The following is a 144,179-nucleotide window of genomic DNA, read 5'->3' as shown; positions in this document are numbered from 1 at the left end:
AGCCCCACTATATGTGCTACTTCTCTGTACAGTTCTGTACAAAATCAAACTGTACGTTTATAACGACGGTGTCTCTCCTTCACCCCCGACAGAAGCAGGAGGAGATGCTACTTTAAACTGCCAGTTGCTTCAAATGATTCATGATGGACCTGCGTGGCCTTGCAGTTTTCCAAGGAGCTGCATTCAGGTTCGTGAATTTTGGAAATGTAAACATGTCCATCAGCAGCTTGTGGTAGTATTTTACCTCACTTTCCATTTCATGTACATGCCTAGTTGCACTTGGTGCTGTCATTGCCTGAACATCACCTTCTGTCGCGATAGTAGTTTGAACAGAAAATGCCATTTTTTTGCGAGCAGCTTGTCTCGCACGATAATGACCTGAATTACAAAGAGGCAAGTAGGAAAGGCCGCGTTGGGCTGCTTGTTCGCACCAAAGAATTTTCAGAGTTTCTTTGTGGTCTAGTGTTTAGATTCGGTCATCACCATGGCAACGATTCGATTGTTGTATGTCTCAACACTCGCATTTGAACACTCTACCATAAGTGCACTGTACTCAAATTGCTGATTTTTTTCACTGTGAGGTCGAAGAGACATAAATGTGTGGACAATAGCTCCGAATACATCAACTGGGTTGCACCTTTGCTTCTCCCCCCGTCTCAGTCTTTCCATCTTTACCCTTCTCTGCTGGTGTTGCAGGTTCGATCATCCTTGGCCGTTCAAGAAAACCTGAGAAGTCCATCAGGGGAAAATTCAGAGAGTCAAGAGACAGGGACAGGGAGAGATTAAAGTATAGAAACAAATCGGATAAATATCAAGCTTTGCGAACGAGCAGAATTTAAGATGGAGCTTGGTCGAGATTCTTTCACGTGCCGTGCAACTCTGCAAGAGACCATTGGCTCCGAATTAAAAGCATTTGCCACGCTGGATCATCTCTCTGAGGGAGGGAACACGGTCCGTCAACTCCAGTCCTTATTTGTTTGATCATTGAACAAATCTATAAGGAATAGCGCTACGAGCAGGATTCGAACCTGCGCAGGAAAACCCCATTAGATTTCGAGTCTAACGCCTTAACCACTCGGCCATCGCAGCTGTGCAAAAACCGAACAGCTACTGCTACCAAAAGGGTGCAACCAGTGCAGAATTCGGTGCAACCCACAGCCGATCGGCTATCCTGCGATCCATCCAATCACTTTTTCTATTCCGATGTACAGCAATGTGAAGTTGTACACTAACTATTTCATATCAACAATATTAGCCTCTCTTTACCACATTCGTTTTGAATGTGCGACTTGTCATGCCAAGTGAGACTTTTCAGAATTAATTTCTCGAAAGTTACATTGTTGTCTGTCTCGGCATCCGCAGATTATCCACTCCACCACACGTAAAAACAGTGACGACACTTCAAAAATACCTCATTGGCTGTTTTGCGCTTTGGGAGGTCTTGAGGTCGTGAAAAGCGCTTTATAAAGACAAGACTTTCTATCTTTTTATACTGGAATAAAATTACTGATGTTTTCACTATGAGGACGAAGAGACATTAATGTGTAGATATTATCTGCGAGTTCATCATCTGGGTTGGATTTTTAGTTTTCCTCCTGTCTCAGTCTTTCTATCTTTACCCTTCTCTGCTGGTGTCGCAGGTTCGATCAGCTTTGGCCGTTCAAGGCTGCCTGAGAAGTCCATCAGGGGGAAACACAGAGAGACAGAGACAGAGAGAGATAGAGAGATAAAAGTATCGAAAAAACCTAACGTCAAGTTAGCAGCATTTACGATGGAGATTGGGAGATATAGAATCATAGAATCGTCACTGCACAGAAGGAGGCCATTCGGCCCATCGAGCCTGTGCCAGCTCTCTTTAAGTGCAATTCAGATCGTCCCATTACCCGTTCTTTCCACGTATACCTGCAAATATTTTCCCTTCAAATACTTATCCAATTCCTCTTAGAAACAAGGATTAAATCTGCTTCCACCACCCTTTCAGGCGATGCATTCCAGATTATATCCACTCGCGAGTTTAAGAAGTTTTTCCTTTTCTCGCCTTTGGTTCTTTTGTCAACCACCGTAAATCTGCGTCCTCTGGTTCTCGACCCTTCCGCCAACGGGAGCAGTTTTTTTTTATTTACTTTATCTAAACCCGTCATGATTTGAACACTTCTATCAAATCTCCACTCAACTTTCTCTGCTCGAAGGGAACAACTCCAGCTTCTCCAGTCTACCCACGTAACTGAAGACCTCATCCCTGGAACCATTCCAGTAAATATTTCTGCACCCTGTCTGACGCCTTCACATCCTTTATAAAGTGCGGTGCCCAGTTTTGGACAGTTGTGGAATATTGTGAAGTTCCCTTCACGTATCTTGATATTTTGCAAGTGACCACTGGGCTCCCAGTTAAAATGATCTGCCGCGGTGGAGTATCTCTCTGAGGGAAGGAATTGCAGCCCGTTATCTCCAGTTCATATTTATTTGAGCATTGAACAAAACTTTACACAATAGCGCCGATAGCACGATTCCAACTTCTGCCGGAATACCCCATTGGGTTTCAGATCTAACGTCTGAACCACGCGACTACCGCAGCTGCGAGCGCCTTTGATGCACGGCTGTAAATCAGAATGAACAGGGTACTCACAGGAGATTTGTGAGACTATATGTTCTTTCAGACAGGTTTCCAACTGGACACATGCAGCCGCGACCGTCCGGACGTTGCTGTTTCACTGGTAGAATTCTCACCTGCCACCCTAGGAGACGGGGATTGATTCCCGGCCGATGAAGGAGCATTTTCTTTCTGCACCCCTGAAAAGAGATAGATTCACATTCAGCTTCAATCTACACACCACGTTGAGACATTTTCCTTTCCCTATGTGGTGTTGCGTCGACAAATCCTCTGCATTCGAGCCACGAAACGTCAAACATGCTCTAGAATTAAGTCAATCCTGTATTCTGCAACGCTGAAAAGATGTGAAAAAGAAATGAATGAATTTCCACTGAAAATAGTGACACAGGAGGGCTCGTCCAGGAATTTGAACCCCGGACCTCTCACATATCAATTAGTGAAACGCCCAAAGTGAAAACCATAATCCGAGACCAACGAGCCGTCAGTAACACAGCCGTGCAACCAGTCGAAAGTTTCCCTGCTCCCCACAACCGATCGCCTATCCTATTAGACCGCTCTGTCCATCCAATCATCGAATCATAGAATGGTTAAAGCACAGAAGGAAGTCAATTCGGCCCATCCAGACCGTGCCATCTCTTTGTAAGAGGAATCCAGTTAGCCTCATTCCCCCGCTCTTTCCACGTGGCCCTGCAAATTTTTCCCTTCAAGTAGTTATCCAATTCCTTTTTGAAAGCCACGATTGAATCTGCTTCCACCGTTTCAGGCAGCACGTTCCAGATCATAACAAGTCTCTGCGTAAAAAAGTTTTACTCATTTCGCCTTTGGTTTCTTTTGCCAATCACCTTAAATCTGTGTCGTCTGGTTCTCGACCTTTCTGCCAATAGGAACAGCTTCTCTTTATTTACTTTTTCAAAACCCTTCATGATTTTGATCACTTCTATCAAATCTCCTCTCAACCGACTCTGCTCTAAGAACAATCCCAACTTCTCCAGTCTGTCCACCTAACTGAAGTCCCTCATCCCTGGAACCATTCCAGTAAATCTTTTCTGCATGCTCCCTGAGGCCTTCACATCCTTCCTAAAATGCGGTGCCCAGAATTGGACACAATACTCTGGTTGTAGCCGAACCAGTGTTTTATAAAGGTTCAACATAACTTTCTTGATTTTTTACTCCATGCCTCTATTGATAAAGCCCAGAACCACTTTCTCAGCCTGTCCTGCCACCTTCAAAGATGTGTGCACATATGCCCCCAGGACTCTCTATTCCAGCATTTCATTTAGAATTGTATCATTTAGTTTATATTGCCTCTCCCCATTCTTCCTGCCAAAATATATCACTTCGCATTTCTCTGCATTAAATGTGATCTGCCATGTGTCCGCCCATTCCACCAGCCCGTCTGTGTACTCTTGAAGACTATTATTATCCTCTTCACTGTTTACTACAATTACTAGTTTTGTGTTATCCGCGAATTTTGAAATTGTTCCTGTCCGGACAAGTCCAATTTATTAATATATATCAAAAAGCAGTGGTCCTAGTCCCGACTCCTGTGAAACAACACTGACTACCTTCCACCAGTCCGAAAAAAAATACCTTCACCACGACTGTTTGTTTCCTGTCATTTATCCAATTTAGTATCCATGCTTTTATTCCATGGGCTTCGATTTTGCTGAGAAGCATATTATGTGGCACTTTACTTCATCGAAAAACTCAATGAAGTTAGTTCAACACGATTTGCCTTTAACAAATTCGTGATGGCTTTCCTTTATTAATCTACACTTGTCGAACTGGCTGTTATTGTTATCCCGTATTTATCGTTTCCAAAAGCTTCCCTGCCACCGAGTTTTAACTGACTGTCCTGTAGTTGCTGGGTTTATCCTTGCACACGTTTTTAAAAAGGGAGTAACATTTGAGATTTTCCAGTCGTCTGGCACCACCCCCATATCTCAGGACGATTGGAGATTATGGCCAGCAACTCTGAAATTTTCACCCTGACTTCCCTCAGAAACCAAGGATGCATCCGATCCGGACCGTGTGATTACCCACTTTCAGTACAGCCAGCCTTTCTCGTACCTTTTCTTTATCAATTTTTATCCCATCCAGTATCTCCACGACCTCCGCTTTTACTGACTCTGGCAGCTTCTTCTTCCTTGGTGAAGACAGATGCAAAGTACTCATTTAATACTTCAGCCTTGCCCTCTGCCTCCGTGCATCATCTGCTTTTCTGGCCCCGAATCTGAATTTCGATTCCGATGTGGTGCAATGTCAAGTTGGACACTAACTATTTCAAGTCAACAATATTAGTCACTCTTCATCAAATTCATTTATGGTGCATTTTCTTACAGTGAAAACACGCATTGAAATCCAGGATATTGTATCGTCCCTTGGGGGTCATCGGACCATCAAATTTTGGGTTAAGAGCCGAACGCGCGAAATGATTGTGCCAGAGAAAAACATCACATCGCATGATTAACAACATTAATTTTTCACCGAGCTAAAGCTTGTGGTTGCAGTAACCAATGAACGTTATTAAATTAATTGATGAAACTAATGAAATTCTGTGAAAGATGAATAATTGTTGTAACCGATAACGTTGTGCTGCAGAATCACGGAAATACTAACATGGATAATGAAACTTTCAATAAGTTTTTGTGTTTTGTATGTGATGCACTTTCACCGTTTTCCACTTTCCAGACTGCATTTAAGGGTCTGGTTTCAAATATTGATAGTTTATGACACTTGGAATTTGGTACAGCCGTTGTTAAAGTTAACAGGAAGGAACAATAATTGTCCCTTCTCGAAGCACAAGTTGACGACTGGAGGTTTATCCGAAGCAAGTTCCTCAAAACTATGTTTTTATGCGGGGACTGAAATAGAGCTTTTTCACGTAAAAGGCGAACATGATAAGCATTACACTACGGAAAACTCAGCACACAATTTTCGCAGTCCCTCAGTGTCCTGCCCACTGTTTTCACAGCGGGGCAGTGTGTCAGGGGTGGGCTTTCAATGTTCAGAACATAATTTTTACCAGAATTAAATTTGTCGCATTAAAGTGCTCCTTATCTTTTAATTTCGATTTACACCCTTGCCAGTTTTATGCAGAAACAAGTAACAATGTTTAAGGGATGTGATGTGTTCAATGTTCGTGCAACCACCGTATTCCGCAGTGTGAGAAGTAAAAGACAGACCACCCAATGAGTGCCCCAAACCGATTGCCGTAAAAAAAACAAATGGCCGGTTAGCTCAGTTGGTTAGAGCGTGGTGCTAATAACGCCAAGATCGCGGGTTCGGTCCCCGTACGGGCCATCAGTAATTTATGACATTATTTGAGTGACTTTGAAAATCCAGACTTTGCAAAGAAGGAAGTTCATGCAAAATTCAGACGGAATCGTTTTTGCAATAGTATTCATTACAATGTTTGATATATCTTTGCCCCTGGGGCGGAGAAAAAAAAATCTTTCCGCTCATTTTTCATTTATCCTTCATTTCTCACTCACCTTTCCGTGTCTCCATCTCTTTCTGTCTGTCTCTTTTCCTATCTCTCCATTTGTTTCCATTTCCGGGACTATTCTCCCAGGTATGCTTCCTGACAAACATTACAACCTGTGTCACTCAGTGTCCGGGTATGTTTACTGACACACATTGCAATATCTGTCACTCAGTATCCGGGTATGTTTACTGACACACATTACAATCCGTGTCACGCAGTATCCGGGTGTGTTCACTGAAAAACATTACAATCTGTGTCACTCAGTATCAGGGTATGTTTACTGACATACATTACAAACTGTGTCACTCAGTATCCGGGTATGTTTACTGACACACATTACAACCTGAGTCACTGAGTATCTAACAATGTGAAGCAACGAGTTTTATTCCCGCTGTGATATCTCTCTGTCGGTTTGCTGATAAACTTTTAACTCGGGGCTTGTTCCCTTTAACGGTCACAAGCAGTTAGAAACAGACAGGGCGGAGATGAGGAAAAGGCATCAGTTTAGGAATCAAATGCTTCAAATCAAATGTTCGCCGGCGCTGAGAGAGGCAAAAAACAGAGAAAAATGCAGAAAGAAATAAAGCTAAATAAAGATGCTATCAATATTTCTCATCCTTGATGCTTCTCTGCTCCTTCCCCAAGCCTCCAGCGCCGGTTAATATTTCAGCGTAAATTAATGCGAGATTCGACCCAAAGAATGAGATCCAAACAACCAAATTTTGCTGAAATTCGGAATTGAACTCGGGACTTTCAAATTTTTGCATTCTCAACTGAGCTGTATCGGCTCCATCCCAAGTTCGACTGTCTGGCACAGGCCGGGGACTGTGCCTGAGCGTTTCCTGCTCTGTGGGGCTCAGTATCACTCCGGGTGAGATCAGGAAACGCACCCCAGACCGGAAACTGTGGTTTTCCTGTTTTGTGTGGAGCAGGTGAACGGCCTCTGCCCAGTGTGACTGCGTCGATGAGTTTCCAGCTCTGATGGGTAATTGAATCCCTTCCCACAGTCCCCACATTTCCACGGTTTCTCCATGGTGTGGGTGTCCTTGTGTCTCTCCAGGTTGGACGATCAGTTGAAGCCTCGTCCACACACAGGACACGTGTACGGTTTCTCCCCGCTGTGAATGGTGCAGTGTTTTTTCAGGCTGTGTCACCGGTGAAAGCTCTTTCCACAGTCAGTGCACTGGAACACTCTCACTCGGGTGTGTGTGTCTCGGTGCTTTTCCAGTCACACTGATGTTTGAAATCTTCTTCCACAGACAGAAAAGACAAACATTTCTCCTTCCACATTCATAGGTCGATGATATTCAAGTCCTGATGAATCGAGTGACTCTGTCAGATCTTGACGTGATCTTTGGTTTGAATTTCCCGTCTGCAAATCCTCCCCTTCTAATACCCTGTAAAAGTTCACAAAAGTCATCACTCTAAATACAGGATCGAAATTTGGAACAGACAATTCTAGTTTCTATGGAACTTTCCATCCTCTCTTTTCCGCCAAAGCCGTAAATCCCCCGTCCCACACACTCTCCCTCCTCCCTGTGCTGAAATCCAAACCCATCCCACCATCTCCAATATTTCTTCCCTCCACTCCCAGTTTTCTCCCTCCCTCTCCTCTGATTGGGTTCAGTTCTACACCCGCTGTGGGCAGAGTGAGGATAAAATAAATGAGGCACTGGGACCCTGAAGCCCCGCCCACTCTTTGTTCCCGATCACTGGGACCCTGAAGCCCCGCCCACTCTTTGTTCCCGGTCACTGGGACCCAGAAGCCCCGCCCACTCTTTGTTCCCGGTCACTGGGACCCAAAAGCCCCGCCCACTCTTTGTGACCGGGGACTGGGACCCTGAAGCCCCGCCCACTCGTTGTTCCAGTGCCAAGATGGCGGCGCATGCGCCAAGATTCTACCATGACTTCCGCTCGCAAGATGGCGGCCCGTCACACTGATTTTCGGACGGCTGCTGTTCGGGCCTGTCACCGAGGTGCAAACACTGGGCCTGTGGACTCGGATTTGTGGCCTCAAGACGCCATCAGGTGCTTGTGACGCTTCTCCGCCTAACCATACGTCCAATTACTCCCCCGTCTTCTCCCGGCCTCCGACACGCCTGTTCCTCCTCAGTCCTTCGCCGCCACTCGCACTGCGCATGCTCAGAGCACAGCCCGGTCCTGGCACCGCGCACTGGACTCCTGTATTCATTGATAGGGCACATTCTGAGGCGCGGGGGACTGTGGGGAAATGCCCCGCCATTGAAGGCCGGAATTGGTGATCAGAAAATTTATTATTGTCATCCCATCGAGGTTGGTGCCAGGGAAGCAACAAACATAATAAATAAATAAATTATACAGAAACCCGTGTGCTCAGACCTTCCCCATGGTGCGAAGTAAACTGGCCGCTACTTTTCCGTTAGTAAGTCGCAACTCTGCTGCAGGAGTTCCTCAGGGCAGTGCCCTCGGCCCAACCATCTTCAGCTGCTTCATCAATGACCTTCCCTCCATCATAAGGTCAGAAATGGGGATGTTCGCTGATGACTGCACAGTGTTCAGTTCCATTCGCAACCCCTCAGATAATGAAGCAGTCCGAGCCTGCATGCAGCAAGACCTGGACAACATCCAGGCTTGGGCTGATAAGTGGCAAGTAACATTCGCGCCAGATAAGTGCCAGGCAATGACCATCTCCAACAAGAGAGAGTCTAACCACCTCCCCTTGACATTCAACGGCATTACCATCGCCGAATCCCCCACCATCAACATCCTGGGGGTCACCATTGACCAGAAACGTAACTGGACCAGCCATATAAATATTGTGGCTACGAGCGCAGGTCAGAGGCTGGGTATTCTGCAGCGAGTGACTCACCTCCTGACTCCCCAAAGCCTTTCCACCATCTACATGGCACAAGTCAGGAGTGTGATGGAATAATCTCCACTTGCCTGGATGAGTGCAGCTCCAACAACACTCAAGAAGCTCGACACCATCCAAGATAAAGCAGCCTGCTTGATTGGCACCCCATCCACCACCCTAAACATTCACTCCCTTCACCACCGGCGCACTGTGGCTGCAGTGTGCACCATCCACAGGATGCACTGCAGCAACTCGCCAAGGCTTCTTCGACAGCACCTCCCAAACCCGCGACCTCTACCACCTAGAAGGACAAGGGCAGCAGGCGCATTGGAACAACACCACCTGCACGTTCCCCTCCAAGTCACACACCATCCCGACTTGGAAATATATCGCCGTTCCTTCATCGTCGCTGGGTCAAAATCCTGGAACTCCCTTCCTAACAGCACTGTGGGAGAACCGTCACCACACGGACTGCAGCGGTTGAAGAAGGCGGCTCACCACCACCTTCTCGAGGGCAATTCGGGATGGGCAATAAATGCCGGCCTTCCCAGCGACGCCCACATCCCGTGAACGAATAAAAAAAAAATTCAGGCCCGACCCGCCCAGTCTGGTTTAATTGCTAAATGTTCTCTCACTCGAATTCAGACCTGTTATTCTCAGGGAAACTGACGATGTCTCATTTTTTCTGTGCCCTACCCGAGAGCCAGTTAGTGGCTTTAATAAGCTGTCAACAACTTTTGCAAAAGTGGAAGGAGGTGAAAAATTCCACGAGCGATGCCTCAATACACAAGGGACCACGCACACTGTGACACCAAATCTAGGGCAACTTCCACGGGACACCAAATCCGGGAACAACTTACACTGAGACAGCAAATCCAGGGACCACTTACACTGGGACACCAAATCCAGGAAACACGAACACTGAGACACCAAATCCAAGGACACGGACACAGGGATACGAAATCTCGAGACCACTTACACAGAGATACCAAATCCAGGGACCACTTGCACTGGGACACCAAATCCAGGAAACACTAACACTGAGACACCAAATCCAAGGACACGGGGATACGAAATCTCGAGACCACTTACACAGAGACACCAAATCCAGGGACCACTTGCACTGAGACGCCAAGTCCAGGGATCATTTACATTTGGACACCAAATACAGGGATCAGTTACACAGAGACACCAAATCCAGCGACCACTAAAATGGTGACATCCTTTTTGCACCTTCTCCAGTATCTCTATATCATTCATATAATATGGAGACCAGAACTGTTCACAGTACTCCAAGTGTAGTCTAATCAAGGTTCTATACAAGTTTAACATAGCTTTCCAATTCTATCCCTCTAGAATTGAACCCTAGTGCTTGGTTTGCTTTTTAATGGCCATTTTAACCTGCATCACTAATTTTAGTGATTTGTGAATCTGTGTCCCCAGATCTCTCTACTCCTCTACCCCATATAGACTCTTATTATCCAAGCATTATGAGGCCTCCTTGTTCTTGCTACCAAGATGCTCCACTTCATCCTCATCTTTATTAAAATTAATTTGCCAATTACACCCCCATTCTGCAAGTTTATTAATGTCTTCTTGTATATTTTTGTAGTCTTGATCAGTATCAGCTTTACCCCGACCCAAACTGGTGTCATCCGTAAATTTTGAAATTGTCCATCCGATTCCCGAGTCCAAATCGTTTATATAAATTGTGAACAGTCGTCCCAGCACCGATCATTGTGGAACACCACTTTCCACCTTTTACCAGTCTGAGTAGCGACCCTTAACCCCTACTGTCTGCTTTAGTGCAGTGATCAAGAGAAATCTCTTTACACAGGGAGTTGTGAAATTGTGGAAATCACTTCCAAAGTTCTTTAATGACAAGTTCTCCTCATATTTTTATCCAAGACATCACACAGCCCAGTCATTTATTCCAAATGTTGATGCAATGGTTCAAGCTAAGAGGTGCCAGGTATCGGGAGCAGCAGTAGCAATAAATAAAATCTAAACGTAAGTAAGTACCAATATAGTTAATCTTCATCTATTTCCAGTTTAATAACTTTTGCGGAATGTGGCCCAGGCCAAGTGCCATGATATCAGATCAGGCTCACCATCGAAAATGAGTTTGGAACCCCTGAGATGGACAATGTGAACCGGATTACCCTCATCCACTAACCCAGCAACTTCTTCAAAAAACTCAAGCAAGTTTGTAAGACACGACCTTGTTTTTCGGAAGCCGCGTTGAGTATCTCTAATGGCTCCTTCTCTTTCCCCGTGGTCAAAACAGCATCGCTTAGGATCCATTCAAGCATCTTCCATCTGATCGATGTCACACTGATGGGCCCGTCATCCCCAGTCTCTGATTTGTCCCCTTTAATGAAAATGGGAACTACGTGAGCTACCTTCCAATCTCAGGGGACAATCCCTGACTCTATTGAGCTGTTGAAGATACAGGCAAGGGGCTCACAGACCACCCGTCCCATCTCTTAAAACACCCGTGCGTGAATATCATCTGGACCTGGAGCACAATCTATTTTGAGATTTCGTATTTTATCCAAGATGACATCACTTTCTATTTTAATATTTATGATGTCATTGTCGACAGCGCATCCCACAGCTGGAATCTCAGCATCAATCACAGGAGAGTCGGCTGATGAGAAATAATGATTTAACAGCTCTGCCGTCGTCCGGGAATCTGTCCTGAACTGCCTTTCAGTGGACCTAAACTATCTTCAATGGTCTTCTGACTCCCGACGCAGCTGAAAAGGCGTTTGCTTTTATTCCCACAATTGTGCACCATCTTATTTTCCAATGATCTCGTAGCTTCTCCAATGGCTGCTTTTGTCCCCCTCGATTGTGGGTGATATTTGACACTATCCTCCTGTAAACTGAATTCATCCTGATCTGACCTGAGTTAAATGTAAGACAGTTCGGGGAGTCTGGAATCATTCACCCTGAGACCTAAACTAACAGGTAAAACCCCAGACGGTTCCTTCGTAAGGTTTCCTCTGGTTCCTCGGCATATATTTGTCAGGATGCCGAAACCCAGCTTTCTTACAGTCCACTCCTGGAGGTCCCTTCCTCTCAGCAGTGTCAGTGGTGGAGTTCACAAATGAACTGAAACCCTTCGGAATGCGAAAACAATTTTGCGTTTCCAAAATAAAAGGACTGACATTTATTGTGGAAACAGTCTGGTGTCGCTCACTGCAGAAATATCCATGTCAGAGTGAAGCGGCTCTCCTGAAATCTTTCGACCTTGTCTGTCAAGAAGAATTCTGATTTCCGTGAAGGCAATCTCAGGTTAAATGGTGGAAGATTGGCCGTGCTCAGCTGGCCATCGAAACCGTGCATTTTTTGCAGACAAAACATATATTTGAAAACAGGAAATACGAGACCATGAAACTTAAGGTAAAAATGTCCCTCCCGTCCCTGGGTGGACTCGAACCACCAACCTTTCAGTTAACAACCGAACGCGCTAACCGATTGAGCCACAGAGACACGACACGTTTGTTTTTGAGCCATTGATTCAACGAGCTAAAAATTCAGGTTGCTGCGATCAATATAACATCTCTCCACCATCAGTTTACTTTTCCAAAATAAAGGGTGTGAAGCTTGCATGAGTGAAAATCTGTGCTCTATTATTTCTGAACATTATACTCACCTTGCCATTAAACAGCTGTATGTTGGAAGTCTTAGTCGCATCGTGGCAGAGAGGATTGATTTTTCGAGCTGTGATTCTCCATTCTCTGCTCCAGTAATATTCAGGTGTGGTGAAAATGAGAGGAGATGAAACGAGCAGGTCCAACGAGCAGGTCTGTGGCACGACACGGTGTCTACAAAGTTGTCTCTTGTACTTACAGTGCAGCGGACGGCAGTTTTCACCATTAAACCAGTAACTATGATGTTAAGAAAAAAATGTGGACGACAAACATTCGATTTCAGCGCGGTGACACTGGGTCACAGTAAATTTCAGATAATGCGATTGCCGAGTGGCGAGAGGGTGGATCTGGAACTCCTGTGCGGCTGCACTGCGCATTGTCCAGATCTGCTTGGAGCGATATTCATTCAATTCATCACTGATTCAATGTCTCTTTTTCTTGTAATTGGTGAGATTTCAAAAGTTGAAAACGACCCGTGCTGACCCCAACCTCGCCACTTACACGCTGACAGATACAATGCGGTCACAGTCTGGTTCATTGAGATGAAAACCTAGAGCGATTTCACAGTCGAAAGCAAAGCGAACTAAACTCATTTAAAGAAAGTGCAGGTCACAGAGGTGCCTTTAAAGTCCCGATTGTTCGAAGCAGAACTGGAAAATGCGCAATGCAGCAGCACAGGAATTCCAAATGAACTCTCCGTGGTGGTAAATGAGTGACAGGAGCAGAAGGAGATGCCACGTGAAAGATTTGGACCCAGATCTGCTGCATGAGACTTTAAATGTTGTTCACCTTGAACTGTCGCTCACAGTGTCAGAACTGTCACTGTTATCATTAGCCTTCTTGCACTCCTCAATTGCCCCAGGTTATCACAGCATCGCTTTCTTCAAATTGAATCCCAGTGTGAAAACTTACACGATTTCAAATCAAAGCAAAGGTGTGCGAGATTGGAAGGAGAGTGCGAGTTGAGATCATGGGTCGGCGGGCAGTGATATCATCACCTGAGCATTAAGATATCCCACATACCAAAGAAGAAGGGAGATGAGATCTTTGTGTCTATTTTCCCGGCATGTGCAAAATCCATCCCTTCTCAATGGCCAGCATTGTTCTTTCCCTCTCGCTCCCTGCTGTCCAGGTCAGGATGGGATTCATGAATTCCCCTGTGTTTTCATCAAGCAGCTAATTCACCTGGCAGCTGGAGGAGTAGAGGAAGCGGGAGGGGGAAAATAGTCAGAAACAGGAGATGCCACGTGAAACGGGCGGAATCTTTTGCGTTTCAGTTGCTTCAAATGATCCACTGCAGCCCTGCCTCGCCTCGTAGCTTTCCCAGGAGCTGCATGGATTCGGCCGGTGCGTGCGTGCATTTTGGAAATGGAAACAGAGACATCCGCTGCTTGTGGTAATATTTCACCTCAATTTTCCATTTCACGCGCAGGCCTACCCGCACTCGGTACTGTCATGGCCTGAACACGTCTTTCGTGTTCTCAAAGAAAATGCCACTTTGTGCGAGCAGGTGTTTGGACTGGACTGCACTGAGCTGAGTCACTGAGGATATTCAATGAATGAAATCAGTACTTCAAACAGAAAACATTCTTCACTCACTCATCCTGATACATTAGCGTCTCGATTCTTGAATTATTGTTTCATTCATTGCAAAATAGGAACAAGAATAGGCCATTCAGCCCCTCGAGCCTCCAGGTTAATTCATCCTTCTTGAGTTGGGGTGCCCAGAACTGAATGCAGTCCTCCAGATGGCGTCTCACCAGAGCTCTGTGCAGCTGAAACATAACTTCCACCTCTTTGTATTCGACCCCTCTATAGATAAACGGGGAGAGTGAGAGCTCAAGAGAGAAAGCGAGAGAGAGCAAAAGGAAGAGAAAGAGGGAGAGAGAGCACTATGCATTGACAAACTTTCTCAGGAGTTCATTTGAAACCCCACTGAGCTTTCGAACTACTTGCTCTACCGCATCAAAAGTTCATAAGCAGCATATGGGTAATGTGAAATCATATAATTCATAACCGGTTTAGTCGCGCAATGGGTAGCACATCGGACTTTTCGCTCAGAAATTGTGTGTTCGCATCGCACCACCGTTAAATTTTAGTTCGTTGATTTCGGAGCTGGGAAGTGATATTTTGCAGCAAAACCGGAACAGGATCACTAATATCTGTCAAGGAAGGGAAACAGCCCCCATCCACTTTCTCTTATACTAGTGGCTCCAGTCCCACCCGAATTTATAATGCTTAATCCACTCTGAGCTGGATTGGCGAAACACTCTCAAGAAGGAGGCTCATCATCTGCTTACCGCGGAAGACAATCTGCTGGACTTCCAGCTCTGTCAGACTGCATGTTCCTTCAGACAGGTTTCTAACTGGACAAATTCATCTTGCTGCCGTGCGAGCATTGGTGCTTGAGGGGTAGAATTCTTGCTTGCAGTAATTCTATTCCTGTAAAAGTAGCACGTGAAGATCGCAAGATGGAAAGTATCGTGGCTGAGCGGTCGAACGCGCTGGTTTAAAGCTCAATCTAAATCCCATAATTTGGAGATGGATCAAAATCATAGTTTGTGGCTCCAATTCCGAAGCCTCCCTCTGTAAACTAAGAAGACTAACCATCTCATCTGCGATTGCGACAGAGTAGGCTGGAGGAACCACATGGCTGAACAAATAACTAGATGCATTACGAAACACACCAATTGTAAATGGAAACTTAGAAAATTGGAGCAGGAGTCGGACATTCGGCCGTTCGAGCCTGCTCCGCCATTCAATACGATCATGGCTGATCCTGGACCTCAATACCATATTCCCGCTCTCTCCCCATACCACTTGATGCCTTTTGTGTCTAGAAATCTATCCAGCTCCTTCTTACATATATTCATTGATTGGCCTCCACAGTCTTCAGTGGTAGAGAATTCCATAGGTTCACCACCCTCTGAGTGAAGAAATTTCTCCTCATCTCAGTCCGAAATGTTCTCATCTGCTATTGCAACAGCATACGCCGGAGGAACCACACGGCGATGCAAATAACTAGATGCATTTTGGCACACACCAATTGTACCTTCAACTCCGGTCGAAATTTTCACAAGGAAAAGGATTGGTTGGTTTCGGTGGGCCTCGACTAACAACCTCGCCATTTCCCGGCCCTGGACTGTCTTATCAGGACCGCGCACTGACTGGTTGCGCCGCTAGAGCCCGGTCACTTTGATCACCTGTCCCACTCTGCTGGAAAGAATCTTAAGGTTAGAGGCCCTTACCTGTGGAAACGTGTCCAGTCATTGTGATGAAAATAATATCTGCACACTCACTTTCAGCTTCTTTCACATCCTCTGCTCCATCGCACGACAATCGGGTTTTCTGCGAACAAGCCAAAATGAACATTGGCAGAAATTCTAACAGCGGTGGGATTCAAACCCACGCCTCCGTAGAAATTTGATGGAACACCTGAGACCGCGAGGGCACGCTACCATAATGTCACAGTAATGTTTAAAGAGCTGTTTAATGCTCAAATAAATGAATTGAAGCTAATTGACCGCATTTACCCCGTGCTGGGGTTGTTCTCCTTGGCGCAGGGAACATTTCGAGGAGATTCGATAGAAGTGTTCAAAATAATGTAGCGTTTTGATAAAGTAAATAAATAGAAACTGTTCCCATTGGCGGAACGGTCGAAAAGCAGAGGACACAGATTTAAGGTGATTGGCAAAAGACCCAAAGGCGACATGGGGAAACACTTTTTTACCAACGAGTAGTTGTAAACTGGAACGCGCAGCCTGAAAGGATGGTGGAAGCAGATCCAATCGTGGCTTTCAAAAAGGAATTTGATAAGTACTTGAAGGGAAAAAATGCTGGGCTACCGGAAAGGAGCGGGGGAATGGGACTAACTGGATTGCTCTTACAATGAGCCTGCACGGGCTCGATTGGCTGAATAACTTCATTCTGTACTGTAACCAACCTCAAGGGCAATGAGGGATGGGCAATAAATGCTGGCCTCGCCAGCGACGCCCACATCCCATGAACGAACTCAAAAAATACTGACTGTATAATTCTATTTATACAGTTTATTTTCATTGCATGCATTTCTCTATCTCTCCCTGTCTCTGTCTCTTGTGTTATCCCCTGATAGACTTCTCAGGCTTCCTTGAACGGCGATGGCTGATCTAACCTGCAACACCAGCAGAGGAAGTTAAAGAAAGATTGGGACAGGAGGAAAAGTAAAGGGGCAACCCAGCTGCTGCAGCCAATGTCGACCCATTAATGCCTCTTCTCTCTCACAGTGAAACAGAGGCACCAATTTGATTAAAGTATACTTATAGTAGATTGTATATTAACACCATTCCGAGACCGACGGCAATCACATCATGGAATCATACAATCATAGAAAGTTACCCCACAGAAGGAGGCTATTCGGCCCTTCGTGTCTGAGCCGTCCGAAAAAGAGGTATCGAGCCTCAACCCACGTTCCAGAGTTTGGTCTGTAGTCTTTTGGACTAACCCCTCTGCCTCCATGAGTCGATCTCCTTCATGCTCCCGAATCAGAGTTGGGTTCGTACGACCCGTTTAATGTTTACATGCCTGTGGAAGACGGCAGCTATCTTCTGAGGGTTTCCTATAACAACGTCTGCGGCAGAGTTTCTGTAGTTTGGGGGTTATCACATTCGCCGACGACGTGAATGGTCCCCTGTATGAAACCGGGCAGAATCATTTTTGGGCCGCCCCCTCCGCCTCCATGAGTCGATATCCTTTCTGATCCCGAATCAGAGTCGGGTTCTCACGACCCGTTGAATGTTTACATGCCTGTGGAAGACTTTTGAATTCCCTCTTATTTTGCCTGCCAGTCTATTCTGATACCCTCTCTTTGCCCCTCTTATTTCCCCTTTCAGTTCCACTCTGAACTTTCTATATTCTGCCTGGTGAATGAATAAAAAAAAGTTAGGATTTCCGTCAGTCTGAAACAGAAAGTTATTAGTTGATTAATGGCGACTTGAACAACTATTCGACTTTTTTCAGAGTTTAATGAGTATTGTGAAATTAAAACAGTGAACTATTTTGTCGAAGTTAATTCCCGAAACGAGAATGGGACCCGTCTCCCACATTGAGAGCTTTTGCAGACTGCAGCGATCTTCTGAGGGTTTGCGAAAACAACGGGCGCAGCAGAGTTACTGTAGTGTACTGGTTATCATGTTCGCTTATAAACGTGAAAAGTCCCCGGTTCGAAATTAATACAGTAAACTATTTTGTAGAATTTAATTCCCTGAACGGGACAGGGACCCGTCTCCCACACTGAGAGCATTTGCAGTCGGCAGCTATCTTCTGAGGGTTTCCTATAGCGAAAGGTGTAGCAGAGTTTCTGTAGTGTAGTGGTTATCACGTTCGCCTCACACGCGAAAGGTCCCCGGTTCGAAACCGGGCAGAAGCATTTTGAAAAAGTTACCCACGAAAAATCAAGAAGGATGAAAAAAAGCAAGAATTCAGTCTGTGGTTAAATGTGAATAAAATACCATTGTAAACAATTTTACAACACCAAGTTATAGTCCAGCAATTTTATTTTAAATTCACAAGCTTTCGGAGGCTTCCTCCTTCGTCAGGTGAACGATGTGAAAATGCCACAATAAAATACCACAAAATGCCACAATAAAATATCAATAAAATACCACACCTCACAGAACCGATATATTTTCCATTCTCTGTATAGTTCAATACACATTCAAATACTATACATATACAGACAGTGTCTCGCCCTCATTCACGTTTCATGCCCCGACTGTGCAGGAAGCCCCTCTCAAAGATGCACATTGCGATTGTTTTCAGTTGATTTGTGAGAGGTCATTAAAGGATCCTGCAGCGCTGCCTCGGTTTATAAATACAGTTATAAACAGCATTGCAGCCGCGGCAACAAACAGATCAGTTTTTCGATGTTCGATGTTCCCCAGCTCCCGCATTGAGTGAGGCCACGAGAGCAACAACATTCAGGCCGCCTGTCCGATCACAAGTGGCTGGCGGGAAGCTGCAATTGCCGCTTCAGGCAGCGCATTATTGCCCATCCGTGGGAAACAAGGTAACACCGAAGCTTTGACAACACATCGCAGGCATTGTCTGTCCCACAGTTGTTGTTCCGCTGCGAAGACAGAACTTGCCAGCTGTTTCAAAATTTACAACCAGAACACTGGATCCTCAGATCACGACCCGTTTTAAAAGTTTGTTGCTCTACCTACTGAGCTACGCAGGCTCGCAATTTGTTAAGTTCCTATCGTACATATTCATTGTAGGACTCTGAATTATCCATCGTCGACGTCGAAATTGGGTGAGGGTCCCTGTTATAAAATATCAGCAACGTGTTGAGGAGAATCCTTGTTTCTGTTGAACTTGATGTAAGAAACATGGACAGTGAACTCGTGAGTTTACAATTCTCGTGTTTGTGCCAAATAAGAACATAAGAACATAAGAAATAGGAGCAGGAGTAGGCCAATCGGCGCCTCGAGCCTGCTCCGCCATTCAATAAGATCATGGCTGATCTGATCCTCACCTCAAATCTAAATTCATGTCCAATTTCCTGCCCGCTCCCCGCAACCCTGAATTCCCTTTAATTCTAGGAAACTATCTATTTCTGTTTTAAATTTATTTCATGATGTAGCTATTATTTAACAATGTCTTGTCATTCGGTAGCAGCAATTAAAATAACACTTTACATAGTGGCTCAAAAGCTAAACTTGTCCCACACGGGAGCTGGAAAAGGCCTCTCGACCTTTCAGCGTATTAAGATCCGTAAGCTGAATAATTTCACCCGTTACACAGTGACACCAGGGAGAATATTTCCCATCCAGATTTTTCCCCACACGAAACTTCCAACTGATGAATATCCGCTAAACGAAAAGAAGAATTGTATGTTTAGTTCTTTAGATTGAAAGATCTCGTACCGGCCCCTTTGCCATATCAGCTGCCGCTAATCGCTCCCTCTCCCCTATAAACAAGTAAATTCACACCTACTATTGCAAGACGGGAGGCCAGAAGAACCCAAGTGCTCACATGGGAACACTAAGAAGTAGATGCGTTATGGAACATACCAGTTGTACCTTGAACTCAAAATGTTCGATTGTTCCAGATGAGGCTCAAACTCACAACCTGGGCATTTCTGGAGTTCATAAAAGTACCGCACGATGAGCGCTTGCGCCACAAGAACAGCGCACAATCGGTTCTATCAGTGCTCCCGTCAAACAGCTTCATTTTCCGTCTCTGAATTATCGCTTTGTGATCTTTTTCCGATTTCTCCAAGAAGCCTCCAATCAAGATGCGCTTCGATAAATATCCGCAGTGAACTTTAAAAGCCCTGGAATCTGAAACAAATCCCCAGAAGATAAGAACTTTTATTGATCTTATTATTAACTGAAGGACAACTTTTGATGTTGCTTTAAGGAGGATTTGGATAAAGTGTGAAATGAAACTGAGAAACTCTCTCTGTGCTGTCGTTGATTGAAGAGATGGGTGTTATTTCATTTGAAAACCGAGGCTCGGAACTTTCTGATGGAGAATTGTGACAGAAGATTGTGGTTAGTGGCAGTTGCCGGGGAGATCAAGAGCAGAGGGAGAAAAGTCAAAGTCACAGCTGTGACAGTTCAAGTGCTCTGCTTATCTGTAATATTTAAAAATGTAATGTTCAGTACAGGGCAAACCGATTTGGTATCGGTTATCAAAAATACTAAACGATACAGGTTCAAAGGGGGATTTGTGAAGAGGGAACGGATTTAAACGCCAGACCGAAATCATTCCACATGAATCTGAAGCGTCTTGAAAAAAACGGCAGCGCGAACTGTTATGATCGTGATGTGGAGATGCCGGTGATGGACTGGGGTTGACAATTGTAAACAATTTTACAACACCAAGTTATAGTCCAGCAATTTTATTTTAAATTCACAAGCTTTCGGAGATTTTCTCCTTCCTCAGGCAAATGTTTCAAGATCTCCTTGAAGCCTACGCATTTATACATATTGAACAATAATACATGGTGTTTACAGACTGCCCCTGCAACTGCCCATTGCCAAGGCAATCACCGTGTTCAGACAGAGAGGTGTTACCTGCAGAACCTCCGAATACACATTCAACAAAAAAACAAACAGGGAAAAAAAACAGAGAAAAAAAAACACCGAGAGAGGCAGAAACATCCGGAAGGCAGAGAGAGCCAGCAAATGACCCATTATATTAAAAACAGATAACATTTGTTCGCTGGTGGGGTAACGTGTAGCGTGACATGAACCCAAGATCCCGGTTGAGGCCGTCCTCATGGGTGCGGAACTTGGCTATCAATTTCTGCTCGACGATTTTGCGTTGTCGTGTGTCTCGAAGGCCGCCTTGGAGTACGCTTACCCGAAGGTCGGTGGATGAATGTCCATGACTGCTGAAGTGTTCCCCGACTGGGAGGGAACCCTCCTGTTTGGCGATTGTTGCGCGGTGTCCGTTCATCCGTTGTCGCAGCGTCTGCATGGTCTCGCCAATGTACCATGCTCTGGGGCATCCTTTCCTGCAACGTATGAGGTAGACAACGTTGGCTGAGTCACAGGAGTATGAACCATGCACCTGGTGGGTGGTGTCATCTCGTGTGATGGTGGTATATGTGTCGATGATCTGGCATGTCTTGCAGAGGTTACCGTGGCAGGGTTGTGTGGCGTCGTGGACGCTGTTCTCTTGAAAGCTAGGTAGTTTGCTGCGAACGATGGTCTGTTTGAGGTTGGGTGGCTGTTTAAAGGCGAGTAGTGGAGGTGTGGGGATGGCCATAGCGAGGTGTTTGTCCTCATTGATGACATGTTGAAGGCTGCGGAGAACATGGCGTAGTTTCTCCGCTCCGGGGAAGTACTGGACGACAAAGGGTACTCTGTTGGTTGCGTCCCGTGTTAGTCTCCTGAGGAGGTCTATGCGATTTTTTGCTGTGGCCCGTCGGAACTGTCGATCGATGAGTCGAGCGTCATATCCCGTTCTTACTAGGGCGTCTTTCAGCGTCTGTAGGTGTCCATCGCGTTCCTCCTCGTCTGAGCAGACCCTGTGTATTCGCAGGGCCTGTCCATAGGGGATGGCCTCTTTGACGTGGTTAGGGTGGAAGCTGGAAAAGTGGAACATCGTGAGGTTGTCCGTGGGCTTGCGGTAGAGTGAGGTGCTGAGGTGCCCGTCTTTGATGGAGATTCGTGTGTCCAAGAAAGAAACTGATTCTGAGGAGTAGTCCATGGTGAGCTTGATGGTGGAATGGAACTTGTTGATGTTATCGTGTAGTCTCTTTAGTGATTCCTTGCCGTGGGTCCATAGAAAGAAAATGTCGTCGATGTATCTGGTGTATAGTGTTGGTTGGAGGTCTTGTGCAGTGAAGAAGTCCTGCTCGAACTTGTGCACTCTTCACTGCACAAGACCTCCAACCAACACTATACACCAGATACATCGACGACATTTTCTTTCTATGGACCCACGGCAAGGAATCACTAAAGAGACTACACGATAACATCAACAAGTTCCATCCCACCATCAAGCTCACCATGGACTACTCCTCAGAATCAGTTTCTTTCTTGGACACACGAATCTCCATCAAAGACGGGCACCTCAGCACCTCACTCTACCGCAAGCCCACGGACAACCTCACGATGCTCCACTTTTCCAGCTTCCACCCTAACCACGTCAAAGAGGCCATCCCCTATGGACAGGCCCTGCGAATACACAGGGTCTGCTCAGACGAGGAGGAACGCGATGGACACCTACAGACGCTGAAAGACGCCCTAGTAAGAACGGGATATGACGCTCGACTCATCGATCGACAGTTCCGACGGGCCACAGCAAAAAATCGCATAGACCTCCTCAGGAGACTAACACGGGACGCAACCAACAGAGTACCCTTTGTCGTCCAGTACTTCCCCGGAGCGGAGAAACTACGCCATGTTCTCCGCAGCCTTCAACATGTCATCAATGAGGACAAACACCTCGCTATGGCCATCCCCACACCTCCACTACTCGCCTTTAAACAGCCACCCAACCTCAAACAGACCATCGTTCGCAGCAAACTACCTAGCTTTCAAGAGAACAGCGTCCACGACGCCACACAACCCTGCCACGGTAACCTCTGCAAGACATGCCAGATCATCGACACATATACCACCATCACACGAGATGACACCACCCACCAGGTGCATGGTTCATACTCCTGTGACTCAGCCAACGTTGTCTACCTCATACGTTGCAGGAAAGGATGCCCCAGAGCATGGTACATTGGCGAGACCATGCAGACGCTGCGACAACGGATGAACGGACACCGCGCAACAATCGCCAAACAGGAGGGTTCCCTCCCAGTCGGGGAACACTTCAGCAGTCATGGACATTCATCCACCGACCTTCGGGTAAGCGTACTCCAAGGCGGCCTTCGAGACACACGACAACGCAAAATCGTCGAGCAGAAATTGATAGCCAAGTTCCGCACCCATGAGGACGGCCTCAACCGGGATCTTGGGTTCATGTCACGCTACACGTTACCCCACCAGCGAACAAATGTTATCTGTTTTTAATATAATGGGTCATTTGCTGGCTCTCTCTGCCTTCCGGATGTTTCTGCCTCTCTCGGTGTTTTTTTTCTCTGTTTTTTTTCCCTGTTTGTTTTTTTGTTGAATGTGTATTCGGAGGTTCTGCAGGTAACACCTCTCTGTCTGAACACGGTGATTGCCTTGGCAATGGGCAGTTGCAGGGGCAGTCTGTAAACACCATGTATTATTGTTCAATATGTATAAATGCGTAGGCTTCAAGGAGATCTTGAAACATTTGCCTGAGGAAGGAGAAAATCTCCGAAAGCTTGTGAATTTAAAATAAAATTGCTGGACTATAACTTGGTGTTGTAAAATTGTTTACAATTGTTATGATCGTGTCATGAATTCAAAGACCCTCCAATTACCGACAGTATCTTTGAACGAGTTGTGCAGCAAAACCGTGAGTGAAGCCGTTTTGCATTTGTCAAACGTGTAGCTGACGATATTGGCGTCAATAAGGGTCGATTTTAATGATTTGAAATCTCACCATACCTCTTGACCCGAAAATTGACGATAAAATCGGGTTTTTCCTGTAGGTCGTGAATTGAAGGGAAAGCCGCATCAAATAGATCTGAGAAATGAAGAGCAGAAAATGTGGATGAAATTTGCATGAGTGAAAATCCCTGTTTTTCGGAAGACTCTCTGGAGAGGATTGATATTTCGAGCTGTTATTCACCAGCCTAAACTTTAGTAATTTCCTGTTTGCTGACAATGAGATGAGACGGAATGAACAGGTCTAACGAGCCGGTCTGTAACACAGGACAATGATTCAGTGCAGCTCGTTACCCAGTCACTGGGCTCCGTTACAGCCGCTCCTGTCAGTCACACACAAAGATAAATTGTAAATTGGAAACAGAAAGCGTTAATGTGTAACACTTAATATCAACCACCAGTTTTTCCCTCTTTCCGGCTTTTAAAACAATCTGTTTCACAGTTTGTCAAACCCAAAACAGCCTCTGGTATTTGCTGATCGAGAATTTCAGTGGAAATTGGGACCGTCACTTAGTATCGGAACAAATATACCCGCTGAGGTTTCGGGGTTGTTACTGGTTTATTTATATCAGTGAGTGGCAGGTTTTAAACTAGCTGAGGGTCTAAACCTGAGGTAAGAGCCTGGGATAGACAAGAGATTCTACAATTTCTCAAGTTAAATTGCACTGATTCCACCAACACTGTCCATCACACCCCTTAAACATTGTTACATTTTACTATATAAAACTGGTGAGGGTGGAAACGGGAAATAACTGAAAAAACCTTCATTTTATCAAACTTATTATTATTATGCAAACAATGGACAGCCTATCCCAAAAAAAGACTCAATGTAAAACCAGTCGCCAGTCCCAGAGCCGCTGTGCCCGTGATGTGATTTTCATCCGATTCTGACTGACTTAGTATCAGACCCGCTCCCGTCCACAGTAAACGGATGGGGCCGGATCCATAAGAGAAAAATGAGGACCGACCTCCGCATAACCTGTCTTCATAATTTAACCATTTTAGCCCCGGTATCATTCTGGTCATTCTGCACTGCACCAATCCAAGGCCAATATTTCCTTCCTGAGATCTGGTGCCCAGAGCTGAATGCAATACTTTAAATGGGGTCTCAGCAGATATTTCTATCTTTAACATACTTCCCACCTTTGTATACCAGCTTCCTTGAAATAAAGGCCAACATCCCATGAGACATTTAAATTAATTTTTCACCCATTCCACTGGCTTTCAGCGATTTCTGTACTTGGACCCCTAAATCTCTCTGCTCCTCCACAGTTCCTAGCTTCTCACCATTTAGAAAATACTCTGATCTGTCTTGCTTCAGTCCAACGTCGATGAACTCACACTTCTCCATATTGAAAGTTTGAACAGACTGGAACTCTTCTGTATGGAAAAGAGAAGGCTGAGGGGTGACCTGATATCGGACTTTAAGATTATGCAAGGGTTTGATAGGTTAGACGGAGATAAGGTGTTTGCATTTGTGGAGGTGGGGACTCCAAATCATTGGGGTCATGGATATCAGGTAGTCACCATTTAATTCAACATGGCATTGAAGAGGAACACATTTACCCAGAGGGTCGTTAGAATGTGCAATTCGCTCCCACAAGGAGTAGTTTAGGCGAATAGCATGGATTCGTTTACAGCGAAGCTAGAAAAACAAATGGAGGAGAAAGGAATATAAGGGTTTGCTCATAAGGTTAGATGAAGAGGGGTTGGCGGAGGCATGTTTGCAGCATGAACACCGGCATTGTCTAGTTGTGCCGAATTGCCTGTTTCCGTGATGTACATTCTATGTAATTCTATGTTACTCCATCTGCCACAGTTTTGCCAACTCACTTAATTTATCAATTTCCCTTGGTAACTTTATGCTTCCATCTACACGACTCACTGCGACACCTATCTTGGTGTCAGCGACACACGTGGATACACGGCTCTCTATTCCTTCCTCTACGTCATTTATATGCCGGGTCTCTGTCTCCCACCTTAGAACCAACTCCCTACCCATTTCATTAGGTTGCCTCAAATTCTACGCACTGTCATTGCCGTTAACAGTCTCTTATATGGTACCTTATCGAATACCTCTGGAAGTCAATATCATATAACAACCATGGACACTCCATTATCTACCACGTTAGTTACATCTTCATAAAGTTCAACTAGTTTTGTTAGACTTGACTTACCCTTTACAAATCCATGCTGGTTCTCTATGATCAATTCATGTTTATCCAAGTGCTCAATCTCTCTTTCCCTAATAACGGATACTGGCAACTTCCCCACAAAGGATGTCAGACTAATGGGTCTAGAATTTCCAACATCATCTCTGCCACCCATCCCAAATAATGGAGTGACATTGAAATTGTTTCCATCGAAGGAACAATTCCTGAATCAAGAGAGTTTGTACGATCATGACTAAAGCATGTACAATTTCCTCACCGAGTCCTCTCAGTCCCCTGGGATGGCAACCATCAGGTCCTGGAGATTTGTCGATCTTTAATCTAATTATTTTCTCCATTGCCATTATTTTACTTATACTGAATCCCCTTGATTTATTTACAGTTTTCCTCATATCTCTGATATCTTAGGCTCATTTATTTCTGTGAAGAACGAAGCAAAGTAAATATTTAGCAACTCTACATTTCATGATTTTCAATTACAGTATCACCTCCATCTGTCTTTAAGCGGCCCACATTACTCTTAGTCTCCCTTCTTTCACTTAATATACTGGTAAAAATCTTGACTGTTGTCCTCATTTTCCCTAACAGGTTTTTCTCCTTTTCCCTGTTTGGACCTCTTCCGGTTTTTTATTTTCAGCACCAAAATAAACAATACTTTGCTGTAAAGTTCGTCTCAATAGTTCTTCACTTTCAGAGCGAGAATTGTCTAAACCGGTAATTTATTTAATGTAACAATCATAAGTACACATACTCATCCGTTTATCAACGCATTGATGGATGCACAAAGATAAACACAACGAGATATGCAGGCAGCATTGGGATGCACAGGTGAACGGACAAGCGAAACAGACAAAGATGAAACGGTCTGAACCCCAAACAGACAGTGACGTATCGCTGATAGATATTAGTGAGAGGAGGTAGGGCAAAGTGATCATGAATGGGCGCTGTGGCTTAGTTGGTTAAAGCATCTGTCTTGTAAACAGGAGATCCTGGGTTCAATTCCCAGCAGTGCCTTGTGTAACTAATTATTTTTACCTGATTTGTGGAATCAAGCGACAAAATGGCACTTTTCAATTGGTATTTGTTCAGGTTTGAGGAGGAAACGGATATCAGATTGACTCTTCTAAAACGCCCTTTCATTGTGCAGTCAGACCTCTCATAGAATGTGTCTGTAACGGGTTAACTTAAAGACACGTTCTTGTTTGTGGGCTCGTTGGGGTCAGGGAACAATTCACGATTTGAGGTTCAAACCCGGAAGTAGTCCTAATTTGGACCTGGACTTGTGATCTTGACCTGCGGTGAGAATCTTTGCAAAGAGGAAAATGAAGTCCCCAAATCACTCCACCTGAATCTCCAGACCCCGATGAAATATATCCCAGGCTGTTAACAGAAGCAAGGGAGGAAATAACGGAGGCTCTGACCATAATTTTCCAATCCTCCCTGGTTACAGGTGATATGCCGAAGGATTGGAAGACTGCTAAAGTTGTATTGTTGTACAAAAAGGGAGAAAAAGATAGATCAAGTAATTACAGGCCAGTCAGCCTAACCTCGGTCATGCTGAAGGTATTCTATTAAATCTACTCTGCACTTCCTCCACGGCCAATACAGGGAGGAGGGAACTCCCTACTGACAAGCCTCAGCTCTATCAGGAGAGGGAGACTGACCCACGCCCTCTCTTGCTTCTGGGATGTGCCACTTTTGGAAAAAAAAGGTGAATTTCTCTACATCTTTAAACGCTCTGTCTCACTGCACATGGTTTAAAGTGTATTGTGGGACGCTGTGAGTGTCTCTGTACCTGTAAACTATCTGACTCACTGCACTGATGTTTAATGTGTACTGTAGGATAGTATGTAAGTATCTCTGTATCTTTAAACTCTCTGTCTCTCTGCACAGCAGTGACAGTGTATTGTAGGATGGTGTGTGTTTCTTTATGCCTTTATACTCTCTGTCTCTCTGCACAACATTGACAGTGTATTGTAGGATGGTGTGAATGGGATGAGGGTCTGTGGGACGAAGTGTAGCCGATTGGGAGCAGCGCCCGTTTGCGGGGTGAGTATTGCACGCTTGATTTTCTCGCTCCCTTCTATCTTTCTTTCTCTCTTTCTTTCTTTCACCTCCCTCTCTCCCATTCTTTCATTCACTCTCGTTTCATTCCTCTTCTTTCTTTCTTTGCCTTTCTGCCCCAGCACCTTTGTCTGTATCCTGTTTTTGTTCTCTCACGTGTCTCTGTTGGATGATCCAAAATTCAGACCCGCCGCTTCTTCCAGCTTTTCCTTCCTTCCACAATCATGGTCTATTTCATTGACATTTACTGCGGCCTTGCCCACTCTAACATTCACTTTCACATTCTTACACCTTTAAGTTTGCTCCACATCGACCGCTTTTTCTCGGGGGCACATGTCCCGTTCGCATCAATGTTAATTTGTGACTTGAAACCAATCGATGAATTTCGATCTGCTCCAGAGACAAGCTCTAAGAAAGGAGAGCTGGCATTCGGTAGGACAGCGCATACTTTTCCGTGAAATTTCCATGGGTATCTTGTGATACGGGGGATGTTAACTGAAGAACTGGGTTTTGTTTTCATGGTCGTTGGCGCTTTTCCCCGAGCAGTTGATGTGCGGGAGAGACGGGCGGCGCGACATAGCTGCGAATGACGGCTGGAAGGTGCATTATTGGCAATCTGGGCGGTGCAGCAAAGTCGGAAATGTTTCGCTTGATCTTAATAGGTCTGTGGAAATGTCCGATTGAAAAGGAATGAGGAGAAATGAAAAGAGCGGCAATGGTGAAAAGGTGTCGATTACAGGAGGTTGGCCGTGAGCGAAAGGTCCTTTGAAAGCTCGGCGCGGAGGAGATTTTGTTCGGAAACGGCAGACTTTAAGCGCCTGGGGAAAGTGAAGTGCGAGCTGCGTCCTTGGATCAAATTGGGTGTTTTCAGGAAAACAGCCATTGTGAAATCACAAAAATGAAAACAGAAAATGCTGAAAACGCTGAGCAGGTCAGGCAGCACCTGTGGTGAAAGAACCAGAGGGAACGTTTCAGCTCTATGACCTTTATCATCAGATCTGAATGGCTTATCACATGTGTGAGTCACTGCGCTGTCTCAGATGCTGGTTTCCATCTTTGAATTATGTGCGTTCGAATCTCACTGCTGCCAGAATTTGTGCACCCTTCCATTTTGGCCGCCTCACCAAAAACCCATCTTTGATAAGAAGTGCTTTTCCGCATTGCTGGTTTACACATTTTTGCACAATTCAGCAAAGTCTGGATTGCTACCCAACTGTTTCTTAGATGGAGGTGTTGGGACTGTCAGGGGTGATCTCGGCGAAGTATCAACCAATGTGCACAATGGCGCCCTGGTGAACCGAGTACCTCTTATAGTCAGTATAATATAAAAGATATGTACCATAATTATGAATTTCTTCTTTGCATCACACTACGATTTATTATCAGGGAATGTACATGAACAGGTCGATTTACGTCACGCTCCGGTCGCTTCGCATCGCCTCCCACAAATAGAATAGAATCAAAGAAAGGTCACAGCACGAAAAGAGGCCATTCGGCACATCGAGTCCGTGCCGGCTCACTGCAAGTGCAATCCAGACAGACCCACTCCCCCACCCTATCCCTGTAGCCCTGTATTTTCTTTCGTTTCAAATACTTATTCAGTTCCTTATTGAAGACCATGATTGAATCTGCCTCCACCACCCCCTCGGGCGGTGTATTCCAGATCCTGAACACTCGCTGTGCAGAAAAGTTTATCCTCATGTCACCTTTGGTTCTTTTGCCAAACACCTTAAATCGATGTTCTCTGCTCCTTGAACCTTCCGCCAATGGGAACAGTTTCTCTCTATCTCCTCTGTCCAGATCCTTCATGATTTTGAATACCTCTATCAAATCTCCTCGGAACCGTCTCTGTTCCAAGCAGAACAACCCCAGCTTCTCCAATCTATCCATGAAACTTATCCCCCTCATCCCTGGAATCTTTACAGTAAATCTCTTCTGTGGGGATTCGGTATTAACATCGCCGAATCCCCCACCATCAACATACCAGTGGTTACCATTAACCGGAAACTTAACTGGACCAGCCACATACATATTGTGGCTGCAAGTTCAGGTCAGAGGCTGGATATTCTGCGCCAAGTGACTCACCTTCTAACTCCCTAAAGCCGTTCAACCATCTACAAGGCTCAAGTTGAGTGAGTTGGAATACTCATGTGATGGCCATCGAACTGAAACGTTAACTCTGTCTCTTTGATGAAAGCCCTGCTGAGGATATACACAATTAGAGCTTTTAGTTCAGTATTTTCATTTTGAATAATGGGGCTTTCGGTTATTTGCACATGTGACGAGGTGGTCGAGAGGTTAAGGCGATGGACTACTAATCTATTGTGCTGTGGGTTCGTATCCCATCGTTATTGTGTTTACGTTTTTTTTCTCTCATTCAGTCCTCCCAGAAGGTCTGGTCAAAGTCCCAGCCTTCTCGAAACGGCAGACGGAGTGTTTTGCATTGTTTGCTGATATCAGCAACAGTTCCTTCCAGGACGGTGTTGAGATTGTAAGGTCGCGAAGTATCAGATTGTACATTGGTGTAATTGTAAAAAGAGTAAATCTTATGGTCAACGTAAGAGAAACTTATGTACCATAATTATGATTTATGTCCGGATCATTCCGTGTCTGTGTCTGTTTAAAAGCGGTGTGCTGTAAGTCCCGGATCATTCTGTGTGCGCTTTACGCGATTTTCTTGATACCTTTTTCCTTCTGAACTGAAATGACGATCCTTTCTCGAGAAGAAGGTTCACCGCCTGCTTCGGGCAACTGGTTGGAAAAATAACAAAAACTGATGAGACCAAGTTCATTCTGATGGGCTTCCAGTCCAATCTCCGCACTCTATCCCCCATTCAGTCCCACCCACGCCTGGACATTATAATCTGCGATATTCAGAAGGGAATGGAGAAGCCGAATATCACGGTTATAATTTTCTTGGTTGCTCAACACTGAATAGCTTCAATTGCAATGATTCAGTAGGTAATCATGGAATCATCGAAGACCTGTCCAAATTAGACCCACACCCCAGATTTTTCCCCATAACACTGCAAATTCGACCTCTTCAATTATGTCCAATTGCCTTTTGAATGATCCCATGGAATCGGCTTCCACCACCCTTTCAGGAAGTGCGTTCCTGATCTTAACAAACCCTCTGTGTGAAAATAATTCTCCTCAATTCCCCTCTAGTTCTTTTGCCAATTATTTTAAATCGATGACCTCTGGTTACCGACCCACTTGCCAGAGGAAACAGTTTCTCGTTACTTGCTCTTTCAAAACCCCTCATTATTTTGAATATCTCTATTAGGTCTCCCGTTAACCATCTCTGCTGTAAGGAGAATAATCCCAGCTTCTCCAATCTCTCCACATAACTGAAGTCCCTCATCACTGGTATCTTCCAGGTCAACCTGCTCTGAATCCTCTTCAATGCCTTTTCATCGTAAAGAGTGGTGCCCAGATCAGTACAAGATACTCCAGCTGAGGCCTAACCACTGATTTGTAAGGATTAGTATGATTTCCTTTTTTATATTCAATGACCCTATTTACAAAGCCAAGTATCCCATACGCTTTCTTAACCGCCTTATCAACTTGCCCTGTTTTATGAATATGAACCCCCAGGTCCCTCTGCTCTTGGAACCCCCCATAAATTGTTCCATTTAGATTATACTGCCTCTCCATGTTCTTCTTCCAAAAGTTCATCACTTCACACTGATCGGCGTTAAATCTGTCACGTGACTGCCCATTTCACCAGTCTGTCGATGTCCTCCTGAAGTCTGCTATTATCTTTTTCACTACTTACTACGTTGCTAAGTTTTGTATCATCCGCAAACTTCGAAATTGTACTCCCTATTCCCACATCCATGTCATTTATATACAAGAAAAGCAACAGTCCTAATACCGACCTCTGGGGGATTCCACTGCATATTTCTCCCCAGTCAGATAAATATCCGTTCACCACGAATCTCTGCCTCCTATCCCTCAATCAATTACTCGCCCACGTTACCACCGGCCCTTTAATCCCACGTGCTTCTAGTTTTCGAATAAGTCTTTTATGTGTTAATTTCTAAAATGGATCCTGAAAATAAATGTAACCATGTAATTTTATTGCAAACAATGAGAGTACAGATATTAAGACCGAGTGATAGATCGGGTTCATTCCCATTACCCGGAGGTGACGGGACCCTGGAAGGGGAAATCCCATCTGGGTTTATATTTTCCGAAAGTGGAGACGGAAAATACCAAAACCCATCCCCTCGAAATCCAACAATTGGACGAAGAACCGACAGCCTTTTCCCATCCCGCGATTCCAGACCTGGCCGTTGAAGGAAGCCTGATAAGTCCATTAGGGAGCAACACCGAAAGTGAAGAAACTCAATCCGAGATAGAGAGATACATGAAAAGAAAAATAGTATAAATCACCAATTCTGTGATTGAGCAGAATTTAAGCTGCAGCTTAAAGGAAATTCGTCGCATGTCGTGAAATCTTAGAGTTGTACATAGGGCTGGATTATAACTTTATTTCTGAGAGAAGTAAACACTGCCTGGTAACTACAGCTCTTATTTATTTAACCATTTTACAGTGGCGGTGTGAAGTGATTTCGAATCTCAGTGAATTTCAAGACCATGCTTGACCCACTCGTTTGGTCACCCACAGGTAGCACGCGGTTGGAGACTGCGCAGGCTTATCACAGGAACTCTGCCAGACTGCATGTTCCAGACTTGTATTCAACGCTTCACGTGCAACCTGCAGCCGTGTTTACATTGGTCGTTCAGTGTCGAACCCTCGCCAGCCGTTTGTTTCCAGGCCAATGCAGCTTCCTGTACCTTTTGTATCTGTACCCATGAGATCGCCTGAATTGGGGTAAATTCATGTGCCGGCTTCAATCTGAACAAGTGCTTGAAAGACTATCTTCATTTCTTCTACGTGTCTTTCGTGGACAAACCCTTTGCATTCTGTCCTCTGTTGTTCAAACATGCTCTGCTGGAGATAAGTCAAACCTGCCTTCTGCACTTGCTTCAAAGATGTGAGAAGCCAATTGGTGGTTTTTGACGAAAAATGGGGAAGCAAGGGGGCTCATCCGGGATTTGAACCAGTGAAACTCCCTGAGCGAGAATCAGACCCAAAGACCAACGAGCATCAGAGCCGTGCAGCCACTGTAAAATTTCGCTGCCACGTAGCCGATCCGCCATCCTTTCAGAACTCTCTGTCTATAAAATTCAGCTTTCTTGTACGATATACGATGTAGAACAATGTCAGGTTCTACACTAATTATATCATATCAACAATATCAAATTTGTTCTGAATGTACGACTTGTATCATCAAGTAACACTTTACAGAATTAATTACTCTGAAACGACATTGTCGTCTGTCTCGGCATCGTCATAGTTTACACTCCACCATAAGTACACTTTACTCAAATTGCTGCTTTCGTTCACTATGAGAGCGAAGAGCCATGAATGTGGATACATTAGCTCCGAATTTGTCAGCTGGGTTGCACCTTTCCTTTTCCTACTGTCCAAGTCTTTTTTTTCTTTCACATTCTCTGCTATTGTTGCCGGTTAGATCAGCTCACGCCGTTCAAGGAAGCCTGAGAAGTCCATTGGGGACAACACAGAGAGACAAGAGACAGAGACAGGGAGAGATAGAGAGATGCAGGCAAAGAAAATAAAGAGTATAAATGTCAGGTTTTGCAAACTAGCAGAATTTAAGTTGCAGATTGGGACAGATTCCTTCTCGGGTCTTGAAATCTTGCAAGAGATGATCTGACACTAATTAAAAGCACCGGCCACGCTGTAGAATCTCTCATTCTGGGAGAGAGATAAATGCGGTCAATTAACTCCAAATAATCTATTTCAGCACTGAAGTGATCTTTAAACAGTTGCTCTGCGAGCAGAATTCAAACCTGCGCAGGAAAACCTCAATTGAATTTTGAGTCCAACGCTTTAAACACTCGGCCACCGCAGCTGTAAACGGCATGTTCGTTCAGATCGGATTCCAAATGGACACTTGCCGCTTTGAAGAACGCGCGCATTGGTTGTGCAGGGGTCGAATACTCAATTCTTGTGCGGGAGACATTAGTTCGATTTCCGGCCAATGCAGAATCATTCTCACCAATGAGGAGCTGAGGAATATAAGTATACCATTTCGCCCCTCGAGCCTGTTCCGCAATTCAAACAGATCATGGCTGATATGTGACCGAACTCCATATAATCGCCTCAGCCCCATATCGCTTAATAACTTCAGTTCACAAAAATCTATCAATCTCAGGTTTAAAATTAACAATTCATTTCGCATCAACTGCCGTTTGCGGAAGAGAGTTCGAAACTTTTACCTCCCTTTGCTTGCAGAGGTGTTTCCCAACTTCACTCCTGAAAGTCCTGACCCTAATGTTTAGGCTATGTCCCTGACTCCTAGACATCCCAACCGGCGGAAATAGTTTTTCTCGATCTGCTCCATCAGTTCCCCTTAATTTTTTGAAAAGTTCGATCAAATCTGCCGTTAATCGACTAAATTCGAGGTAAACCCCAGTTTGTGTAATCGCTCCGCGTAATTTAACCTTTGGTGTCCAGGTAACATTCTAGTAAATCGACGCTGCACTCCCTCCACAGCCAATATATCCTTCCTTCGGTGCGTTGACCAGAACTGAATACAGTACTTCAGGTGTGGTCTAACCAGAGCTTTGTATAGCTGTATCATAATGCCTATCCCCTTGTATTCTAGTCCTCTAGATATAAAGACCAACATTCCATTAACATTTTTGATTATTTTTTGAACCTGTCCACGACATTTTAATGATTTATGTACATGGACACCTGAGTCTTTTTGGACCTCCACTGTTTCGAGCTTTTCACCATTTAGAAAGTACTCTGATTTATCCTTTCAGGTCCAAAATGGATGACCTCACACTTGACTAAATTGATATCGATTTGCCACAATTTTGTCCATTCATTTTTTATATTAATGCCTCTCTGTAATTTTATGCTTTCATCTGCACTGCTTGCAATGCTGCCCATCTTGGTGTCATCGGCAAACTTGGATATATGGCTTTCTATCCCGTCATCTAATATCCGCCTGAATTGAGAAAAATCCAAATTCAGCTTCAATCTCCTCATCATCTTGAGACATTTTATTTGCTTCACGTGTGTTGCGGCGCGAAAATTCGGCATTCAGTCCACTGGAGTTCAAACATGGTCTGGAGATAATACAGTTCTCCCAACAGCAACAGTGAAAAGATGTCAGAAGCCAACTGGTGACTTTTCACGAAAAGGAGCAACACAGAAGGGCTCGTCTGGGATTTGAACCCGGGACCTCTCGCATGTTATTCACTTGAAATTCCCGAAGCGAAAATCATACCCCTAGACCAACGAGCCGCTGTTAATTTAGCTCTGCAGACAGTGTAAAAGTTAGTTGCCTCCCACATCCGATCGGCCATCCTTTCAGACCTCTTCGATCCATCCAATCTCGTTTTCTATTCGGGTGTGCAGCAATATCAAGTTGTAGACTAACTATTTCCAGTCACCAATATTAGTCTCCCTTTACCAAATTGGTTTCGAGTGTACGACTTGAGTTATCAAGTCAGACGTTTCAGAATTAGTTGCTCTGAAACTACATTGCTTGGGAGGATACTGAGAGGTGTGTCGATTTGTGGCACGCTCTGTTCCCTTTGCATCACCTCCTACACATTGAGTTGAATCATAGAATGTTACAGCAAGGAAAGAGGCCATTCGGCCCATCGAGTCCGTGCTTGCTCTCTGCAAGAGCAATCCAGCTAGTCCCACTCACCCGCCTTTCCCCGAAGCCCTGCATTTTTTTTCCTTTCAAGTACTTATCCAGTTCCCCTTTGAAGGCCATGATTGAATTTGCCTCCATCATACCCTCGGGCAGTGCATTCCAGATCCGAACCTCTTGCTGTGTGAAAAAGTTTTTCCTCATGTCACCTTTGGTTATTTTGCCAATCACCTTCAACCTATGTCCTCTGCTTCTTGACCCTTCAGCCAATGGGAACAGTTTCTCTCCATCTTCTATGTCGAGATCCTTCATGATTTTGAATACCTCTATCAGATGTCTACAAAACCGTCTCTGTTCCAAGGAGAACAACCTCAGATTCTCCAGTCTATCCACGTAACTAAAGTCCCTCATCTCTGGAATTATGATGGTAATATTTTTCTGCACCCCCTCTAAGGCCTTCACATCTTTCCTGAAGTGCGGTGTCCAGAACCGGACACAATACTTCAGTTATGTTCGAAACAGTGTGTTATAAAGTTTCATCCTGACTTCTATACTTTTGTACTTTTGTACCCTGTACACCTATTTATAAAACCCAGGATCCCGTATGCTTTTTAACCGCTTTCTCAACCTGCCCTGCCACTTTGTACACAGAAGCCCCTCTTTGTTCCTGCACCGCTTTTACATTTGTGCCCTCGAGTTTATATTGCCTCTCCTCGTTCTTCCGACCGAAATGTATCACTTCGCAATTTTTTGCGTTAAATTTCATCTGCCACGTCTCCGCCCATGCCACCAGCCTGTCCATATCCTTTGACGTCTATCACTATCCTTATCACTGTTTACTACCCTTCCAAGTTGTGTTTCATCTGCAAATTTTGAAATTGTGCTCTGTGCACTCAAGTCCAAGTCATTAATACATATGAAGAAAAACAGTGGTCCCTGCACTGATCCCTGGGGAACACCACTGCACACATCTCGCCAGTTCGAAAAACAACCATTCACCAGTAATCTCTGTTTCCTGCTCTTAGTCAATTCTGCATTCATGTTGTTATTGGACCGAAATCTTGATGATAAGCCTACCATGTGACACTTTATCAAACACCATTTGAAAGTCCATATACACCACATCAACTGAATTGCCCTCATCTATCCTCTCTGTTACCTCATTAAAAAACTCTTACAGGTTAGTTAAACATGATTTGCCTTCAACAAATCCGTGCTGGCTTTCCCTAATCAATCGAGCCTCGTCCAAGTGACTGTTAATTCTGTCCCGGATTATCGTTTCTAAAAGTTTCCCCACCACTGAGGTTAAACTGACTGGCCTATAATTGCTGGGTTTATCCGGACACCCTTTTTTGAACAAGGGTGTAACCTCTGCAATTCTCCAGTCCTCTGGCACCACCCACATATCTAAGTTCATGTGCCTCTTCTCTATCAATTTTAAGACCATCCAGTGTCTCAACTATACCTTCCTTTGCTGAGGCTCTGGCAGCATCTTCTTCCTTGGTAAAGATAGATGCAAAGTACTCAATTATTACCTCGGCCATCCCCTCTGCCTCCATGAGCAGATTTCCTTTATCGTGCCGAATCGGCCTCACCCCTCACCTTACTACCCGTTTACTGTTTACATGTCTGTAGAAGACTTTTGGATTCCCGTTTATGCTGGCCGTCAGTCAATAGTCATATTTCTCTGTACCTCTCATTTCCTTTTTCACTTCCGCTCTGAACTCCCTAAATTCGGCCTGGTGAATGAGCGCATAAAAAAATTAACCATTTCTTTCAGCCGGAAACAGAAAGTTACTGGTTGATTAATGGCGATTTGAACAAGCATTCGTCTTTTTTTACAGAGTTTAATGAGTTTTGCGAAATTAATACAGTGAACTAATACGGTAAAGTATTTTTGAAAAAGTTGAATTCCTGATCGGGAACCGCCTCAGACAGCGCATTTCTGCCCATCCTTGGGAAACAAGATATTATCGAAGTTTTGACAACACATCGCAGGTCCCGCTGCAAAGACACAGCTTGGCAACTGTTCCGAAATTTGGAGCCTGGACAGGGAGTTAAATGCTGGACCTTCAGCTCACTACCCACTTTTAAAGTCTGATATTCTACCGACTGAGCTACCCAGGCTCGATCCCACATAAGCTCCCATCGTACATATTCATGGGAGATCTCTGAATTATCCCTGCAGCCGTCGAGCAAGGGTAAGGTCCGTTTGATAAAATTCTCAGTAACGTTTTGAGGAGAATCCTTGTTCCTGTTGAACATGATGTAAGAAACATGGACAGTGAACTCGTGAGTTTACAATTCTTCTTGTTTGTGCCAAATGTCCTGTCATTCGTTAGCAGCAATTAAAATAACACTTTACCCAGCGGCTCAAAAGTTGAACTTGTCCCACACGGGAGTTGGAAAAGGCCTCTCGACCTTTCAGCGTATTAACATCTGCAAGCTGAATAATTTCAACCGTTTCACAGTGACACCAGGCAGCAGATTTCCCTTCCAAATTTTGCCAACACGAAACTTCCAATCGATGAATATCGGCTTAACGAAAAGAAGAATTGTTTGTTTGGTTCTTTAGATTTAAAGATCTCGTACCGGCCCCTTTGCCATATGAGCTGCCGCTAAAAGTCCCCTCTCCCCCGATGAACAAGTAAACTGGCACCTGCTATTGCAAGACGGTCGGCCAGAGGAACCCAAGAGCTCCCATGGGAACACTAAGAAGTAGATGCGTTATGGAACATACCAGTTGCACCTTGAACTCCAGTCAAAATGTTCGGAGTAAAAGGTTTGATTGTTTTAGAAGACGCTCGAACTCACAACCTGGTCATTTCTGGAGCCCATACTGCTAGAAATAAGTAACGCACGCTCAATAATTGTGCAACACGAGAGCAGCGAACAACCGACAGCATCAGCGCTCCTGCCAAACAGCTTCATTTTCGGTCTCTCAATTATCACTTCGAGATCTTTCTCAAACAGAAGCCTCCAATCAACATGCGCTTCGTTAAATAATAATTATTAAATCAAGAGAGTTTTGATCGATCATGACTAAAGCATGTACAATTTCCTCACCTGTTCCTTTTAATCCCCTGGGGTGGTAACCATCAGGTCCTGGAGATTTGCCTATCTTTAGCCTAATTATTTTCTCCATTGCCATCATTTTACTTGTACTGAATCCCCTTGATTTATTAACAGTTTTCCTCGTGTCTCTGCTATGTTAGCCTCATCCATTTCTGTGACGATCGATGCAAAGTAAAAATTTAGCAACTCTGCCATTTCCTGATTTTCAATTACAATATCACCTCCATCTGTCTTCAAGCGGCCCACATTACTCTAAGCCTCCCTTCGTTCTCATAATATACTTGTAAAAACCTTGAGAGTTGTCCTCATTTTCCCTCACAAGTTTTTCTCCTTTTCCCTTTTTGATCCTCTTACGTTTTTTTTAGTTTCAGCACTACAATAAACAACACTTCGCTGTAAAGTTCGGCTCAATAGTTCACCAATGTCAGAGCGAGAATTGTCTGATCCCCGAATTTATTTAATGTAACAAATACAATCACACATAATCATCCGTGTATCAACGCACTGATGGAGACACAAAGATAAACGCAGCGAGAAATGCAGGCAGCATCGGAATGCACAGGGAAACGAACAAGCGAAACAGACAAAGATAAAACGGGCTGAACCCCCAACAGTGAAGTGTCGCTGATAGATATTAATGAGGAGGTGGGGGGATAGTATCAGGAATTGGCGCTGTGGCTTAATTGGTTAAAGCATTTATTTAGTAAACAGAAAATCCTGGGTTCAACTCTCAGCAGTGCCTTGTATAGCTTGTTATTTAACCAAATTTGTGGAATTGAGCGACAAAATAACAATGTCGTATTTGTGTTTGATCAGGAGGAAACAGATACCAGAATGACTGTTCAAAAACGCCCTTTCATTGTACAGACAGACCTCTCACATAATGTTTCTGTGACACGTTAATTTAAAGACACGTTCTTGTTTCTGGGCTCGTTGGGGTCAGGGTATAATTCACGATTTGAGGTTCAAACCCGGAAGTAGTCCGCATTTGTACCTGGACTTGTGATCTTGACCTGCGGTGCAAACTTTTGCAAAGAGGGAAAGGAAGTCCCCAAATCACTCCACCTGAGTCGCCAGGCCCGGATGAAATATATCCCAGGCTGTTAACAGAAGCAAGGAAGGAAATAGCGGAGGCTCTGACCATCATTTTCCAAACCTCCCTGGCAACAGATGTGATGCCGGAGGATTGGAGGACTGCTGAATTTGTACCGTTGTTTAAAAAGGGAGAAAGGGATAGATCGAATTATTGCAGGCCAGTCAGCCTAACCTCCATATTGAGCACAATTCTGGGGGAAAGTATTAATCTTCATTTAGAAAGGCACGGATTCATGAAGGTCAGTCAGCATGGATTTGTTAAGGGAAGGTCGTTTGAATTGAATTTTTGAGGAGGTATCAAGGAAGGTCGATGAGGGTAGTGAGTTTCTTTAGTCCACAGAGATTTTCGCGAGGCTTTTGACAAAGTCCTACATGGCAGATTGGTCAAAAGTGTAAAAGCCCATTGGATCCAAGGGAAATTGGCAAGTTGATCCAAAATTGACCGAGTGGCAGGAAGAAAAGGGTAATGGTCGACGGGTGTTTTTGTGATTGCAAGGCTGTCTCGAGTGGGGTTCCGCAGGGCTACGTGCGAGGTCGCTGCTTTTCGTAGTACAGATCATTAATTTGGATTTAAATGTACGGGGTATTATTAACAAGTTTGCAGAAGATACAAAAATTGGTAGTGGGTTGATGGTGAGGCGGGAAGCTGTAGACTGCAGGAATATATCAGTGGACTGGACAGGTGGATAGAATCGTGGCAAATGCAATTCAATCTGGAGAATGAGGTAATGCATTTAGGGAGGGCAAACAAGGGAAGGGAATACACAATAAATATTGAAACTAATTTGTCTTTTACACGCCCATTCTGCAAGTTTATTGATGTCTTGCTGTATTTATCGCATTTTTCCTTTGTATTAACTACAGCTGCCAATTATGTGCTGTCTGTCAATTTTGAAATTGTATTTCCGATTCCTGTGAACAAATCATTAATGTAAATTGTGAACAACAGCGGTCCCATCACCGATAAATTGTGAACGACAGTTGTCCCAGCACTGATAAATTGTGAACAAGTTGTCCCAGCACTGATAAATTGTGAACAACAATGGTCCCAGCAACGACAAATTGTGAACAACAGTGGTCCCAGCACCGATAAATTGCGAACAGTGGCCCCAGCACCGATAAATTGTGAACAAGTGGTCCCAGCACCGATAAATTGTGAACAACAGTGGTCCCAGCACCGATAAATTGTGAACAATTGGTCCCAGCACCGATAAATTGTGAACAACAGTGGTCCCAGGACTTTTGACCTTGAACTGCATTTGAAACTTTTGCATCAAAGGAAACGAAGTCCCCAAATCGCCCCACGTGGCTCTCAAACGCATTGGGAAGAGGTTCAATGCAAACAATCAGGAATTTAAAGGCAACTCAACGACCTGCACTTTCTTTCAATAAGTTTTGTTAGCCATTATATTTGACCGTGAAATCGCTCTCGGCTTTCATCTCACTGAAGCAGAGTGTGTCCGCTTTATATCTGCGAGCATGTCGGTGACGTGGTTCGCTTTGACACTGATCGCTTCCAATTTGTAAAATTTCACCAAGCGTCAGCCAAAAGAAACCGAGAATCGAATTGTCCCTGTAAGTGATGAATTGAAGGGATTGGTGCTCCAAGCAGATCTGGAAAATGCACAGTGCAATCGGTCAGGAGTTCGAAATCCACCCTCCAGCCACTCACCAATCATATTAACTGAGCTTCACTCTGGCCCAGTGTCACCGCACTGAAAGCGAGTATTTCTCCTGCATGTTTTTCTTCATAGTTGCTACTTTAAGAGTGAAGACCGGCTGTTTGGATTTTCACTCCTACAAGCTTCAATCATTCATTTTTCACTGACTGAAGAGAGTTGTTATATTGGTCGCTGCAAACTCAAAGTTTAGCCCAATTAATTATTGGTTTAGCAAGTGACCTCTTCGCCTGTCTAGTTGGTGCTGTCGGTTAGCACGGAAGTTTGATGGTTCGAGCTCTTACTTGATTTTTCCTCAGGATTCTTCGCCTCAAAGTTCCAGGGTTTCAATGTATGTTTTGGAAGCAAGAAAATTACAATTCTCCTTGGCAGACAAGCCCCCGAAAGGCCCGAAGGGAGGCCGCACTCGCTGCAGGAGAGCGGGTTCGCTGTGACATGGAGATTTCTGTAGTGAGCGAGACCAGGCTGTTTCTATGTTCAGAAAATAAATGTCACACCCTTTATGTTGGAAAAGCAAAACGGTGGGGATTTTTGTATCAGATGTTCCTCGTTGCGTTACTTTCATCTTGATCGTAGAACCGGTTCGGGCGTTCTTGTAATAAAAGGCGACAATTTCCTATTCATTTTAAATTTAACAACAGCTGCACTGAGCTTTTAATCATACCCTTAAGATACAGTCTATAAAATGATGAAATTTGATCACCTGCAAAGCATAAAAATCTGATTAAAGTTTTGACTGTCTCTCGGTAACCACGTCAACATCTCCTTCAGTATGAAATAGAAAGTTATCGTTTGATTAATGGTGAATAAAACAGTCATTCATCTACCAATAGGGTTTAATTAGTTTCATGTAATTAATTTAATAACTTTTGCTAAAGTTAATTCGCTGACTTGGAATCGAACTCATGCGTTGGTGGGAGCATTAAATTCCAACCATCAGTCCATCGGGGAGCGCCCAAGATTGCGCATGGAACACAGCAGAACTGGTAAGATTTACTTTTCTTTCACTCTTCCGTGATTCATTCAGCTCTGTGTTTATTTTGAGGCCTCTTATCTCTCCCTTCTTTTCAGCTTCTGACTGCGGATATTCTTGTGGTTAAATTGAATAATATAGAATATCTCACAGCCCCAGTATATGTGCTCCTTCTCTGTACAGTTCTGTACAAAATCAAACTGTACGTTTATAACGACGGTGTCTCTCCTTCACCCCCGACAGAAGCAGGAGGAGATGCCACTTTAAACTGCCAGTTGCTTCAAATGATTCATGATGGACCTGCGTGGCCTTGCAGTTTTCCCAGGAGCTGCATTCGGTGCGTGAATTTTGGAAATGGAAACATGTCCATCAGCAGCTTGTGGTCGTATTTTACCTCACTTTCCATTTCATGTACATGCCTACTTGCACTTGGTGCTGTCATTGCCTGAACATCACCTTCTGTCGCGATAGTGGTTTGAACAGAAAATGCCATTTTGTGCGAGCAGCTTGTCTGGCAGGAAAATTACCTGAATTACGAAGGGGCAAGTAGGAAAGGCCGCGTTGGTCTGCCTGTTCGCAGCAAAGAATTTTCAGCGTTTCCTTGTGGTCCAGTGTTCAGATTCGGTCATCACCATGGCAACGGATCGATTGGTGTCTGTCTCGACATCCGCATTTAAACACTCTACCATAAGTACACTGTACTCAAATTGCTGATGTTTTCACTGTAAGGGCGAAGAGACATAAATGTGTGTATATTAGCTAAAAATTCATCAGCTGGGTTGCACCTTTGCTTCTCCCCCCGTCTCAGTCTTTCCATCTTTACCCTTCTCTGCTGGTGTTGCAGGTTCGATCATCCTTGGCCGTTCAAGAAAGCCTGAGAAGTCCATCAGGGGAAATCTCAGAGAGTCAAGAGACAGAGACAGGGAGAGATTAAAGTATAGAAACAAATAGTATAAATATCAAGCTCTGCGAACGAGCAGAATTTAAGATGGAGCTTGCGAGAGATTCTTTCACGTGCCGTGCAACTTTGCAAGTGACCATTGGGCTCCGAATTGGAAGCGTTTGCCGCGCTGGAGCATCTCTCTGAGGGAGGGAACACGGTCCGTTAACTCCAGTTCATATTTATTTGAGCATTGAACAAATCTTTAAGAAATAGCGCTACGAGCAGGATTCGAACCTGCGTAGGAAAACCCCATTGGATTTCGAGTCCAACGCCTTAACCACTCGGCCATCGCAGCTGTGAAACGCCCTGACAGCTACTGCTACCAAAAGGGTGCAACCAGTGCAGAAATCGGTGCCACCCAGAGCCGATCGGCCATCTGACAATCCATCCGATCACTTTTTCTATTCCGATGTGCAGCAATGTGAAGTTGTACACTAACTATTTCATATCAACAATATTAGCCTCTGCTTACCACATTCGTTTTCAATGTGCGACTTGTAATGCCAAGTGAGACTTTGCAGAATTAATTGCTCTAAAGTTACATTGTTGTCTCCCTCGGCATCCGCAGATTATCCACTCTCCCACAAGTATAACAGTGACTACACTTCAAAAATACTTCATTGGTTGTAAAGCACTTTGGGACGTCTTGAGGTCGTGAAAAGCGCTTTATAAATACAAGACTTTCTTTCTTTTTATAGTGGAATAAAATTACTGATGTTTTCACTGTGAGGACGAAGAGACATTAATGTGCAGACATTAGCTGCGAATTCATCATCTGGGTTAGATTTTTACTTTTCCTACCGTCTCAGTCATTCTATCTTCACCCTTCTCTGCTGGTGTCGCAGGTTCGATCAGCTATGGCCGTTCAAGGCTGCCTGAGAAGTCCATCAGGGGGAAACACAGAGAGACAAAGACAGAGATCGAGAGATAAAAGTATAGAAAAAACCTAACATCAAGTTAGCAGAATTTAAGATGGAGATTGGGAATAATAGAAGCGTCACTGCACAGATGGAGGCCATTCGGCCCATCGAGCCTGTGTCGGCTCTCTTTCAGTGCAATCCAGATCGTCCCATTCCCCCGTTCTTTCCACGGACACCTGCAAATATTTTCCCTTCAAATACTTATCCAATTCCTTTTAGAAACCACGATTAATTTTGCTTCCACCACCCTTTCAGCCGATGCATTCCAGATTATATCTACTCGCTAGTTTAAAATTTTTTTCCTCATATCGCCTTTGGTTCTTTTGTCAACCACCGTAAATCTGCGTTTTCTGGTTCTCGACCCTTCCGCCAACGGGAGCAGTTTCTCTTTATTTACTTTATCGAAACCCGTCATGATTTTGAACACTTCTATCAAATCTCCACTCAACCTTCTCTGCTCGAAGGGAACAACTTCAGCTTCTCCAGTCTACCCGCGTAACTGAAGACCTCATCCCTGGAACCATTCCAGTTAATGTTTCTGCACCCTGTCTGAGGCCTTCAAATCCTTTATAAAGTGCGGTGCCCAGTTTTGGACAGTTGTGGAATATTGTGAAGTTCCCTTCACATATCTTGATATTTGGCAAGAGACCACTGGGCTCCCAGTTAAAATGATCTGCCGCGGTGGTGTATCTCTCTGAGGGAAGGAATTGCAGCCCGTTATCTCCAGATCATATTTATTTGAGCATTGAACAAAACTTTACACAATAGCGCCGATAGCACGATTCCAACTTCTGCCGGAATACCCCATTGGGTTTCAGATCGAACATCTTAACCACTCGACTACCGCAGCTGCGAACGCCTTTGATGCACGGCTGTAAATCAGAATGCACAGGGTAGTCACAGGAGATTTGTGAGACTATATGTTCTTTCAGACAGGTTTCCAACTGGACACATGCAGCCGCTACCGTCCGGACGTTGCTGTTTCACTGGTAAAATTCTCACCTGCCACCCGAGGAGACGGGGATTGATTCCCGGCCGATTCTAGAGCATTTTCATTCTGCACCGATGAGATCGCCTGAAAAAAGGATACATTCACATTCAGCTTCAATCTGCACACGACGTTGAGACATTTTCCTTTCCCTGTGTGGTGTTGCGTCCACAAACCCTCTGCGTTCTGGCCTCTGAACGTCAAACATGCTCTAGAATTAAGTCAATCCTATATTCTGCAACGCTGGAAAGATGTGGGAAAGAAATGAATGAATTTCCACTGAAAATAGTGACACAGGAGGGCTCGTCCTGGAATTTGAACCCCGGACCTCTCATATATCAATTAGTGAAACGCCCAAAGTGAAAACCATAATCCGAGACCAACGAGCCGTCAGTAACACAGCCGTGCAACCAGTCAAAGTTTCCCTGCTACCCACAACCGATCGCCTATCCTTTTAGACCGCTCTGTCCATCCAATCATCGAATCAGAGAATGGTTAAAGCACAGAAGGAAGTCAATTCGGCCTATCCAGACCGTGCCATCTCTTTGTAAGAGCAATCCAGTTAGTCTCATTCCCCCGCTGTTGCCCCGTGGCCCTGCAATTTTTCCCTTCAAATATTTATCCAATTCCTTTTTGAAAGCCACGATTGAATCTGCTTCCATCGTTTGAGACAGCACATCTGGATCATAACAACTCTGCGTAAAAAAAGTTTTACTCATTTCGCGTTTGGTTTCTTTGCCAATCACCTTAAATCTATGTCGTCTGGTTCCCGACCTTTCTGCCAATGGGAACAGCTTCTCTTTATTTACTTTTTCTAAACCCTTCATGATTTTGAACACTTCAATCAAATCTCCTTTCAACCGACTCTGCTATAAGAACAATCCCAACTTCTCCAGTCTGTCCACATAACTGAAGTCCCTCATCCCTGGAGCCATTCTAGTAAATATTTTCTGCACCCTCTCTAAGGCCTTCACATCCTTCCTAAAATGCGGTGCCCAGAATTGGACACAATGCTCTGGTTGTGGCCGAACCAGTGTTTATAAAGGTTCAACATAACTTTCTTGAGTTTGTATTCTATGCCTCTATTTATAAAGCCCATGACCACGTTCTCAGCCTGTCCTGCCACCTTCAAAGATGTGTGCACATATGCCCCCAGGACTCTCTATTCCCGCACCTCATTTGTATCATTTAGTTTATATTGCCTCTCCTCATTCTTCCTGCCAAAATATATCACTTCGCACTTCTCTGCATTAAATTTTATCTGCCATGTGTCCGCCCATTCCACCAGCCCGTCTGTGTACTCTTGAAGACTATTATTATCCTCTTCACTGTTTACTACAATTCCAAGTGTTGTGTTATCTGTGAATTTTGAAATTGTTCCTGTACGGACAAGGCCAAGTCATTAATATATATCAAAAAGCAGTGGTCCTCGTCCAGACCCATGGAAAGCAACACTGTCTACCTTCCTCCAGTCCGAAACAAAATCCGTTCACCACGACTGTCTGTTTCCTGTCATTTATACAATTTAGTATCCATGCTTTTATTCCACGGGCTTCAATTTTGCTGACAAGCCTATTATGTGGCACTTTACTTCATCGAAAAACTCAATCAAGTTCGTTAAACAAGATTTGCCTTTAACAAATTCGTGTTGGCTTTCCTTTATTAATCTACACTTGTCGAACTGGCTGTTATTTTTATCCCGTATTTATCGTTTCCTAAAGCTTCTCTCCCACCGAGGTTTAACTGACTGGCCTGTAGTTGCTGGGTTTATCCTTGCACACTTTTTTAAAAAGGGAGTAACATTTGAGATTTTCCAGTCGTCTGGCACACCCCGGACCGTGTGACTGACCCACTTTAAGTACAGCCAGCCTTTCTAGTACCTCTTCTTTATCAATTTTTATCCCATCCAGCATCTCCACGACCTCCGCTTTTACTGACTCTGGCAGCTTCTTCTTCTTTGGTGAAGACAGATGCAAAGTACTCATTTAATACTTCAGCCTTGCCCTCTGCCTCCGTGCATGCATCTGCTTTTCTGGCCCCGAATCTTAATTTGGATTCCGATGTGGTGCAATGTCAAGTTGCACACAAACTATTTCAAGTCAACAATATTAGTCACGTTTCATCAAATTCATTTATGGTGCATTTTCTTACAATGAAAACACGCATTGAAATCGGGGATATTGTATCGTCCCTTGGGGGTCATCGGACCACCAAATTTTGGGTTAAGAGCCGAACGCGCTAAATGATTGTACCAGAGAAAAACATCACATCGCATGATTAACAACATTAATATTTCACCGAGCGAAAGCTTGTGGTTGCAGTAACCAGTGAACGTTATTAAATTAATTCATGAAACTAATGAAATTCTGTGAAAGTTGAATAATTGTTGTAACCGATAACTTTATGCTGCAGAATCACGGAAATACTAACATGGATAATGAAACTTTAAATAAGTTTTTGTGCTTTGTATGTGATGCACTTTCACCGTTTTCCACTTTCCAGACTGCATTTTAAGGGTCTGGTTTCAAATGTTGATAGTTTACGGCACCTGGAATTTGGTACAGCCGTTGTTAAAGTTAACAGGAAGGAACAAGAATTGTCCCTTCTCCAAGCACAAGTTGACGCCTGGGGGTTTATCCGAAGCAAGTTCCTCAATACTATGTTTTTATGCGGGAACTGAAATCGAGCTTTTTCACGTAAAAGGCGAACATGATAAGCACTACACGACGGAAACCTCAGCACACGATTTTGGCAGTACCTCAGGGTCCTGCCCACTGGTTTAACAGCGGAGCAGTGTTTCAGCTTTTCACTGTTCAGAACATAATTATCACCAGAATTAAATTTGTCGCATTAAAGTGCTCCTTATCTGTTAATTTCTATTTATACCCTTGCCAGTTTTATGCAGAAACAAGTAACAATGTTTAAGGGATGTGGTGTGTTCAATGTTCCTGCAATAACCGTATGACGCAATGTGAGAAGTGAAACACAGACCACCCAATGCGTGCCCCAAACCGATTGACGTAAAAAATAAAAATGGCCTGTTAGGTCAGTTGGTTGGAGCGTGGTACTAATAACGCCAAGGTCGCGGGTTCGATTCCCGTATGGGCCATTAGTAATTAATGATATTACTTTAGTGACTTTGAAAATCCGGACTTGAGTGACACGGAAATTCACGCAAAAAGTCAGAGGAAATTGTATTTGAAATAGCATTCATTGCAATGTTTGATATATCTTTGCCCCTGGGACGGAGAAAAAAAATCTTTCTGATCATTCTTCATTTATCCTCCTTTTCTCACTCACCTTTCCGCGTCTCCATCTCTTTCCGTCTATCTCTTTTCCCATCTCTCCATTTCTTTCCATTTCCGGAACCATTTTTCCAGGTATGCTTTCTGACAAACATAACAACCTGTGTCACTCAGTGTCCGGGTATGTTTACTAATACACATTGCAATCTGTGTCACTCAGTATCCGGGTATGTTTACTGACACACATTACAATCTGTGTCACTCAGTATCCGGGTATGTTTACTGAAAAACATTACAATCCGTGTCACTCAGTATCAGGGTATGTTTACTGACACACATTACAATCTGTGTCACTCAGTATCCGGGTATGTTTACTGAAAAACATTACAATCCGTGTCACTCAGTATCCGGGTATGTTTACTGACACACATTACAATCTGAGTCACTGAGTATCTAACAATGTGAAGCAACGAGTTTTATTCCCGCTGTGATATCTCTCTGTCGGTTTGCTGATAAACGTTTAACTCGGGGCTTGTTCCCTTTGATGATCACAAGCAGTTAGAAACAGACAGAGCGGAGATGAGGAAAAGGCATCAGTTTAGGAATCAAATGCTTCAAATCACATGTTCGCCGGCGCTGAGAGAGGCAAAAAACAGAGAAAAATGTAGAAAGAAATAAAGCTAAATAAAGATGCTATCAATATTTCTCATCCTTGATGCTTCTCTATTCCTTCCCCAAGCCTCCAGCGCCGGTTAAAATTTCAGTGTAAATTAATGCGAGATTCGTCCCAAAGAACGAGATCCAAACAACCAAATTTTGCTGAAATTCGGGATTCAACCAGGGACTTTCAAATTTTTGCATTCTCAAATCAGCTATATCGACTCCATCCCAAGTTAGAGTGTATGGCGTTGCTTTGGAAAAAACAAACATAAACCGGGTGGAATTGCCTCTCCCGCTCATTCCTCACCTCGGGGGAATGGGACCGACCAGATCCCGGAACTCAGGTTATGTTGATGTTCTGCTGATGATATCTTAATATTATCTTGTGTTTGGGCCACTTTTAACCAGGTTCGTGGACACATTCTTCTATCATCCCGTCTCCCAAATCGCGCCTCTCTCTCATTCATTCTTTCATCCATTGAATCCATCAGGGAGCGGGAATCAGAGCTCACCCTCAAACCCCCAACACACAAACCCCCAGTCAATAATTTACACTGTTTATAAACACAAAATGGGAATACACCAGGGGAGACTTCACAGTTATGGACACGGAACGAATTACACCAAAGTGTTTATAAACACAGAAAGTGGACACACCAGGGGAGACCACACAGTTTTGGACACGGAGTGAAAAACACTTTAGTTTTCATGAGAAGTTACAGAACACGTAATGTCTGTAAAATTTCCATTCTTTTCCCGGCACTGATGGGCTCTGAAGGGGGAGATGGGCCCGCAGACACTCTGATCCGCACTGATCCCGAGCTGCAGGTGAATTGAAATAAATTTCAATCAGTAGCAGCGAGCGGTTGGAGAGAGATCAAGGTCCAGAATCAAGGAGGACATTTCTGATACTGCCCTTGAATCTAATTTATATCAAATACTCCTTGAACTCTCTGCCGGGGGAATTTGGAACTGAGGATCGCTTGTGAAATCAGCCTAAAGATAAAAACACAAACCACCCGAAGTGGGTCTCGAAACCACGAGCCTGACAATAGAAAACTCAGCACAGGCCTGGGACATTCCTGCTCTGTGGGGCTCAGTGCCACTCCGGTGAGATCAGGAAACGCACCCCAGAACGGAAACTGTGCTTTTCCTGCTTTGTTTGGAGCAGGCGAACGGCATCTGCCCAGTGTGACTGCGTCGATGAGTTTCCAGCTCTGATGGGTAATTGAATTCCTTCCCACAGTCCCCACATTTCCACGGTATCTCCGTGGTGCGGGTGTCCTTGTGTCTCTCCAGGTTGGACGATCAGTTGAAGCCTCGTCCACACGCAGGACACGTGTACGGTTTCTCCCCGCTGTGAATGGTGCGATGTTTTTTCAGACTGTGTAACTGGTGAAAGCTCTTTCCACAGTCAGTGCATTGGAACGCTCTCACTCGGGTGTGTGTCTCGGTGCTTTTCCAGTCACACTGATGTTTGAATTCTTGTCCCACAGACAGAAAAGACAAACATTTCTCCTTCCACATTCAAAGGTCGATGATATTCAGGTCCTGGTGAATCGAGTGACTCTGTCAGATCTTGATGTGATATTTGGTTTGAATTTCCCGTCTGCAAATCCTCCCCTTCTAATACCCTGTAAAAGTTCACAAAAGTCATCACTCTAAATAAAGGATCGAAATTTGGAACAGACAATTCTAGTTTCTATGGAACTTTCCATCCTCTCTTTTCCGCCAAAGCCGTAAATCCCCGTCCCACACACTCTCCCTCCTCCCTGTGCTGAAATCCAAACCCATCCCACCATCTCCAATATTTCTTCCCTCCACTCCCAGTTTGCTCCCTCCCTCTCCTCTGGTTAGGTTCAGTTCTAAACCCGCTGTGGGCAGAGTGAGAATAAAATAAATGAGGCAATGATTTTCTCTCCTGGTCACTGGGACCCTGAAACCCCGCCCACTCTTTGTTCCTGTGCCAAGATGGCCGCGCATGCGCCAAGATTCTACCATGACTTCCGCTCGCAAGATGGCGGCCCGTCACACTGCTTTTCGGACGGCTGCTGGTCGGGCCTGTCACTGTGGTGCAAACACTGGGCCTGTGGACGCATATTTGTGGCCTCAAGATGTGATCAGGTGCTTGTGAACCTTCTCCGCCTACCCACAGGTCCCATTCCTCCCCCGTCTTCTCCCGGCCTCCGACTCGCCTCTTCCTCCTCAGTCCTTCGCCACCACTCGCACTGCTCATGCTCAGAGCACAGCCCGGTCCTGCCACTGCGCACGGTTCTCCTGTAGTCATTGATAGGGCACATTCTGAGGCGCGGGGGATTGTGGGGAAATGCCCCGCCATTGAAAGCCGGAATTGCTGAACAGTAAATTAATTATTGTCATCCTATCGAGGTTGGTGCCAGCGAGGCAACAAACATAATAAATAAATAAGTTATACAGAAACCCGAGTGCTCAGCCCTTCCCCATGGTGCGAGGTAAACTGGCCGCTACTTTTCCGTTCGTAAGTCGCAACTCAGGCCCGACACGCCCAGTCTGGTTTAATTGCGAAATGTTCTCTAACTCGAATTCAGACCTGTCATTATCAGGGAAATTGACGAGGTCTCATTTTTTCTGTGCCCTACCCGAGAGCCAGTTAATGGCTTTAATAAGCTGGCAACAATTTTTGCAAAAGTGGAAAGAGGAGAAAAATTCCACGAGCGATGCCTCAATACACAAGGGACCACGTACACTGTGACACCAAATCGAGTGCTACTTACACGGGACACCAAATCCGGGAACAAATTACACTGAGACACCAAATCCAGGGACCACTTACACTTGGACACCAAATCCAGGAAACACTTATACTGAGACATCAAATCCAAGGACACGTACACAGGGATACGAAATATAGAGACCACTTACACAGAGACACCAAATCCAGGGACCACTTGCACTGAGACGTCAAGTCCAGGGATCATTTACATTGGGACACCAAATACAGGGATCAGTTACACAGAGACACCAAATCCAGCGACCACTTATATGGTGACATCCTTTTTGCACCTTCTCCAGTATCTCTTTGTCCTTCATATAATATGGAGACCAGAACTGTTCGCAGTACTCCAAGTGTAGTCTAATCATGGTTCTATACAATTTTAACATATCTTTCCAATTCTTTCTCTCTAGAAATGAACCCTAGTGCTTGGTTTGCTTTTTTATGGCCTTTTTAACCTGCATCACTAATTTTAGTGATTTGTGGATCTGTGTCCCCAGATCTCTCTACTCCTCCACCCCATATAGACTCTTATTGTCCAAGCATTATGAGGCCTCCTTGTTCTTGCAACCAAAATGCTCCACTTCATCCTCATCTTTATTAAAATTAATTTGCCAATTACACCCCCATTTTGCAAGTTTTTTAATGTCTTCTTGTATATTCTTGTAGTCTTCATCAGTCTCAGCGATACCCCGCCCCAAACTGATGTAATCCGTAAATTTTATATTGTACATCCAATTCCCGAGTCGAAATCGTTTATACAAATTGTGAACAGTCGTCCCAGCACCGATCATTTTGGAACACCACTTTCCACCTTTTACCAGTCTGAGTAGCGACCCTTAACCCCTACTTTCTGCTTTAATGCAGTGATCAAGAGAAACATCTTTACACAGGGAATGTGAAACTGTGGAAATCACTTCCAAAGTTCTGTAATGACAAGTGGCCTCATGTTTTTATCCAAGACATCGCACAGCCCAATCATTTACTCCAAATATTGATGCAATGGTTCAAGCTAAGAGGTGCCAGGTATCGGGAGCAGCAGTAGAAGTAAATAAAATCTAAATGTAAGTCAGTACCAATATAGTTCATCTTCATGTATTTCTAGTTTAATAACTTTTGCTGAATGTGGCCCAGGCCAAGTGCAATGATATCGGATCAGGCTCTTCATCGAAAATGAGTTTGACAAGCCTGAGATAGAAAATGTGAAGCGGATTACGCTCATCCACTAACCCAGCAACTTCTTCAAAAAACTCAAGCAAGTTTTTAAGACACGACCTTGTTTTCCGGAAACCGCGTTGAGTATCTCTAATGGCCCCTTCTCTTTCCCCGTGATCATAAACAGCATCTCTTAGGATCCCTCCAAGCATCTTCCCTCTGATCGATTTCACACTGATGGGCCCGTCATCGCTTGGCTCTGATTTGTCCCCTTTAATGAAAATGGGAACGACGTGAGCTACCTTACAATCTGAGGCGACAATCCTTGACTCCTTTGAGCAGTTGAAGATACAGGCAAGGGGCTCACAGAGCACCCGTGCCATCTGTTTAAACACCCGTGGGTGAATATCATCTGGACCTGGAGCACAATCTATTTTGAAATTTCGTATTTTATCCAAGATGACATCCCTTTCTATTTTAATATTTATGATGTTATTGTCAACAGCACATCCCACAGCTGGCATCTGAGCATCATCCACGGGAGTGTAGGCTGATGAGAAATAATCATTTAACAGCTCTGCCATAGTCCGGGAATCTGTCCTGAACTGCCTTTCAGTGGACCTAAACTATCTTTAATGGTCTTCTGAATCCTGACGGAGCTGAAAAGGCGTTTGCTTTTATTCCCACAATTCTGCACCATCTTCTTTTCCAATGATCTCGTAGCTTCTCTAATGGCTGCTTTTGTCTCCCTCGATTGTGGGTGATATTTGACACTATCCTCCTGTAAACTGAATTAATCCTGATCTGACCTGAGTTAAATGTAAGACAGTTCGGGGAGTCAGGAATCATTCACCCCGAGACCTAAACCAACAGGTAAAACCCCAGACGGTTCCTTCGTTCGGTTTCCTCTGGTTCCTCGGCAGATATTTGTCAGGATGCCGAAACCCAGCTTTCTTACAGTCCACTCCTGGAGGCCCCACTCCCTGAGCCTACAACCTTCAGCAGTGTCAGTGGTGGAGTTCACAAATGAACTGAAACCCTTCGGAATTCGAAAACAATTTTGCGTTTCCAAAATAAAAGGACTGACATTTATTGTGGAAACAGTCTGGTGTCGCTCACTGCAGAAACATCCTTGTCAGAGTGAAGCGGCTCTCCTGCAATCTTTAGACCTTGTCTGTCAAGAAGAATTCTTATTTCCGTGAAGGCAATCTCAGGTTATATGGTGGAAGATCGGCCGTGCTCAGCTGGCCATCGAAACCGTGCATTTTTTTGAAGACAAAACATATATTTGAAACCAGGAAATACGAGACCATGAATCTTAAGGTAAAAGTTTACCAACCGTCCCTGGGTGGGCTTGAACCACCAACTTTTCAGTTAACAGCCGAACGCGCTAACCGATTGCGCCACAGAGACACAATACGTTTGCTATTGAACCATTGATTCAACGAGCTAAAAATTCCGGTTGCAGCGATCAATATAACATCTCTCCACCATCAGTTTACTTTTCCAAAATAAAGGGTGTGAAGCTTGCATGAGTGAAAATCTGTGCTGTATTATTTCTGAACATTAAACTCACCTTGCCATTAAACATCTGTATGTTGGAAGCCTTAGTCCCATCGTGGCAGAGAGGATTGATTTTTCGAGCTGTGATTCTCCATTCTCTGCTCCAGTAATTTTCAGGTGTGGTGAAAATGAGAGGAGATGAAACGAGCAGGTCCAACGAGCAGGTCTGTGGCACTACACGGTGTCTACAAAGTTGTCTCTTGCACTTACAGTGCAGCGGACGGCAGTTTTCACCATTAAACCAGTAACTATGGTGTTAAGAAAAAATGTGGCCGACAAACATTCGATTTCAGCGCGGTGACACTGGGTCAGAGCAAAGTTCAGTTAATGCGATTGCCGAGTGGTGAGAGGGTGGATTTGGAACTCCTGTGCGGCTGCACTGCGCATTGTCCAGGTCTGCTTGGAGCGATATTCATTCAATTCATCACTGACAGGGACAGTTTGATTCAATGTCTCTTTTCTCTTGTAATTGGTGAGATTTCAAAAGTTGAAAACCACCCGTGCTGACCCCAAACTCACCACTTACACGCTGACAGATACAATGCGGTCACAGTCTGCTTCATTGAGATGAAAACCGAGAGCGATTTCACAGTCGAACGCAATGCGAACAAAACTCATTTAAAGAAAGTGCAGGTCGCAGAGGTGCCTTTAAAGTCCCGATTGTTCGAAGCAGAACTGGAAAATGCGCATTGCAGACGCACAGGAATTCCAAATGAACTCTCCGTGGAGGAAAATGAGTGACAGAAGCAGAAGGAGATGTCACGTGAAAGATTTGGACCCAGACCTGCTGCATGAGACTTTAAATGTTGTCCACCTTTAACTGTCGCTCATAGTGTCAGAACTGTCACTGTTATCATTAGCCTTCTTGCACTGCAACTCCTCAATTGCCCCAGGTTATCACAGCATCGCTTTCTTCAAATTGAATCCCAGTGTGAAAACTTACACGATTTCAAACCTAAGCAAAGGTGTGCGAGATTGGACGGAGCGTGCGAGTGGAGATCATGGGCCGGGGTGGGTGTGGGGGGGGGGGCGGGGGCAGTGAGATCATCACCTGAGCATTAAGGTATCCCACATTCCAAAGAAGCAGGGAGATGAGATCTTTGTGCCTATTTTTCCCGGCATGCGCAAAATCCATCCCTTCTCAATGGGCAGTACCGTTCTTTCCCTCTCGCTCCCTGCTGTCCAGGTCAGGATGGGATTCATGAATTCCCCTGTGTTTTCACCAAGCATCTAATTCACCTGGCAGCTGGAAGAGTAGAGGAAGCGGGAGGGGAAGAAAAGTTAGAAACAGGAGATGCCACGTGAAACGGGCCGAATCGTGTGTGTGTAAGTTGCTTCAAATGATCCACGGCAGCCCTGCCTCGCCTCGCAGATTTCCCAGGAGCTGCATCGATTCGGCCCGTGCGTGCGTGCATTTTGGAAATGGAAACAGAGACATCCGCTGCTTGTGGTAATATTTCACCTCAATTTTCCATTTCACGCACAGGCCGACCTGCACTCGGTACTGTCATGGCCTGAACACATCTTTCGTGTTCTCAAAGAAAATGCCACTTTGTGCGAGCAGGTGTATGGACTGGACTGCACTGAGCTGAGTCACTGAGGATATTCAATAAATGAAATCAGTACTTCAAACAGAAAACATTCTTCACTCACGCATCCTGATACATTAGCGTCTCGATTCTTGAATTATTGTTTCATTCATTGCAAAATAGGAACAGGAATAGGCCATTCAGCCCCTCGAGCCTCCAGGTTAATACATCCTTCTTGAGGTGGGGTGCCCAGAACTGATTGCAGTCCGCCAGATGGCGTCTCACCAGAGCTCTGTGCAGCTGCAACACAACTTCCACCTCTTTGTATTCGAACCCTCTATAGATAAACGGGGAGAGTGAGAGCTCAAGAGAGGAAGAGAGAGAGAGGGAGAGAGAGCACTATGCATTGGACAAACTTTCTCAGGAGTTCATTTGAAACCCCACTGAGCTTTCGAACCACTTGCTCTACCGCATCAAAAGTTCATAAGCAGCATATGGGTAATGTGAAATCATATAATTTATAACCGGTTTAGTCGCGCAATGGGTAGCACATCGGACTTTTCGCTCAGAAATTGTGTGTTCGCATCACACCACCGTTAAATTTTAGTTCGTTGATTTCGGAGCTGGGAAGTGAAATTTTGCAGCAAAACCGGAACAGGATCATTAATATCTGTCAAGGAAGGGAAACAGCCCCCATCCACTTCCTCTGATACAAGTGGCTCCAGTCCCACCCGAATTTATAAGGCTTAATCCACTCTGAGCTGGATTGGCGAAACACTCTCAAGAAGGAGGCTCATCATCTGCTCACCGCGAAAGTCAATCTGCTGGACTTCCAGCTCTGTCAGACGGGATGTTCCTTCAGACAGGTTTCTAACTGGATACATTCATCCTGCTGCGGTGCGAGCATTGGTGCTTGAGGGGTAGAATTCTTGCTTGCAGTAATTCTATTCCTGTAAAACTAGCTCCTGAAGATCGCAAGATGGAAAGTATCGTGGCTGAGCGGTCTAACGCGCTGGTTTAAAGCTCAAGCTAAATCCCATAATTTGTAGATGGATCAAAATCATAGTTTGTGGCTCCAATTCCGAAGCCACCCTCTGTAAACTAAGAAGACTAAACATCTCATCTGCGATTGCGACAGAGTAGGCTGGAGGAACCACATGGCTGAACAAATAACTAGATGCATTACGAAACACACCAATTGTAAATAGAAACTTAGAAAATTGGAGCAGGAGTCGGACATTCGGCCGTTCGAGCCTGCTCCGCCATTCAATACGATCATGGCTGATCCTGGACCTCAATACCATATTCCCGCTCTCTCCCCATACCCCTTGATGCCTTTTGTGACTAGAAATCTATCCAGCTCCTTCTTACATATATTCATTGACTTGGCCTCCACAGTCTTGAGTGGTAAAGAATTCCACAGGTTCACCACCCTCTGAGTGAAGAAATTTCTCCTCATCTCAGTCCGAAATGTTCTCATCTGCTATTGCAACAGCATACGCCGGAGGAACCACACGGCGATGCAAATAAGTAGATGCATTTTGGAACGCACCAATTGTACGTTCAACTCCGGCCGAAATTTTCACAAGGAAAAGGATTGGTTGGTTTCGGTGGGCCTCCACTAACAACCTCACCATTTCCCGGCCCTGGACTGTCAGATAAGGACCGCGCACTGACTGGTTGCGCCGCTCGAGCCCAGTCACTTTGATCACCTGTCCCACTCTGCTGGAAAGAACCTTAAGGTGAGAGGCCCTTACCTATGGAAAAGTGTCCAGTCATTGCGATGAAAATAATATCTGCACTTTCACTTTCAGCTTCTTTCACATCCTCTGCTCCATCGCACGACAATCGGGTTTTCTGCGAATCGGCCAAGATGAACATTGGCAGAAATTCTAACAGCAGTGGGATTCAAACCCACGCCTCCGTAGAAATTTGATGGAACATCTGAGACCGCGAGGGCACGCTACCATAATGTCACAGTAATGTTTAAAGAGCTGTTTAATGCTCAAATAAATGAATTGAAGCTACTTTGACCGCATTTACCCCGTGCTGGGGTTGTTCTCCTTGGAGCAGAGGAGATTTGACAGAATTGTTCAAAATAATGTAGGGTTCAGATAAAGTAAATAAATAGAAACTGTTCCCATTGGCGGAAGGGTCGAAAAGCAGAGGACACAGATTGAAGGTGATTGGCAAAAGATCCAAAGGCGACATGGGGAAACACTTTTTTCCCAACGAGTAGTTGTAATCTGGAACGCGCAGCCTGAAAGGATGGTGGAAGCAGATCCAACCGTGGCTTTCAAAAAGGAATTTCATAAGTACTTGAAGGGAAAAAATGCAGGGCTACCGGGAAGGAGCGGGGGAATGGGACTAACTGGATTGCTCTTGCAATGAGCCTGCACGGGCTCGATTGTCTGAATAACTTCCTTCTGTACTGTAACCATACCTCAAGGGCAATGTGGGATGGGCAATAAATGCTGGCCTCGCCAGCGACGCCCACATCCCATGAACGAACTCAAAAAATAATGGGTGTATAATTCTATTTATACAGTTTATTTTCATTGCATGCATTTCTCTATCTCTCCCTGTCTCTGTGTCTTGTGTTATCCCCTGATAGACTTCTCAGGATTCCTTGAACGGCGATGGCTGATCGAACCTGCAACACCAGCAGAGGAGGTTAAAGAAAGATTGGGACAGGAGGAAAAGTAAAGGGGCAACCCAGCTGCTGCAGCCAATGTCTACGCATTAATGCCTCTTCGCTCTCACAGTGAAACAGAGGCACCAATTTGATTAAAGTATACTTAGAGTAGATTGTATATTAACACCATTCCGAGACAGACGGCAATCATATCATGGAATCATAGAAAGTTACCCCACAGAAGGAGGCTATTCGGCCCTTCGTGTCTGAGCCGTCAAAAAAGAGGTATCGAGCCTCAACCCACTTTCCAGAGTTTGGTCCACAGTCTTTTGGGCCACCCCCTCTGCCTCCATGAATCGATTTCCTTGATGCTCCCAAATCAGAGTCGGGTTCTTACTACCCGTTTAATATTTACATGCCTGTGGAAGACATTTTGTCTGCCTTTTATGTTGGCCGCCAGTCGATTCTCATCCCCTCTCTTTGTCCCTCTTATTTCCACTTTCAGTTCCCCTCTGAACTTTCTGTATTCTGCCTGGTGATTGAATTTTTAAAAAGATAGGATGTCCGTCAGCCTGAAACAGAAAGTTATTAGTTGATTAATGGCAATTTGAAGAATTATTCGTCTTTTTTCAGAGTTTAATGAGTGTTGCGAAATTAATACAGTAAACTATTTTGTAGAAGTTAATTCCCTGAACGGGACAGGGACCCGTCTCCCACACTGAGAGCATTTGCAGACGGCAGCTATCTTCTGAGGGTTTCCTAAAACAACGTATGTAGCAGCGTTTCTGTCGTGTAGTGGTTATCACGTTTGCAACACACGCGAAAGATCCCCGGTTGAAAACCGTACAGAAACTTTTTTGTGCCACCCCCTCTGCCTCCATGAGTCGATCTCCTTCATGGTCCCGAATCAGAGTCGGGTTCTCACGACCCGTTTAATGTTTACATGCCTGTGGAAGACTTTTGGATTGCCTTTTATGTTGGCCGCCAGTCTATTCTCACACCCTCTCTTTGCCCCTCTTATTTCCCTTTTCAGTTCCCCTCTGAACTTTCGATATTCTGCCTGGTGAATGAATAAAAAAAAAGTTAGGATTTCCGTCAGCCTGAAACAGAAAGTTATGAGTTGATTATTGGCGATTTGAACAACTATTCGTCTTTTTTCAGAGTTTAATGAGAATTGCGAAATTAATACAGTGAACTATTTCGTCGTCGTTCATTCCCTGAACGGGAAAGGGACCCGTCTCCCACACTGAGAGCATTTGCAGACGGCAGCTATCTTCTGAGGGTTTCCTATAAAATATGCGCAGCCGAGTTTCTGTAGTGTAGTGGTTATCACGTTCGCTTAAAACGCAAAAAGTCTCTGGTTCGAAACCCAGCAGATGCATTTTTGGGCTGCCTCCATGAATCGATCTCCTTTGTGGTCCCGAATTAAAGTCGGGTTCTTCCGACCCGTTTAATGTTTACAATGCCTGTGGCAGACTTTTGGATTGCCTTTTATCTTGGCCGCCAGTCTATTCTCATACCCTCTCTTTGCCCCTCTTATTTCCACTTTCAGTTCCCCTCTGAACTTTCTGTATTCTGCCTGGTGAATAAATTTTTAAAAAGTTAGGATTTCCGTCAGCTTGAAACAGAAAGTCATTAGTTGACTAATGGCGATTTGAACAACTATTCTTCTTCTTTCAGAGTTTAATGAGTATTGCAAAATTAATACAGTAAACTATTTTGTAGAATTTAATTCCCTGAACGGGACAGGGACCCGTCTCCCACACTGAGAGCATTTGCAGTCGGCAGCTATCTTCTGAGGGTTTCCTATAGCGAAATGTACAGCAGAGTTTCTGTAGTGTAGTGGTTATCACGTTCGCCTAACACGCGAAAAGTCCCCGGTTCGAAACCGGGCAGAAACATTTTGAAAAAGTTCCCCACGAAAAATCAATACGTCTGAAAAAAAGCAAGAATTCAGTCTGTGGTTAAATGTGAACAAAATACCACACCTCACAGAACTGATATATTTTCCATTCTCTGTATAGTTCAATACACATTCAAACACTACACATATACGTGTCTCGCCCTCATTCACGTTTCATGCCCCGACTGTGCAGGAAGCCCCTCTCAAAGCTGCACATTGCGATTGTTTTCAGTTGATTTGTGAGAGGTCATGAAAGGATCCTGCAGCGCTGCCTCTGTTTATAAATACAGTTATAAACAGCATTGCAGCCGCGGCAACAAACAGATCAGTTTTTTGATGTTCCCCAGCTCCCACATTGAGTGAGGCCACGAGAGCAACAACATTCAGGCCGTCTGTCCGATCACTGGCAGGAAGCTGCAATTGCCGCTTCAGACAACGCATTACTGCCCATCCCTGGGAAACAAGATAACACCGAAGCTTTGACAACACATCACAGGCATCGTCTGTCCCGTAGTTGCTGCTCCGCTGCGAAGACAGAACTTGCCAGCTGTTTCAAAATTTACAACCAGAACACTGGATCCTCAGATCACTACCCGTTTTAAAAGTCTGTTGCTCCACCGACTGAGCTACGCAGGCTCGCAATTTGTTAAGTTCCTATCGTACATATTCATTGTAGGACTCTGAATTATCCATCGTAGACGTCGAAATTGGGTGAGGATCCCTGTTATAAAATTGTCAGCAGCGTGTTGAGGAGAATCCTTGTTTCTGTTGAACATGATGTAAGAAACATGGACAGTGAACTCGTGAGTTTACAATTCTTCGTGTTTGTGCCAAATAAGAACATAAGAACATAAGAAATAGGAGCAGGAGTAGGCCAATCGGCCCCTCGAGCCTGCTCCGCCATTCAATAAGATCATGGCTGATCTGATCCGAACCTCAAATCTAAATTTATGTCCAATTTCCTGCCCGCTCCCCGTAACCCCGAATTCCATTTACTTCTAGGAAACTGTCTATTTCTGTTTTAAATTTATTTAATGATGCAGCTATAATTTAACAATGTCTTGTCATTCGTTAGCAGCAATTAAAATAACACTTTACATCGCGGCTCAAAAGCGAAACTTGCCCCACACGGGAGCTGGAAAAGGCCTCTCGACCTTTCAGCGTATTAACATCTGTAAGATGAATAATTTCACCCGTGACACAGTGACACCAGGGAGAATATTTCCCATCCAGATTTTCCCCACACGAAACTTCCAACTGATGAATATCCGCTAAACGAAAAGAAGAATTGTATGTTTAGTTCTTTAGATTGAAAGATCTCGTACCGGCCCCTTTGCCATATCAGCTGTCGCTAATCGCTCCCTCTCCCCCTATAAACAAATAAATTCACACCTACTATTGCAAGACGGTAGGCCAGAGGAACCCAAGTGCTCACATGGGAAAACTAAGAAGTAGATGCGTTATGGAGCTTACCAGTTGCACATTGAACTCAAAATGTTCGATTGTTCCAGATGAGGTTCAAACTCACAACCTGGGCATTTCTGGAGTTCATAAAAGTACCGCATGCTGAGCGCTTGCGCCACAAGAGCAGCGCGCAATCAGTCCGATCAGTGCTCCCGTCAAACAGCTTCATTTTCCGTCTCTGAATTATCGCTTTGTGATCTTTTTCCGATTTCTCCAAGAAGCCTCCAATCAAGATGCGCTTCGATAAATATCCGCAGTGAACTTAAAAAGCCCTGGAATCTGAAACAAAACCCCAGAAGATAAGAACTTTTATTGATCTTATTATTAACTAAAGGACAACTTTTGATGTTGCTTTAAAGAGGATTTGGATAAAGTGTGAAATGAAACTAAGAAACTCTCTCTGAGCTGTCGTTGACTGAAGAGATGGGCGTTATTTCAGTTGAAAACCGAGGGATGGAGAAGTGTGACAGAAGATTGTGGTTAGTGGCAGTTACCGGGGAGATCGAGAGCAGAGGGAGAAAAGTCAAAGTCACAGCTGTGACAGCTCAAGTGCTCTGCTTATCTGTAATATTTAAAAAGTAATGTAAAATACAGGACAAACCGATTTGGTATCGGTTATCAAAAATACTAAAGGATACGGGTTCAAAGGCGGATTTGTGAAAAGGGAACGGATTTAAACGCCAGACCTAAATCATTCCACATGAATCTGAAGCGTCTTGAGGAAAATGGCAGCGCGAACTGTGATGTTCGTGTCATGACTTCAAAGACCCTCCAATTACCGACAGTATCTTTGAACGAGTTGTGCAGCAAAACCGTGAGTGAAGCCGCTTTGCATTTGTCAAACGTGTAGGTGACGATATTGGCGTTAATAAGGGTCGATTTCAATTATTTGAAATCTCACCATACCTCTTGACCCGAAAATCGACGATAAAATCGGGTTTTTCCTGTCGGTCGTGAATTGAAGGGAAAGCCGCATCAAACAAATCAGAGAAATGAAGAGCAGAAAAGGTGGATGAAATTTGTACGAGTGAAAATCCCTGTTTTTCGGAAGACTCTGTCCCCAATGGTGGAGAGGATTGATATTTCGAGCTGTTATTCACCAGCCTTAACTTCAGTAATTTCCTGTTTGCTGACAATGAGATGAGACGAAATGAACAGGTCTAACGAGCCGGTCTGTAACACAGGACAATGATTCAGTGCAGCTCGTTACCCAGTCACTGGGCTCCGTTACAGCCGCTCCTGTCAGTCACACACAAAGATAAATTGTAAATCTGAAACAGAAAGCGTTAATGTAAAACACTTAATATCAACCACCAGTTTTTCCCTCTTTCCGGCTTTTAAAACAATCTGTTTCACAGTTTGTCAAACCCAAAACAGCCTCTGGCATTTGCTGATCGAGAATTTCAGTGGAAATTGGGACCGTCACTTAGTATCGGAACAAATATACCCGCTGAGGTTTCGGGGTTGTTACTGGTTTATTTATATCAGTGAGTGACTGGTTTTAAACTAGGTGAGGATCTAAGCCTGAGGTAAGAGCCTGGGATGGACAAGAGATTCTACAATATATCAAGTTAAATTACATTGATTCCACCAACACTGTACATCACATCCCTTAAATATTGTTACCTTTTGCTATGTAAAACTGGTGTGGGTGGAAATGGGAAATAACTGAAAAAACCTTCATTGTATCAAAATTATTATTATAATACAAACAATGTACAGCCTATCCCATAAAAAAGACTCAATGTAAAACCAGTCGCCAGTTCCAGAGCTGCTGTGCCGGTTATGTGATTTGCATCCAATTCTGACTGACTTAGTATCAGACGCGCTCCCCTCCACAGTAAACGGATGGGGCCGGATGCATAAGAGAAAAATGAGGACCGACCTCCGCATAACCTGTCCTCATAATTTAACCATTTTAGCCCCGGTATCATTCTGGTGAATCTGCGCTGCAGCCCCTCCAAGGCCAATATCTCCTTCCTGATGTTTGGTGCCCAGAGCTGAATGCAGTACTTTAAATGGGGTCTCAGCAGATATTTCTATCTGTAACATTCTCCCCCTTTGAATACCAGCTTCTTTGAGATAAAGGCCAACATCCCATGAGACATTTAAATAAATTTTTCGACCATTCCACTGGCTTTTAGCGATTTCTGTACTTGGACCCCTAAATCTCTCTGCTCCTCCACAGTTCCTAGCTTCTCACCTTTCAGAAAATACTGTGATCTATCTTGCTTCAGTCCAAAGTAGATGAACTCACACTTCACCATATTGAAAGTTTGAACAGACTGGAACTCTTCTGTATAGAAAAGAGAAGGCTGAGGGGTGACCTGATATAGGACTTTAAGATTATGCAAGGGTTTGATAGGTGAGACGTAGATAAGGTGTTTGCATTTGTGGAGGTGGGGACTCCAAATCATTGAGGCAATGAATATAAGGTATTCACAATGTAATTCAATATGGCATTCAAGAGGAACACATTCATCCAGAGAGTGGTTAGAATGTTCAATTCGCTCCCACAAGGAGTAGTTTAGGCGAATAGCATGGATTCGTTTACAGCGAAGCTGGAAAAACAAATGGAGGAGAAATGAATATAAGGGTTTGCTCATAGGGTTAGATTAAATGGGGATGGCGGAGGCTTGTTTGCAGCATAAACACCGGCATTGTCCAGTTGGGCCGAATTGCCTGTTTCCGTGATGTACATTCTTTGCAATTCTATGTTACTCCATCTGCCACCGTTTTGCCAACTCACTTATTTTATCAATTTCCCTTGGCAACTTTATGCTTCCATCTACATGACTCACTGTGAAACCTATCTTGGTGTCAGCGACACACGTGGATTTACGGCTCTCTATTCCTTGGTCTACGTCATTTATATGCCAGGTCTCTGTCTCCCACCTTCTAACCAACTCCCTACCCATTTCATTAGGTTGCCTCAAATTCTACGCACTGTCATTGTCGTTCACAGTCTCTTATATGGTACCTTATCGAATACCTCTGGAAGTCAATATCATATAACAACCATGGACACTCCATTATCTACCACGTCAGTTACATCTTCATAAAGTTCAACTCGTTTTGTTAGACTTGACTTACCCTTTACAAATCCATGCTGGCTCTCTCTGATCAATTCATGTTTATCCAAGTGCTCAATCTTTCTTTCCCTAATAACGGATACTGGCAACTTCCCCACAACGGATGTCAGACTAATGGGTCTATAATTTCGAACATCATCTCTGCTACCCATCCCAAATAATGGAGTGACATTAAAATTGTTTCCATCAAAGGAACAATTCCTGAATCAAGAGAGTTTGAACGATCATGACTAAAGCATGTACAATTTCCTCACCTAGTCCTCTCAGTCCCCTGGGATGATAACCATCAGGTCCTGGAGATTTGTCTATCCTTAATCTAATTATTTTCTCCATTGCCATTATTTTACTTACACTGAAACCCGTTGATTTATTTACAGTTTTCCTCATATCTCTGATATGTTAGCCTCATTTATTTCTGTGACGAACGAAGCAAAGTAAATATTTAGCAACTCTACATTTCATGATTTTCAATTACAATATCACCTCCATCTGTCTTTAAGCGGCCCACATTACTCTCAGCCTCCCTTCTTTCACTTAATATACTGGTAAAAATCTTGACTGTTGTCCTCATTTTCCCTAACAGGTTTATCTCCTTTTCCCTGTTTGGACCTCTTCCGGTTTTTTATTTTCAGCACCAAAATAAACAAAGTAAAGTGCGTCTCAATAGTTCTTCACTTTCAGAGCGAGAATTGTCTAAACTGGTAATTTATTTAATGTAACAAACATAAGTATACATACTCATCCGTATATCAACGCATTGATGGAGACACAAAGATAAACAAAACGAGATATGTCGGCAGCGTCGGGATGCACAGGTGAACGGACAAACCAAACAGACCAAGATGAAACGGTCTGAACCCCAAACAGACAGTGACGTATCGCTGATAGATATTAGTGAGAGGAGGTGGGGCTGAGCTATCATGAATGGGCGCTGTGGCTTAGTTGGTTCAAGCGTCTGTCTTGTAAACAGGAGATCCTGGGTTCAACTCCCAGCAGTGCCTTGCATAACTAATTATTTTTACCGAATTTGTGGAATTAAGCGACAAAATGGCAATTTTGAATTGGTATTTGTTCAGGTTTGAGGAGGAAACGGATATCAGATTGACTCTTCTAAAACGCCCTTTCATTGTACAGTCAGACCTCTCATAGAATGTGTCAGCAACGGGTTAACTTAAAGACACGTTCTCGTTTTTGGGCTCGTTGAGGTCAGGGTATAATTCACGATTTGAGGTTCAAACCCGGAAGTAGTCCTAATTTGGACCAAGACTTGTGATCTTGACCTGCGGTGAAAATCTTTGCAAAGAGGAAAATGAAGTCCGCAGATCACTCCACCTGAATCTCCAAACCCCGATGAAATATATCCCAGGCTGTTAACAGAAGCAAGGAAGGAAATAACGGAGGCTCTGGTCATCATTTTCCAATCCTCTCTGGTTGCAGGTGATATGCCGAAGGATTGGAGGACTGCTAAAGTTGTACTGTTGTATAAAAAGGGAGAAAAGGATAGATCAAGTAATTAGAGGCCGGTCAGGCTGAAGGTATTCTATTAAATCTACTCTGCACTTCCTCCACGGCCAATACACGGAGGAGAGGACTCTTGACTGACAAGTCTCAGCTCTATCAGGAGAGGGAGACTGACCCACGCTCTCTCTTGCTTCTGGGATGTGCCACTTTTGAAAAAAGGTGAATTTCTCTGCATCATTAAACGCTCTGTCTCACTGCACATGATTTAAAGTGTATTGTGGGACGCAGAGTGTCTCTGTACCTGTAAACTCTCTGACTCACTGCACGGATGTTTAATGTGTACTGTAGGATAGTATGTAAGTATCTCTGTATCTTTAAACTCTCTGTTTCACTGCACAGGTATTGAAAGTATATTGTAGGACGGCGTGTGTGTCTTTATGCCCTTAAACTCTCTGTTTCACGGCACAACATTGACAGTGTAATGTAGGATGGTGTGAATGGGATGAGGCTCTGTGGGGCGAAGTGTAGCCGATTGGGAGCAGCGCCCGTTTGCGGGCTGAATATTGCACGCTTGTTTTTCTCTCTCCCTTCTATCTATCTTTCTCTCTTTCTTTCTTTCACCTCCCTCTCTCCCATTCTTTCTTTCACTCTCTTTTCATTCCTCTTATTTCTTTCTTTGTCTTTCTGCCTCCAGCACCTTTGTCTTTATCCTGTTTTTGTTCTCTCATGTGTCTCTTTTGGATGATCCACAATTCAGACCTGCCGCTTCTTCCAGCTTTTCCTTCCTTCTACGATCATGGTCTATTTCATTGAGACTTTACTGCGGCCTTGCCTACTCTAACATTCACTTCCACATTCTTACGCCTTTAAGTTTGCTCTTCATCGACCGCTGTTTCTCGGGGACACATGTCCCGTTCGCACCAATGTTCATTTGTGCCTTGAAACCAGTCGATACATTTCGATCTGCTCCAGAGACAAGCTCCAAGAAAGCAGGGCTGGCATTCGGAAGGACAGCGCATAATTTTCCGTGAAATTTCCATGGGGTATCTAGTGACACGGGGGATGTTAACTGAAGAACTGGGTTTTGTTTCCATGGTCGTTGGCGCTTTTCCCCGAGCAGTTGATGTGCGGGAGAGACGGGCGGCGCGACATAGCTGCGAATGACGGCTGAAAGGTGCACTTTTGGCAATCTGGGCGGTGCAGGAAGGTCGGAAATGTTCCGCTTGATCGTAATAGGTCTGTGGAAATGTCCGATTGAAAAGGAATGAGGAGAAATGCAAAGAGCGGCAATGGTGAAAAGGTGTCGATTACAGGAGATTGGCCGTGAGCGAAAGGTCCTTTGAAAGCTCGGCGCGGAGGGGATTTTGTTCGGAAACGGCAGACTTTATGCGCGTGGGGAAAGTGAAGTGCGAGCTGCGTCCTTGGGTCAAAATGGGTGTTTTCAGGAAAGCTGTCATTGTGAAATCACAAAAATGAAAATACTGAAAACGCTGAGCAGGTCAGGTAGCACCTGTGGCGAAAGAACCAGACGAAACGTTTCAGCTCCATGACCTTTATCATCAGATCTGAATGGCTTATCCTATGCGTGAGTAACTGCGCTGTCTCAGATGCTGGCTTCCATCTCTGAATTGTGTGGGTTCCACTCTCACTGCTGCCAGAATTTGTGCACCCTTCCATTTTGGCCGCCTCACCAAAAACCCTTCTTTGATAAGAAGTGTTTTTCCGCATTGCTGGTTTACCCCTTTTTGCAAAATTCAGCAAAGTCTGGATTGCCACCCAACTGTTTCTGAGACGGAGGTGCTGGGACTGTAAGGTGTGATCTCGGTGAAGTATCAATCAATGTGCACAATGGCGCCCTGGTGAACCGAGTACCTCTTATAGTCAGTATAATATAAAAGATATGCACCATAATTATGAATTTCTTCTTTGCATCACACTCGGATTTATTATCAGGGAATGGACATGAGCAGGTTGATTTACGTCACGCTCCGATCGCTTCGCATCGCCTCCCACAAATAGAATAGAATCAGAGAGAGGTCACAGCACGAAAAGAGGCCATTCGGCACATCGAGTCCGTGCCGGCTCTCTGCAAGTTCAATCCAGACAGACCCACTCCCCCACCCGATCCCTGTAGACCTGTATTTTCTTTCGTTTCAAATACTTATCCAGTGACTTATTGAAGACCATGATTGAATCTGCCTCCATCACCCCCTCGGGCGGTGTATTCCAGTTCCTGAACACTCGCTGTGTAGAAAAGTTTCTCCTCGTGTCACCTTTGGTTCTTTTGCCAAACACCTTAAATCTATGTTCTCTGGTCCTTGAACCTTCCACCAATAGGAACAGTTTCTCTCTATCTCCTCTGTCTCGATCCTTCATGATTTTGAATACCTCCATCAAATCTCCTCGTAACTGTCGCTGTTCCAAGCAGAACAACCCCAGCTTCTCCAATCTATCCATGAAACTTATGCCCCTCATCCCTGGAATCATTATTATAAATCTCTTCTGTGGGGATTCGTTATTAACATCGCCGAATCCGCCACCATCAACATACTAGTGGTCATCATTAACCAGAAATTTAACTGGACCAGCTCCATCAATATTGTGGCGACAAGTGCAGGTCAGAGGCTGGATATTCTGCGCCAAGTGACTCACCTTCTAACTCCCGAAAGCCGTTCAACCATCCACAAGGCGCAAGTTGAGTGAGTTGGAATACTCATGTGATGGTCATCGACCTGAAACGTTAACTCTGTTTCGATGTCTGAAGATTCTGCCTGACCTGCTGAGGATATGCACATTAGCAGTTTCAGGTTGGCAACATAGCCAGTATTTTCATTTTGAATAAAGGTGATTGCGCATATTTCTGTATGGGACGAGGTGGCCGAGAGGTTAAGGCGATGGACTGCTAATCCATTGTGCTGTGCACGCACGGGTTCGAATCCCATCCTCGTCGCTGTGATGTTTAAGTTTTGTTTCTCTCATTCAGTCCACCCAGAAGGTCTGGTCAAAGTCCCATCCTTCTCGAAACGGCAGACGGTGGGTTTTGCATTGTTTGCTGAAATCAGCAACAGTTCCTTCCAGGAAGGTGTTGAGATTGTGAGATCGCGAAATATCAGAGTGCACATTGGTGTCACTGTAAAAAGAGTAAATCTTATGGTCAACGTAAGAGAAACTTATGCACCATAATTATGATTTATGTCCGGATCATTTCGTGTCTGTGTCTGTTTAAAAGGGGTGTGTTGTAAGTCCCGGATCATTCTCTGTGCGTTTTATCCGATTTTCTTGATACCTTTTTCATTCTGAACTGCAATGACGATCCTCTCTCGAGAAGGTTCACCACCTGCTTCGGGCAACTGGTAGGAAAAATAATAAAAACTGATGAGACCAAGTTCATTCTGCTGGGCTTCCATTCCAACCTCCGCACTCTATCCCCCGTTCAGTCCTTCCCCCGCCTGGACATGAAAGCTGCGATATTCATAAGGGAATGGAAATGCCGAATATCACGGTTATAATTCTCTTGGTTGCTCAAAACTGAATAGCTTCAATTGCAATGATTCAGAAGGTAATCATAGAATCTTACAGCACAGAAGGAGCCCATTCGGCCGTCGTGCCAGTGTCGGCTTTTTCGAAGTCCTGTCCAAATTAGACCCACACCCCAGATTTTTCCCCATAACCCTGCAAATTAGTCCTCTTCAATTATGTCCAATTGCCTTTTAAATGATCCTATGGAATCTGCTTCCACCACCCTTTCAGGAAGTGCGTTCCTGATCTTAACAAACCTCTGTGTGAAAAAAATTCTTCTCCATTCCCCTCTTGTTCTTTTCCCGATTATTTTAAATCTGTGATCTCTGGCTACCGAACCACTTGCCAGAGGAAACAGTTTCTCCCTACTTGCTCTTTCAAAACCCCTCATTATTTTGGATACATCTATGAGGTCTCCCGTTAATCATCTCTGCTGTCAGGAGAATAATCCCAGCTTCTCCAATCTCTCCATATAACTGAAGTCCCTCATCACTGGTATCATCCAGGTCAACCTGCTCTGAATCCTCTTCAATGCCTTTTCATCCTAAAGTGTGGTGCCCAGATCTGTACAATATACTTCAGCTGAGGCCTAACCACTGATTTGTAAGGATTAGTATAATTTCCTTTTTTCAGTATTCAATGCCCCTATTTACAACGCCAAGTATCCCATACGCTTTCTTAACCACCTTATCAACTTGCCCTGTTTTCTGAATATGAACCCCCAAATCCCTCTGCTCTTGGAACCCCCCATAAATTGTTCCATTTAGATTATACTGCCTCTCCATGTTCTTCTTCCAAAAGTGCATCACTTCACACTGATCTGCGTTAAATCTGTCACGTGACTGCCCATTTCCCCAGTCTGTCTTTGTCCTCCTGAAGTCTGCGACTACCTTCCTCACTATTTACTACGTTGCCACGTTTTGTATCATCCGCAAACTTCGAAATTTTACCCCCTATTCCCACATCCAAATCATTTAGACAATAACAAGAAAAGCAATAGTCCGAATACCGACCCCTGGGGGATTCCACTGCATATTTCTCCCCAGTCAGAAAAACATCCGTTCACCACGAATCTCTGCCTCCTATCCCTGAGCCAATTACGTGCCCAGGTTATCAACTGCCCTTTAATCCCACGTGCTTCTAGATTTCGAATAAGTCTATTATGTGTTAATTTCTAAAATGTGTCCTCAAAATAAATGTAACCCCCTAATTTTATTGTTATACAATGAGAATACAGATATCAAGATCGAGTGCTTGGTCGGGTTCATTCCCATTACCCGAAGGTGACGGGACCCGAGGAGGGGAAATCCCATCTGGGTTTATATTTTCCGAAAACGGAGACGGAAAAATAGCAAAGCTCAACCGGTCGAAATCCAACAATTGGACGAAGAACCGACAGCCTTTTCCCATCCCGGGTTTCCAGACCTGGCCGTTGAAGGAAGCCTGATAAATCCATTAGGGATCAACAGCGAAAGTGAAGAAACGCAGACAGAGATAGAGAGATACATGCAAAGAAAGTACTATAAATCTCCAATTCTGTGATTGAGCAGAATTTAGGTGGCAGCTTAAAGGAAATTCGTCGCATGCCGTGAAATCTTAGACGTGTACATAGGGCTGGATTCTTACATTATTTCTGAAAAAAAGTAAACACTGCCTGGTAACTACAGCTCTTACTTATTTGACCATTTTAGAGTGGCGGTGTCAAGTGATTTCGAATCTCAGTGAATTTCAAGACCATGCTTGACCCACAGGTAGCACGCGGTTGTAGACTGCGCAGGCTCATCACAGGAACTCTGCCAGACTGCATTTTCCAGACTTGTATTCAACGCTACACGTGCAGCATGCAGCCGTGTGTGCATTGGTGGTTCAGTGTAGAACCCTCGCCTGCCGACGGGAAACCAGGGGTTTGGTTCAAGGCCAATGCAGCTTCCTTTACCTTTTGTATCTGTACCCATGAGAACGCCTGAATTGGGATAAATTCATGTGCCGGCTTCAATCTGTACAACTTCTTGAAAGATTCTATTCATTTCGTCCACGTGTCTTTCGTGGACAAACCCTCTGCATTCTGTCCTCTGGTGTTCAAACATGCTCTGCTGGAGATAAGTCAAACCTGCCTTCTGAACTTGCTTCAAAGATGTGAGAAGCCAATTGGTGGTTTTTGACGAAAAATGGGGACGCAAGGGGCTCATACCGGGATTTGAACCAGTGAAACTCCCTGAGCGAGAATCAGATCCAAAGTCCAACTGGTAACAGAGCCGTGCAGCCACTGTAAAATTTCGCTGCCACGCAGCCGATCCGCCATCCTTTCAGAACACCATGGCCATCCAAACTCGCTTTCTTGTACGATATACGATGTAGAGCAATATCAGGTTCTAAACTAATTATTTCAGATCAACAATATTCGTCTCTCTTTATCAAATTTGTTTTGAGTGTACGACTTGTATTATCAAGTAACACTTTACAGAATGAATTACTCTGAAACGACATTGTCGTCTGTCTCGGCATCGTCATAGTTTACACTCCACCATAAGCACACTTTACTCAAATTGCTGCTTTCATTCACCATGAGAACGAACAGCCATGAATGTGGATACATTAGCTACGAATTTATCAGCTGGGTTGCACCTTTCCTTTTCCTCCTACCTCAGTCTTTTTTTTCTTTACCCTTCTCTGCTATTTTTGCAGGTTAGATCAGCCATCGCCGTTCAAGGAAGCCTGAGAAGTCCATTGTGGACAATACAGAGAGACAAGAGACGGAGACATGGAGAGATGGAGAGATGCATGTAAAGAAAATAAAGAGTATAAATGTCAGGTTTTGCAAACGAGCAGAATTTATGTTACAGATTGGGAGAGATTCCTTCTTGGGTCTTGAAATCTTGCAAGAGAAGATTGGACACAACTTTGAAGCCTCGCTGGAGAATCTCTCATTCTGGGAGAGAGATAAATGCGGTCAATTAATTCCAATTAATCTATTTCAGCACTGAAGGGATCTTTAAACAGTAGCTCTGCGAGCAGAATTCAAACCTGGGCAGGAAAACCTCAATTGAATTTTGAGTCCAACGCTTTAAACTCTCGGCCACCGCAGCTGTAAACGGCATGTTCATTCAGATCGGATTCCAAATGGACACTTGCTGCTGTTACAAACGCGCGCATTGATGGTGCTTGGGGTCGAATTCTTACTTGTTACGCTGGAGACCTTGGTTCGATTCCCGATACAATGCAGGATCATTCTGTAACAATGAGGAACTGAAGAACAAAAGTATACTATTTCGCCCCTCGAGCCTTATGCGCAATTCAGTGAGATCCTGGTTGATATGTAACCTAACTGCACATTATCGCCTTAGCCCCATGTCCCTTAATGCCTTTGGTTAACAAAAATCTATCAATTTCAGTTTTAAAATTAACAATTGAGCTCGCATCAACTGCCGTTTGTGGAAGAGAGTTCCAAACTTCTCCCTCCCTTTGCTTGCAGAGGTGTTTCCCAACTTCACTCCTGAAAGTACTGACCCTAATGTTTAGGCTGTTTCCCCGAGTCCGAGACACGCTAACGGGCGGAAATCTTTTTTTTTCGATTTACCCCATCAGTTCCCCTTAATATTTTGAAATATTCGATCAAATCGGCACTTAATCTACTGAATTCGAGGCAAACCCGAGTTTATGTAATCTCTCCGCGTAATTTAAACTGTGGAGTCTAGGCAACATTCTAGTAAATAGACGCTGCACTCCCTTCATAGCCAATATATCCTTCCTAAGGTGCGTTGCCCAGAACTGAAGGCAATACTCCAGGTCTGGTCTAACCAGAGCTTTGTATAACTGTATCATAATGCCTACCCCCTTGAATCTAGTCCTCTGGATATAAAGACCAACATTCCATTAACCTTTTTGATTATTTTTTGCACCTGTCCATGACATTTTAATGATGTATGTTCATGGACCCCAAAGTCTTTTTGGACCTCCACTGTTTCGAGCTTTTCACCATTTCGAAAGTACTCTGATCGATCCTTTTCGGTCCAAAGTGGATGACCTCACACTTGACGAAATTCATATCGATTTGCCACAATTTTGCACATTCATTTATTATATTAATGCCTCTCTGTAATTTTATGCTTTCATCTGCACTGCTTACAATGCTGCCCATCTTGGTGTCATCGGCAAACTTGGATATGTGGCTTTCTATCCCGTCATCTAATATCCGCCTGAATTGGGAAAAATCCAAATTCAGTTTCAATCTCCTCATAATCTTGAGACATTTTATTTGCTTCATGTGCATTGCGCCGACGAAACTTCGGCATTCAGTCCACGAGAGCTCAAACATCCTCTGGACATAATTCAGTTCTCCCAACAGCAAAACTGAAAAGATGTGAGAAACCAATTGGTGACTTTTCACTCAAGGGAGAAACACATGCGGGCTCGTCCCGGAATTGAACCCGGGACCTCTCGCATATCACTCAATGAAACGCCCTAAGCGAGAATCATACCCCTAGACCAACGAGCCACTGTTACATTAATTGTGCAGCCAGTGTAAAAGTTGGTTGCGTCTCACAGCCGATCGCCCATCCTTTCAGACCACTTCGATCCATTCAATCTCGTTTTCTATTCGGGTGGACAGCAATATCAAGTTGTGCACCAACTATTTCCATTCACCAATATTAGTCTCCCTTTACCAAATTGCTTTCTATACTTTTGTACTTTTGCACTCGATACATCTATTATAAAGCCCAGGATCCCGTATGCTTTTTAACCGCTTTCTCAACCTGCCCTGCCACATTCAACGATTTGTACACATAAACCCCTCTTTGTTCCTCTACCGCTTTTACATTTGTGTCCCGGAGTTTATTTTGCCTCTCCTCGTTTTTCCGACCGAAATGTATCACTTCGCATTTTTTTTGCGTTAAATTTCATCTGCCCCGTCTCCGCCCAAGCCACCAGCCTGTCTGTATCCTTTGAAGTCCATCACTATCCTTATCATTGTTTACTACTGTTCCAAGTTTTGTTTCATCTGCAAATTTTGAAATTGTGCTCCGTGCACTCAAGTCCAAGTCATTAATATATATCAAGAAAAGCAGTGGTCCCAGCACTGATCCCTGGGGAACGCCAGTGTACAACTCTCGCCAGTTCGAAAAACAACAGCTCACCAGTAATCTCTGTTTCCTGCTGTTCGTCAATTCTGCATTTATGTTCTTTCTGCCCTGTTTATTCCATGGGCCGCAATCTTGATGAGAAGCCTACCATGCGGCACTTTAGCAAACACCTTTTGAAAGTCCTTATACACCACATCAACTAAATTGCCCTCATCTATCCTCTCTGTTACCTCATCAAAAAACTCTAACAGGTCAGTTAAGCACGATTTGCCTTTAACAAATCCGTGCTGCCTTTCCCTAATCAATCCACCTTCATCCATGTGGCTGTTAATTCTGTCCCGGGTTATCGTTTCTAAACGTTTCCCCACCACTGAGGTTAAACTGACTGGCCTATAGTTGCTGGGTTTAATCGTACACCCTTTTTTGGACAAGGGTGTAACCTTTGCAATTTTCCAGTCCTCTGGCACCACACACATATCTAAGGATGTTGGTAGATTATGGCCAGTACCTCTGCAATTTGCACCCTTACTTCCCTCAGCAACCTAGCATGCATCCCATCCGGACGTGGTGGCTTATCTACTTTAAGTACAGCCAGCCGTTCAAGTGCCTCTTCCTTTATCAATTTTTAGACCATCCAGTATCTCAACGATAACTTCCTTTGCTGAGACTCTGTCTTCTTGGTAAAGACAGATACAAAGTACTCATTTGGTACCAAGGCCATCCCCTCTGCCTCCATGAGTGGATCTCCTTTATCGTGCCGAATCGGCCTCACCCCTCCTCTGACTACCCGTTCACTGTTTGCATGCCTGTCGAAGTCTTTTGGATTCCATTTTATGTTGGCCGTCAGTCAATAGTCATATTTCTCTTTGCCTCTCATTTCCTTTTTCACTTCCCCTCTGAACTCCCTAAATTCTGCCTGGTGAATTGACGCATAAAAAAGTTAGCATTTCTTTCAGCCGGAAACAGAAAGTTACTGGTTGATCAATGGCGATTTGAACAAGTATTCGTCTTTTTTACAGAGTTTAATGAGTTTTGCGAAATTAATACAGTGAACTAATATAGTAAAGTTGAATTTCTGATCGGGAACCGCCTCAGACGGCTCATTACTGCCCATCCCTGGGAAACAAGATACTACCGAAACTTTGACAACACATCTCAGGTCCCCCTACAAAGTCACAGCTTGCCAGCTGTTCCGAAATTTGGAGCCTGGACAGGAAGTTAAACGCTGGACCTTCAGCTCACTGCCCACTTTAAAAGTCTGATACTCTACCGACTGAGCTACCCAGGCTCGATACGACATAAGCTCCCATCGTACATATTCATGGGAGATCTCTGAATTATCATTGCAGCCGTCGAACGAGGGTGAGTTCCGTTTGATAAAATTCTCAGGAACATGTTGAGGAGAATCCTTGTTTCTGTTGAACAAGATGTAAGAAACATGAACAGTGAACTCGTGAGTTTACAATTCTTCTTGTTTGTACGAAATGTCTTGTCATTCGTTAGCAGCAATTAAAAATAACACTTTACCCAGAGGCTCAAAGGCTGAACTTGTCCCACACGGGAGTAGGAAAAGGCCTCCCGACCTTTCAGCGTATTAATATCTGTAAGCTGAATAATTTCACCCGTGACACAGTGAAACCAGGCAGAATATTTCTCTTCCAAATTTTCCCAACACGAAACTTGCAACCGATGAATATCGGCTTAAAGAAAATAAGAATTGTTTGTTTGGTTCTTTAGATTTAATGATCTCGTACCGGCCCCTTTGCCAGATGAGCTGCCGCTAAACGCCCCCTCTTCCCCGATGAACAAGTGAACTGGCACTTGCTATTGAAAGACGGTAGGCCAGAGGAACCCAAATGCCCACATGGGAAAACTAAGAATTCGATTGTTGACCTCCATACGTTTGTCCCACAAGGGCGTATTGTAAAAACGACTGGTTGTGAACAAGATGCGTTATTGAAGATACCATTTCTACCTTGAACTCCGATCAAAATGTTCGGAGTAAAAGGTTTGATTGTTTTAGAAGACGCTCGAACTCACAACCTGGTCATTTCTGGAGCCCATACTGCTATAAATAAGTAACGCACGCTTAACAATTGTGGAACACGAGAACAGCGAACAACCGACAGCATCAGCGCTCCTGCCAAACAGCTTTATTTTCGGTCTCTCAATTATCACTTCGAGATCTTTCTCAAACAGAAGCCTCCAATCAAGATGCGCTTCGTTAAATAACAATTCCTAAATCAAGAGAGTTTTGATCAATCATGACTAAAGCATGTACAATTTCATCACCTGTTCCTTTTAATCCCCTGGGGTGGAAACCATCAGCTCCTGGAGATTTGTCTATCTTTCGCCTCCTCATTTTCTCCATTGCCATCATTTTACTTATACGAATCCCCTTGATTTATTAACAGTTTTCCTCGTGTCTCTGGTATGTTAGTCTCATCCATTTCTGTGACGACCGATGCAAAGTAAAAATTTAGCAACTCTGCCATTTCCTGATTTTCAATTACAATATCACCTCCATCTGTCTTTAAGCAGCGCACATTACTCTCAGCCTCCCTTCTTTCTCTTCACATACTCGTCAAAACCTTGAGAGTTGTCCTCATTTTCCCTCATAAGTTTTTCTCCTTTTCCCTTTTTGCTCCTCTTACGATTTTTTTAGTTTCATCACCACAATAAACAACACTCCGCTGTAAAGTCCGGCTCAATAGTTCACCAGTGTCAGAGCGAGAATTGTCTGAAGCCCTGATTTATTTCATGTCACAAATACAATCACACATAATCATCCATGTATCAACACACTGAAGGATACACAAAGATAAACTCAGCGAGAAATGCAGTCAGTGTCGGGATGCACAGGTGAACGGACAAGCGAAATGGACAGAGACAAAACGGCTTGAACCCCGAACAGTGAAGTGTCGCTGATAGATATTAGTGAGGAGGTGGGGGCACCCTGTCATCAATTGGCGCTATGGCTTAGTTGGTTAAAGCATCTGTCTAGTAAACAGGAGATCCTGGGTTCAACTCCCAGCAGTGCCTTGTGCAGCTCGTTATTTTACCTAATTTATGGAATAAAGCGACAAAATAACAATGTGGTGTTCGGATTTGTTCAGGTTTCAGGAGGAAACGGATAACAGAATGACTGTTCAAAAACGCCCTTTCATTCCACAGACAGACCTCTCAGAGAATGTGTCTGTAACACGTTAATTTCAGGACACGTTCTTGTTTCTAGGCTCGTTGGGATCGGGGTATAATTCACGATTTGAGGTTCAAAGCCGGAAGACATCCTAATTTGGACCAAGACTTGTGATCTTGACCTGCGGGACAAAAGTTTGCAAAGAGGAAAAATAAGTCCTCAAATCGCTCGACCTGAATCTCCAAGCCCAGATGAAATAGATCCCAGGTTGTTAACAGAAGCAAGGAAGGAAATAGCGGAGGCTCAAACCATCATTTTCCAATCCACCCTTGCAAAAGGTGTCGTGCAGGAGGATTTGAGGATTGCTAACGTTGTACCATTGCTGAAAAAGGGGTATAGGGATAGATCGAGTAAATAGAGGCCAGTCGGCCTAAACTCGATGGGAAGTATGAATCGTCATTTAGAAAGGCACGGATTAATCAAGGACAGTCAGCGTGGATTTGTTCAGGGATGGTCGCTTGAATTGAATTATTTGAGGAGGTATCAAGGAGGATCGATGAGTGTATCGCGATTGATGGAGTCAACATGGATTTTAACGATGCTTTGACAAAGTCCTACAGGGCAGATTTGTCAAAAATGTAAAAGCCCATTGGATCCAAGGGACATTGGCAAGTTGAATCCAAAATTGGCTGAGTAGCAGGAAGCAAGCGGTTGTGGTCGACGGGTGCTTTTGTGACTGGAAGGCTGTTTCGAGTGGGGTTCCATGCGGCTTCGTACGAGGTCCCTGCTTTTCATGGTACAGATCATTGATTTAGATTTAAATGTAGGGGGCATGATGAAGACATTTGCAGATGATACAAGAGTTGGTCCTGTGGTTGATAGTGAGGAGGAAAGCTGTCGACTGCAGGAAGATATCCATAGAGCGGACAGGTGGATAGAAAAGTGGCAAATGCAATTCAATCTGAAGAAGTGTGAGGTAATGCATTTAGTTGAGGGGGGGGGGGGGCAAAAAGGCAAGGGAGTGTACAATAAACATTGTAATTAATTTGCCATTGACACGCCCATTCTGCAAATTTACTAATGTCTTCCTTTATTATTCGCATTTTTCCTTTGTATTAACTTCAGCTCGCAATTCGGTGTCGTCCCTAAATTTTGAAATTGTACTTCCGATTCCAGTGTACAAATCATAAATGTAAATTGTGAACAGCAGTGTTCCCAGCACCGATAAATTTTGAAAAACAGTAGTCCCAGCACCGATAAATTCTGAAAAACAGTGGTACCAGCAGCGATAGATTGTGAACAACAGTGGTCCCACCACTGATAAAGTGTTAACAACAGTGGTCCCATCACAGATATATCGTGAACAACAGTTGTGCCAGCATCGATAAATTGTGACCAACCGTGGTCCCAGCACCGATAAATTGTGAACAACTGTCGTCCCAGGAATTTTGATCTTGAACTGCAGTTGAAACTTTTGCACAAAAGAAAATAACGTCCCCAAATCGTCCCACGTGAATCTCAAATGCTTTGGGAAGAAGTCCAATAGAAACAATCAGGACTTTAAAGGCACCTCAACGACCTGAACTTTCGTTGAATGAATTGTGTTAGCCATTGCATTCGACCGTGAAATCGCTCTTGACTTTCATCTCATTGAAGCAGAGTGTGGCCGCTTTGCATCTGTGATCATGTCGGTGGCGTGTTTAGCTTTGAAATTGATCGCTTCCAATTTGTAAAATTTCATCAATCGTCAGGAAAAATAAACCGAGAATCGAATTGTCCCTCTAAGTGATGAACTGAAGGGATTGGTGATCCAAGCAGATCTGGAAAATGCATGGTGCAATCGGTCAGGAGTTCCAAATCCACCCTCCAGCCACTCGGCAATTATATTGAATGAACTTTACTCTGGCCCAGTGTCGCCGCACTGAAATCGAGTATTTCTCCTGCATGTTTTTCTTCATAGTTGCTGGTTTAAGAGTGAAGACTGGCTGGTTGGATTTTCACTCCTACAAGCTTTAATCATTCATTTTTCACTGACTGTAGACAGTTTTTATATTGGTCGCTGCAATCTCAAAGTTTAGCCCAGTGAATTATTGGTTTAGCAGGTGATCTCTTCACCTGTTCTCGGCGGTGTTATCCGTTAGCGTGAAAGTTTGATTGTTCGAGCCATTATTTTATTTTTCCTCAGGATTCATCGCCTCAAAGTTCCAGGGTTTCAACGCATGTGTTGGAATCAAGAAAATGTACCGGAATCATTGCCAGCTGAGCAGGGCTGATATTCTACCATTTACCCTGCGGTCGGAAATCAGGCACATGAATCATACAAAGGAATGGAACATTGGCTTCACGGTAATTACAATTCTCCTTGACAGACAAGCCCCCGAAAGGCCCGAAGGGAGGCTGCATTCGCAGCAGGAGAGCTGGTTCGCTGTGACATGGAGATTTCTGTAGTGAGTGAGACCAGACTGTTCCTATGTTCAGAGAATAAATTTCACACCCTTTATTTTGGAAAAGCAAAACGGTGGGGATTTTTGTCATAGCCCGATCCCTTTCGTGTTGTATCAGATGTTCCTCGTTGCGTTACTTTCATCTTGATCGGAGAACCAGTTCGGGCGCTCCTGTGATAAACAGCGACAATTGCCAGTTAATGTTAAATTTAACAACGACTCCACTGCGTTTTTAATCCCACTCTTAAGATGCAGTCTACAAAATGAAAAAAAAACTTCACATTCAAAGCATAAAAATCTTATTAAAGTTTTGACTGTCTCTCGGTAACCACGTCAACATCGCCTTCAGTCTGAAATAGAAAGTTATCGATTGATTCATGGTGATTAAAACAGGGACTCAACTACGAACAGGATTTAATTAGCTTCATGTAATTAATTTAATAAGTTCATAACTCTTTTTAAAGTTAATTCCCTGACTGGGAATCGAACCTCGCGGCGGTGAGAGTACCGAATTCTCACCACCAGGCCATTGGGGAGCTCCCAAGATTGCGCACGAGACAAAGTGGAACTGATGACATTTTTTTTCCTTCGCTCTTTCATGATTCATTCAGCTCTGTGTTTATTCTCAGGACTCTTATCTCTCCTTCTTTTCAGCTTCTGACTGCGGATATTCCTGTGGCTAAATATGAATAATATAGAACATCTCACAGCCCCGGTATATTTGCTGTTTCTCTGTGCAGTTCTGTGCAAAATCAAACTGCACGCAAATACCGACAGTGCCTCTCTCTCACTCCCCACAGAAGCAGTAGGAGATGCCACTTTAAACTGCCAGTTGCTTCAAACGATTCATGATGGACCTGCGTGGCCTTGCAGTTTTCCAAGGAGCTGCATTCAGTGCGGGAATTTTGGAAATGGAAACATGTCCATCAGCAGCTTGTGGTCGTATTTTACCTCACTTTCCATTTCATGTACATGCCTACTTGCACTTGGTGATGTCATTGCCTGAACATCACCTCTGTCGCGATATTATTTCGAACAGAAAATGCCTTTTTGTGCGAGCCGTTTGTCTGGCAGGAAAATGACCTGAATTACAAAGGGCCAAGTAGGAAAGGCCGCGTTGCTCTGCTTGTTCGCAGCAAAGAATTTTCAGCGTTTCCTTGGGGTTTAGTGTTTAGGATTCGGCGCTTTCATCACCACGGCAAAGGTTCGATTGTCGGTCTCAACATCGGCATATTATACACTCTACCATAAGTATACTGTACTCAAATTGCTGATTTTTTCATTGTGAGGGGAAGATTCATAAACGTGTGGACATTAATTACGAATTCATCAGCTGGGTTGCACCTTTTCTTTTCCTACCGTCTCAGTCTTTCCATCTTTACCCTTCTCTGCTGGTGTTGCAGGTTCCATCATTCTTCGCTGTTCACGATGCCTGAGAAGTCCATCAGGAGAAAACAGGCAAAGGCAAGAGACAGAGACAGGGAGAGATTAAAACACAGAAATAAATTGTATAAATGTCAAGTTCTGCGAACGAGCAGAACTCAGAATGGAGCTTGGGAGAGATTCCTTCACGTGTCTTGCAATTTTGCAAGAGATCATTGGGCTCCGAGTTTAAAGCGTCGTTGGCGATGGAGCACCTCTCTGAGGGAGCGAACAAGGTCCGTTCGTTCAAGTTCATATTAACTTGAACACTGAACAAACTTTGAAAAGTGGCGCTGCGAACAGGATTCGAACCTGTGCAGGGAAACCCCATCGGATTTCAAGTCCAACGCCTTAACCACTCGGCCATCGCAGCGGCAAACATCGATGATGCACAGCTATAAATCAGAATGCGTAGGGTTATCACACGAGATCTGTGACACTTTGTTCTCTCAGACAGGTTTCCAACTGGAAACTTACAGCTTGTTCATGTGCTGACTTTGCTGTCTCGGTGATAGAATTCTCATTTATCACGTGAGAAACCGATGTTCGATTTCCGGTTCGTTTAGGATTATTTTCATTCTCCATTCATAAGATCGCGTGAATTGTGCGACATTCGCCTTCAGCTTCAATCTGCGCACCATTTCGAGACATTTTCCATTCTCCACGTGTGTTGCGTCGAAGCTGGGTTGGAAACTCACATTGCATGTCCCACTTCTTAATCATTGGGTCATCGCAGCTGCACGCGACAAATCCGACACGGCTGCAGAAGAGAATGAAGAAGGTTATGACAGGAGAACTCTGAGACTGTGTGTTCTTTTAGACAGGTTTCGACCTGAGCGCATCCCACCGGCTGCTGTGCGAGCTTTGTTATTTCAGCAATAAAATTCTTGATTTCTGCGCGGGAGGCCTGGGTTCGATCACCACCCAATCGAGGAGCATTTTTCATTTTCCATTCATGAGGTCACGTGAATTCGGATACGTTGACATTCAGCTTCAATTTGAACACCATCTTGGGAAATTTCCCTTTCTCCATGTGTGTTGTCGTCCACAGAATCTCTGCATTCTGTCCTCCATGCACTGGAATTGAGACAATCCTGCCGACTACACTGCTGACAAGACGTGAGAAGCCAATTCGTGATTTTGAACGAAAAATGGTAACACCGCAGGGCTCGTCCGGGATCTCTCACATAACAATCAGCAAATCCCCAAAGCGAGATATCATACCCGGAGACCAACGAGCCACTGATAACAGAAGGGTGCAATCAATGCAGAATTCTGTGCCACCCACAGCCGATCGGCCACCATTCTGTCCATCCTATCACTTTTTCCATTCCGATGTCCGGCAATGTGAAGACGTACATTAACTATTTCAAATCAACAATATTAGCATCTCTTTACCACATTCGTTTCGAATGTGCGAGTTGTAATATCAAGTGAGACTTTGCAGAATTAATTGCTCTAAAGCTACATTGTTGTCTGTCTTGGCATCCGCAGATTATCCACTCTACCACAAGTATAACAGTGACTACACTTCAAAAATACTTCAATGGCTGTAAACCGCTTTGGGAGGTCTTGATGTCGTGAAAAGCGCTTTGTAAATACAAGATTTTGTTTTTATACTGGGCTAAAAGTACTGATGATTTCAGTATGAGGACGAAGAGACATCAATATGTGGACATTGGCTACGAATTCATCATCTGGGTTGGTCCTTTACTTTTCCTCCCGTCTCAGTCTTTCGATCTTTACCGTTCTCTGCTGGTGTCGCAGGTTCGATGAGCTTTTGACGTTCAACGAAGCCTGAGAAGTCCATCAGGGGAAAACCGAGAGGGACAGAGACAGGGAGAGATAGAGAGATCTAAGTATAGAAAAAAATCCTGATTATCAAGTTAGCAGAATTTGAAATGAAGCTTGAGAGAGATGGAATCATACATTCATAGAATCGTTACTGCACAGAAGGAGGCCATTCGGCCCATTGAGCCTTCCCCGGCTCTCTTTAAGAGCAATCCAGTTCGTCCCATTGCCCCGTTCTTTCCTTGTAAACCCGCAAATATTTTTCCTTCAAATACTTATCCAATTCCTTTTACAAAGTCACGATTAAATCTGCTTCCACCACCCTTTCAGGCGATGCATTCCAGATGATAACTACTTGGTGATTTAAATCGTTTTTCCTTATATCGCCTTTGGTTCTTTTGTCAACCACCGTCAATCTGTGTCCTCTGGTTCTGGACCATTCCGCCAACGGGAGCAGTTTCTGTTTATTTAATTTATCTAAACCCGTCATGATTTTGAACACTTCTATCAAATCTCCTCTCAACCTTCCTGCCCTAAGGAGAACAACCCCAGCTTCTCCAGTCTATCCACGTAACTGAAGTCCTTCATCCCTGAAACCGTTCCAGTAAATCTTTTCTGCATTCTCTATGGCCTTCACATCCTTCCTAAAGTGCGGTGCCCAGAATTGGACACAATATTCCAGTTGTGAATTATTGTGAAGTTTCCTTCAAGCACCTTGAAATTTTGCAAGACCATTGGGCTCCCAATTAAAAGGTCTGCCGCGGTGGAGGATCTCTCTGAGAGAAGGAAATGCGGCCCGTTATTTCCAGTTCATACTTATTTGAGCATTGAACAAAACTTTAAACAATAGCGCCGCGACCAGCATTCCAATGTTTCACCGAAAGACCCTGTCGAGTTTTAGATCTAACGCCTGAACCACTCGGCCATCACAAGCAGCGAGTGCTAGTAATGCACGGCTGTAAATCAGAATGCGCAAGGTACTCAGAGGAGATTTGTGAAATTATATGTTATTTCAAACAGGTTTCCAACTGGACACAGAGAGCCCGATACCATGCAAACGTTGCTGTTTCACTGGTAGAATTTGCACTTAGAACGCGAGGGAACAGGGTTCATATTCCCGACCAATTAAGGAGCATTTTTATTCTGCACCGCTGAGATCGCCTGAATTGGGATAAATTCACCTTCAGTTTCAATCTGCAAACCGCCGTGAGGCATTTTACTCTCTTCGTGTGTGTTGCGTCGACAAACCGGCTGCATTCTGGCCTCTGGACCTCAAACATGCTCGAGGATTAAATCAATCCTGCTTTCTGCAACGCTGAAAAGATGTGAGAAATATATAAGTGAATCTTCACTGGAAATAGTGAAACAGGAGGGTGCTGGGATTTAAACCCCCAACCTCTCACACATCAAACAGTGAAACGCCCAAAATGAAAACCATAATCCGAGAACAAGGAGCCGTCAGTAACACAACCGGACAACCAGTCGGAAATGTCCCTGCTACTCACAACCGATCGCCCATTCATTCAGACCGCTTCTGTCCATCGAATCATAGAATGGTTACAGCACAGAATGAGTCGATTGGGCTCATCGAGCCCGTGCCTGCTTTTTGTAAAATCAATCCAATTAGTCCCATTCCCCGGCCCTTTCCCGGTGCTCTGCATTTTCCCCCTTCAAATTTCTTGCTTAAGTCACGATTGAATCTGATTCCACCATCCTTTCAAGCAGCGCATTCCAGATCAGAACTACTCGCTGCGTAATTAAGTTTTTCCTCATATCGCCTTTGGTTCTTTTGCAGTCACCTCAAATCTGTGTCCTCTGGTTCCCGACCATTCCGCCAATTAAAACAGCTTCTCTTTATTTACTTTATCGAAACCCTTCATGAATTTGAACACTTCTTTCAAATCTCCTCTGAACCTTCTCTGCTCTAAGGGGAACAACCCCAGCACGAGGCAAATACGGTCAATTAGCTTCAATTAATTTATTTGATCATTGAACAGGCCTTTAAAGACAGGCCTTGTTTTGTGGAAGAGTGATCTGGTGGATTAAATCGCTGGTTTAATGTCTGGGGCGTTTCTCGAATCGAATTTTACCACTGACTGAATTTCTGCAAATGTTCATTTTGACCTGCTCACAGAAAACCCGATTGTCGTGCGATGGAGCAGAGGATGTGACAGAAGCTGAAAGTGAAAGTGCAGATATTAGTTTCATCACGGGGACAGAACACGTTTCCACAGATAAGGACACCTCACCTTAAGATTCTTTCCAGCAGAGTGGGACGGGTGATCAGAGTGACCGGGCTCCAGCGGCGCAATAGGTCCTTATATGAGTTACAGGCTCGGGAAATGCCGGGGTTTTTAATTCGAGTCTCACCGAGATGAAACAATCCATTTCCTGGTGAACATTTCGACCGGAGTTGAAGGTACAATTGGTGTGTTCCAATATTCATTTAATTATCTGAATTGCCATGTGGTTCCTCCGGACTACGCTGTTGCAAGACCAGATGAGATGTTTCGTATTACTTGTCTACAGGAGGGAGGCTGCAGTTTTGTAGACACAAACTATGATTTTGATCCATCTTCAAATCGTGGGATTTAACTGGAGCTTTAAACGAGCGCCAGAGGCCGCTCAGCCAGGATACTTTCCATCCTGCACTCAGGAGCTAGTATTACAGGAATATAATTAATACAAGCAAGAATTCTACCCCTCAAGCACCAATGCTCGCACGGCAGCAGGATGCACGTGTCCAGTTCGAAACCTGTCTGAAGGAACATGCAGTCTGACAGAGCCGGAAGTCCAGCAGATTGACTTTCGGTCTGAGCAGGTGATGAGTCTCCTTTTTGAGTGTGTTTCGCCAATCCAGCTCAGAGTGGTTTAAGAATCATGAATTCGGTTGTGACTGGAGCCAATTGTGCAAGATGAAGTGTCCGGGGCAGTTTCACATTCATGACGAAGATGAATGATCCTGTTCCGGTTTTGCTGCAAAATTTCACTTCCTCACTCCCGAACTAAAACCCAAGTATGGTGGGACTCGAACCCACAACTTTTGAATGGGTTATCAAGCAGAGCAAGTTGATATCCAACACGCTTCCTATTGCGCCATAAAATCAGTTATAAAAACAGCCTAATAAAAAGAAAGACGTGTTTCTCCGGTCCAGGGGCAAAGTTACAATGGATGTGATTGAAAAAACTGTCCCCGTGAATCTGTCTGTGGATTTTTCTTGTAAAGCTTTGATTATAAAAGTTAAAAAAGCCGAAATAAATTATATGAATCGAATCCGTGATCATGGCGTTACAATACACACGAAGCAACTGAGCTAACCGGCCGGACTGACGGTCCATTGGACATTTTGAATATGTTTTGTACCGACATGCTCGTTGATTGAGCTTTCAGTAATTGAACCCCTAAATCTCTCTGCTCCTCCACAGTTCCCAGTTTCTCACCATTTAGAAAATAATCTGATTTATCTTTCTTAGTTTTAAAGTGGATGACCTCTCTCTCCCCCACATTGAACGTCCTGAGGGACAGTTAGGCAATAAACATTTATTGAACCCGTCAGTTGCATCATTTAATAAAACGAAATTAATAGTCACGGGAAAAAATCATATGTGCCGTTCACCAAAGTAGCGGGTCGCGGCTGCACTGAGTGTTTGTTGCGGTTTTAATAGCACCAAGCGTTGGGGTTTCAGTTTATTTTATTACCCTTCGTCCATACGCGTTCTCCCTGATTCTCATCTCTTTGCTTTCAGTCCGGAGATTAAGTGCATCAATGGCGGCTGCAGCCCCCAGCAAGCAGCGCGGAACAGAATGTCACCGATCTGAATCAGAGGAGCCCAGCGCGCAGGCGCAGTAGAGGCTCTTTGTTTGGCTTTGTGTTCTGAGCATGAGCGGTCGTTGAGGCCGCGGGAGTCGGAGCGGTCGGTGCAGGTAAGAGGATCGGAGGGAACAGGTTAATAAACCATGGGGTGAGCGGGCCCCAGGCCCGAGTATAAAGCAGTGAACGTTATCCCCGCACCGCGACCCAACCCGACGGATTCCGGTTTCTCCCCTTTCGCTTCGGTCCAACTCTCAAACAAAGGCCCGTGGCCCCGCGCATGCGCCAAACTCCGGGACAGTCTGGAGGTGCTCGAAATTCTCAGGGAATGTCTATAAATGAAGGAGAAACGGAAACATGTCAGGGAGCTTCATCAATTGAAGGAAAAGTGTTGACATATCAGGGAGCGTCTGTAAATGAAGAGGATATGGTAACATGTCAGGGAGTGTCTGTAAATGAAGGAGAAATTGTGATGGGTGAGGGAGTGTCTGTAAATGAAGGAGAAATGATGACGGTCAGGGATCGTCTGTAAATGAAGTAGGAATAGTGATGGGTCAGAGAGTGGCGTGAAATGAAGCTTAATTCGTGACTGAACAAGGAGCGTCTGTAAAGGGAAGTGAAATGGTGACTCGTCAGGGAGCGTCTATAAAGAGATGTGAAATGGTGACAGGTCAGAACATCTGTAAATGATGGAGAAAAGGTGATGGGTCAGGGAGATACCGTCAGCAGAGTTGGGTGATATTACAGATGGACAGATTACAGGGAGGGACAGGGTGTTGGGACATGGGGAGAGACAGATAGAGAACATATTGATGGAGGGAGACAATTAAATATGAGAGTATACCAGCAAGAAATATAAATAACAGATTGTAAGAGCTTCCTACGGGAAGTAAAAATAAAGAGATTAGCGAAAGTAAACGTGGGTCCCTTACAGGCTGAGACAGGAGCCATTATAATGGTGAATAAGGAAATGGCAGAGACGTTAAACAAATGTTTTTTTTTTAATCTGTCTTCACAGTGGAAGACACAAAAACATATCAGAAATAATGGGGAACCAAGGAAAAAATCCTCTCCCTCTCTACTCTATCGAATCTTATTATCAGTTTAAACACCTCAATCAGATCACTCATCAACTTTCTAAACGCAAGGGAACACAACTCAAGTTTATGCAACCTGTCTCCGTAATTTAACCCTTTCAGCCCCGGTTCATTTTGGTCAATTTTCACTGTTCCCATTCTCAGGCCAATCCATCCTTCCTGAAGTGTGGTTCCCAAAACTGAACACCGTTCTCCAGATGGGGTCTGATCAAGGCTCCAAACAACTGAAGCATCACTTCCTCCCCTCTGTATTCCAGGCCCATCGAGATAAAGGCCAACATTCCATTCGCCATCTCGATTCTGTGTTATACCTGTTTAGTAGTTATTAATGATTTGTGTCCTGGAACTTAAATAATATATTTGGCAATTGACTGCTTGTTTCAAATAATTGGCAAAATTTGGGGATTCCCTAACAATGGGGCACAATCATAAAATTAGAGCAAGGACATTCAGAAGTGAAATCAGGAAGCACTTTTTCACCAAAAGGTTCGTGGAAATCTGGAATTCTCTTCCCAAAAGGCAGAGGAGGCTGGGTGAATAGATATTTTCAAAAATGATAGTTCATTTTGATGAGATAAGTGTCTCCAATATTATTGATCAAAATGAATATATTGAGTTGAGTTGCAGATCAGCCACGATCGAATGAAATGACGGAACAGGCACGAAGGGCTGAATGGCGTCGTCCTATTAAGGAGTTCCCTCTGCTGGTGAGTACTGGACGGTGCAGCAGTTAGTCTGAAACCGCCCTCTGTTGGTGAGTAATTGCATTATTTAGCTTTGAAAATTGAAATCCAAAAACATTGGCCCTGAAATTGTGATCAGATTCTCCTGATCTCCCGCCACACTCCGGAATCCCCAGGTATAGATGTAGAGCAGTGAAACAACATTGTAGTGTATCTCGGAACCAGTTGTCGGGAAGTGTACAGTGGTGTTCCCCAGAGGTCGGTATGAGGACCAGTGCACTTTTTAACATATATTAATGACTGGACTTGGGGAGAGAGGATTTAATTTCAAAGTTTGAAACTCGGAAATGTAGTAAACATTGTGCAAGATAGTAACAGACTTCAGGAGGCAATAGACAGGCTGATGAAAGGGCCAGACACATGGCAGGTGAAATTTAACACAGAGAAGTGTGAAGTGATACATTTTATTCGGAAGAACGAGGAGAGGCAATATAATCTAAATGGTACAATTTTAAAGGGGGAGTGCAGGAACAGAGAGACCTGGGGATCGATGTGCACAAATCTTTGAAGGGGAAAGGACAAGTTGAGAAGGCTGTTAATAAATCTAAGGATCCCATATGCTTTTTCAATCTCTGTTTAAAAAAGCATTTGGGATCCGTAGATTCATTAACAGAGGCATACAGTACAAAAGCAAGGAATATTTGCTAAACCTTCATAAAACATTGGTTCGGCCTCAGCCTTATTGTGTTCAATTCTGGGCACCACACTTTAGAAAGACAAGACCTCAGAGAGGGTAGAGAAGGGATTTCCTAGGTTTGTACCAGGGATGAGGGACTTCAGTTATGTGAAGAGACTGGAGGAGCTGGGGTTGTTCTTCTTAGAGCAGAGAAGTTTAAGGGGAGAATTGATAGAGGTGTTCAAATTCATGAACGGTTTTGATTGAGTAAATAGAAAGAGAGAAAATAGGAGCAGGAGTAGGCCATTCGGCCCTTCGAGCCTGCTCCGCAATTCAATATTATCATGGCTGATCCTTTATCTCAATACCATATTCCCGCTCTCTCCTCATACCTCTTGATGCCTTTTTCCTTCCGAAGTAGATAACTTCACATTTATCCACGTTATACTGCATCTGCCATGTATTTGCCCACTCACTCAACTTGTCTAAATCGCCTTGAAACCTCTTTGCATCCTCCTCACAACTCACGATCCCACCTAGTTTTGTGTCCTGAGCAAACTTGGAAATACAACATTTGGTTCCCTCATACAAATCATTGATATATATTGTGAATAGCTCGGGCCAAGCACCGATCCCAGCGGTACCCCACTAGTCACCGCCTGCCACCCCGATAAAGACCCATTCATTCCTACTCTATGTTTCCTACCTGGTAACCAATTTTCAATCCATGCCAGTATATTACCTCCAATCCCATGTGTTTTAATTTTGCACACTAATGTCTTACGTCGGACTTTATCAAAGGCCTTCTGAAAATACAAATGCACCACATCCACTGATCCTCCCTAATCTATTCTAACAGTTACATCCTCAGAAAACTCCAGTAGGTTTGCCAACACGATTTCCCTTTTATAAATCCACTTTGTCTTTGTCTAATCCCGTTAATATTTTTAAGTGTCCTCGGCTTTCAGTCCCATTAATTTCTCCAGCACTTTTTTTTTACTGATACTAATTTCTTTAATTCCTCCTTTTCACTGAACCCTTGGTTCCTTACCATTTCTGGGAAGTTATTTGTGTCCTCTTCCGTGAAGACAGATTTTGTTTAATTGCTCTGCCATTTCCTTGTTCCCCATTATAAATTCTCCCATTTCTGATTTTAAGGGGCCTACATTTGTCTTCACGAATCTATTTCTCTTCAGATACTTGTAGGAGCTTTTACAGTCCGCTTTTATGTTCCTTGCAAGTTTACTCGCGTAATTTATTTTCCCCTCTTAATCAATCTCTTGGTCATTTGTTGCTGAATTCTAAACTGCTCCCAATGCTCAGGCTCGCTACTTTTTATGGCAAGTTTACATTGCTCCTCTTTGGATCTAATGCTGTCCTTAAATAAGGAGACGCTGTTTCCAGTGGCAGAAGGGTCGGTAACCAGAGGACACAGATTTAAGGTGATGAGCAAAACAACCAGTGAAATATGAGGAAACATTTTTTTCACGTCGGCATTTGTTATTATCGGGAATATGCTGCCTGAAAGAGTGGTGGAAGCAGATTCAAGAGTAAATTTCAACAGGGAATTGTATAAATACTTGAAGGAATATCATTTTCAGGACTATGGGGAAACTGCAGTGGTGTGGAACTAATTGGATCGCACTTTCATAGGCATGATCGGCCAAATGCCCTCTGTCTGTGCTGTCCCATTCCGTGAGAGTACGATACGATGTTAATAACTTGAACATCTTAAACAGAATTACACCAATAAAGGCACACATTCCAACTAAAATAGTGAACAAACGTATTTTATTTTATTATTTAACTCTATTTACGCTGTACATCACCACTTACATTATGAGACTGCAGCAGTCTCTGCACATCGAGCATAGGGTGGGAAGTTAACTGTTGTTTCAGCTTCTGTGGCTCTGGAGGGACCAGTTACAATAAAGGGAGATAAAACAGACAGACCATTCATTGGACCCCTGCGGGTTCTAAATCTCCTTTAATGATGAGATATGAAAAAGTGAAGCGATCACATAATGAAGTTCCTGTAAACCCATTGTTAATAAACACAGGTTCTCTATTACAAAGTTGGTCCATCCATGCAGAACAGCGTATATACAGTATTAACACAAACTGAGCAATGATCAGAAATACATTGTTTCTGTTTTACATTTGTCAATTAAACAGAACACAGACACTTTCAGACAGAATATGGAGAAAAAACAAATCCTGTTATTTCAACACAACGTAACATGGTGATCGATTAAAATGAAGTGATGTTTATATCGTGATGAAAATCACATTCAGCATGTTCACATTGATGGAGAAGTTAATGGATATTCTCTCAGAATTAACACAGAACGTTTCCCGCCAGTTTGTTACACGTCTCGGAACATCACATTCTGGATTTTACGTTGACCTTTACCTGGAAGGCAAACAAACGATATGAGAGAGAGAGAGAGATAGCGGTGAAAGCAATTCCCCCCAGCACACCCGAGAATCAAATATAGTCTTTCTTCATCACTAAATATTGAGAATATTCTGTCTGATAGTTTCTGTATCATTAACTTTAATTACTATATCCCCACTATCACACAATAGAATAAAATGCGGTTAGTATAAAGGGAACTTTTATTTAATTATAAAGCTACAGCAGGTTCTCTTTTATAGTTTATGCATCATAAATTGTAGGAAACACAGTCCCCACAATCAGACAATATAATTAAATACAGACAGTATTAAAGGGGATTTATATTTAAACAGTAAAGACACAGAATGTTCTCTCTGATACTTTCCACCACTCTCCATTATACGACAGTAGATATCACCCGAGTCTCAACGCTTAACCAACACTGGTATATCAGGGAGAGAAACAACTGCAGCCCTTGGTGCAATATGTGTATCATTATATCATAGTAGATACAGTACAGAAGGAGGCCATTTGGCCCATCGTGCCTGTCCCGGCTCTTCAGAAGAAGTCCTGCTCCCCCTGCTCTTTCCGCACAGCCCTGTAAATGTTTTCCCTTCAAGTATTTATCCAATTCCCTTTTGAAAGTTACTATTGAATCTGCTTCCACCACCCTTTCAGGCAGTGCATTCCAGATCATAACAACTCGCTGTGTTAAAATATGTTTCCTCATTTCGCCTCTGGTTCTTTTGCCAATCACCTTAAATCTGTATCCTTTGTTTACCGACCATTCTGCCACAGTTTCTCCTCATTTACTCTATCAAAACCGTTCATGATTTTGAACACCTCTAACAAATCTGCACTTAACCTTCTCTGCTCTATGGAGAACAATCCCAGCTTCTCCAGTCTCTCCACATAACTGAAGTCCCTCATTCCTGGTACCATTCAGGTAAATCTCTTCTGCACCCTCTCTTAGTCCGTGACATCCTTCCTAAATGGTGGGGCCCAGAATTGAACACAATACTCCAGCTGCGGCCTAACTAGGGTTTTATAAAGGTTTACCAAAAGTTATTTTCTTTTATACTCCATACCTCTATTGATAAAGCCCTGGATCCTGTGTGCGTTTTTTTAACGGCCTTTTCAACTTGTCAATGTCCCGGAAACGGGGTGGAGGAGGAGGAGGGGGTCGTGGTGTGTTGGGGCGGGGGGTAGGGTGGTTGGTGGGGCGCCTCCTGTCAAGTTGCCAGGAAGTAAGCTGCCTGTCCCATCCCGTTGGACATGAGTGTCCAAACTGTAGCTCATGGACATACGTCAACCCTCACCAAGCGCTGGCAATTGGGCCCTCAAAGCCCAGACAACTCAGTCCTCTTCACACTTACATTTCTCATTTGCATTTGTCCAGCTTGAATTTTGTGGATCTGGAGGTTTGCACAGGGCTGCTCTTGGCACTGTTGGTGGATAAACCCTCAATCAGACACCAGGATGGTTCGGATTCACGGCTTGAGACATAACGCAGATTGAGAGGAACAGGGATTTAAACTTACATGTGGCCCAGGAGGCTCAATGGTAAGTAACTATGTCGCCCTTGAGGACGAAAAGCTTGTAAATTTCTGCTTTGGGTACATGAAGTCCATGACTCTGAAGTGACCAGCAAGGGGGATGGAGGATGAATGGGAACAGAGGAAGATTAGGAATAGGAGGAGACCGTTGAGTCTCTCGAGACTGTCTCGCCATTCAACTAGATCGTTGCTTTTCTGTACCTCAACTGCTTTTACCCACCTTTGCTCCATATCTCTTCATACCTTTGCCGAACATATATCTATCAATCTTAGCATTGAAAGCTCCAATTATCCCGCAGCATCCACAGCCTTATCAATATCAATAACACCCGGGAATGGACACTCCCCCAGCACTTGCATATCAGGGATAGAAACAACTGCAGCCCTTGGTTAATGTGTAATAATCAATCTCACCCGGGACTGGACACTGATCCAGAAATCACCCTAAACTTCTTCTGGATTCTTCTCCTTCACTTTAAGACCAAGAGGAGAATTGCTGCTCCCGCTCTACCCGAATTTCCTGATTGATTTAGACAAAGAAATATTCTACTTATCTGGACCTATGGATATTTGTTGTTGTACATTTGGGAAAGTTTACACAGATTACCGTCCTCTTGTACTGGGATTCAGTCTTTGCGATAAGGGTTAAGTTTGTTTGCAGACACTAAACTGTCATGTGTTTTCAGTGAATTAATGATATTACCCAGATATACTTCCCTCTGATACATTGACCTGCTGGATGTTATGCCGCCTATGTTCAAATCACAGGGCGAATGTTCCAGCAGCATTGTGTCAATATTTCATGTGAGCAGACAGCAAAACTCGAGCACGGAAATCCCCACAAAGCCAGGTGCTTCCTGTCAGTTCAACAGAACAGCAAAACACAGCGACTGGTCTGAGACACTGCAGACTGTGAGCGGCTTTTCACACACTGGGGTTATGGAAAGTCATCCTCGATTCCAAGTGATCACCTTCTATAAATCACTTCCCTTTTTGTTTACAGGGAACACACCGTGTCTTTCCCTCGTACATTTCATCGATGGTGATAATGTGCAACTTCTGATTCCCAGTACACGTGTCCGTGGGCTCTGCTTCTCTGTGAGAGTCTCACTGAGGGATCACAACACATTTCCTCTAATCTTTGGCAAGTTGCCATCAACAGTTAAAAGCTCATTTATAGATTGTGACTGTTAAACTGTTCTGAATGGCACAGTTCAGACATGGTCTGTCCCTGGACAATGGGTAAATACAGCAAAACTGGGCGATAAACAATTGGGGGACCCAGTACAGTGGATAAATGAGGCATTACTACATTCAATGATAATCATCGGAGCAGGATCGGCTCCAATGCGAAACCGTTCACTAAACAATGGGAGTTCCTGTACAGTGGGGAGATGAAGCATTACTTCAGTCAGTGAAAATAGTCAGAGCGGGGTCAGCTCCAAAACAAAACTCTTCAATAAACATTGGGGTCCACATATCCAACCACATCCCCACTCCAAACCCAAAACCTAATTCCATCTTTGTAATCTCGCCCGTCAAAGCCACTGCCTCAGATGATCTGCTGCTGACACTCTCATCCATGCCTTTGTTACCTCTAGACTTGACTATTCCAATGCTCTCATGGCCGGCCTCCCATCCTCCACACTCCATAAACTTGTGCTCATCCAAAACTCTGCTGCCTGTAACCTAACTCACAACAAGCCCCATTCTCCGATCACCCCTGTGTTCGCTGACCAACATTGGCTCCCAGTCCGTGAACGCCTCGATTTTAAAATTCTCATACTTGTTTTCAACCTCTCCATTTCCTTGCCTCTCCCTATCTCTGAAACCTCCTCCAGCCCGACAACCCTCCGAGATCTCTGCGCTCCTCCAATTAATGCCTCTTGTGCTTCCCCAATTTTAACCGCTCCACCATTGGCCTTCAACAGCCTAGGCCCCAAGCTCTGGGATCCCCTCCCTAAACCTTTCCGCCTCTGCACATCTTTGTCCTCTAAGACGCTCCTTTAAACCTACCTCTTTGACCAAGCATTTGGCCTCCTGTCCTGATACCTGCTTATTTGGTTCGGTGTCAAATTTTGTTTGGAAATTGCTCCTGTGAAGCGTCTTGGGGAGTTGTATTACGTTAAAAGCGATGTTCAATGCAAGTTATTATTATTGTTGTTGGTCCCTATACAGTGGGTAAATGCAGCATGGCTTCAGTGATAATTACACAGAATTGCATTGAATTACAATAATTTACAGCACAGGTACTATCCATTCGACCCAACTGATCTATGCCCGTGTTTACGCTCCACACGAGACTTCTCCCAGGCTACTTAATCTCATCCTATCAACATATCCTTCTATCCCTTTCTCCCTCATGTACTAATCTAGCTTCCCCTTAAATGCATCTGTGCTATTCGCCTCAACCACTCTATGTGGCAGCGAGTTCCACATTCTCACCACTCTCTGAATAAATAAGTTTCTCCTGATTTCCTTATTTGATTAATTAGTGACCATCTTATATTTATGCCTACTAGTTTTGTATTTCAACACAAGTGGAAACATCTGCTCTACGTCTACCCTATGAAACCCCAACATTATTTTAAAGACCTCTGTTATTTCAACCCTCAGCCTTCTCATTGCAAGAGAAAAGAGTACCAGCCTGTTCAGTCTTTCATGATAAATATCAACGCTCATTTCTGGTATCGCCCTCATGAATCTTTATTGCACCGTCTCTAGTGCCTCTATATCTTATTTGTGATATGGAGGCCAGCATGCTGCATAGTGCTCTTTAAGTATAGTCCAAACAAGGTTCTATATAAGTTTAACATAACTTCTCTGCTTTTCAATTCGATTCGTCGAGAAATGAACCCCAGTGCTTTGCTACCATTTTATGGCCTTGTTAACCTGCATTACTACTTTTAATGATTTGTGAATCTGTTCCCCAAGATCACTTTGCTCCTCTGCCGCTTATAGAATCTTATATTCCAGGCTGTATGTGGCCTCCTTATTCCTCCTGCCAAAATGTACCATCTCACATAATGAGAGCCGGATCAGCTCCAATACAAAACTGTTCAGTAAACAACGTGAGTCCCTGTATAGTGAGTAAATGCAGTATCATTACAGTCAGTCATAACAGTCAAAGCAGGGTCAGCTCCAATATAAAACTGTTCAATAAACAACCACAAATCTGTGTCCTTTGGTTACCGACCCGTCTGCCACTGGAAAAAATCTCTCCTTATTTACTCTGTCAAAACAATTCATGATTTTGAACACCTCTATCAAATCTTCCCGTAACCTTCTCTGCTCTAATGAGAACAACCCCACCTTCTCCAGTCTCTCCACATAACTGAAGTCCCTCATCCCTGGTACCATTCTAGTACATCTATTCTGTACCATCTGTAAGACCTTCAAATCCTTCCTAAAGTGCGGTGCCCAGAATTGAACACAATACTCCAGCTGAGGCCTAACCAGTGTTTTTTAATGGTTCAGCATAACTTCCCTGCTTTTGTTTTGTATGCCTCTATTAATAAAGCCTTGGTTCCCATATATTTTTAGTAGCCTTCTCAACTTGTCCTGCCACTTTCAAAGATTTATGCATATGCAACCCCAGGTCTCTCTGTTCCTGCACCACCTTTAAAATTATACCATTTAGTTTAGATTGTCTCTCCTCATTCTTCCTACCAAAATGTATCACTTCACACTTCTTTGCTTTAAATTTCATCTGCTATCTGCTAATTCACCAGTCTGTCTATGTCCTCCTGAAGTCTGTAACTATCTTCCACATTGTTTACTACATTTCCGAGTTCAGTGTCATCTGCAAACTTTGAAATTATACCCTCGATGCCCAAGTCCAGGTCATTAATATATATAAAAAAGAGCAGTAGTCCTAATACTGACCTCTGGGGAACACCACTGTATACTTCCCTCCAGTCTGAAAAACAACCGTTCACCACTACTCTCTGCTTTGGGTCCGCTAGCCAATTTTGTATCAACGCTGCCAATGTCACTTTAATCCCGTGGGGTTTAATTTTGCTAACCGGTCTATTATGTGGTATTTTATTAAATACTTTTTGAAAGTCCATAAACTCACCATCAGCCCTGCTACTCTCATCAATCCTCTCCGTTACTTCATCAAATAACTCAATCAAGTTTTTCAAACATGATTTTCCTTTAACAAATCCGTGCTGATTTTCATTTATTAACCCATACTTTTCCAAGTGCCAATTTATTTTGTCCCGGATTATTGTGTCTCAAAGTTTCCCCACCACCGACGTGAGGCTGACTGGCCTATAATTGCTGGTTTATCCCTCTCCCCTTTTTTAAACAGGGGTTTATCATTTACAATCCTCCAGTCCTCCAGCATCATCCCCATATCTGAGGAGGATTGGAAGATTGTGGCCAGAGCCCCCGCAATTTCCACCCTTACTTCCCTCAATAACTTAGGATGCATCCCATCTGGACCGGGTGACGTTTTTACTTTGAGTATTGCCATTCTTTTAACTACCTCCTCTTTATCTATTTTATCCTATCCAATATCATTACTACCTCCTCCTTTATTGATATATTGGCAACCTCCTCTTCCCTCGTGAAGACAGATGTGAAGTATTAATTTAGTACCTCAGCCAATTCATGCTCGCTGCCTCCACAAGAAGATCTCCTTTTTTATCCCTAATCGGTCACACCCTTCCTTTGACTACCCTTTTACTTTTCATATGTTTATAAAATACTTTTGGGTTCCCTTTTATGTTTGCCGCTAATCTATTCTCCTACTCTCTCTTTGCTCCTCTTCTTCCCTTTTTTAGGTCTCCCCGGTGCTTTCTTTATTCAACCTGGTACTCTACTGTGTAATGAACCTTAAGTTAATCGTAAACCTCCTTTTTCTGTTTCGTTTTAATCTCTTTATCTTTCATCATCCAGGGAGCACTACCTTTGGATGCCCTTCCTTTCCCCTTGTAAGGACCTGTCTACTCTGTACCTGAACCAATTCCTCCTTGAAGGCCTCCTATTGTTCAATTATTCTTCTGCCTCCCAATTTTTGATTCCAACCCACCTGGACAAGATCCCTTTCTCACTCACTGAAATTTGCCCTCCTCCAGTTAAGCATTTTCACATTTGATTGTTCTTTGTCCTTTTCCTTAAATATGCTAAAGCTAATGATAATATGATCACTGTTCCCCAAATGCTGCCCCACTGAAACATGCTCCACCTGCCCCACTACTTTCCTCAGAACTAGATCCAGCACTGTTTCCCTCCTGGTTGGGCCGGAAACAAACTATTCCAGAAAGTTTTCTTGAACACATTTCAGGAATTCTTCTCCCTCTTTGCCCTTTACACTCTCACTGTCCCATTCTATATTGGGAAAATTGAAGTCCCCCATTATCATAGCTCCTCTATTGTTCCTTAATTCTAACCAGATTTTGTCTTTGACCCCTCAACTACATCGATCCTTTTCAGTGCTATAATAGTTCCTTTGCTCAATACTGCCATGCCCCCTTCTTTCTTTCCTTCCCTATCATTCCGGAATACATTGTAGCCCGGAATATTAAGTTCACAATCCTCCCCTTCTTTAAACCATGTCTCCGTTATTGCCACTCTATCATAATCCCATGTGGCCTGCAGCTCATCAACCTTATTTACCACACAACTTGGATTTACACACATGCACTCCAATCGCAGACTGACTCGCATTTACCACCTATTTGTTCCCTTCTCTTTCTGAACCATTCGTTATTCTAGTGCTATTTGTCCCTCCCAATCCTCTGCGCACCTTTTTTATCCTCTCTAATATTTCATCCTGGTGATCATTCCCCAGCCAAATTAGTTGAAACCCTCTCACACAGCATTGTTTAACCTCCCCATGAGGACATTGGTCCCAGCTCTGTTAAAGTGCAACCTGTCCATCTTGAACAGACCCTCCTGCCCCAGAACTGGCCCCAATGCCCCCGGTATCTGAAGCCCTCCCTCCTGCACCATTTCTCCAGCCACGCATTAACCTGCCTTATTCTACCATTCCTGTACTCACGAGCACATGGCACTGAGTGTAATCCAGAGATTACTACGTTTGAGATCCTGCTTTTTAACTTCCGTCCTAGCTCCTGAAACTCTGAATGGAGGACCTCGACCTTTCCTTCCTATGTCATTGGTTCCCACATGGACGACGAAGTCTGGCTGTTCCCCTTTCCCGCTCAAGATGTGCTGCACCCTCTAAGTGATGTCCTTTACCCTGGCACCAGTGAGGCAACACACCAAGTGAGACTTAGGTCGGCGGTTGCAGAAACGCTTGTCTATCCCCTGACAATCAAATCCCCTGTAACAACTGCATTTCTTTTGCCCCCCTGTGCAGCCGAGTCCTCCATGGTGCCGTGGATTTGATCCTGACTGCACTCCCCCGAGGTGTCAACACCCTCACTGGTATTCAACACTCAATACCGCTTGTGAGTGTCACACTCTCAGGGGACTCCTGCATTGCCAGCCTGTTCCTCCTAGTTTGTCTGGTAATCACCCACTCCCTCTCCGCCTGAAATCTCTGTAGCTGCGGGGTGACCACCTCCTGAAACGGCTATCCACATAATTCTCTGCTTCCCGTATGCACTCTATTGACACCAGTCTCTCCTCCAGCTCAGAAACTGTGAGCTCGAGTTCGAGCAGTTGTCGGCACTTCCTGCACATGTGGTTCTCCAGGATACACAAAATGTTCTGGACTACCCACATGGCACAGGATGTGCATGCGACGGGCCCCAGTTGTCCCGCCATGTTAGCTACTGTCATTTAAACTTTGTTTAGCTTTAAGGCACTTAACTGTTTATCTGTCACTAAAACACGAACCAGTGAAAAACACCACCCAATGAACTAAATACTGACTTGCACTCGGCGCTCCTCCTTGTCTTGTTTAGATTCCTCGTGCAGCTCCCTTTGTGCTCCACTCAGCCTTAGTCTACAGTACTTTGGTTTAAATCACTGAGCACCTACTTCCCCCTCTGTACTTAATTCCCATACTCACTAAATTCCCACACTCACCTAACTCCCAGTTGAAAGTCCTCATCCTGTTAGCATTTCAGTCTGTTAGAGTTTCACTCTCTGCCTTTCCCAACTCTATGCTCAAGCCTATTTTATCTCTTCCCTAATCTCATCATATTCACTTTTGTGATTCTCTCCTTCATTGTATTGTGTGAATGCATTTTTCTTCAGATTCAATTTCATCCTCACCTCTTTATTTATCCATGATATCTCATTTGTTCACTCGATTGTTCTTATTTCATCATAAAAACAAAAGAACATAAGAATTAGGAGCAGCAGCAGGCCTTATAGCCCCTCGAGCCTGATCAGCCATTCAATAAGATCATGGCTGATCATTGACCACAAACCTACTTTCCTGCCCGACCATCATATCTCTTGATTCCCCTAGAATCTAAAAATCCATCTATCTCAGCCTTGAATATACTCAACGATTCAGCATCCACGGCCTTTTGGGGTCGAGAATCCCAAAGATTACAACACTCTGCGTGAAGAAATTCCTCCTCATCTGTCTTGAATGGCAGACCACTTATCCTGCGATAATGCCCTCTAATTCTATACTCCCTAGCCAGGGGAAACAATCTGACGGCATCAACCCTGTCCAGCCCCCTCGTAATCTTGCATGTTTCAATGAGGTCACCTCTCATTCTTCTAAACTCCAGAGAGTATGAGCCCATTGTACTCAACCTCGTGTAATGTATTTTTCCTGGATTCTATTGCTCTCTCCTTTAAACGTTGCCCACTGTTGTTCTATCTATTTTTCTGTCAATATGTTTCCCCAGTTTACGTTTCTTAGATCCTCGTCCCTCATAATTGCCCCCACCCCCACACTTTTATGTCTCTCAATCATTATCTTAAACCTCCTTATATTGTAATCACTAACCACAGTGATCTTCTCTCACACTTTTTTTTATTCGTTCACGGGATGTGGGCGTCGCTGGCGAGGCCAACATTTATTGCCCATCCCTAATTGCCCTTGAGAAGGTGGTGGTGAGCCGCCTTCTTGAACTGCTGCAGTTCGTGTGGTGACGGTTCTCCCACACTTGACTCCTCTTATCTGCTCCAGCTCATTCCCCATTATTAGGTCTCCCAGTGCTTCTCCGCTTGTTGGGGTTCTTATGCATTGTTCAGAAAGGAGTCTTGTACAAACTGTTAAAAAGTTCATTCCCCTTCTCCCCTTTCACTCCCTCTTCCTGCCACTTTATTTGGGGGTAGTTGAAATCGCTAATGATTCCGATTCTGTGTTATTTACTCATTTCATATATATGCCGCCATATTTCTCTCTCCACTTCCTTGCCACTATTTGGTGGGCTTGAGTATATCACCAATAGTGTGACTGATCCATTCCTATCCTTCAACTTAATCCTATGGATTGTGTTTTAACTCTTTGTTAGTTATATCCTCTCCTGCGACGGCCATTATGTTATTTCTGATGAACACCTTCCCTTTCATTTCTAAACACAATATATTTGAAATATTTAAATACATGTCGAAATCCAGTATAATTCTGCCTCAGTGAATGGAAGATGAAACATCAGAGCAGGTGTTCAACATCACAAAGGTGAGATAAGCCTCGAGAGGAAGCTACAAAGAGCATTCATTGGACACCCGCTCTCTAAAGGGTGACACGATTTGTGGAACGAACTTCTATTGACAGTAAAATTATAAACAACGGAAACTGGTCCAAGTATTGAGTGAAGAGATGTCGTTGAAATTGTCGTTGGAGCTTAATTGAACCGATGCAGAAAAGACTAGAGAGTAAAGGAGATTTTATCGCTGGACTGAACGGTCACTCACAATCTAACAAGAACTAAATGCTTGGAGAACAGACACACGGTGATCGGAGCACCAAAAACAAACAGTCTGAGCTTCAGATGACATTGAGATCAAAGGTCATCTCACCCATAAGTTTGCTAAAGGTCCCCTGTTAGAGCGGTTGTTCTCTCTAAAATGGAAAGCATTTTTTTGAGTATCTCTTTGGGACTTCACCGTGAAATTCTCCACTCTCCTCGCTTTGATTCACTCATAAAGCATGGATTTGGGATTCTGGAGAATCCACTGAATTGTACAATAATCAGACACACAAATACCAGTCCAAACTCACAATATTATAAATAGCCGCACAATTGTTAGAAATGTTTATGTGCGTACTTTGAAACTGGCCCCTTTTGGGGCGCTTTGGTGATCGAGGGTAGAAAGAAAAACTTTAAGCAGCTTTTTCAGATGAATATCGCGGTTATGTTCAAATATGATCTGAAGGCCAGTGTAGAATAGGTGTGAATGGTTCAAGTCTGTTTCTGTCTGTGTATTTCACGGCTTGTTGAACATTTGGTTAAATACTTTGCAGTCTGTGACTGACATTAAACGCTGTTAACCACATGCTGTCTCAGTTAATACACTGGTTATAATCAGGATATTGAAAGGGAAACAAACTAGGTTTAAACTGTAAAAAAATTATAGTTATAAATGAAGAAATTTCTCTGAGACTAACGAATGAGTTATCCACATTTAATATGATCTTTATATCAAGGATTAAAGAATGATATTAAGCGATTACATTAAAAGATTGAACAGTTTTCTTTTTGCTTTGTTGCCAGCAGACAGGTTCCCTCTCATTCCCAAACTGCAATTCTAGCTGGAGAAGAATCATCTCTTTCCACTTACAATATCCATTACATTTCAGGTGAGATTTCTGTCTGATCCCAGGGCCCCCTCCAACTCGATAGTGTCTTTCCATTACATTTCAGGTGAGATTTCTGTCTGATCCCAGGGCCCCCTCCCACTCTACAGTGTCTGTCCATTACATTTCAGGTGAGATTTCTGTCTGATCCCAGGGCCTCCCTCTAACTCTATACTGTCTGTCCATTACATTTCAGGGGAGATTTCTGCCTGATCCCAGGGTCTCCCTCTAACTCTATACTGTCTGTCCATTACATTTCTGGGGATATTTCTGCCTGATTACAGGGCCTCCCTCTAACTCTATACTGTCTGTCCATTACATTTCTGGGGATATTTCTGCCCGATTCCAGGGCCTCCCTCTAACTCTATAGTGTCGGTCCATTACATTTCAGGGGAGATTTCTGCCTGATCTCAGGGTCCTCGAAATGTAGGCAAAACTATGGCAGATGGAATTCAACATAGGTAAGTGTGTGGTCATCTATTTTGGTCCATTTTTTAAATGTTGAAAAGATAGGAACAGTGGAGGCCCAATGAGATTTATTGGCCCCTGTACACAGATCACTAAAAAACAGTTGGCTGGTGCAAAAATAACCACGAAGGCTAAAATAATGTTAGCCTTTATATCCATCTTCATAGCCCCTTGACCTGGTGGCCTATATCCTAGTGTTCTAAAAGAGGTGGCTGCAGAGGCACAGATACATTGGTTATGATCTTCCAAAATTCTCTAGTTCCCAGAAATGTCCCAGATTGGAAGGTAGCAAATGTAACACCGCTGTTCAACAAAAGGAGGGAGAGAGAAAACAGGGAACTACAGGCCAGTTAGCCTGACACCAGTCGTCCGGAAATTGCCGAACTCCATTATTAAGGAAGTGGTAACAAGGCACTTAGAAAATTATAATATGATTAGGCAGCGTCAACATGGTTTTATGAAAGGGAAATCGTGTTTAACAAATTTATTACAGTTCCTTGAAGATGTAACTGGCAGTATAGATAAAGGGGGACTAGTGGGAAACTAAGCTGTGAGGAGAACACAATGAGTCTGCAAAGGATATGGACAGGTTAGGTGAGTGGACAAGAAGGTGGCATATGGAGTACAATGTGGGGAAATGTGAGGTTATTCACTTTGTTAGGAAAAGTAGACGAACAGAATATTTTTTAAATAGTGAGAAATTGTTAAATATTGGTGTTCAGGGAGATTTGGATGTCCTCGTTCCGGAAACACAAACTGTTAGCATACTGGTACAGCAAGCAAAAGGAAGGCAAATTGCATGTTGGCCTTTATTGCAAGGGAGTTGGAGTACAAAAGTAAGGAACTCTTACTACAATTGTACAGGGCTTTGGTGAGCCCTCAACTGCAGTACTGTGTACAGTTCTGGTCTCCTTATCTAAGGAAGGATATACTTGCCTTAGAGGCAGTGCAACGAAGGTTCGCTAGATTGATTCCTGGGAAGAAAGGGTTGGCCAGTGAGGAGAAATTGAGTAGAATGGGCCTATACTGTCTGGAGTTGAAAAGAATGAGAGGTGATCACATTGAAACATACAAGATTCTGAGAAGGCTTAAGGGGGTAGAGGCTGAGAGGTTGTTTCCCATGGCAGGAATGACTAGAACCAGGGAGTATAGTCGCAGGATACGGGGTCGGCCATTTAAGACTGAGATGAGGAGGAATCTCTTCACACAGAGGGTTGTGAATCTTTGGAATTCTCTGCTCCAGAGCTCTGTGGATGCTGAGTCGTTGAATGTGTTCAAGGCTGAGATAGGTAGATTTTTGCACTCTAGGGGGATCAGGAGGTATGGGGATCGCGCAGGAATGTTGATTTGAGGTTGAAGATCAGCCATGATCTTATTGAATGGCGAACAGGATCGAGGGGCCGTATGGCCTACACCTGCTCCAATCTTTTATGTTCTTATGTTCTAAATGGCTAGAACATTAGAAAGGATATATTGGCCTTGGAAGGAGTGCAGTGCCGTTTCACCAGAATGATACCAGGTCTCCAAGGGTTAGATCATGAGGAGAGATTACATAAACTCAGCTTGTATTCCCTGCAATATAGAATGTTAAGGGGTGATTTGATTGTTGGTTTTAAGATTATGAAACGAATTGAAAGGGTAGATAGAGAGAATTTTTTTTCCACTGATGGGGAATCTAGAACAAGGGGACTTAACCTTATAATCAGAGCCAGGACATTCAGGAGAGAAGTTAGGAAACACTTCATCACGCAAAGGTTGGTGGAAATGTTGAACTCTCGCACAAAAAGCAGCAAAAACCATCTCAATTCGTAATTTTAAATCTGAGATCGATACATTTTCGCGAACAAAGGGATTAAGGGATAAGGAGCTCTTATATCATTGTGGGTACATCGCAGCAGGAAGCAATTCGGCCCGTGGTGCTTGTGCCGGCTCTTTAAACAGAATCATAGAATCATAGAATCATAGAAGTTACAACATGGAAACAGGCCCTTCGGCCCAACATGTCCATGTCGCCCAGTTTATACCACTAAGCTAGTCCCAATTGCCTGCACTTGGCCCATATCCCTCTATACCCATCTTACCCACGTAACTGTCCAAATGCTTTTTAAAAGACAAAATTGTACCCGCCTCTACTACTGCCTCTGGCAGCTCGTTCCAGACACTCACCACCCTTTGAGTGAAAAAATTGCCCCTCTGGACCCTTTTGTATCTCTCCCCTCTCACCTTAAATCTATGTCCCCTCGTTATAGACTCCCCTACATTTGGGAAAAGATTTTGACTATCTACCTTATCTATACTCCTCATTATTTTATAGACTTATATAAGATCACCCCTTAACCTCCTACTCTCCAGGGAAAAAACTCCCAGTCTATCTAACCTCTCCCTATAAGTCAAACCATCAAGTCCCGGTAGCATCCTAGTAAATCTTTTCTGCACTCTTTCTAGTTTAATAATAATATCCTTTCTATAATAGGGTGACCAGAACTGTACACAGTATTCAAAGTGTGGCCTTACTAATGTCCAGTACAACTTCAACAAGACATTCCAACTCCTGTATTCAATGTTCTGACCAATGAAACCAAGCATGCCGAATGCGTTCTTCACCACCCTATCCACCTGTGACTCCACTTTCAAGGAGCTATGAACCTGTACTCCTAGATCTCTTTGTTCTATAACTCTCCCCAACGCTCTACCATTAACGGAGTAGGTCCTGGCTCAATTCGATCTCCCAAAATGCATCACCTCCCATTTATCGAAATTAAACTCCATCTGCCATTCATCGGCCCACTGGTCAAATTTATCAAGGTCCAGTTGCAATCCTAGATAACCTTCTTCACTGTCCACAATGCCACCAATCTTGGTGTCATCAGCAAACTTACTAACCATGCCTCCTAAATTCTCATCCAGATCAATAATATAAATAACAAATAACAGCGGACCCAGCACCGATCCCTGAGGCACACCGCTGGACACAGGCCTCCAGTTTGAAAAACAACCCTCTGCAACCACCCTCTGTCTTCTGTCGTCAAGCCAATTTTGTATCCAATTGGTTACCTCACCTTGGATCCCATGAGATTTAACCTTATGTAACAACCTACCATGCGGTACCTTGTCAAAGGCTTTGCTGAAGTCCATGTAGACCACGTCTACTGCACAGCCCTCATCTATCTTCTTGGTTACCCCTTCAAATAACTCAATCAAATTCGTGAGACATGATTTTCCTCTCACAAAACCATGCTGACTGTTCCTAATCAGTCCCTGCCTCTCCAAATGCCTGTAGATCCTGTCTCTCAGGATACCCTCTAACAACTTACCCACTACAGATGTCAGGCTCACCGGTCTGCAGTTCCCAGGCTTTTCCCTGCCGCCCTTCATAAACAAAGGCACAAGATTTGCTGCCATCCAATCTTCAGGCACCTCACCTGTCGCTGTCGATGATTCAAATATCTCTGCTAGGGGACCCGCAATTTCCTCCCTAACCTCCCATAACGTCCTGGGATACATTTCATCAGGTCCCGGAGATTTATCTACCTTGATGTGCGTTAAGACTTCCAGCACCCCCCTCTCTGTAATATGTACACTCCTCAAGACATCACTATTTATTTCCCCAAGTTCCCTAACATCCATGCCTTTCTCAACTGTAAATACCGATGTGAAATATTCATTCAGGATCTCACCCATCTCTTGTGTTTCCGCACATAGATGACCTTGTTGATCCTTAAGAGGCCCTACTCTCTCCCTAGTTACTCTTTTGCCCTTTATGTATTTGTAGAAGCTCTTTGGATTCTCCTTTGCCTTATCTGCCAAAGCAATTTCATGTCCCCTTTTTGCCCTCCTGATTTCTCTCTTAACTCTACTCCGGCAATCTCTATACTCTTCAAGGGTTTCACTTGATCCCAGCTGCCTATGCACGTCATATGCCTCCTTCTTCTTTTTGACTAGGGCCTCAATCTCCCGAGTCATCCAAGGTTCCCTACTTCAACCAGCCTTGCCCTTCACTTTGTAAGAAATGTGCTTACCCTGAACCCTGGTTAACACACTTTTGAAAGCCTCCCACTTACCAGACGTCCCTTTGCCTGCCAACAGACTCTCCCAATCAACTTCTGAAATTTCCTGTCTAATACCATCAAAATTGGCCTTTCCCCAATTTAGAATTTTAACTTTTGGGCCAGACATATCATTCTCCATAGCTATCTTAAAACTAATGGAATTATGATCACTGGTCCCAAAGTGATCCCTCACCAACACTTCTGTCACCTGCACTTCCTTATTTCCCAAGAGTAGGTCAAGTTTTGCCCCCTCTCTAGTCGGGCCATCCACATACTGATTGAGATATTCCTCCTGAATACACTCAACAAATTTCTCTCCATCCAAGCCCCTAATGCTATGGCTGTCCCAGTCAATGTTGGTAAAGTTAAAGTCCCCTACTATTACCATCCTATTTTTCTTGCAGCTGTCTGTAATCTCCTTACATATTTGCTCCTCTATTTCCCTTTGACTATTTGGGGGTCTGTAGTACAATCCTATCAAAGTGATCTCTCCCTTCTTATTTTTCAGTTCTGCCCATATAGACTCATTGAGCGAACCCTCGGATATATCCCCTCTCACTACTGCCATGATGTTCTCCCTAATCAAGAACGCAACTCCTCCTCCTCTCTTATCTCCTGCTCTATCTTTCCTATAGCATCTGTACCCTGGAACATTGAGCTGCCAGTCCTGCCCCTCCCTTAGCCATGTTTCAGTAATAGCTATAACATCCCAGTCCCATGTACCCATCCATGCCCTGAGTTCATCTGCCTTGCCCATTAGACTTCTTGCATTGAAATAAATGCAATTTATTCTAGACTTCCCTTGGTCTGTCCAATTAGTCCCACACCCCTGCTCTTTCCAAATAGCCCTGTAATTTTTTCCCTTCAATTTTTTCCTACACAATGAATGGGAGGACCCTCGGCAAGACAGAGGATCAGAGGGATCTTGGTGTGCAAGTTCACAGATCCCTGAAGGCGGCGGAACAGGTAGATAAGGTGGTAAAGAAGGCATATGGGATACTTGCCTTTATTAGCCGAGGCATAGAATATATGAGCAAGGAGGTTATGATGGAGCTGTATAAAACACTGGTTAGGCCACAGCTGGAGTACTGTGTGCAGTTCTGGTCGCCACACTACAGGAAGGATGTGATCGCTTTGGAGAGGGTGCAGAGGAGATTCACCAGGATGTTACCAGGGCTGGAGCGCTTCAGCTATGAAGAGAGACTGGGAAGATTGGGTTTGTTTTCCTTGGAGCAGAGGAGGCTGAGGGGGGACATGATTGAGGTGTACAAAATTATGAGGGGCACAGATAGGATGGATACTAAGGAGCTTTTTCCCTTCGTTGAGGGTACTATAACAAGGGGACATAGATTCAAGGTAAAAGGCGGGAGGTTTAGAGGGGATTTGAGAAATAACTTTTTCACCCAGAGGGTGGTTGGAGTCTGGAACTCACTGCCTGAAAGGGTTGTGGAGGCAGGAACCCTCACAACATTCAAGAAGTATTTGGATGAGCACTTGAAATGCCATAGCATACAAGGCTACGGACCAAATGCTGGAATATGGGATTACAGTAGACAGGGCTGATGGCCGGCGCGGACACGATGGGCCGAAGGGCCTCTATCCGTGCTGTATAACTCTAACTCTATGACTCTATTTGTCCAATTCCTTTTTCAAAGTTAGTACTGAATCTGCTTCCACCGCCCTTTCAGGCAGTGCATTCCAGATCATTGCAACCTGTTGCATCAAAACGTGTTTCCTCATGTTGCCTCTCGCTCTTTTGTCGATGACCTTAAATCTGTGTCCTCTGGTTACCGACCCTTCTGCCACTGGAAACAGTTTCTCCTTATTTACACTATCAAAACCGTTCATGATTTTGAACACCTCTGTCTAATCTCCTCTTAACCTTCTCTGCTGTAAGGAGAACAACCCCAGCTTCCACAATCTCTCCATATTATTGAACTCCCTCATCCCTGGTACCATTCATGTAAATCTCATCTGCACCCTCTCTAAGGTCTTGACATCTTAAAGTGTGGTGCTGAGAATTGAACACAATACTCCAGCTGAGGCCGAACCAGTGTTTTATAAAGTCAAGTGGATGAATGGAGTGAGGAAACAGATCAGCCATGATATCCCTGAAAGACGGAACAGACTCGAGGTGCAGAATGGCACACTCCTGCTCCTATGTCCTATGCCCCTACGTTATAGTGCCTGTCCGTTACATTTCAGGTGAGATTTCTGTCTGATCCCAGGTCCCCCTCTAACGCAATAGTGTCTGTCCGTCACATTGTAGGGGAGATTTCTGCTGTTCCCAGTGTTGCCTCTAACTCCATAGTGTCTCTCCATTACATTCCAGGTAAGAGTCCTGTCTGAGCCCAGGACTCCCTTCCCGGGGCAGAGAAAGAAACTGCTCAGTGTGAGAAATATACAGCTGCAGTTCCCGGGACAGGGACTGAAACTCTGCTCAGTGTGAGATATGTATAGGTGCAGTTCCCGGGGCAGCCACTAAGTGACTGCACCATTCTGAGCCCGGTCACTGAGACAAGCACCAGCTTCAGTTGGTGTGATGGAGGGAGGGATCGCCACGGGGTGGATAACAATCAGGGTATTTGTTTGGAATGGGGAATGATTTCTTATTAATGTGTTACATAGAATGATCTCAATATGTTAGAATTTAAATGAACTGCTGCTGTAATGTGTGAAGTGACCAGTTTCTGCTCGGGCCCTGTCCCAATGGGGTTATCTGTCCAGCTGTGCCGACCATCAGTGGGATGGTGACCGGCCGGACTCGGGATTCTCCCGGCTCGGGGTGTTCATGGATCTCACATTCTCCTCACTCTACCGGGAAAGGCAATTTAAAAATGTCAGTGAAATGATGACCAGTGAAATGATGATCAGTGAAATGATGATCAGTGAAAAGATGATCAGTGAAATTTTGATCGGTGAAATGATGATCAATGAAATGATGATCGGTGATATGATGATCGGTGAAATGATGATCAATGAAATGATGATCGGTGAAATGATGATCAATGAAAGGATGATCGGTGAAATGATGATCAATGAAATGATGATCGGTGAAATGATGATCTTTGAAATGATGATCAATGAAATGATGATCAATGAAATGATGATCAGTGAAATGATGATCGGTAAAATGATGATCAGTGAAATTGATTTGAGTCAAAGAAAACACCTTCCTCCGTTTTCCATCAGTTTCCACTACCCTTCCCCCGGTTATTCCGATATTTTCATCATTCCAATGCCCTGGTTTCCTTGTCAGACTCACAAAGGCCATTGGTCTCTCAGGAGAAGGCGGTGGGAGGAACCTGGGCTCACTGTATCTCGAAACGGGCAGCTTATTTCTCATTGGGGGATTTTACCGGACTGTAATTCACGCTTCACACCTGATTAAAATCTATTGGTTATTTGGAAGGAAACATTGGTTTCTATACAAACTGTTGTGAACGGATTAACTCCCAGATCAGTCGGTTGGCGCTGGAGGGACCGCTCGGTATCTGCGAACAGTTCGGTTAATGTTCAGGTCCCATCGGTGTAAGCGGCTCCCGGACGATGCTGCGGCCCTTCCTGACCCTATTTCTACTACAGGTTCTGAACTGTGAGTTATTGATCATTGGAAGTATTCGGTTATCTATTGATACGGTGATTATTATTGAACTATCTGCCTCGTTAATATAATTTTTGATCTTTACTGCAGAACACATTGAGGTGATGTGGAAAGTAAATGTTGTTTTATTCAATTGTAATAGTGTCATGTGGAGTTTAATGAGAAATCGGGGCTTCTTTCTCAATCCCCTTCCACCTGCGGCTCTTGTACAGACAGAGCAGATTGGAGTCGAAATTCTAATCGGACGATTTAAACTGAGCCTGTTAGAAGTGGAGCGCGGTCACTGTTAGAATAGGGAGTATCGGAGTCTGGGGTGTAAGTTAACTCACTGAGTGTAGAACACCAGTCAAAACTGCACCTATTGCCGACTGATCCCACACAGACTTTTCTGTCCCCGATATTTCTCAGTCGAAGCGCTGTCTGACCCCAGAGTAACACAGAGAATTGAAATAAACATATTTTAAAATAATTTGTTCAGCATTAGATTGTTGGACAAGGTTTATAAATATTGTATAATTAAATATTAACTCGAGGTAAAATCATTTTTTTCAATTGGTATTAATTATTAGCATAAATATTATTAAGGACAGTTTCCAAAAATGATGTTAATGAAATTTCCTAAATGTCTGTGGGATTTGCTGTGTGAGGATTGTTGTTCAGTTTCTGATGATCTTTAAAATGATTATACTTTTAAATTAAATTAAGCTTTCTATTTCATACGTTTTCAAACACAGCATCATAGCATAAACTTTTCTCAAGCTCCTTCCACATGCTCCGTGATTATTATAAAGTGTTATGTGGTGTTTAATGATAGATCGAAACTTGATTTGCAATCGCCTTCCACCTGCGTTTCTTGCACAGACAGAGCAGACTGGAGTTGAAATTCTAACCTGACTATTTAAACTGAGCCTTTTGGAAGTGGAGCGCGGTCACTGTTAGAATAGAGAGTATCACAGTCTGTGGTGTAAGTTAACTCACTGAGTGCAGAACACCAGTCAAAGCTGCACCTACTGCCGACTGATCCCACACAGACATTTCTGCCCCGATATTTCTCAGCAGAAGCGCTGTCTGACCCGCGTGTGATGCAGAGAATTGAAATAAACATATTTCAAATAGTTTTTTCAACATTCGAGTTGGACGAGGTCCGTATTATACTGTATAATTAAATATTAACTAGAGATGGAACCGATGCTGATTCAATTAGTATTAATTATTAGTCCAATTATTATAAAGTACACTCTCTAAAAAATAATGTTATTAATAGGTCCTAAATCTCCAAGTATATGCTGTGGGAGTATTCTTGTTTAGTTAGCGAGTATCTTCAGAATTTTAAACCTTTTATATCAAATTAAGCTTTTTATTTGAGGCATTTGGATGTACAATGTCCTCTTGTAAGTAATGTTTCTTGATCTGTGTATTTATTCATCTCCACCAATAAGAAATGCTGGTTTACAGATAGGGAAACGTTCTCGCACTGCTACCAGATAGATTGTGCGTTTATTTTAAGTATTAAGTTAAATCTAATTTCATTTTCTCAAACTGATTGGATACTATTTTTGTCGGTGATTTAAAGGGCGTTGACTGCAAGGCAAAAAACAGAGAAAAACATGACATTTTTTTTACTCCCTGAATCATTTGCACAAATATTTTGCTCATAAAAACCAATTTGCAGGAAAGGTACATATTTTATTCAATATTTATCATTGAATGAGATCGTGTAATGTGAAAATTGAAAAGTATAATTTAAATTGGAGAATTATTGTTCAATGCACACTTTTGTTTGTCTGATTTTATGTTCCATCAACTTCAAATAGAGAACAGTTCTTCAATGAACATGTTGAGAATATTTTAGATCTGATTAACACCTAGATTAAATTACCGGAGGGCATTTGCGTCAAACGTAGATTTTAAACCGAAATTGAATAAAAAATACCGCGGCAGTTTGTTTTATTTTGTCCCCTGCGGCTCTTGTACAGACAGAGCAGACTGGAGTTGAAATTCTAATCAGACTGTTTAAACTGAGCCTGTTAGAAGTAGAGCGCGGTCACTGTTAGAATAGAGAGTATCGGAGTCTGGGGTGTAAGTTAACTCACTGAGTGTAGAACACCAGACAAAGCTGCACCTACTGCCGACTGATCCCACACAGACATTTCTGTCCCCGATATTTCTCAATGGAAGCGCTGTCTGACCCCCGTGTGTTACAGAGAATTGAACTGAATTTTTAAAACAGCTTGTTCAACATTAGAGTGTTGGACAAGGTCTATAATATTGTATAATTAAATATCAACTAGAGATGCAACAATATTGTTTCAATTACTATTAATTATAAGTGTAATTATTATAAAGTACACTCTCCAGAAAATAATAACAATGTTTCTAAATCTCCGGGGCATTTGCTGTGTGAGTATTTTTGTTTCGTTAGCGATTATCTTCAAAATTATAAACTTTTTTTTATATCAAATCATTCTTTCCATTTGTGAATTTGGATGGACAGTGTCTTGTAATTAATGTTTCTTGATCTCCTTCCACGTGCCCTATTCTGTTTGCACAGTGTCCTGTGGAGTTCAATGAGACTTCAGGACTTGTTTCTCAATCACCTGCCACATGTTCGATATTTTGTTAATTTTGTCGGTCGATGACTTAGTTCAGTTTCTCGCTGTTTCCAGTGTTTGTTTTATTATATTTATTAATCTCTATCAGTAAGAAATGCTGTCGTGCAGACAGGGAAACGTTCTCGCACTGTTATCAGGTAGATTGTGCGTTTACTTTAAGTATTAGGGCAAATCTCATTTCATATTATAAAACTGATTGAATACTAAAATACTGTTTCTGCAGATGATTTAAAGAGGGTTCATTGCAAAGCATAAAACATGGAAAGAATATGAAATGTAGTATACTCCCTGAATCATTTTCACAAATCTCATGCTCATGAAAGCCAATTTATAAAACGTGTGCATATTGTATTCAAATTTGTCTCTGAATGCGATCGTGTGATGTGTGAATTAAAAATAATTAAATTTGTCCAATTTTTGTTCAATGCACATTTTTGTTTGTCTGATTTTATGTTCCATCTGCTTCAAACAGACAACTATTTGAGATCTTGGATGGCGCTTTGGGATCGGTGACCCGGGACAGCCCTTTCAGGTGAGAATAGGAGCACATTCAGCGGGTAAAGACAGTGAGCAGCTGGATTCTCCAGCCGTGTCCGTTCTCTTGCAGGCTCCATGTCCAGTGCAGTTACAAGGGAAGCCAGGAGTCTGATCTGCAGGTGAAGCCCAGAGTTTACACCCTTTCTCCACCACTGCCTGCCACTGAGGCCGGGATCCTGCTTCTGGAGCTGAGAATAGCGAGAGGTAACGAGTGCTCGCTGATATTAGTGTCCAACTTCAGGCTCTCTCCAAATAGTGCCCGCCCTTCATCTTTCTCTTTCCAGATGGTGGCTACCGGAGCTGGTACGTGGCCAGTGACTACCCGATCCTGAGTGTGCTCCGGGACCCCGTGTTTGTGGAGGTTCGTGTTCTGAACCGGAACGATCCGTCCCTTGTGCTGGTGCTCAATGACTGCTGGGCGACCCCCACCTCCGAGCCGTATTCGGGGCTCCGATGGGACCTCCTGGTGGGCAGGTAAGGGATCGAGTGAGGGGGCTTGGGGCAGTGTGGGGATTGGGGAGGGGGCGACATGGGCGGGGATTAATACAGAAATCATTACTTCAGTCCGGGTTAGTGATTGGGGAAATATTCCTTCGAAGGTGACATTCTGGTCCATTCTCCGGAATAATTGGGTTGATGTAAACCTATAACCGTGTGGCCATCTATTGGAGGTCTCCTCTCCCCGTGACGCCCCTCTGTCTCTGTTCCAGGTGCCCCTTTGCTGGTGATAACTACAAAACCCGCCTCCTACCAGTAAACGCTGCTTCCCATTTGCGGTTCCCAACTCACCATAATCGTTTTGTAGTCAGCACGTTCGCTTTCTGGGACCGAGTTTCGGGCCGGGCTCTGACCGGAGAGGTGAGTTTCCTTCAGTGCTTATTTCCCCGTCACTTGGTATCACTTGTTCCCTGGCTCTTAATAAGTGAGCAGGCCTCTGTTGGTCGGTTGACTGTAGAAGCATTAATCTGACTGTAACCTGTGGGATTGACCATACCGCACTGTCCCTTTGCAGGTTTATTTCAAATGTAGTGCTGAGGTTTGCTACCCTTCCACCCGAGAGAACTGCACGGCTCCCTGCAGCTCCAGTAAGTATCTGTGATCTGAACAGAAACTAAACCCTGATTGGGAGGGGTGGGTGTGGGACATCTGGACATGGGGCTCCCTCACCCTGTGCCCAGTGCTTTTTTTTTCTTCAACCAGCACCTTTGTGTTTTTTTTGTGTTTTTAGGCCTCCCTTTTATAAGAAGGGGGGTGTAGGGTGTGCTTAAGTACTAAAAATCAAATAAACCAAAACCAGGCATCAAATTAAAATTTTATTTTCCTCGTCCAGGATGCACTCCAGCCCCTGAGATGCCCACCGGTCGCGGAAACTGTGCCCAGTGCTCGGCCACTTGCTGAGTGTCCCGAATCTGGCGGATCTGGGAACTTGTCCCGTTCCATTCGGTGCCGGTTTCCATTAGACTAGCAGTCTAGGTCAGCGGGTCTGAGCACATCTTGCACCAGATCAGTAATTGTGAAGGATGCTCTAATCCTTGAGCTGGGATGAATGAAGTATTTTTGGTTCCTTGCTACTTGTCCGGATGCTGAGCTGTCCTAATTGCCGATCCCTGAGGAGCAGAATCCCCATTGTTGGCACGGGTGTGTTCCACATCCGGTTCGGAAGAGTCCACCCTTGGCCTTGGAGAACATTTAACCGGAATCTAATTTTCCCCTTTCTGACACCGGGAATTCAGGGTGGAACCGAACGGATGTCCCGGGGCCGGACACTTGGCCAATTGTCAAAGTCTCATGAAACTGCGGGTCAAAGTAATGCATCAAACAGTGTCTCTTCACCAGGAGACCAGACTGGCCATTGTGGCGGCAGCAATTGCAAACTCTGCTCCGATGCCGCGTCCTTCTGAGAATCGGTTTGGTGAGAACCAGATGCAATTATAGCCGGAACTCTAAACTCAGTCCGGTACCCAGGGCCTTGATGTTTTTTGCATGAGGCCATCTGATTCAGGATTTGCAGAGAGCTGAAGATTTAATCATTCACCATCAACTGTCTCTTGTTCTCCTTGTCCCCCAGAAAGGCGAAGAAGCGCCGATGACCGGTCTGGGGTCTTGGTGACCGCTAATGGACCCATCCTTTTCCTGGAAGGTGAAGCGAGGTTGGCTGCTCTAATCCACCAGGACGAGAAAGGTAAGCAGTAAGCTCCACTTGTGTCTCGTGATGGAGTATCTGGTGCCCATCTAACCCTGGATTCTCCCCACAGATGCTGCTGTTGATTCACCCTCCCGTGTTCCTGGATTGGCGATTGGGGTAGCGCTGCTCTCCGTGGCCCTGTTGGTCGGGACTGTTGCTATGTGGAAAATGGTGCCTGGCCGCAGGGTGGGCTCCGAGTGCAGCTCCATGGAACTGTAGATGTGTCTGTTGGATAATAAACTCCTGTTATAGATGATTGCAGGTCTCGTGTTATCTTCCAAATGCTCGCTGGATTTTACTCTTTGCAGTGAGTTAACTTGGTGCCTGGTTTGAGAATTGTTTGTGCAGCATCCGACGGCTGCAGCCAACAATTACCCCTGCCCCCACCCCCACCATTCGGATTGAGATCCGGGGCGAAGTTGCGGTGGGTTTGTCGTAAAATGGTGTCGGGCAGGAATGACTGGTTCATTTGCCTCTAACTCTGATCCTGTGGGTTGGTCCTGGGCCCATGTCTCTGGAATTACCTATTCCCTGAGGGCATCGATTGACCAGTTTGCCAAGCCTGAAGTGTTGGGCTCTCCTCGCATGCCTGCTGGCTGCTGGTCTCCAGCTTTTGGAACAGGAGAATGGACCAGATGAATATGTGGCTGCAGGGATGGTGTGGGAGGGATTTAAGTTCCTGAGACATTGGGACCGGTTCTGCGGAAGGTGGGACCTGTTCAAGTGGGATGGGCTACGCCGGAGCTGGACCAGGACCGATGTCCTCGTGAAGGTGTTTGCTAGTGCTGTTGGGGATGGGAATTTGAGCAGGGAGGCGGAGGAGGTTGAAACAAGACAGAACGGGAAGAAGCAATAGTGGAAGGCAGAAAAAACAAATAGGCTCATAGTGTAAAACAATACTAAGATGGCTAGCAATCTTCAAAACCAGTCTAAAGGCGTTGTCTTAATGTGCAGAGCATTCGCAATAAGGTATATGTATTAAATGCAGATCGATATTAACGGGTATAATATAGTTGCGATTATGGAGACATAGTTGCAGGGTGACCAAGGATGGGTACTGAACATCCACGGGTATTCAATATTTAGGAACGACAGGCAAAAAGGGGAAAGGAGGTGGGGTAGCGTTGCTAGTAAAGGAGGAAATCAATGCAATAGTAAGGAAGGATATTTCCTCCGAAAATCAGGATGTGGAATCTCTATGGGTGGAGCTAAAACACCAAGGGGCAGAAAGCGTCGGTGGGGGTTGTCTATTGCCCCCTCCCCCCAAACTGTAGGGGAGGGCATTAAACAGAAAATTAGGGACGCATGCAAGAAGGGTACAACTATAATCATGGGTGACTTTAATTTACACATCGATTGGTCGAACTAAATTAGCAATAATACTGTGGGGGAGGAATTCCTGGAGTGTGTACGTGATGGATTTCGAGACCAATATGTTGAGGAACCAACTAGAGAACAGACGATCCTAGAATGGGTATTGTGCACTGAGAAAGGATTAATTAACAATCTTGTTGTGCGGGGTCCCTGAAGGAAGAGCAACCATAACTTGATAGAATTCCTCATTAAGATGGAGAGTGAAGTAGTTGAATCCGAAACTAGGGTCCTGAATCTAAATAAATGAAATTACGAAAGTGTGAGGTGTGAGTTGGCCAGGATAGATTGGGGAACTTTACTAAAAGGGATGACGGTCTGGAGGCAATGGCTAATATTTAAAGAACGTGTGCAGGAATTACAACAATTATTCATTCTTGTCTGGCGCAAAAATAAAACAGGAAAGATGGCTCAACCGTGGCTTGCAAAAGAAATTAGGGATAGTATTAGATCCGAAGCGGAGACATGTAAAATTGCCAGAAAAAGCCGCAAGCCTGAGGATTGGGAGCAGTTTAGAATTCAACAAAGGAGGACAAAGAGATTGATTAAGAGGGGAAAGATAGAGTAAACTAGCAGGGAATATAAAAACTGACTGTAAAAGCTTCTATAAAAATATGTCAAGAGAAAAAGATTAGTGAAGACAAATGTAGGTTCCTTACAGTCAGAAATGGGAAGTTATAATTGGGAACAAAGAAATGGCAGAACAATTAAACACATACTTTTTGTTCTGTCTTCACAAAGTAGGATACAAATAACCTTCCAGAAATGTTAGGGAACCGAGGGCCTAGTGAGGGACAAACTGAAGGAAACAAGTATTAGTTCAAAAAATATATAGTGCTCGGCAAATTAATGGGACTAAAGGCTGAAAATTCCCCAGGGCCTGCTAATCTCCAACCCAGAGTACAAAACGAAGTGGCCCTGGAAATAGTGGATGCATTCGTGATCATCCAGCAAAATTCTATAGACTCCTGAACGGTTCCTACAGATTGGAAGGTGGCAAATGTAACTCCACCATTTAAAAAAGGAGGGAGAGAAAAAACAGGGAATTACGACCAGTTAGCCTAACATCAGTCGTGGGGAAAATGCTCGTCTATTTTAAAAGATGTTAATGCAGAACGCTTGGAAAGCATCAATGGGATTAGACAAAGTCAGCATAGATTTGTGAAAGGGAAATCATGCTTAACAAATCTACTGGAGTTTTTTGAGGATGTAACTAGTAGAATAGATAGGGGAGAACCATTAGATGTGGTGTACTTGGATTTTCAGAAGGCTTTTGATAAGGTCCCACAGAAGATGTCGCGTGCAAAATTTAAGCACATGGGATTGGGGGGAATAGACTGACATGGATTGAGAATTGGTTGACAGACAGGAAACAGAGTAGGAATGAACGGGTCTTTTTCCGGGTGGCAGGCAGTGACCAGTGCGGTACCGCAGGGATCACTGCTTGTGCCCCAGCTAGTCACAATATATTTCAGTCTGGTAAACCTTCGTTGCACTCCCTCCATGGAAAGGACATCCTTCCTCACATAAGGAGACCAAAACTGCACACAATACTCCAGATATTGGTGTGGCCTCACCAAGGCCCTGCATCAATGCAGTAAGACGACCCTGTTCCTGTACTCAAATCCTCTTGCAATGAAGGCCAACATACCATTCACCTTCCTAACTGCTTGCTGCACCTGAATGCTCGCTTTCAGCGACTGGTGTCCAAGGACACCCAGGTCTCGTTGCACTTCCCAATCTATCACCATTCAGATAACAATCTCTCTTTATTTTTACAACCAAAGTGGATAAGATCACATTTATCCACGTTATACTGCATCTGCCATGTTCTTGCCCACTCACCCAACTTGTCGAAATCACATTGGACAATATATGATATGGATGAGGGAACGGAATGTAACATTTCCAAGTTTGAAGACGACACAAAGCTGGGGTGAAATGTGAGCTGTGAGGAGGATGCAAAGAGGGTCCAATGTGTCGTTGTGGACAATGCAAGGACAAATCAAGTATGAAAATACTCAACTGGGAAGATCGAATTTCAGCGAGTTGAAAAGGGATCGGGTCCAGGTGGATTGGAATCAAAGATTGACAGGTAAAACAGTAAATGAGCAATGGGAGGCTTTGAGTGAGGAGATAGTTTGGGTACAGACTGGACACATTCTTACTCGGGGAAAGGTTGGGCATGCAAAACTTGAGCTCCCTGGATGACAACAGAATATTTGAGACAGCATTTTGTACATTCTGAATACCAATGTCCGGACAGGTGTGCCCGCGGTTATCAACCACAACCTCGTCACCTCCACGCTGACAGATAAAAAGCGGCCACATTCTGCTTCAGTGAGATGAAATCCGAGAGCGGTTTCAAGGTCCATTGCAATTGCAAGTAGAATGCGTTCAGAGGACGTGAGATCATTGAGATACCTCCAAACACCCTGCCAGTTTGAACAGCAGCTCAACATCAAAAGTGTGGGGGGAAAAAAATGAGGGCTCGTCCGGGATTTGAAACCGGGATCTCTCACATATTTCAAGTAACAAACCCGAAGCGAGAATCAGAGCCCGAGACCAACGAGCCCGCTGGAAAAAAAAAACAACAAGCTTTAATTTCTGACTATCAGCGGCCACTTTTCCCAAATCTCCCTTAAACTACCGGAAATAAAAATGTGTCCGTACATTAGTGAAGAATCATAAAGCCAATGTCTTCTCTGTTGGGTTTTGTTTAGGTCTCCCCACGCTGATAAAGAGGATTAGGGACAGTTGATGAGTTAATGGTTGTAACGGTGCAGATACTCCGGTGTAACGGTGCAGATATCCCACTGTGAGGGTGCAGATACACCACTGTGAGGGTGCAGATACTCTGCTGCTAAGGTGCAGATGCTCGGATTTAAAGGTGCAGATACTCCGGTGTAATGGTGCAGATATTCCGGTGTAACGGTGCAAATACTCGGATGCAGGGATTTGTTGCCGCGACTGAAATGCGGCTTAGAACTGTTGTTATTATCCAAGGCAGCGCTGCAGGATCCTTTCATGATCTCTCACAAATCAACTGAAACCCATCGGAATGTGAATACAATTTTGCGTTTCCAAAATAAAAGGGGGTGACATTCATTGTGGAAACAGTCTGGTGTCGGTCACTTCAGAAATATCCATGTCAGTGTGAAGCGGCTCTCCTGCTACCTTCGGACCTTGTCTGTCAAGAAGAATTCAGATTTCCGCGAAGCCAATCACAGGTCGAATGGTGGAAGATCGGCCGTGCTCAGCTGGTCATCGAAACCGGGCATTTGTTTTGCAGCCAAAACAAACATCAGAACCAGGAAATGCGAGACCATGAAGATAAAAGATACCCTACCGTCCCTGGGTGGGCTCGAACCACCAACCTTTCGGTTAACAGCCGAACGCGCTAACCGATTGCGCCACAGAGACAGCGCACGTTTGTGTTGAACTCCTGATTCAACGAACTAAAAATTCAGGTTGCAGCGATCAAAATAAATTCTCTCCACTATCAGTTTACTTTTCCAAAATAAAGTGTGTGAAGTTTGCACGAGTGAAAATCTGTGCTCTATTATACCTGAACATTAAACTCACCTTGTCATTAAACACCTGTATGTTGGAAGACTCAGTCCCCTCGTGGTCGAGAGGATTGATTTATCGAGCTGTGATTCGCCATTCTCCATTCCAGTTATATTCAGGTTTGCTGAAAATGAGATGAGATGAAATGAGCAGGTCCGACGAGCAGGTCTGTGACACGACTCGGTGTTTACAAAGATGTCTCTTGCACTTACAGTGAAGCGGACGGCAGTTTTCACTCTGAAACCACGAACCATGATGTTCAGAAAAAGTGTGGCCGAGACAGACTCGATTTCAGCGCGGTGACACGGGGTCAGAGTAAAGTTCAGTTCATGCGATTGCCGGGTGGCGAGAAGGTGGATTTGGAACTCCTGTGCGGCTGCACTGCGAGTTGTTCAGATCGACTATAGCGATATTCACTTCAATTCATCACTGACAGGGACAATTTGATTCTAAGTTTCTTTTTCTCTGGTGCTTGGTGAGATTTCAAAAGTTGTGAACGACCCACACCGACCCCAAACACGTCACTTCCACTCTGACAGATGTCACGCGGTCACACTCTTCACTTCAGTGAGATGAAAGCCGGGAGCGATTTCACGGTCGAATGCAATGGCGAAGAAAACTCATTCCAAGATATTGCAGGTCATTGAGGTGCCTTTAAATTCCTGATTATTTGAACTGAACATCTTCCCAAAGCGTTTAAGATTCACGTGGAGCGATTTGGGGACTTATTTTCCATCTTTGCAAAAGTTTCAACCGCAGGTCAAAATCAAAAGACGAGGGCGGAATGAGACGCCTTCCTGAAATTTGAGAACCAGGGAAGCAGACTTTAGAGCAAGGTTCTGTTTATTGAGAAAAAGCAGATACAATATTCATCCCGGAACGATCCAGAATCTGATCAGCTCGAAACGTAACGGTTACCCCGTGATTTGAACACGCAGCCTTCTGGTGACGCAATAAGTCATGAAGATTGAAGCAGGAAGTTGAAAAGTGGGAATTGATAGATTCAGTGAGTGAGCAAAACTGCGGAAAATATAGTTCAATGCGGGGTGAGCGAGATCATCCACTTTAAATCTAAGAAAGATAAATCAGAATGTTTTCTATATGGTGAGAAACTGGGAACTGTGGAGGAGCAGAGAGATTTAGGGGTCCAAGTACAGAAAGCGCTACCAACTAGCGTACAGGTACAGAAATTAATTAAAATATCTAATGGACCGTCAGTACGGCCGGTTAACTCATTTGCTTAGAGTGTGTTGTAACGCCTTAATCACGGATTCGATTCTTGTAATTTACTTTATTCATTTCGTCTTTTTGTAACTTTTAAAATCGAAGCTTTACAAAAAAATATATCAAGACAGATTCGAGGGGACAGTTTTTTGAATAACACCCATTCTCACTTTGCCCCTGGACCGGAGAAACACGTCTTTCTTTTTACTCGTTTTTTTGGCAACTGACCCTGTCGTGCAATGGCTGGTGTGTTGGACTTCTACTTGTTTTGTTTGATAAGCCATTCAAAGGTTGTGGATTCGAGTTGCAACGGCGTTGGATTTTAGTTCGGGAGCTGGGAAGTGAAATTTTGCAGCAAAACCGCAACTGGATCATTAATGTCCGTCAGGGATGTGAAACTGCCCCCGACACTTCATCTTACACAAGTGGCTCCAGTCACACCCGAATTCATGATTCTTAAACCACTCTGAGCTGGATTGGCGAAACTCTCTCAAGAAGGAGACTCAACATCTGCTCAGACCGAAAGTCAATCTGCTGGACTTCCGGCTCTGTCAGACTGCATGTTCCTTCAGACAGGTTTCTAACTGGACACATTCATCCTGCTGCCGTGGCAGCATTGGTGCTTCAGGGGTAGAATTGTTGCTTGCAGTAATTCTATTCCTGTAAAACTAGCTCCTGAAGTGTAGGATGGAAAGTATCCTGGCTGAGTGGCCTCTGGCGCTGGTTTAAAGCTCCAGTTAAATCCCACGATTTGAAGATGGATCAAGATCATAGTTTGTGTCTACAAAACCGCAGCCTCCCTCCTGTAAACAACCAATACTAAACATCTCATCTGCTCTTGCAACCGCATAGTCCGGAGGAACCACATGGCAATTCAGATAATTAAATGAATTTTGGAACACATCAATTGTACCTTCAACTCCGGTCAAAATGTTCACAAGGAAAAGGATTGTTTGATCTTGCTGAGATTCGAATTAAAAACCCCGGTATTTCCTGAGCCTGCAACTCAAATAAGGACTGATTGCGCCGCTGGAGCCCGGTCACTCTGATCACCTGTCACACTCTGCTGGAAAGAATCTGAAGGTGAGATTTCCTTACCTGTGGAAACGTGTCCTGTCCCCGTGATGAAAATAATATCTGCACTTTCACTTTCAGCTTCTTTCACATCCTCTGCTCCATCGCACGACAATCGGGTTTTCTGTGAACAAGTCAAAATGGATATTTGCAGAAATTCTGTCAGTGGTAAAATTAGAATCGAGAAACGCACCAAACATTGAAACCAGCGATTTGAACCACGAGCTCACAGTTCCACAAAACAAGGCCTGCCTTTAAAGGTCTGTTCAATGATCAAAAAAATTAATTGAAGCCATTTGACCGCATTTGCCTCGTGCTGGGGTTGTTCGCCTTAGAGCAGAGAAGGTTCAGAGGAAATTTGATAGAAGTGTTCAAAATCATGAAGAGTTTAGATAAAGTAAACAAAGATAAGCTGTTTTAATTGGCGGAATGGTCGGGAACCAGAGGACACAGATTTGAGGTGATTGCAAAAGAACCAAAGGCGATATGAGGAAAAACTTAATGACGCAGCGAGTAGTTCTGATCTGGAATGCGCTGCTTGAAAGGATGGTGGAATCAGATTCAATCGTGACTTAAAAAAGGAATTTCAAGGGGAAAAATACAGAGCACCGGGAAAGGGCCGGGGAATGGGACTAATTGGATTGCTCTTATAAAAAGCCGCCACAGGCTCGATGAGCCGAATTGCCTCCTTCTGTGCTGTCACCATTCTATGATTCGATGGACAGAAGCGGTCTGAATGAATGGGCGATCGGTTGTGGGGAACAGGGAAATTTTTGACTGTTTGTCCGGTTGTGTTACTGACGGCTCCTTGTTCTCGGATTATGGTTTTCATTTTGGACGTTTCACTGTTTGATATGTGAGAGTTCCCCAGTTCAAATCCCAGAACCCTCCTGTTTCACGATTTCCAGTGAGGATTCACTCATTTCTTTCTCACATCTTTTCAGCGTTGCAGAAAGCAGCATTGATTTAATTCTCGAGCATGTTTGAGGTCCAGAGGCCAGAATGCAGCCGGTTTATCGACGCAACACACACGGAGAGAGTAAAATGCCTCACGCCGGTGTGCAGATTGAAACTGAAGGTGAATTTATCCCAATTCAGGCGATCTCAGAGGTGCAGAACAAAAATGCGCCTTAATTGGTCGGGAAAACGAACCCTGTTCCCTCGCGTGGTAAGTGCAAATTCTACCAGTGAAACGGCAACGTTTGCATTGCATCGGGCTCTCTGTGTCCAGTTGGAAACCTGTTTGAAACAACATGTAATTTCACAAATCTCCTCTGAGTACCTTGCGCATTCTGATTTACAGCCCTGCATTACTCGCACTCGCTGCTTGTGATGGCCGAGTCTTTAAGCCGTTACATCTGAAACTCGACAGGGTCTTTCGGTGATTCATTGAAATGCTGCTCGCGGTGCTATTGTTCACAGTTTTGTTCAATGCTCAAATAAATATGAACTGGAGATAACGGGCCGCATTTCCTTCTCTCAGAGAGATCCTCCACCGCGGCAGAGCCTTTTTGATTGGGAGCCCAGTGGTCTCTTGCAAAACTTCAAGGTGCGTGAAGGAAACTTCACAATAATCCACAACTGGAATATTGTGTCCAATTCTGGGCATCGCACTTTAGGAAGGATGTGAAGGCCTGAGAGGTGGCGCAGAAAAGATTTACTGGAATGGTTTCAGGGATGAGGGACTTCAGTTACGTGGATAGACTGGAGAAGCTGGGGTTGTTCTCCTCAGGCCAGGAAGGTTGAGAGGAGATTTGATGGAAGTGTTCAAAATCATGACGGGTTGAGATAAAGTAAATAAAGAGAAACTGCTCCCGTTGGCGGAAGGGTCGAGAACCAGAGGACACAGATTTACGGTGGTTGACAAAAGAACCAAAGGCGATATGAGGAAAAACGTTTGAAATCATCGAATAGTTATAATCTGGAATGCATCTCCTGAAAGGGTGGTGGAAGCAGATTTAATCGTGACTCTCTAAAAGGAATTTGATTAATATTTGAAGGAAAAATATTTGCGGGTCTACAGGGAAAGAACGGGGGAATGGGACTAACTGGATTTCTCTGAAAGAGAGCCGGGGCAGGCTCAATGGGCCGAATGGCCTACTTCTGTGCAGTAACGATTCTATGAGTGTATGATTCCATCTCTCTCAAGCTTCATTTCAAATTCTGCTAACCAGCTTTTCAGGCTTATTTTCTATACTTTTATCTCTCTATCTCTCCCTGTCTCTGTCACTCTCTGTTTTCCCCTAATGGACTTCTCAAGCTTCCTTGAACGGCCAAAGATCATCGAACCTGCTACACCAGCAGAGAACGGTAAAGATCGAAAGACTGAGACGGGAGGAAAAGCAAAGGACCAACCCAGATGATGAATTCTCAGCCAATGTCCACATATTGATGTCGCTTCGTCCTCATAGTGAAATCATCAGTACTTTTAGCCCAGTATAAAAACAAAGTCTTGTATTTATAAAGCGCTTTTCACGACCTCAAGACGTCCCAAAGCGCTTTTCAGACAATGAAGTATTTTTGTAGTGCAGTCACTGTTATACTTGTGGGAGAGTGGATAATCTGCGGATGCCGAGGGAGACAACAATGTAGCTTTCGAGCAATTCATTCTGCAAAGTCTCACTTGATATTACAACTCGCACATTCGAAACGAATGTAGTAAAGAGAGGCTAATATTGTTGATATGAAATAGTTAATGTACGTCTTCACATTGCCGTACATCGGAATAGAAAAAGTGATAGGATGTAGAGAATGGTGGCTGATCGGCTGTGGGTGGCACAGAATTCTGCATTGGTTGCCCCCCTCTGTTATCAGTGGCTCGTTGGTCTTGGGGTATGATTCTCGCTTTGGGGATTTGCTGATTGTTATGTGAGAGGTCCCGGACGAGCCCTGCGGTGTTTCCATTTTTAGTTCAAAATCACTAATTGGCTTTTCACGTCTTGTCAGATGTGCAGTCGGCAGGATTGTCTTAATTCCAGTGCATGGAGGACAGAATGCAGAGGTTCTGTCGACGACAACACACATGGAGAAAGGAAAATATCACAAGATGGTGTTCAAATTGAAGCTGAATGCAAACGTATCCCAATTCACGTGACCTCATGAATGGAGAATGAAAAATGCTCCTCTATTGAGCGGTGATCGATCCCGGGCCTCCCGCGCAGAAAGCAAGAATTTTATCACTGAAATAACAAAGTCCGCATCGCAGCCCGCGGCATGTGTTCAGTTCGAAACCTGTCTGAAAGAACATACAGTCTCAGAGTTCTCCTGTCATAACCTTCTTCATTCTCTTCTGCAGCCGTGTCGGATTTGTCGCTTGCAGCAGCGATTACCCAATGATTGAGGCGTTAGACTTGCAATGTGATTTTCCGACCCAGCTTCGACGCAACACACGTGGAGAATGGAAAATGTCTCGAAATGGTGCGCAGATTGAAGCTGAGGGCGAATGTCGCACAATTCACGCGATCGTATGAATGGAGAATGAAAATAATCCGAAACGAACCGGAAATCGAACCCCGGTTTCTCACGTGATAAATGAGAATTCTATCACCGAGACAGCAAAGTCAGCACATTAACAAGCTGTAAGTTTCCAGTTGGAAACCTGTCTGAGAGAACAAAGTGTCACAGATCTCGTGTGATAACCCTACGCATTCTGATTTATAGCTGTGCATCATCGATGTTTGCAGCTGCGATGGCCGAGTGGTGAAGGCGTTGGACTTGAAATCCAATGGGGTTTCCCTGCACAGGTTCGAATCCTGTTCGCAGCGCTACTTTTTAAAGTTTGTTCAGTGTTCAAATTGATCTGAACTTGAACGAACGGAACTTGTTCGCTCCCTCAGAGAGGTGCTCCATCGCCAACGACGCTTTTAACTCGGAGCCCAATGATCTCTTGCAAAATTGCAAGACACGTGAAGGAATCTCTCCCAAACTCCATTCTAAATTCTGCTCGTTCGCAGAACTTGACATTTATACAATTTATTTCTATGTTTTAATCTCTCCCTGTCTCTGTCTCTTGACTTTGCCTGTTTTCTCCTGATGGACTTCTCAGGCATCGTGAACAGCGAAGAATGATGGAACCTGCAACACCAGCAGAGAAGGGTAAAGATGGAAAGACTGAGACTGTAGGAAAAGAAAAGGTGCAACCCAGCTGATGAATTCGTAATTAATGTCCACACGTTTATGTTTCTTCCCCTCACAATGAAAAAACAGCAATTTGAGTACAGTACACTTATGATAGAGTGTATAATATGCGGATGTTGAGACCGACAATCGAACCTTTGCCGTGGTGATGAAAGCGCCGAATCCTAAACACTAAACCCCAAGGAAACGCTGAAAATTCTTTGCTGCGAACAAGCAGAGCAACGCGGCCTTTCCTACTTGGCCTCTTTGTAATTCAGGTCATTTTCCTGCCAGACAAACTGCTTGCACAAAATGGCATTTTCTGTTCGAAATAATATCGCGAAAGAGGTGATTTTCAGGCAATGACATCACCGACTGCAAGTAGGCATGGACATGAAATAGAAAGTGAGGGAAAATACGACCACAAGCCGCTGATGGACATGTTTCCATTTCCAAAATTCACGCAATGAATGCAGCTCCTTGGAAAACTGCAAGGCCACGCAGGTCCATCATGAATCGTTTGAAGCAACTGGCAGTTTAAAGTGGCATCTCCTGCTGCTTCTGTGGGGAGTGAGAGAGAGGCACTGTCGGTATTTGCGTGCAGTTTGATTTTGCACAGAACTGCACAGAGAAACAGCAAATATACCGGGGCTGTGAGATGTTCTATGTTATTGATATTTCACCACAGGAATATCCGCAGTCAGAAGCTGAAAAGAAGGAGAGATAAGAGGCCTGAGAATAAACACAGAGCTGAATGAATCATGAAAGAGCGAAAGAAAAAATAATGTCATCAGTTCCACTTTGTCTCGTGCGCAATCTTGGGAGCTCCCCAATGGCCTGGTGGTGAGAATTCGGTACTCTCACCGCCGCGAGGTTCGATTCCCAGTCAGGGAATTAACTTTAAAAAGAGTTATGAACTTACTAAATTAATTACATGAAGCTAATTAAATCCTGTTCGCAGTTGAATCCCTGTTTTAATCACCATGAATCGATCGATAACTTTCTATTTCAGACTGAAGGCGATGTTGACGTGGTTCCCGAGAGACGGTCAAAACTTTAATTAGACTTTTATGCTTTGAATGTGATGATTTTTTTTCATTTTATAGACTGCATCTTAAGAGTGGGATTAAAAACGCAGTGGAGTCGTTGTTAAATTTAACATTAACTGGCAATTGTCGCTGTTTATCACAGGAACGCCCGAACTGATTCTCCGATCAAGATGAAAGTAACGCAACGAGGAACATCTGATACAACACGAAAGGCATCGGGCTATGACAAAAATCCCCACCGTTTTGCTTTTCCAAAATAAAGGGTGTGAAATTTATTCTCTGAACATAGGAACAGTCTGGTCTCACTCACTGCAGAAATCTCCATGTCACAGCGAACCAGCTCTCCTGCTGCGAGTGCGGCCTCCCTTCGGGCCTTTCGGGGGCTTGTCTGTCAAGGAGAATTGTAATTACCGTGAAGCCAATGTTCCATTCCTTTATATGATTCATGTGCCTGATTTCCGACCGTAGGGTAAATGGTAGAATATCAGCCCTGCTCAGCTGGCAATGATTCCGGTACATTTTCTTGATTCCAAAACATGCGTTGAAACCCTGGAACTTTGAGACGATGAATCCTGAGGATAAAATAAAATAAGGGCTCGAACAATCAAACTTTCACGCTAACGGATAACACCACCGAGAACAGGTGAAGAGATCACCTGCTAAACCAATAATTCACTGGGCTAAACTTTGAGATTGCAGCGACCAATATAACAACTGTCTGCAGTAAGTGAAAAATGAATGATTAAAGCTTGTAGGAGTTAAAATCCAACCAGCCAGTCTTCACTCTTAAACCAGCAACTATGAAGAAAAACATGCCGGAGAAATACTCGATTTCAGTGCGGCGACACTGGGCCAGAGTAAAGTTCATTCAATATAATTGCCGAGTGGCTGGAGGGTGGATTTGGAATTCCTGACCGATTGCACCACGCATTTTCCAGATCTGCTTGGATCACCAATCCCATCAGTTCATCACTTAGAGGGACAATTCGATTCTCGATTTCTTTTCCCTGACGATTGAATAATTTTATAAATTGGAAGCGATCAATATCAAAGCTAACACGTCACAGACATGTTCACAGATAGAAAGCGGCCACACTCTGCTTCAGTGAGATGAAAGTCAAGAGCGATTTCACGGTAGAACGTAATGGCTAACAAAATTCATTCAACGGAAGTTCAGGTCGTTGAGGTGCCTTTAAAGTCCTGATTGTTTCTATTAAACTTCTTCCCAAAGCGTTTGAGATTCACGTGGGACGATTTGGGTACGTTATTTCTTTTTATGCAAAAGTTTCAACTGCAGTTCAAGATCAAAATTCGTGGGACCACAGCTGTTCACAAATTGTCGGCGCTGGGACCACTGTTGTTCACAATTTATCGGTTCTGGGACCACTGTTGTTTACAATTTATCGGTTCTGGGACCACTGTTGTTCACAATTTATCGGTTCTGGGACCACTGTTGTTCACAATTTATCGGTTCTGGGACCACTGTTGTTTACAATTGATCAGTGGTGGGACCAGTGTTGTTCACAATTTATCAGTGGTGGGACCACTGTTGTTCAAAATTTACATTCATGATTTGGACACGGGAATCGGAAGTACAATTCCAAAATTAGGGATGACACCTAATTGCGAGCTGTAGTGAATACAAAGGAAAAATGAGAAAAATAAGGACGACATTAACAACTTTGCAGAATGGGCGTGTAAATGGCAAATTAATGACAATATTTGTTGTGCACTCCTTTGCCTTTTTGCCCCCCCCCCCACAACTCACTCACACTTCTTCAGATTGAATTGTATTTGCCACTTTTCTATCCACCGTTCCGCTCTATCTATATCTTCCTGCAGTCGACAGCTTTCCTCCTCACTATCAACCACAGGACCAATTTTTGTATCATCTGCACATTTCTTAATCATGCCCCCTGCATTTAAGTCTAAATCAATGACCTGTACCACGAAAAGCAGGGACCTATTACGAAGCCGCATGGAACCCCACTCGAAACAGCCTTCCAGTCACAAAAGCACCCGTCGACCACAACCGCTTGCTTCCTGCCACTCAGCCAATTTTGGATTTAACTTGCCAATGTCCCTTGGATGCAATGGGCATTTACATTTTTGACCAATCTGCCCTGTAGAACTTTGTCAAAAGCCTCGCTGAAACCCATGTAGACTTCATCAATCGCGCTGCCCTCATCGATCCTCCTTGATATCTCCTCAAGTAATTCAATTCAAACGACCTTCCCTTAACAAATCCACACTGACTGTCCTTGATTAATCCGTGCCTTTCGAAATGACGATTAATACTTTCCCTCAGAATTGTGCTAAATAATTTACCCACCATCGAGTTTAGGCTGACTGGCCTGTATTTACTCGATCTATCCCTTTCTCCCTTTTTAAACAATGGTACAACGTTAGCAATCCTCCAATCCTCCAGCACGACAACTTTTGCCAGGGTGCATTGGAAAATGATGGTTTGAGCCTCCGCTATTTCCTTCCTTGCTTCTGTTAACATCCTGGGATATATTTCATCTGGGCCTGGAGATTCAGGTGGAGCGATTTGAGGACTTATTTTTCCTATTTGCAAACGTTTGTACCGCAGGTCAAGATCACAAGTCGAGGTCCAAATTTGGACGAGTTCCGACTTTGAACCTCAAATCGTGAATTATACCCCTACCCCAACGAGCCCAGAAACAAGAACGTGTCCTTAAATTAACGTGTGACAGACACATTCCATGAGAGGTCTGTCTGTGGAATGAAAGGGCGTTTTTGAACAGTCATCTTGCTATCCGTTTCCTCCTGAAACCTGAACAAAGACAAATACCACATTTTTATTTTGTCGCTCAATTCCACAAATTAGGTAAAATAATAAGCTGCACAATGCATTGCTGGGAGTTGAACCCAGGATCTCCTGTTCACTAAACAGATGCTTTAACCAATTAAGCCACAGCGCCAATTGATGATGCAACAGCCCCACCTCCTCTCACTAATATCTATCAGCGACACTTCACTATTGGGCGTTCAGGCCGTTTTCTCTCTGTCCATTTCGCTTGTCCGTTTCCCTGTGCATTCCGACACTGACTGGATTTCTCGCTGTGTTTATCTTTGTGTACCCATCAGTGCGTTGATACATGGATGATTATGTGTGATTGTATTTGTTACGTTAAATACGTTAGGGCTTCAGACAATTCTCGCTCTGACATTGGAGAACTATTGAGCCGAACTTTACAGCGAAGTGTTGTTTATCGTGGTGCTGAAACTAAAAAATCCCAAGAGAAGCAAAAAGGGAAAAGGAGAAAAACTTGTGAGGGAAAATGAGGACAACTCTCAAGGTTTTTACAAGTATATTAAGAGAAAGAAGGGAGGCTTAGTGTAATGTGGGCCGCTTGAAGACAGATGGAGGTGATATTGTAATTGAAAATCAGGAAATGGCAGAGTTGCTAAATTTTTTATTTGCATCGGTCGTCACAGAAATGGATGAGGCTAACATACCAGAGACACGAGGAAAACTGTTAATAAATCAATGGGATTCGTATAAGTAAAATAATGGCAATGGAGAAAATAATTAGGCTGAAGATACACAAATCTCCAGGACCTGATGGTCACCATTCCAGGTGATTAAAAGGAACAGGTGAGGAAATTTAGTCATGATCGATCAAAACTCTCTTGATTTAGGAATTGTTATTAAACGAAGCGCATCTGATTGGAAGCTTCTGTTTGAGAAAGATCTCGAAGTGAGAATTGAGAGATGGAAAATTAAGCTGTTTGGCAGGAGTGCTGATGCCGTCCGTTGTTCGCTGCTCTCGTATTGTACAATTGTTAAGCGTGCGTTACTTATTTATAGCAGTATGGGCTCCAGAAATGACCAGGTTGTGAGTTCGAGCGTCTTCTAAAACAACCAAACGTTTTACACCGAACATTTTGATCGGAGTTCAAGGTACAAATGGTATCTTCCATAACGCATCTTGTTAACAACCAGTCGTTTTTACAATACGCTCTTGTGGGACAAACGTATGGAGGTCAACAATCGACTTCTTAGTTTTCCCATGTGGGCATTTGCGTTCCTCTGGCCGACCGTCTTGTAATAGCAGGTGCCAGTTTAGTTGTTCATAGCGGGAGAGGGGGCTTTTAGCGGCAGCTCATATGGCAAAGGGGCCGGTACGAGATCTTTAAATCTAAAGAACCAAACAAACAATTCTTCTTTTCTTTAAGCCGATATTCATCGGTTGGAAGTTTCGTGTGGGGAAAATTTGGAAGAGAAATATGCTGCCTGGTTTCACTGTTGTAAACAATTTTACAACACCAAGTTATAGTCCAGCAATTTTATTTTAAATTCACAAGCTTTCGGAGGCTTCCTCCTTCCTCAGGTAAATGTTCAGGAGCTCCATTTACCTGAGGAAGGAGGAAGCCTCCGAAAGCTTGTGAATTTAAAATAAAATTGCTGGACTATAACTTGGTGTTGTAAAATTGTTTACAATTGTCAACCCCAGTCCATCACCGGCATCTCCACATCATGGTTTCACTGTGTCACGGGTGAAATTATTCAGCTTGCAGATGTTAATACGCTGAAAGGTCGAGAGGCCTTTTCCAGCTCCCGTGTGGGACAAGTTTAGCTTTTGAGCCATTGGGTAGAGTGCTATTTTAATTGCTGCTAACGAATGACAAGACATTTGGCACAAACAAGAAGAATTGTAAACTCACGAGTTCACTGTTCATGTTTCTTACATCTCGTTCAACAGAAACAAGGATTCTCCTCAACACGTTGCTGAGAATTTTATCAAACGGACCTCACGCTCGTTCGACGGCTGCAGGGATAATTCAGAGATCTCCCATGAATATGTACGATGGGAGCTTATGTAGTATCGAGCCTGGGTAGCTCAGTCGGTAGAGTATCAGACTTTTAAAGTGGGCAGTGAGCTGAAGGTCCAGCGTTTAACTCCCTGGCCAGGCTCCAAATTTCGGAACAGCTGGCAAGCTGTGACATTGTCGGGGGACCTGCGATGTGTTGTCAAAGTTTCGGTAGTATCTTGTTTCCCAGGGATGGGCAGTAATGCTCTGTCTAAGGCGGTTCCCGATCAGGAATTCAACTTTACTGTATTAGTTCACTGTATTAATTTTGCAAAACTCATTCAACTCTGTAAAAAAGACGAATACATGTTCAAATCGCCATTGATCAACCAGTAACTTTCTGTTTCCGGCTGAAAGAAATGCTGACTTTTTTATGCGTTAATTCACCAGGCCGAATTTAGGGAGTTCAGAGTGGAAGTGAAAAAGGAAATGAGAGGCAAAGAGAAATATGACTATAGACTGACGGCCAACATAAAAGGGAACCCAAAATACTTCGACAGGCATGTAAACAGTAAACGGGTAGTGAGGGGAGGGGTGAGGCCGATTAGGCACGATAAAGGAGATCTACTCATGGAGGCAGAGGGGATGGCCGAGGGAACAAATTAGTATTTTGCATCTATCTTTACCAAGAAGACAGAGTCTCAGCAAAGGAAGTTATCGTTGAGATACTGGATGGTCTAAAAATTCATAAAGAAGAGGCACTTGAACGGCTGGCTGTACTTAAAGTAGATAAGCCACCACGTCCGGATGGGAGGCATGCTCGGTTGCTGAGGGAAGTAAGGGTGGAAATTGCGGAGGTACTGGCCATTATCTACCAACATCCTTAGATATGTGGGTGGTGCCAGAGGACTGGAAAATTGCAAAGGTTAAACCCTTGTCCAAAAAAGGGTGTACGATTAAACCCAGCAACTATCGGTCAGTCAGTTTAAACTCAGTGGTGGGGAAACGTTTAGAAACGATAACCCGGGACAGAATTAACAGCCACTTGGACGAGGGTGGATTGATTAGGGAAAGGCAGCACGGATTTGTTAAAGGCAAATCGTGCTTAACTGACCTCTTAGAGTTTTTTGATGAGGTAACAGAGAGGATAGATGAGGGCGATTTAGTTGATGTGGTGTGTAAGGACTTTCAAAAGGTGTTTGCTAAAGTGCCGCATGGTAGGCTTCTCATCAAGATTGCGGCCCATGGAATAAACGGGGCAGAAACAACATAAATGCAGAATTGACGAACAGAAGGAAACAGATTACTGGTGAACTGTTGTTTTTCGAACTGGCGAGAGGTGCACAGTGGCGTTCCCCAGGGATCAGTGCTGGGACCACTGCTTTTCTTGATACATATTAATGACTTGGACTTGAGTGCACAGAGCACAATTTCAAAATTTGCAAATGAAACAAAACTTGGAAGAGTAGTAAACAATGATAAGGATAGTGATAGACTTCAAAAGATATAGACAGGCTGGTGGCATGGGCGGAGACGGGGCAGATGAAATTTAACGCAAAAAAAATGCGAAGTGATACATTTCGGTCGGAAAAACGAGGAGAGGCAAAATTAACTCCAGGCCACAAATGTAAAAGCGGTTGAGGAACAAAGAGGGGTTTATGTGTACAAATCATTGAATGTGGCAGGGCAGGTTGAGAAAGCGGTTAAAAAGCAGAAGGGATCCTGGGCTTTATAAATAGATGTATAGAGTACACAAGTATGGAAGTCAGGATGAAACTTTACAACACACTGGTTCGAACACAACTGAAATTTTGTGTGGGGTTCGGGACACCGCACTTCAGGAAAGATGTGAAGGCCTTCGAGGGGGTGCAGAAAAAAAATACTATCATAATTCCAGGGATAAGGGACTTTACTCACGTGGATAGACCGGAGAATCTGAGGTTGTTCTCCTTGGAACAGAGACGGTTTTGTAGAGATTTGATAGACGTATTCAAAATCATGAAGGATCTAGGCATGGAAGATGGAGAGAAAGTGTTCCCATTGGCGGAAGGGTCAAGAACCAGAGGACATAGATTTAAAGTGATTGGCAAAATAACCAAAGGTGACATGAGGAAAAACTTTTTTACACAGCGAGAGGTTCGGATCTCAATGCACTGCCCGAGGGTGTGATGGAGGCAGATTCAATCATGGCCTTCAAAGGGGAGCTGGATAAGTACTTGAAAGGAAACAAAATGCAGGGCTTCGGGGAAAGGCAGGTGAGTGGTTCTAGCTGGATTGCTCTTGCAGAGATCTCGCACGGACTCGATGGCGCGAATGGCCTCTTTCCGTGCTGTAAGCTTTCTATGATTCAATTCTATGTGTCGGTTGCAATGCAAAAGGAACAGAGCGTGCCAGAAATCGATACGACTCTGAGTATCCTCACAAGCAATGTATTTTAAGAGCAACTAATTCTGAAACGTCTTACTTGATAACTCAAGTCGTGCACTTCAAAGCAATTTGGTAAAGGGAGACTAATATTGGTGAATGGAAATAGTTGGTGCACAACTTGATATTGCTGTCCACCCGAATAGAAAACGAGATTGGATGGACAGAAGTGGTCTGAAAGGATGGTCGATCGGCTGTGAGACGCAACCAACTTTTACACTGGCTGCACAACTAAAGTAACAGCGGCTCGTTGGTCTAGGGGTATGATTCTCGCTTAGGGAGTTTCATTGACTGATGTGCGAGAGGTCCCGGGTTCAAGTCCCGGACGAGCCCGCATGTGTTTTTCCTTTTTGTGAAAAGTCACCAATTGTCTTCTCACATCTTTTCAGTTTTGCTGTTGGTGGAACTGAATTATATCCGGAGGATGTTTGAGCTCCAGTGGACTGAATGCCGAAGTTTCGTCGACGCATTGAATAAAGGAGACTATGATGGTATGAGAGCGGAATTGATTAAAGTGGACTGGGAAAATAGATTAAAGGGTAAGACGGTACATGAGCAGTGGTGTTCATTTAGGGAGTTATTTTACAACTTTCAAAATAAATATATTCCACTGAGGAAAAAAGGGTGTAAAAGAAATGACAGCCACCCGTGGCTAAGTAAAGAAATCAAGGATAGTATCCGACTAAAAACAAGGACATATAAGGTAGCCAAACTTAGTGGGAGGATAGAAGATTGGGAATTCTTCAAAAGACAACAAAAAGTAACTAAAGGATTGATTAAGAAAGGGAAGTTAGATTATGAAAAGAAATTAGCAAAAAATATAAAAACAGATAGCAAGAGTTTCTACAGTTATATGAAAAGAAAAAGGGTGGCTAAGGCAAACATAGGTCCCTTAGAGGATGAGACCGGGAAATTAATGGTGGGAAACATGGAGATGGCAAAAATGCTGAACAAATATTTTGTTTCAGTCTTTACAGTAGAGGACACTAAGAATATCCCAACACTGGACAAACAGGGGACTCTCGGGGGGGAGGAGCTAAATACGATTAAAATCACTCAAGAGATGGTACTCAGTAAAATAATGGGACTCAAGGCGGATAAATCCCCTGGACCTGATGGCTTCCATCCTAGGGTCTTGAGGGAAGTGGCAGTAGGGATTGTGGATGCTTTGGTGATAGTTTTCCAAAATTCCCTGGACTCAGGAGAGGTCCCGGCAGATTGGAAAACTGCTAATGTAACACCGTTATTTAAAAAGGGTAGTAGGCAGAAGGCTGGAAATTATAGGCCAGTTAGCTTGACATCTGTGGTGGGTAAAATTTTGGAGTCTATTATTAAGGAGACAGTAACGGAACATTTAGATAAGCATAATTTAATAGGACAAAGTCAGCATGGCTTTATGAAGGGGAAGTCATGTCTGACAAATTTGCTTGAGTTCTTCGAGGATATAACGTATAGGGTGGATAAAGGGGAACCAGTGGACGGAGTGTATTTAGACTTCGAGAAGGCATTCGACAAGGTGCCACATAAAAGATTATTACTTAAGATAAAAAATCACGGGATTGGGGGTAATATTCTGGCATGGGTGGAGGATTGGTTATCAAACAGGAAGCAGAGAGTTGGGATAAATGGTTCATTTTCGGACTGGCAACCAGTAACCAGTGGTGTTCCACAGGGGTCGGTGCTGGGTCCCCAACTCTTTACAATCTATATTAACGATTTGGAGGAGGGGACCGAGTGCAACATATCAAAATTTGCAGATGATACAAAGATGGGAGGGAAAGTAGAGAGTGAGGAGGACATAAAAAACCTGCAAGGGGATATAGACAGGCTGGGTGAGTGGGCGGAGATTTGGCAGATGCAATATAATATTGGAAAATGTGAGGTTATGCACTTTGGCAGGAAAAATCAGAGAGCAAGTTATTTTCTTAATGGCGAGAGACTGGAAAGTACTGCACTACAAAGGGATCTGGGGGTCCTAGTGCAAGAAAATCAAAAAGTTGGTATGCAGGTGCAGCAGGTGATCAAGAAAGCCAACGGAATGTTGGCTTTTATTGCTAGGGGGATAGAATATAAAAACAAGGAGGTATTGCTGCAGTTATATAAGGTATTGGTGAGACCGCACCTGGAATACTGCATACAGTTTTGGTCTCCATACTTAAGAAAAGACATACTTGCTCTCGAGGCAGTACAAAGAAGGTTCACTCGGTTAATCCCGGGGATGAGGGGGCGGACATATGAGGAGAGGTTGAGTAGATTGGGACTCTACTCATTGGAGTTCAGAAGAATGAGAGGCGATCTTATTGAAACATATAAGATTGTGAAGGGTCTTGATCGGGTGGATGCAGTAAGGATGTTCCCAAAGATGGGTGAAACTAGAACTAGGGGGCATAATCTTAGAATAAGGGGCTGCTCTTTCAAAACTGAGATGAGGAGAAACTTCTTCACTCAGAGGGTGGTAGGTCTGTGGAATTTGCTGCCCCAGGAAGCTGTGGAAGCTACATCATTAGATAAATTTAAAACAGAAATAGACAGTTTCCTAGAAGTAAAGGGAATTAGGGGTTATGGGGAGCGGGCAGGAAATTGGACATGAAGCTGAGTTCGGATCGGTCAATGCCCTGTGGGTGGCGGAGAGGGCCCAGGGGCTATGTGGCCGGGTCCTGCTCCGACTTCTTGTGTTCTTTAGATTTGTGGTTGGGATCAGATCAGCCATGATCTTATTGAATGGCGGAGCAGGCTCGAGGGGCCAATTGGCCTACTCCTGCTCCAATTTCTTATGTTCTTATGTTCTTATGAAGCAAATAAAATGTCTCAAGATGATGAGGAGATTGAAACTGAATTTGGATTTTTCCCAATTCTGGCGGATATTAGATGACGGGATCGAAAGCCACATATCCAAGTTTGCCGATGACACCAAGATGGGCAGCATTGTAAGCAGTGCAGATGAAAGCATAAAATTACAGAGAGGCATTAATATAATAAATGAATGTGCAAAATTGTGGCAAATCGATATGAATTTCGTCAAGTGTGAGGTCATCCACTTTGGACCGAAAAGGATAAATCAGCGTACTTTCTAAATGGTGAAAAGCTCGAAACAGTGGAGGTCCAAAAAGACTTCGGGGTCCATGAACATCCATCATTAAAATGTCATGGACAGGTACAAAAAATAATCAAAAAGGTTAATGGAATGTTGGTCTTTATATCCAGAGGACTAGAATACAAGGGGATAGGCATTATGATACAGTTATACAAAGCTCTGGTTAGACCACACCTGGAGTATTGTCTTCAGTTCTGGGCAACGCACCGAAGGAAGGATATATTGGCTATGAAGGGAGTGCAGCGTCGATTTACTGGAACGTTGCCTGGACTCCACAGTTGAAATTACGCGGAGAGATTACATAAACTCGGGTTTGCCTCGAATTCAGTCGATTAAGTGCTGATTTGATCGAACATTTCAAAATATTAAGGGGAACTGATGGGGTAAATAGAAAAAAAAAGATTTCCGCCCGTTAGCGTGTCCAGGACTCGGGGACGCAGCCTAAATATTCGGGTCAGGAATTTCAGGAGTGAAGTTGGGAAACACCTCTGCAAGCAAAGGGAGGGAAAAGTTTGGAATTCTCTTCCGCAAACGGCAGTTGATGCGAGCTCAATTGTTAATTTTAAAACTGAAATTGATAGATTTTTGTTAACCAAAGGCATTACGGGACATGGGGCTCAGGCGATAATATGCAGTTAGGTTACATATCAACCAGGATCTCACTGAATTGCGCATAAGGCTCGAGGGGCGAAATGGTATACTTTTGCTCTTCTGTTCCTCATTGTTATAGAATGATCCTGCATTGTATTCGGAATCGAACCAAGGTCTCCAGCGTAACAAGTAAGAATTCGACCCCAAGCACCATCAATGCGCGCGTTTGTAACAGCAGCATGTGTCCATTTGGAATCCGATCTGAATGAACATGCCGTTTGCAGCTGCGGTGGCCGAGTGTTTAAAGCGTTGGACTCAAAATTCAATTGAGGTTTTCCTGCCCAGGTTTGAATTCTGCTCGCAGAGCTACTGTTTGAAGATCCCTTCAGTGCTGAAATAGATTAATTGGAGTTAATTGTCCGCATTTATCTCCCTCCAAGAATGAGAGATTCTCCAGCGTGGCCGGTGCTTTTAATTAGTGTCAGATCTTCTCTTGCAAGATTTCAAGACCAGAGAAGGAATCTCTCCCAATCTGTAACTTAAATTCTGGTAGTTTGCAAAACCTGACATTTATACTCTTTATTTTCTTTGCATGCATCTCTCTTTCTCTCCCTGTCTCTGTCTCTTGTCTCTCTGTGTTGTCCCCGATGGACTTCTCAGGCTTCCTTGATCGGCGATGGATGATCTAACCGGCAACAATAGCAGAGAAGGGTAAAGAAAAAAAAAGACTGAGACAGTAGGAAAAGGAAAGGTGCAACCCAGCTGATAAATTCATAGCTAATGTTTCCACATTCGTGGCTCTTCGTTCTCATGGTGAATGAAAGCAGCAATTTGAGTAAAGTGTACTTATGGTCGAGTGTAAACTATGACGATGCCGAGACAGACGACAATGTCGTTTCAGAGCAGTTCATTCTGTAAAGTGTTACTTGATAATAAAAGTCGTGCATTCAAAACGATTTTGATAAAGAGAGACTAATATTGTTGATCTGAAATAATTAGTGTAGAACCTGAAATTGCTCCACACGGTATATCGTACAAGAAAGCGAGATTGGATGGCCATGGTGTTCTGAAATGATGGCGGATCGGCTGCGTGGCAGCGAAATTTTACACTGGCTGCACGGCTCTGTTACCAGTTGATCTTTGGATCTGATTCTCGCTCAGGGAGTTTTACTGGCTCAAATCCCGGATGACCCCTGATGTGTCCCCGTTTTTGCTCAAAAATCACCAATTGGCTTCTCACATCTTTGAAACAAGTGCAGAAGGCAGGTTTGACTTATCTCCAGCAGAGCATGTTTGAACACCAGAGGAGAGAATGCAGAGGGTATGTCCACGAAAGACACGTAGACGAAATGAAGATAATCTTTCAAGAAGTTGTACAGATTGAAGCCGGCACATGAATTTATCCCAATTCAGGCGATCTCATGGGTACAGATGCAAAAGGTAAAGGAAGCTGCATTGGCCTGGAACCAAACCCCTGGATTCGCCGTCGGCAGGCGAGGGTTCGACCCTGAACCACCAATGCAAACACGGCTGCAGGCTGCACGTGTAGCGTTGGATACAAGTCTGGAACATGCAGTCTGGCAGAGTTCCTGTGATGAGCCTGCGCAGTCTCCAACCGCGTGCTACCTGTGGGTGACCAAACGAGTGGGTCAAGCATGGTCTTGAAATTCACTGAGATTCGAAATCACTTCACACCGCCACTGTAAAATGGTTAAATCAATAAGAGCTGTAGTTACCAGGCAGTGTTTACTTCTCTCAGAAATAAAGTTATAATCCAGCCTTACATACACCTCTAAGATTTCACGACATGCGAAGAATTTCCTTTAAGCTGCAGCTTAAATTCTGTTCAATCACAGAATTGGAGATTTATACTATTTTTCTTTTCATGTATCTCTCTATCTCTGCGTTTCTTCACTTTCGGTGTTGCTCCCTAATGGACTTATCAAGCTTCCTTCAACGGCCAGGTCTGGAAACCCCGGATGGGAAAAGGCTTGTCGGATCTTCGTCCAATTGTTGGATTTCGACGGAATGAGTTTTGCTATTTTCCGTCTCCGTTTGCGAAAAATATAAACCCAGATGGGATTTCCCCTCCTCGGGTCCCGTCACCTTCGGGTAATGGGAATGAACCCGATCGATCACTCGGTCTTAATATCTGTATTCTCATTGTTTAACAATAAAATTACTGGGTTACAGTTATTTTCAGGACACATTTTAGAAATTAATACATAACAGACATATTCGAAAACTAGAAGCACGTGGGATTAAAGGGTCGGTGGTAACGTGGGCAAGTAATAGGCTGAGGGATAGGAGGCAGAGTTTAGGAGTGAACGGATGTTTTTCTGACTGGGGAGAAATATGCAGTGGAATCCCCAGGGGTCGGCATCAGGACTATTGCTTTTCATGTTATATTTAAATGACTTGGATGTGGGAATAGGGAGTACAATTTCAATGTTTGCGGATGATACAAAACTTGGCAACGGAGTAAATAGTGACGAAGATAATCGCAGACTTCAGGAGGACACAGACAGACTGGTGAAACGGTCAGTCACGTGACAGATTTAACGCCTATCAGTGTGAAGTGATGCACTTTTGGATGAAGAACATGGAGAGGCAGTATAATCTAAATGGAACAATTTATGGGGGGTTCCAAGAGCAGAGGGACCTGGGAGTTCATATTCATAAAACAGGGCAAATTGATAAGGCGGTTAAGAAAGCGTATGGGATATTTGGCTTTGTAAATAGGGGCATTGAATATAAAAAAGGAAATCATACTAATCCTTACAAATCAGTGGTTAGGCCTCAGCTGAAGTATATTTTACAGATCTGGGCACTACACTTTCGAATAAAAAGGCATTGAAGAGGATTCAGAGCAGGTTGACCTGGATGATACCAGTAATGAGGGACTTCAGTTATATGGAGAGATTGGAGATGGTGGGATTATTCTCCTTACAACAGAGATGGTTAACGGGAGACCTAATAGAGATATTCAAAATAGTGAGGGGTTTTGAAAGAGCAAGTAGGGAGAAACTGTTTCCGTCTGGCAAGTGGGTCGGTAACCAGAGATCACAGATTTAAAATAATTGGGAAAAGAACGAGAGGGGAATTGAGGAGAATTTTTTTCACACAAAAGGTTGATAAGATCTGGAACGCACTTCCTGAAAGGGTGGTGGAAGCAGATTCCATGGGATCATTTAAAAGGCAATTGGACATAATTGAAGAGGACTAATTTGCAGCATTATTGGGAACAATCTGGGGTGTGGGTCTAATTTGGACAGGTCTTCGAAAAAGCCGACACTGGCATGACGGCCAAATGGCCTCCTTCTGTGCTGTAAGACTCTATGATTCGATGATTACATTCTGAATCATTGTAATTGATGCTATTCAGCGTTGAGCAACCAAGAAAATTATAACCGTGATATTCGGCTTCTCCATTCTCTTA

General features: G+C 43.9%; 1 protein-coding gene and 16 non-coding genes across 17 annotated transcripts; 11 read left to right on the top strand and 6 right to left on the bottom strand.

Annotated features, from left to right (window-relative positions):
* Positions 1-1,007: 1,007 nt before the first annotated feature.
* Positions 1,008-1,089, bottom strand: trnas-cga (transfer RNA serine (anticodon CGA)). Its single transcript has one exon. It is a non-coding gene; the product is annotated as a tRNA-Ser (tRNA).
* Positions 1,090-5,840: 4,751 nt separating this feature from the next.
* Positions 5,841-5,914, top strand: trnai-aau (transfer RNA isoleucine (anticodon AAU)). The gene has a single exon. It is a non-coding gene; the product is annotated as a tRNA-Ile (tRNA).
* Positions 5,915-12,355: 6,441 nt separating this feature from the next.
* Positions 12,356-12,429, bottom strand: trnan-guu (transfer RNA asparagine (anticodon GUU)). Its single transcript has one exon. It is a non-coding gene; the product is annotated as a tRNA-Asn (tRNA).
* A 5,495-nt stretch (positions 12,430-17,924) lies between these two features.
* Positions 17,925-17,997, top strand: trnav-cac (transfer RNA valine (anticodon CAC)). The gene has a single exon. It is a non-coding gene; the product is annotated as a tRNA-Val (tRNA).
* An 8,731-nt stretch (positions 17,998-26,728) lies between these two features.
* Positions 26,729-26,802, top strand: trnat-ugu (transfer RNA threonine (anticodon UGU)). Its single transcript has one exon. It is a non-coding gene; the product is annotated as a tRNA-Thr (tRNA).
* Positions 26,803-43,539: 16,737 nt separating this feature from the next.
* On the bottom strand, positions 43,540-43,621 carry trnas-cga (transfer RNA serine (anticodon CGA)). Its single transcript has one exon. It is a non-coding gene; the product is annotated as a tRNA-Ser (tRNA).
* Positions 43,622-48,269: 4,648 nt separating this feature from the next.
* Positions 48,270-48,343, top strand: trnai-aau (transfer RNA isoleucine (anticodon AAU)). Its single transcript has one exon. It is a non-coding gene; the product is annotated as a tRNA-Ile (tRNA).
* A 6,042-nt stretch (positions 48,344-54,385) lies between these two features.
* trnan-guu (transfer RNA asparagine (anticodon GUU)) lies at positions 54,386-54,459 on the bottom strand. Its single transcript has one exon. It is a non-coding gene; the product is annotated as a tRNA-Asn (tRNA).
* A 6,142-nt stretch (positions 54,460-60,601) lies between these two features.
* Positions 60,602-60,674, top strand: trnav-aac (transfer RNA valine (anticodon AAC)). Its single transcript has one exon. It is a non-coding gene; the product is annotated as a tRNA-Val (tRNA).
* A 5,485-nt stretch (positions 60,675-66,159) lies between these two features.
* On the top strand, positions 66,160-66,233 carry trnat-ugu (transfer RNA threonine (anticodon UGU)). The gene has a single exon. It is a non-coding gene; the product is annotated as a tRNA-Thr (tRNA).
* A 3,328-nt stretch (positions 66,234-69,561) lies between these two features.
* On the top strand, positions 69,562-69,643 carry trnas-gcu (transfer RNA serine (anticodon GCU)). Its single transcript has one exon. It is a non-coding gene; the product is annotated as a tRNA-Ser (tRNA).
* An 8,618-nt stretch (positions 69,644-78,261) lies between these two features.
* Positions 78,262-78,335, top strand: trnat-agu (transfer RNA threonine (anticodon AGU)). The gene has a single exon. It is a non-coding gene; the product is annotated as a tRNA-Thr (tRNA).
* A 4,254-nt stretch (positions 78,336-82,589) lies between these two features.
* trnas-uga (transfer RNA serine (anticodon UGA)) lies at positions 82,590-82,671 on the bottom strand. Its single transcript has one exon. It is a non-coding gene; the product is annotated as a tRNA-Ser (tRNA).
* A 28,915-nt stretch (positions 82,672-111,586) lies between these two features.
* LOC137335593 (zona pellucida sperm-binding protein 4-like) lies at positions 111,587-117,684 on the top strand. The gene is made up of 9 exons (XM_068000902.1): positions 111,587-111,638; positions 111,970-112,105; positions 115,199-115,258; positions 115,334-115,467; positions 115,548-115,737; positions 115,974-116,121; positions 116,276-116,348; positions 117,332-117,445; positions 117,519-117,684. The coding sequence occupies exons 1-9, from the start codon at positions 111,587-111,589 to the stop codon at positions 117,665-117,667; spliced, it is 1,056 nt and encodes a 351-aa protein (XP_067857003.1). The 3' UTR covers positions 117,668-117,684.
* A 4,484-nt stretch (positions 117,685-122,168) lies between these two features.
* Positions 122,169-122,242, bottom strand: trnan-guu (transfer RNA asparagine (anticodon GUU)). The gene has a single exon. It is a non-coding gene; the product is annotated as a tRNA-Asn (tRNA).
* A 6,127-nt stretch (positions 122,243-128,369) lies between these two features.
* trnas-uga (transfer RNA serine (anticodon UGA)) lies at positions 128,370-128,451 on the top strand. Its single transcript has one exon. It is a non-coding gene; the product is annotated as a tRNA-Ser (tRNA).
* Positions 128,452-137,299: 8,848 nt separating this feature from the next.
* On the top strand, positions 137,300-137,388 carry trnap-agg (transfer RNA proline (anticodon AGG)). Its single transcript is given in 2 exon segments — positions 137,300-137,335; positions 137,353-137,388. It is a non-coding gene; the product is annotated as a tRNA-Pro (tRNA).
* The last annotated feature ends 6,791 nt before the right edge of the window (positions 137,389-144,179 follow it).

The sequence above is a fragment of the Heptranchias perlo genome, chromosome 20 (assembly GCF_035084215.1).
Source record: "Heptranchias perlo isolate sHepPer1 chromosome 20, sHepPer1.hap1, whole genome shotgun sequence".
In the NCBI taxonomy this organism is placed as follows: Eukaryota; Metazoa; Chordata; class Chondrichthyes; order Hexanchiformes; family Hexanchidae; genus Heptranchias; species Heptranchias perlo.
Note: the sequence above shows the minus strand (reverse complement) of the source record. Positions and strands in the feature narration are given on the sequence as shown.

What these genes read in the sequence shown, in the direction of transcription:
- LOC137335593 (XM_068000902.1), top strand. Translation starts at nt 111,587, where the DNA reads ATGATCAATGAAATGATGATCAATGAAATGATGATCAGTGAAATGATG. An exon ending in GGAGCTGAGAATAGCGAGAG is followed by an intron (nt 115,468 to 115,547) that starts GTAACGAGTGCT and finishes TTCTCTTTCCAG; the next exon opens with ATGGTGGCTACCGGAGCTGG. An exon ending in TGGGACCTCCTGGTGGGCAG is followed by an intron (nt 115,738 to 115,973) that starts GTAAGGGATCGA and finishes TCTCTGTTCCAG; the next exon opens with GTGCCCCTTTGCTGGTGATA.